The 140,109-nt window shown below is 38.0% G+C and overlaps 2 protein-coding genes across 4 annotated transcripts in view; both read left to right on the top strand.

Moving 5' to 3' along the window:
• The first annotated feature begins 37,586 nt into the window (after positions 1-37,586).
• LOC127002542 (uncharacterized) lies at positions 37,587-78,311 on the top strand. Of its 3 annotated transcripts, XM_050868621.1 has the most exons (7): positions 37,587-37,785; positions 46,059-46,188; positions 46,399-46,550; positions 48,488-48,600; positions 49,230-49,322; positions 77,582-77,694; positions 78,051-78,310. In XM_050868621.1, exons 2-7 carry the CDS (start codon positions 46,063-46,065, stop codon positions 78,129-78,131), a joined length of 678 nt encoding a protein of 225 aa, XP_050724578.1. In that variant the 5' UTR covers positions 37,587-37,785; positions 46,059-46,062; the 3' UTR covers positions 78,132-78,310. The 3 variants fall into 3 exon arrangements, with proteins under 3 accessions (XP_050724578.1, XP_050724579.1, XP_050724580.1); XM_050868622.1 differs by lacking the exon at positions 49,230-49,322 and having other exon boundaries at positions 78,051-78,311; XM_050868623.1 differs by lacking the exons at positions 77,582-77,694; positions 78,051-78,310 and adding an exon at positions 55,671-55,782.
• Positions 78,312-137,639: 59,328 nt separating this feature from the next.
• The window catches only part of LOC127002543 (uncharacterized), a 15,085-nt gene continuing 12,615 nt past the window's right edge, over positions 137,640-140,109 (top strand). Inside the window, exon 1 of the mRNA XM_050868624.1 lies at positions 137,640-137,822. The gene's annotated coding sequence lies outside the window, so the exon portion shown is untranslated. The remainder of the gene's footprint in view (positions 137,823-140,109) is intronic.

The raw sequence follows: 140,109 nt of genomic DNA, 5'->3' as shown, positions 1-140,109 counted from the left end.
ATTAAACTACCAATAAATATAAATGTAATTTTTGATGAAAATATATATAGAAAATACACATAAAATAACCTAAATACAAATACAAATATACACATAAAATAATTTAAAATTGAATGAAATATTTATACAAAATGAACACAAAATAAAGTAAATTTGTAATGAAATATATGTAAAAATACACATAAAATAATGTAAATTTGTGAAAATATATATACAAATACACATAAAATAACATGAATTTGTTTAAAATTTGTATCAAAATATATACGAATACACACAACAAAATAACGTAAATTTTTATGAAAATATATATACAAAATACTCATAAAAAATGTAAATACGTAGAAAAATACATATACAAAATACTCATAAAATAATGTAAATTCTTATCAAAATAAATAAACAAAATTCCAATAAAATTTGTAGGAAAATATATGTACAAAATAAAAATAAAATAACTAAAATTTGAATAATAATATATACAAAAATACACAACAATAATTTAAATTTGTTTGAAAATAGATATGCAAAATACACATAAAGTTAGGCAAATTTGTATTGAAATACATACACAAAACACATATAAAATAATGTAGATTTGTATGAAAATATATAAATAAATACACATAAAATAACGTAAATTTGGATAAAATGTATATACAAATTATACATTAAATATTTTATATATGTATAAAAATATATATACAAAATACTCATAAAAATAATGTTACATCGTATCAAATAAATAAACAGAATATCAATAAAATAATGTAAATTTGTATGAAAATAAAACTGAAAAATACCCATATAATAACGCATATTTGTATAAAAATATATATACAAAAATACATATAAAATAATTAAATTTGTATTAAAATAAATATACAAAATACACATACAATAAGGTAAATTTGTATTGAGATAGATATGCAAAATACATATAAATAAATGTAAATTTGTTTCAAAATATATATACGAATACACATAAAATAACGTAGATTTCTATAAAAATATATATTCAAAATGCACATAAAATGAAGTAAATACGTATAAAAAATGTATACAAAATACACATAAAATAATGTAAATTCGTATGAAAATAAATAAACAAAATACCAATAAAAGAATGTGTATTTGTATAAATATAAATATACAAAATACACATAAAATAACGAAAATTTATATAAAACTATATACAAAAATACACAGAAGTAATCAAATTTGTATGAAAATAGATATACAAAATACAAACAAAATAGGATAAATTTGAATTGAAATATATATACAAAATACATAAAATAAAGTAAATTTGTATCAAAATATCTATACAAATACACATATAATAACGTAAATTTGTATAAAAATATATAAACAAAATACACATTAAATAATGTAAATACGTATAAAAAATATGTACAAATACACACATAATCATGTAATTCGTATCAAAATAAATAAACAAAATACCAATAAAATAATGTAAATTTGTATGAGAAAACATATACAAAATACACATAAAATAACGCAAATTTCTATAATAATATATGTACAAAAATGCACATCAAATAAATTTGCATAAAATATATATACAAAACACACATTAGAAAATGTAAATGAGTATAAAAATATGTATATAAAATACCTATGAAATAATCTAAATTCGTATCGAATTAAATTAAGAAAATACCAATAAAATAATATAATTTTGGATGAAAATATATATAGAAAATACACATAAAATAACCTAAATACAAATACAAATATATACATGAAAAAATTTAAAATTGAATGAAATGAATATATAAAATAAAACATAAAATAAGGTCAATTTGTAATGAAATGTATAAAATACACACAAAATAATATAAATTTGTATGAAAATATATATACAAACACACATCAAATAACATGAATTTGTATAAAATTGTATTAAAATATGTAATGAATACAATAAAATAACGTAATTTTTATGAAAATATACAAAATGCACATAAAATAATTTATATATATATATATATATATATATATATATATATATATATATATATATATATATATATATATATATATATATATATATATATATATATATATATATATATATATATATATATATATATATATATATATATATATATATATATATATATATATATATATATATATATATATATATATATATATATATATATATATATATATATATATATATATATATATATATATATATATATATATATATATATATATATATATATATATATATATATATACAAAATACACATAAAATAATGTAAATTCGTATCAAAATAAATAAACAAAATTCCAATAAATGAATGTATATTGTAGGAAAATATATATACAAAATACATATAAAATAACTAAAATTTGTATAAAAATATATGCAAAAATACACAAAAATAAATTTGTTTCAAAATCTATATATGAATACACATAAAATAACGTAGATTTCTATATAAATATATATACAAAATACACATGAAATGATGTAAATACGTAAAAAAATATATAAACAAAATACACATTAAATAATGTAAATTCGCGTCAAAATAAATAAACAAAAAATCAATAAAAGGATGTGTATTTGTATGAAAATAGATATAGAAAATACACATAAAATAACCTAAATTTATATAAAACTATATACAAAAATACATAAAAAAAATTTAAATTTGTATGAAAATAAATATACAAAATACACATAAAATTAGGTAAATTTGTATTGAAATATATATATATATACAAAATACACATACAATAATGTAAATTTGAATGAAAATATATAAACATATACACTTAAAATAACGTAAATTTGTATCAAATATATATTCAAAATACACACTAAATAATGTAAATATGTATAAAAAAATATATACAAAAAAAAATAGAATAATATAAAATCGTATCAAAATAAATACACAGAATATTAACTAAATAATGTAAATTTGTATGAAAATTAATATGCAAAATATCCATAAAATAACGCATTTTTTTTAATATATGCGAAAACATTTAAAATATTTAAATTTTATTCAAATAAATATACAAAATACACATACAATAAGGTAAATTTGTATTGAAATAGATATGCAAATTACATATAAAACAATGTAAATTTGTTTCAAAATATATATACAAAATACACTTAAAATTAAGTAAATACGTATAAAAAAATATATACAAAATACACATAAAAACAATGTAAACTCGTATCAAAATAAATAAAAAAATTCTAATAAAAGAATGTGTGTTTGTATAAATATAAATATACAAAATACACATATAATAACGTAATTTTTTTTTAAACTATATACAAAAATACACAAAAGTATTTCAATTTGTATGAAAAAGATATACAAAATACACATAAAATAAGCTATATTTGAATTGAAATATATATACAAAATACATAAAATAATGTAAATTTGTATCAAAATACTTATACAAATACACATATAATAACGTAAATTTGTATAAAAATATATAAACAAAATACACATTAAATAATGTAAATACGTATAAAACAACATATGTACAAAATACACAAATAATCATGTAACTCGTATCAAAATAAATAAACAAAATACCAATAAAATAATGTAAATTTGTATGAGAAAACATATACAAAATACAAATAAATAACGTAAATTTCAATAAAAATATATATACAAAAATGCACATAAAATAAAGTAAATTTGCGTAAAAATATATATATATATATATACAAAACACATATTAAATAATGTAAATGCGTATAAAAATATGTATACAAAATACCTATGAAATAATCTAAATTAGTATCGAATTAAATTAACTAAATACCAATAAGATAATGTAGTTTTGATGAAAATATATATAGAAAATATACATAAAATAAGCTAAATACAAATACAAATATACACATAAAATAATTTCAAATTGAATGAAATATATATACAAAATAAACATAAAATAAGGTAAATTTGTAATGAAATATATGTAAAAATACACATAAAATAATGTAAATTTGTGAAAACATATATACAAATAAACATTAAATAACATGAATTTGTTTAAAATTTGTATCAAAATATATACGAATACACAAAATAAAATAACGTAAATTTTTATGAAAATATATATAAAAAATAGACATAAAAAATGTAAATAAGTAGAAAAATACATGTACAAAATAACCCTAAGATAATGTAAATTCGTATCAATAAATAAACAAAATTCCAATAAAATAATGTACTTTTGAAGGAAAATATATGTACAAAATACAATTAAAATAAAAAAAAATTTGATAAAAATATATACAAAAATACAAAAAATAATTTAAATGTTTGAAAATAGATATGCAAAATACACATAAAGTTAGGCAAATTTGTATTGAAATACATATACAAAACACACATAAAATAAGTTAAATTTGTATAAAAATATATAAACAAATACACATAAAATAACGTAGATTTGGATAAAATATATATACAAATTATACATTAAATTTTTTAAATATGTATAAAAATATATATACAAAATACTCATAAAATAATGTTAAATCGTATCAAAACAAATAAACCAAATATCAATAAAATAAGGTAAATTTGTATGAAAATAAAACTGAAAAATACCCATATAATAACGCATATTTGTATAAAAATATATATACAAAAATACATATAAAATAATTAAATTTGTATTAAAATAAATATACAAAATACACATACAATATAAATTTGTATTGAGATAGATATAAAATACAAATAAAAAATGTAAATTTTTTTCAAAATATATACGAATACACATAAATAACGTAGATTTCTATAAAATATATATATACAATAATATAAATGAAGTAAATACGTATAAAAAATGTATACAAAATAGACATAAAATAATGTAAATTGTATCAAATAAATAAACAAAATACTAATAAAAGAATGTGTATTTGTATAAATATAAATATACAAAATATACATAAAATAGCGTAAATTTATATAAAACTATATACAAAAATACACAGAAGTAATTAAATTTTTATGACAATAGATATACAAAATACACACAAAATAAGCTAAATTTGAATTGAAATATATATACAATACATAAAATAAAGTAAATTGTAATGATTATACAAATACACATATAATAACGTAAATTTGTATAAAAATATAGAAACAAAATACATATTAAATAATGTTAATACGTATAAAAAATATGTACAAAATACTTATATAATCATGTAATTCGTATCAAAATAAATAAACAAAAATACCAATAAATTATGTAAATTTGTATGAGAAAACAATAACACATATAAAATAACGCAAATTTCTATAAAAATATATATACAAAAATGCACATTAAATAAATTTGCATAAAAATATATATACAAAACACACATTAGATAATGTAAATGAGTATAAAAATATGTATACAAAATACCTATGAAATAATCTAAACTCGTATCGAATTAAATTAAGAAAATACCAATAAAATAATGTAATTTTGGATGAAAATATATATAGAAAATACATAAAATAAAATAAATACAAATACAAATATACACATAAAATAATTTAAAATTGAATGAAATAAATATACAAAATAAACATAAAATAAGGTAAATTTGTAATGAAATGTATGTAAAAATACACATAAAATAATATAAATTTGTATGAAAATATATATACAAATACACACAAAATAACATGAGTTTGTATAAAATTGTATAAAAATATATACTAATAAACACAATAAAATAACTTAAATTTTTATTAAAATGTATATACAAAATACACAAAATAATTGAAATACGTACAAAAAAAAATCTATATATATATATATATATATATATATATATATATATATATATATATATATATATATATATATATATATATATATATATATATATATACAAAATACACATAAAATAATGTAAATTCGTATCAAAATAAATAAACAAAATTCAAATAAAAGAATGTATATTTGTAGGAAAATATATATACAAAATACAAATAAAATAACTAAAATTTGTAGAAAAATATATACAAAAATACACAAAAATAAATTAAATTTTTTCGAAAATAGATATGCAAAATACACATAAAATTAGGCAAATTTGAATTGAAATACATATACAAAATACACTTAAAATAATGTAAATTTTTATGAAAATATATTAACAAATACATATAAAATAACGTAAATTTATAAAATATATATGCAAGATACACATTAAGTAATGTAAATATGTATAAAAAAATATATACAAAAAACAAATAGAATAATGTAAAATTGTATCAAAATAAATACACAGAATATTTAGAAAATAAAGTAAATTTGTATGAAAATAAAGATGCAAAATTCCCATAAAATAGCGCACTTTTTATAAAAATATATATATCAAAATACACATAAAATATTTAAATTTGTATTGAAATAAATATACAAAATGCACATTCAATAAGGTAAATTTGTATTGAAAGAGATATGCAAAAATACATATAGATAAAATTTGTTTCAAAATATATACGAATACACATAAAATAAAGTAGATTTCTATAAAATATATATACAAAATACATATATGTGTATTTATATAAATATTTTGATACAAATTTACATTATTTTATGTATGTTGTATATATATTTCAATTCAAATTTAGCTTATTTTATGTGTATTTTGTATATCTATTTTCATACAAATTTAATTACTTTTGTGGATTTTTGTATATAGTTTTATACAAATTTACGTTATTTATGGTTATTTTGTATATTTATATTTATACAAACACATATTCTTTTATATATATATATATATATATATATATATATATATATATATATATATATATATATATATATGTATATATATATATATATATATATATATATATATATATATATATATATATATATATATATATATATATATATATATATATATATATATTTAAAATAAATTTACATCAGAATATATGTATTTTGCATATCTATTTCAACACAAATTTCATTCATTGTATGTGCATTTTTATATTTATTTTTAACAAATATATATATATATATATATATATATATATATATATATATATATATATATATATATATATATATATATATATATATATATATATATATATATATATATATATATATATATATATTAAAAATGCGTTATTTTATGGGTATTTTGTATCTTAATTTTCATACAAATTTACATTATTTTATTAATATTCTGCGTATTTATTTTGATACGATTTTACATTATTCTTTTTGTGTTTTGTATATATATTTTTTTATACATATTTACATTATTTATTGTGTTTTTTGTATATATATTTGATACAAATTTACGTTATTTTAAATGTATTTGTTTATATATTTTCATTCAAATTTACATTATTTTATGTGTATTTTGTATATGTATTTCAATACAAATTTACCTAATTTTATGTGTATTTTGTATATTTATTTTCATACAAATTTAAATTATTTTTGTGTATTTTTGTATATAGTTTTATACAAATTTAGGTAATTTTATGTGTATTTTGTATGTCTATTTTCATACAAATACACATTCTTTTATTGATATTTTTTTTATTTATTTTTGAGCGAATTTACATTATTTAATGTGTATTTTGTATATATATTTTTATACGTATTTACATCATTTCATGTGTTTTGTATATATATTTCTATTGTAATCTACGTTATTTTATGTGTATTCGTATATAGATTTTGAAACAAATTTACACTTTTATATGTATTTTGCATATTTTTTCAATACAAATTTACCTTATTGTATATGCATTTTGTATATTAATTCTAATACAAATTTAATTATGCTATGTGTATTTTTGTATATATATTTTTTATAAAAATATGCTTTATTTTATGGATATTTTGCATCTTTATTTTCATACAAATCTACATTATTTTATTGATATTCTGCTCATTCATTTTGATACGATTTGACATAATTCTATGTGTATTTTGTATATATTTTTCATACAAATTTACGTTATTTTATGTGTATTTGTTTATATATTTTGACACAAATTTACAATATTTTATGGGTATTTTGTATATATATTTGAAAAGAAATTTACCTAGTTTTATTTGTATTTTGTATATCTATTTTGATATAAATTCAAGTTATTTCTATGTATTTTTGTATATATTTTAATACAAATTTTGGTTCTGTTATGTGTATTTTGTAAATTTATTTTCATTCAAATATATACTATTTTATTGGTATTTTGTTGATTTATTTTGATACGAATTAAACATTATTTGATATGTACTTTCTATATATATTTTTATACGCATTTACGTTATTTAATATTTATTTTGAATATATATTTTTATACAATTTCATGGTATTTTATGTGTATTTGTATATATATTTTCATATAAATTTGCATTATTTTTATGTGTATTTTGTACATATACTTCGTTACAAATTTACCTTATTTTATGTTTAATTTGTATATTTATTTCATTTAATATTAAATTATTTTATGTGTATATTTGTATTTGTATTTAGGTTATTTTATGTATATTTTCTATATATATTTTCATCCAAAAATTACAATATTTTATAAGTATTTTCATAATGTAATTCGATAAAAATTTAGATTATTTCATAGGTATTTTGTATACATATTTTTATACTCATTTACATTATTTAATGTGTGTTTTGTATATATATTTTTATGCAAATTTCCGTTCTATTATGTGTATTTTGTATGTTTTCTTATACAAATTTACATTATTTTATTGGTATTTTGTTTATTTATTTTGATACGAATTACATTATTATATGTGTATTTTGTACATATCTTTTATACGTATTTACAATATTTAATGTGTATTTTGTTTATATATTTTTATACAAATTTACGTTATTATATGGGTATTTGTATAAATAGTTTGATACAAATTAACATTATTTTAAGTATTTTGTATATATATTTCAATTCAAATTTAGCTTATTTTAAGTGTATTTTGTATATCTATTTTCATTTAAACTTAATTACTTTTGTGTATTTTTGTATAAAGTTTTATACAAATTTACGTTATTTTATGTTTATTTTGTACATTTTTATTTATATAAATACTCATTCTTTTATTGGTATTTTGTTTATTTATTTTGATACCAATTTACATTATTTTATGTGTATTTTGTATACATTTTTTATACGCATTTACTTCATTTTATGTGTATTTTGTATATATATTTTTATAGAAATCTACGTTATTTTGTGTATTCGTATATATATTTTGAAACAAATTTACATTGTTTTTATATGTATTTTGCATATCTATTTCAATACAAATTTACCTTAATGAATGTACATTTTGTATATTTATTTTAATACAAATTTGAATATTTTATGTTTATTTTGGTATATATATATTTTATAAAAAAAATGCTTTATTTTATTGGTATTTTGCATCTTTATTTTCATACAAATTTACATTATTTTATTAATATTCTGTGTATTTATTTTGATGCGATTTTACAATATTCTATTTGTGTTTTGTATATATTTTTTCATACATATTTGCATTATTTAATGTGTATTTTGTATATATATTTTATACAAATTTACTTTATTTAAAGTGTATTTATTTATCTATTTTCATTCAAATTTACATTATTTTATGTGTATTCTGTATTTGTATTTCAATACAAATTTACCTAATTTTATGTGTATTTTGTATATTTATTTTCATACAAATTTAGATTATTTTTGTGTATTTTTGTATGTATTTTTTATATATATTTTTATACAAAATTTACGTTTTTTTATGTGTATTCGTATATATATTTTGAAATAAATTTACATTGTTTTATGTGTGTTTTGCATATCTATTTCAATACAAATTTACCATATTGATGTGCATTTTGTATATTTATTTTAATAAAAATTTAATTAATTGATGTGTGTTTTTTATACATACTTTTATAAAAATATGCTTTTTTTATTGGTATTTTGCATCTTTATTTTCATACAAATTTACATTATTTTATTGATATTCTGGGTGTTTATTTTGATACGATTTTACATTATTCTATGTGTATTTTGTATGTATTTTATTTTACATATTTACATTATTTAATATGCATTTTCTATATATGTTTTATACAAATATATGTTACTTTATGTCTATTTGTTTATTTATTTTCATACAAATTTACATTATTTTATGTGTATTTTGTATATGTATTTCAATACAAATCTATCAAATTTTATGTGTATTTTGTATATCTATTTCCATAAAAATTGAAATTATTTTTGTGTATTTTTGTACATATTTTCATACAAATTTTAGTTATTTTATATATTATTTTGTATATTTGTTTTCCTACATATATACATTCTTTTATTGAATTTTAGTTTATTGAATTTGATACGAATTTAAATTATTTTAGGTGTATTTTGTATATATATTTTTATTCGTATTTACATCAATTTATGTGTATTTTGTATATATATTTTCATAGAAATTTACTTTATTTTATGTTTTCGTATATATTTTAATATAAATCTACATTATTTGATGTGTATTTTGCATATCTATTTCAATACAAATTTACCTTATTGCACTTGCATTTTGTGTGTTTATTTTAATACAAATTTAAATATTTATGTGTATTTTTGTAAATATATTTTTATACAAATATCCGTTATTTTATGGGTATTTTGAATCTCTATTTTCATAGAAATTTACATTATTTAATTGATATTCTGCTCATTTATTTTGATACGATTTTACATTATTCTATGTGTATTTTGTATATATTTTTCATACACTTTTCCATTATTTAATGTGTATTTTGTATATATATTTTATACAAATTTACATTATTTTATGTGTTTGTTTATATATTTTGACACAAATTTACAATATTTTATGTGTATATATTTCAAAAGGAATTTACCTAGTTTTATGTGTATTTTGTATTTCTATTTTCATACAAATTCAAATTATTTCTGGGTATTTTTGTATATATTTTAAAACAAATTTTAGTTATGTTATGTGTATTTAGTAAATTTATTTTCAGTCAAGTATATATTATTTTATTGGTATATTGTTGATTTATTTTGATACGAATTTACATTATTTTATATGTACTTTGTATGTATATTTTTATACGCATTTACATTATTCAATGTTTATTTGGAATATATATTTTATACATATTTATGTTATTTTATGTGTATTTGTCTATATATTTTCATACAAATTGACATTATTTTATGTGTATTTCGTACATATATTTCATTACAATATTACCTTATTTTATGTTTATTTTGTATATTTATTTCATTCAATTTTAAATTATTTTATTTGTATATTTGTATTTGTATTTAGGTTATTTTATGTGTATTTTCTATATATTTTCATCCAAAAATTACATTATTTTATTGGTATTTTGTTAATTTAACTCGATACGAATTTAGATTATTTCATAGGTATTTTGTATACATATTTTTATACGCATTTACATTATTTAATGTGTGTTTTGTATATATATTTTTATGCAAATTTACTTTATTTTACGTGCATTTTTGTACATATATTTTTATAGAAATTTCCGTTCTTTTATGTGTATTTTGTATATGTTTTCTCATACAAATTTACATTGATTTATTGGTATTTTGTTTATTTATTTTGATACGAATTACATTATTATGTGTATTTTGTACATATTTTTTTATACGTATTTAAAATATTTAATGAGTATTTTGTTTATAAATTTTTATACAAATTTACGTTATTATAATTATGTGTATTTGTATAAATATTTTGATACAAATTTACATTATTTTATGTATTTTATATATATATTTCAATTCAAATTTAGCATATTTTATGTGTATTTTGTATATGTATTTTCATACAAATTTAATTACTTTTGTAGATTTTTGTATATAGTTTTATACAAATTTACGTTATTTTATGTGTATTTTGTATATTTATATTTATACAAATACAAATTCTTTTATTGGTATTTTGTTTATTTATTTTGATTAGAATTTACATTATTTTATGTGTATTTTGTATACATTTTTTTATACTTATTTACCTAATTTTATATGTATTTTATATAAATATTTTTATAGAAATCTACGTTATTTTATGTGTATTCGTATATATATTTTTAAACAAATTCACATTGTCTTATATGTATTTTTGCATATCTCTTTTAAAACAAATTTACCTTATTGTATGTGCATTTTGTATATTTATTTCAATACAAATTTAAATGTTTTATGTGTTTTTAGTATATATATTTAAAAAAAATGCGCTATTTTATGGGAATTTTGCATCTTTATTTTCATACAAATTTACATTATTTTATTGATATTGTGTATTTATTTTGATACGATTTTACATTATTCTATTTGTTTTTTTATATATTTTTTTATACATATTTACATTATTTAATGTGTATCTTGCATATATATTTTATACAAATTTACGTTATTTTATGTGTATTTGTATAAATATTTTGATACAAATTTACATTGTTTTATGTATTTTGTATATATATTTCAATTCAAATTTAGCTTATTTTATGTGTATTTTGTATATGTATTTTCATACAAATTTAATTACTTTTGTATATTTTTGTATATAGTTTTATACAAATTTACGTTATTTTATGTGTATTTTGTATATTTATATTTATACAAATACAAATTCTTTTATTGGTATTTTGTTTATTTATTTTGATTAGAATTTACATTATTTTATGTGTATTTTGTATACATTTTTTTTATACTTATTTACCTAATTTTATATGTATTTTATATAAATATTTTTTATAGAAATCTACGTTATTTTATGTGTATTCGCATATATATTTTTAAACAAATTCACATTGTCTTATATGTATTTTTGCATATCTCTTTTAAAACAAATTTACCTTATTGTATGTGCATTTTATATATTTATTTCAATACAAATTTAAATGTTTTATGTGTTTTTAGAATATATATTTAAAAAAAATTCGCTATTTTATGGGAATTTTGCATCTTTATTTTCATACAAATTTCCATTATTTTATTGATATTGTGTATTTATTTTGATACGATTTTACATTATTCTATTTGTTTTTTTATATATTTTTTTATACATATTTACATTATTTAATGTGTATCTTGCATATATATTTTATACAAATTTACGTTATTTTATGTGTATTTGTTTATATATTTTCATACAAATTTACGTTATTTTATGTATATTTTGTATATGTATTTCAATACATATTTCCCTAATTTTATGTGTATTTTGCATATCTATTTTCAAAAAAATAATTTTTTTGTGTGTATTTTTGTATATATTTTTATACAAATTTTGGTTATTTGTATTTTGAATATATATTTTCCTACAAATATACATTTTTTTATTGGAATTTTGTTTATTTATTTTGATACGAATTTACACTATTTTATGTGTATTTTGTATATATATTTTTCTTCGTATTTAAATTATTTTATATGTATTTTGTATATACATTTTCATAAAAATTTACGTTATTTTATTGTGTGTATTCGTATATATTTTGATACATTTTTTTACAAATTCATGCTATTTTATGTGTATTTGTATATATATTTTCAATAAGGCAAATTTGTAATGAAATATATATACAAAATACACATCAAATAATGTAGATTTCTTTCAAAATATATATACGAATACACATAAAATAACGTAGATTTCTATAGAAATATATATACAAAATACACATGAAATGATGTAAATACGTATAAAAATATATACACAAAATACACATTAAATAATGTAAATTCGTGTCAAAATAAATAAAATATCAATAAAAGAATGTGTATTTGTATGAAAATACATATACAAAATACACATAAAATAACGTAAATTTCTATAAAACTATATACAAAAATACACATAAATAATTTAAATTTTTAGGAAAATAAATATACAAAATACACATAAAATTAGATAAATTTGTATTGAAATACATATACAAAATACACATAAAATAATGTAAATTTGAATGAAAATATATAAACAAATAAACTTAAATTAACGTAAATTTGTATAAAATATATATACAAAATATTCATTAAATAAAGTAAATATGTATAAAAAAATATATACAAAACACAAATAGAATAATGTAAAATAGTGTAAAATAGTATTTTGAAACAAATTTACATTGTTTTATGTGTATTTTGCATATTTTTTCAATACAAATTTGCCTTATTGTATGTGCATTTAGTATATTAATTTTAATACAAATTTAATTATTCTATGTGTATTTTTTATATGTATTTTTATAAAAATATTTTATGGGTATTTTGCATCTTTATTTTCATACAAATTTACATTATTTTATTGATATTCTGAGTATTTATTTTGATACGATTTTACATTATTCTATGTGTATTTTGTATATATATTTTATAAAAATGTACGTTATTTTATGTGTATTTGTTTTAATTTCATACAAATTTACATTATTTTATGTATATTTTGTACATGTATTTAAAGACATATTTAACTAATTATATGTGTATTTTGTATATCTATTTTCATACAAATTGAAATTATTTGGGTTTTTTTTTTTGTAAATATTTGTATACAAATTTTCGTTATTTTATGTGTATTTTGTATATTTATTTTCCTACAAATATACCTTCTTTTAACCCGGTAGCAGCGATGGGCCAAATTTGTGGCTTTATCGTGTAGCAGCGACGGGCCAAACTTGTGCCTTGATTTAAACCCCCCAAAATAGAGATGATACATAAACTGATCAGAAATGTTTTGATATATATTATGAAATGGATTGTGTGAGTGATGATTTTTTCTCATTTTTCTCGCTTAGAGGGGCCTTTAAGAAACATGAACCCCGCTGCTACCGAGTTAATAGAATTTTTTTATTTATTTTGATACGAATTTACATTATCTTAGGTGTATTTGGCATATATTTTTATACTATTTACATCATTTTATATGTACTTTGTATGTATATTTTCAAAGAAAATTACTCTAGTTTATGTGTATTCGTATATATATTTTGATACAAATTTACATTATTGATGTGTATTTTGCATATCTATTTCAATACAAATTTACTTTATTAGAGTATTATGAATATTAATTTGTATTGAAATAAATATACTAAATGTATATTTATTTCAATACAAATTTAATTATTTCATGTGTATTTTTGTATATATATTTTTAGGCAAATATGCGTTATTATATAGGTATTTTGCATCTATATTTTCATACAAATTTATGTTATTTTATTGATATTCTGTTTATTTATTTTGATACGATTTAACATTATTCTATGTGTATTGTGTATATATATTTTTATACATATTTACATTATTTAATGTATATTTTGAATATATATTTTACACAAATTTACGTTATTTTAAGTGTATTTGTTTATGTATTTTCATTCAAATTTACATTATTTTATATGTATTTGAATATGTATTTCAATACAAATTTACCTAATTTTATGTGTATTTTGTATATTTATTTTCATACAAATTTAAATTATTTTTGTGTATTTTTGTATATAGTTTTATACAAATTTAAGTTATTTTATGTGTTTTTTTTATATCTATTTTCATACCAATACACATTCTTTTATTGATTTTTGTTTATTTATTTTGAAGCGAATTTTCATTATTTAATGTGTATTTTGTATATATTTTTTTATACGTATTTACATAATTTCATGTGTATTTTGTATATATATTTCTATAGAAATCTACGTTATTTTATGTGTATTCGTATATATATTTTGAAACAAATTTACACTGTTTTATGTGTATTTTGCATATTTATTCAGTACAAATTTACCTTATTGTATGTGCATTTTGTATATTAATTTTATTACAAATTTAATTATTCTACGTGTATTTTTATATTTGTATTTTGAAAAAAAAATATGCTTTATTTTATGGGTATTTTGCATCTTTATTTTCATACAAATTTAAATCATTTTTTTGATATTCTGTGTACTTATTTTGATACGATCCTACATTATTCTATGTGTAATTTTATTGATTTTCTGTTTATTTATTTTTCTACGATTTAACATTATTCTATGTGTATTTTGTATATATTTTTTTATATAAATATTTATATTATGTACCGTTTATTTTGTATATATATTTTATCCAAATTTACGTTTTTTTTATGTGTATTTGTTTATATATTTTCATACAAATTTTAATTATTTTATGTGTATTTTTTATATGTATTTCAATACAAATTTGCCTAATTTTATGTATATTTTGCATATCTATTTTCAAACAAATTTAAATTATTTTTGTGTATTTTTGTATATATTTTTAAACAAATTTTAGTTATTTTATTTGTATTTTGTATATATATTTTCCTACAAATATACATTCTTTTATTGGAATTTTGTTTATTTATTTTGATACGAGTTTACATATATATTTCAAAAGAAGTTTACCTAGTTTTATATGAATTTTGTATATCTATTTTCATACAAATTCAAATTATTTATATGTATTTTTGTATATATTTTAATACAAATCTTAGTTATGTTATGTGTATTTTGTAAATTTATTTTCATTCAAATATATATTATTTTATTGGTATTTTGTTGATATATTTTGATACGAATTAACATTATTTTATATGTACTTTGTATATATATTTTTATAGGCATTTACATTATTTAATATTTATTTTGAATATATATTTTTATACAAATTCATGGTATTTTATGTGTATTTGTATATATATTTTCATATAAATTTACATTATTTTATGTGTATTTTGTACATATATTTCATTACAAATTTACCTTATTTTATACTTATTTTGTATATTTATTTCATTTAATACTAAATTATTTTATGTGTATATTTGTATTTGTATTTAGGTTATTTTATGTGTATTTTCTATATATATTTTCATCCAAAAATTGCATTATTTTATTGGTGTTTTGTTAATTTAACTCGATAAGAATTTAGATTATTTCACAGGTATTTTGTATACATTTTTTTATACACATATACATTATTTAATGTGTGTTTTGTATATATATTTTTATGCAAATTTACTTTATTTTATGTGCATTTTTGTACAGATATTTTTACAGAAATTTCCGTTCTTTTTTGTGTATTTTGTATATGTTTTCTCATACAAATTTACATTATTTTATTGGTATTTTGTTTATTTATTTTGATACGAATTACATTATTATATATGTATTTTGTACATATATTTTATACGTATTTACATTATTTAATGTGTTTTTTGTTTATATATTTTTATACAAATTTACATTATTATATGTGTATTTGTATAAATAGTTTGAAACAAATTTACATTATTTTATGTATTTTGTATATATATTTCAATTCAAATTTAGCTTATTTTATGTGTATTTTGTATATCTATTTTCATTCAAATTTAAATACTTTTGTGTATTTTTGTATAAAGTTTTATACAAATTTACGTTATTTTGTGTGTATTTTGTATATTTTTATTTATACAAATACTCATTCTTTTATTGTTATTTTTTTTCTCTATTTTGATACCAATTTACATTATTTTATGTGTATTTTGTATACATTTTTTATACGTATTTACCTAATTTTATGTGTATTTTGTATACATATTTTTATAGAAATCTACGTTATTTTGTGTATATATATTTTGAAACAAATTTACATTGTTTTATATGTATTTTGCATATCTATTTCAATACAAATTTACCTTAATGAATGTGCATTTTGTATATTTATTTTAATACAAATTTAAATACAAAATACACATACAACTTGGTAAATTTCTTTTGAAATATATACAAAATACCCATAAAATATTGTAAATTTGTGTCAAAATATATAAACAAATACATATAAAATAACGTAAATTTGTATGACAAATATATACAAAATACACATAGAATAATGTCTAATCGTATCAAAATGAATGAGCATAATGTCAATAAAATAATGTAAATTTGTATGAAAATAAAGATGCAAAATACCCATAAAATAAAGCATATTTTTACAATAATACATATACAAAAATACACATAGATTAATTAAATTTGTATTAAAATTAATATAAAAAATGCATATACAATAAGGTAAATTTGTATTAAAAAAATATGCAAAATACACATACAAGTGTAAATTTGTTTCAAAATATATATATACGAATACACATAAAATAACGTAGATTTCTAAAGAAATATATATGCAAAATACACATGAAATGATGTAAATACCTATAAAAATATATATTTAAATGATGTAAATTCGCGTCAACATAAATAAACAAAATATCAATAAAAGAATGTGTATTTGTATGAAAATAGATATACAAAATACACATAGAATAACCTAAATTTGTATAAAACTATATACAAAAATACATAAAAAAATTAAATTTGTAAGAAAATAAATATACAAAATAAACATAAAATTAGGTAAATTTGTATTGAAATACATATACAAAATACACATAAAATTATGTAAATTTGAATGAAAATATATGAGAATATACACTTAAAATAACGTAAATTTGTATCAAATAAATATACAAAATACACATTAAATAATGTAAATATGTATAAAAAAAATATATAGAAAACACAAATAGAATAATGTAAAATCGTATCAACATAAATACACAGAATATTAATAAAATAATGTAAATTTGTATGAAAATAAAGATGCAAAATACCCATAAAATAACGCATTTTTTTTTTAAATATATATACCAAAATACGCATAAAATATTAAAATTTGTATTAAAATAAATATAGAAAATGCACATACTATAAAGTAAATTTGTATTGAAATAGAGATGCAAAATACATATAACACTGTTATAGTAGGATATCAATGTATTATTATTATTTAATATCACCACGAATTAGGCATACAATTGTCAATGGAAAAACCCCACGACAGATAGATCACGCCACCTTATAGGAATGTCGTCCGTCAGTGTTTACCGTCTCAGTTTTGTATACTTAGCACTCCGATGGTGCGTGGAGGTCACCTTGACATACGTGACCAATTGTAACAATTATTTTCCAACCTGTAACTCGCCACTCCTTCACGAGAGTCCGACTGACACACAACGACAGTCGCTCTCGCTCCGTCGCTTCTTGTACATAAAGGCTACGAATATAATTCGCCTTAAGGAAGCTGAAGTCTTAATCAACACCCTTTAAACGCCCCCCGACAAGCCCGTTACAACACAATATAAATTTGTTTCAAAATATATATACGAATACACATAAAATAACGTAGATTTCTATAAATGTATACAAAATTCATATAAAATAATGTATATTCGTATCAAAATAAATAAACAAAATACCAATAAAAGGATGTGTATTTGTATAAATATAAATATACAAAATACACATAAAATAACGTAAGTTTGTATAAAACTATATACACAAATACACAAAAGTAACTAAATTTGTATGAAAATAGATATACAAAATAAAGATAAAATAAGGTAAATATGAATTGAAATGTATATACAAAATACATAAAATAATGTAATTTTGAATCAAAATATTTATACAAATACATATAATAACGTAAATTTGTTTAAAAATATATAAACAAAATACCCCTTAAGTAATATAAATACGTATAAAAAATATGTACAAAATACACATATAATCATGTAATTCGCAACAAAATAAATAAACAAAATAGTTATAAAATAATGTAAATTTGTATGAGAAAACATATACAAATACATATAAAATAACGCAAATTTCTATAAAAATATATGTAAAAAAATGTACAAAAAATAAAGTAAATTTGCATGAAAATATATATATTTTTAAAAACACACATGAAATAATGTAAATTTGTATAAAACAATATACAAAAACACAAAAATAATTTAAATTTGTATGAAAAGAAATATACAAAATACACATAAAATTAGGTAAATTTGTATTGAAATACATATACAAAATACACATAAAATAATATAAATTTGAATGAAAATATATAAACAAATACACTTAAAATAGCGTAAATTTGTATAAAATATGTATGCAAGATACACATTAAATAATGTAAATACGTATAAAAAAATATATACAAAAAACAAATGGAATAATGTAAAATCGTATCAAAATAAATACACAGAATATCAATAAAATAATGTAAATTTGTATGAAAATAAAGATGCAAAATTCCCATAAAATAGCGCATTTTTTATAAAAATATATATACCAAAATACACATAAAATATTTAAATTTCTATTGAAATAAATATACAAAATGCATATACAATAAGGTAAATTTGTATTGAAAGAGATATGCAAAAATACATATAAAACAATGTAAATTTTTTTCAAAATATATATACGAATACACATAAAATAACGTAGATTTCTATAAAAATATATACACAAAATACACATAAAATTAAGTAAATACGTATAAAAAAAGTATACAAAATACATAAAATAATGTAAATTCGAATCAAAATAAATAAACAAAATACCAATAAAAGAATGTTTATTTGTATATATATAAATATACAAAATACACATAAAATAACGTAAATTTGTATAAAACTATATACAAAAATACACTAAAGTAATTAAATTTGTATGAAAATAGATATACAAAATACACATAAAATAAGCTAAATTTGAATTGAAATATATATACAAAATACATGTAATAATGTAAATTTGTATCAAAATATTTATACTAATACACATATAATAACGTAAATTTGTATAAAAATATATAAACAAAATACTCATTAAATACTATAAATACGTATAAAAAATATGTACAAAATACATATAATAATGTAACTAGTATCAAAATAAATAAACAAAATACCAATAAATTAATGTAAACTTGTATGAGAAAACATATACAAAATACACATAAAATAACGCAAATCTCAATAAAAATATATGTACAAAAATACTCGTAAAATAAAGTAAATTTGCATAAAAATATATAGACAAAGTACAAATTAAATAATGTAAATGCGTACAAAAAAATGTATACAAAATACCTATGAAATAATTTAAATACGTATCGAATTAAATTAACAAAATAGCAATAAAATAATTTAATTATGGATGAAAATATATATAGAAAATACACATAAAATAACCTAAACACAAATACAAATATACACATAAAATAATTTAAAACTGAATGAAATAAATATACAAAATACACATAAAATTAGGTAAATTTGTTATGACATATATGTACAAAATACACATAAAATAATGTAATTATGTATGAAAATATATATGGAGATACACATAAAATCACATTAATTTGTTTAAAATTTGTATCAAAATATATACGAATACACACAATAAAATAACGTATTTTTTTATGAAAATATATATACAAAATAAACATATAAAATGTAAATACGTAGAAAAATATATATACAAAATACTCATAAAATAATGTAAATTCGTATCAAAATAAATAAACAAAATTCCAATAAAAAAATGTATATTTGTAGGAAAATATATATACAAAATACAAATAAAATAACTAAAATTTGTATAAAAATATATACAAAAAAACACAAAAATAATTTAATTTTTTTTAAAAATAGATATGCAAAATACATATAAACTTAGGCAAATTAGTATCGAAATACATATACAAAATACACATAAAATAATGTAAATTTCTATGAAAATATATAAACAAATACACATACAATAACGTAAATTTGGATAAAATATATATACAAAATATACATTAAATATTTTAAATATGTATAAAAATATATATACAAAATACTCATAAAATAATGTTAAATCGTATCAAAATAAATAAACAGAATATCAATAAAATAATGTAAATATGTATATATATATATATATATATATATATATATATATATATATATATATATATATATATATATATATATATATATATATATATATATATATATATATATATATATATATATATATATATATATATATATATATATATATATATATATATATATATATATATATATATATATATATAAATAGAGATAAATAATTAAATTTGTATTAAAATAAATATACAAAATGCACATACAATAAAGTAAATTTGTATTGAAATATATATGCAAAATACACATCAATAATGTAAATTTGCATTAAAATATATATACGAATACTCATAAAATAGAGTAAATTTCTATGAAAATATACATACAAAATATATATAAAATGATGTAAATAAGTATAAAAATATATATACCAAATATACCTCAAATAATGTAAATTCGTATCAAAATAAATAAAATAAATTCCGATAAAAGAACGTATATTTGTAGGAAAATAAATATACAAAATACACATCAAGTTACGAAAATTTATATAAAAATATATACAATAATACACAAAAATAATTTCAATTTGTATGAAAATAGATATACAAATATACATAAAGTAACGTACATTTGTATAATATATATATATATATATATATATATATATATATATATATATATATATATATATATATATATATATATATATATATATATATATATATATATATATATATATATATATATATATATATATATATATATATATATATATATATATATATATATATATATATATATATATATATATATATATATATATATATATATATATATATATATATATATATATATATATGTATATATACACAAAATACACATAGAATAATGGAAAATCGAATCAAAATAAATACACAGAATATCAATATAATAATGTAAATTTGTATGAAAATAAAGATGCAAAATACCCATAAAATAAAGCATATTTTATTAAAAATACATAAACAAAAATACACCTAGAATAATTAAATTTGTATTAAAATTTATATACAAAATGCACATACAATAAGGTAAATTTCTATGGAAAAAATATGCAAAACCCACATAAAACAGTGTAAGTTTGTTTTAAAAATATATATACGAATACACATAAAATAACGTAGATTTCTATAGAAATATATATACAAAATACACATGAAATGATTTAAATACATATAAATATATATACATAATACACATTAAATAATGTAAATTCGCGTCAAAATAAATAAACAAAATATCAATAAGAGAATGTGTATTTGTATGAAAATAGATATACAAAACACACATGAAATAACCTAAATTTGTATAAAACTATATACAAAAATACACAAAAATAATTTAAGTACACATAAAATTAGGTAAATTTGTATTTTAATACCTATACAATATACACTTAAAATAATGTAAATTTGATTGAAAATACATAAACAAATACACTTAAAATAATATAAATTTGTATGAAATATATATACAAAATACATATGAAATATTGTAAAAATATATAAAAAAATATATACAAAGCACAAAGAGAATAATGTAAAATCGTATCAAAATAAATACACAAAATGTTAATAAATAATGTAAATTTGTATAAAAAATTATGAAGCAAAATACCCATAAAATAACGCATTTTTTATAAAAATATATATACCAAAATACACATAAAATAATTGAATTTGTATCAAAATAAATATTCAAAATGCACATACAATAAGGTAAATCTGTATTTAAATAAATATGCAAAATACATATAAACAATGTAAATTTGTTTCCAAATATATTTACAAATACACATAAAATAAGGTAGATTTCTATAAAAATATATATACAAAATACACATAAAATTAAGTAAAACTTACAAAAAAATGTATACAAAATACATATAAAATAATGTAAATTCGTATCAAAATAAATAAACAAAATACCAATACAAGTTTTTATTTTTATGAAAATAGATATACAAAATACACATAAAATAAGCTAAATTTGAATTGAAATATATATACAAAGTAAATAAAACAATGTAAATTTGTATCAAAATATTTATAAAAATACACATATAATACAGTGAATTTGTATAAGAATATATAAACAAAATACTCATTAAATAATGTACACACGTATAAAAAAAAATTGTACAAAATACACATATAATAATGTAATTCGTATCAAAATAAATAAACAAAATACCAATAAAATAATGTAAATCTGTATGAGAAAACATATACAAAATACACATAAAATAACGCAAATTTCTATAAAAATATATGTACAAAAATGCACATAAAATAAAGTAAATTTGCATAAAAATATATATACAAAACACAATAAATAATGTACATGCGTATGAAAATATGTATACAAAATACCTATGAAATAATCTAAATTCGTATCGAGTTAAATTAACCAAATATCAATAAAATAATGGAATTTTGGATGAATATCTATATAGAAAATACACATAAAATAACCTAAATACAAATACAGATATATACATAAAATATTTTAAAATTGAATGAAATAAATATACAGAATAAACATAAAATAAGGTAAATTTCTAATGAAATATATATATACAAAGTACATATCAAATAATATAAATTCTTATCAAAATAAACCAACAAAATACCAATAAAATAATATATATTTGAATGAAAATAAATGAACAAAATACACATAACATAAGTAAAATTTGTATGAAAATATATAAAAAATACCCAGAAATAATTTGATTTTGTATGAAAATAGATATACAAAATACAAATACAAATAGGTAAATTTCTTTTGAAATATATATGCAAAATACCCATAAGATATTGTAAATTTGTGTCAACATATATCAACAAATACAAGTAATGTAACGTAACGTAACGTAACGTAAATTTGTATAAAATATATATACAAAATACACATTAAATTAAGGAAAAATGTATAAAAAATATATACAAAATACACATAGAATAATGTAAAATCGTATCAAAATAAATAAACAGAATATCAATAAAATAATGTAGTTTTTATGAAAATAAAGATGCAAAATGCATATAAAATAACGCATATTTGTATAAAAATATATATACAAAGATACACATAAAATAATTAAATTTGTATTAAAATAAATATACAAAATGCACATACAATAAGGTAAATTTGTATTGAAATAGATATGCAAAATACACATCAAATAGTGTAGATTTGCATTAAAATATATATACGAAAACACATAAAATAACGTAAATTTCTATGAAAAAATATATAAAAAATACATATAAAATTATGTAAATACGTATAAAAATATATTCACAAAATACACCTAAAATAAGGAAAATTCGTATCAAATTCAATAAACTAAATTTCAAGAAAAGAATGTATATATGTAGGAAAATCAACATACAAAAAAATATATAAAAAACCTAAAATTTGTATTAAAATACATACAAAAAAACAAAAATCCACATAAAATTAGGTAAATTTGTATTGAAATACATATACAAAATACACGTAAAATAATGTAAATTTGTATGAAAATATATAAACAAATAAACATAAAGTAACGTATGTTTGTATAAAATATATAGAGAATGCACATTAAATAATGTAAATATGTAAAATAAAATATATACAAAATACACATAGAACAATGTAAAATCGTATCAAAATAAATACACAGAATATCAATTAAATAAAGTAAATTTGTATGAAAATAAAGATGCAAAATATCCATTAAAAAAAAAAAATTATAAAAACATATATACAAAAATACACATCAAATAATTAAATTTGCATTAAAATAAATATACAAAATGCACATACAATATGATAAATTTGTATTGAAATAGATATGCAAAACACACATCAAACAATGTAAATTTGTTTCAAAATATATATACGAATACACATAAAAAAAAACTTAAATTTCTATAAAAATACAAATAAAAAATACGCATAAAATGATGTAAATACGTATAAAAACATATATACAAAATACACATAAAATAATGTAAATTCGTACCAAAATAAATAAACAAAATACCAATAGAAGAATGTGAATTTGTATGCAAATAAATATACAAAATAAACATAAAATACCGTATATTTGTATAAAACTATATACAAAAATACAAAAAAGTAGTTTAAATTTGTATAAAAATATATATAAAAAATATACATAAAATAAACTAAATTTGTATTGAAATAAATATACAAAATACATAAAATAATGTAAATTTGTTGAAAAATATTTTTACAGATGCGCATAAAATAACGTGAATTTGTTTTAAAATATATGAACAAAATACTTTAAATAATAAAAATACGAATACAATATATACACATATATATATATATATATATATATATATATATATATATATATATATATATATATATATATATATATATATATATATATATATATATATATATATATATATATATATATATATATATATATATATATATATATATATATATATATATATATATATATATATATATATATATATATATATATATATATATATATATATATATATATACAAAATACACATATAATAATGTAAATTCGTATCAAAATACGTAACCAAAATTCCAACAAAAAAAATTTCTATGAAAAAATATATACAAAATACACATAAAATAACGCAAATTTCTATAAAAATATATGTACAAAAATGCACATAAAATAATTTAAATTTGTATGAAAATAAATAAACAAAATACAAATAAGTCAAATTTGTTGTAAAATAAGTACAAAATACACTTAAAATAATGTTAATTTGAATAAAAAAAAAAGATAAAATAATGTAAATTTGTAATGAAATATATGTAAAAATACACATAAAATAATATAAATTTTTATGAAAATATATATACAAATACACATAAAATAACGAATTTGTATAAAATTTGTATCAAAATATACACGAATACACACAATAAAATAACGTAATTTTTTATGAAAATATATATACAAAATACACATAAAATAATGTAAATACGTAGAAAAATATGTATACAAAATACACATAAAATCATGTAAATATGTAAGGAAAATATATACAAAATACACCTAGATTAAAGTAAAATTGTATCAATATAAATATACAGAATATCAATAAAGTAATGTAAAAAATTATGAAAATAAAGATGCAAAATACCCATAAAATTACTCATATTTAAATATATATATATATATATATATATATATATATATATATATATATATATATATATATATATATATATATATATATATATATATATATATATATATATATATATATATATATATATATATATATATATATATATATATATATACACAAAAACACACAGAAAATAATTAAATTTGTAATAAAATAAATATACAAAATACACATACAATAAGGTAAATTTTTATTAAAGTAGATATGCTAAATACACATAAAATAATATAAATTTGTTTCAAAACATATAAGAATACTCAAAATAAAATTACGTAAATTTTTATGAAAATATATATACAAAATACACATAAAATAATGTAAATACGTAGAAAAATATATATTTAAAATACAAATCAAATAATGTAAATTCGTATCAAAATGAATAAACAAAATTCCAATGAAAGAATGTATATTTGAAGGAAAATATATATACAAAATACAAATAAAATAACTAAAATTTGTATAAAAATATATACAAAAATACACAAAAATATTTTAAATTTGTTTGAAAATAGATATGCAAACTACACATAAAATTAGGCAAATTTAAACTGAAATACATATACAAAATACACATTAAATAATGTAATATTGTAAGAAAATATATAAACAAATACACACAAAATAACGTAAATTTGCATAAAATATATATACAAAATATACATTAAATAATGTAAATATGTATAAAAATATATATACAAAATACACAGAGAATAATGTAAAATCGTTTCAAAATAAATAAACAGAATATCAATAAGATAATGAGAATTTGTATGAAAATAAAGATGCAAAATACCCATATAATAACGCATATTTGTATAAAAATATACATACAATAAAACACATAAAATAATTGAATTTGTATTAAAATAAATATACAAAATGCATATACAATAAAGTAAATTTGTATTGAAATAGATATGCAAAATACACATCAATAATGTAAATTTGTATCAAAATATATATACGAATTCACATAAAATAGAGTAAATTTCTTTGAAAATATACATACAAAATACATATAAATAATGTAAATAAGTATAAAAATATATATACCAAAGACATCTAAAATAATGTAAATTGGTATCAAAATAAATAAACAAAATTTAGATAGAAGAACGTATATTTGTAGGAAAATAAATATACAAAATACACATAAAATAACGAAAATTTGTATGAAAATATATACAAAAATACACAGAAATAGTTTCAATTTTTATGAAAATAGATATACAAAATACGCATATAATTAGTTAAATTTGTATTTAAATACATGTACAAAATACACATAAAATAATGTAAATTTGTATGAAATGAAAACAAATACACATAAAATAGCGTACATTTTTTTAAAAATATATATACAAAATACACATAGAATAATGTAATATCGTATCAAAATATATACACAGAATATCAATATCTATTTGTGTTTTGTATATATTTTTTGATACGTATTTACATTATTTAATGTGTATTTTGTATATATATTTGATACAAATTTACGTTATTTTAAGTGTATATGTTTATATTTCATTCAAATTTACATTATTTTATGTGTATTTTGTATATGTATTTCAATACAAATTTACCTAGTTTTATGTGTATTTTGTATATTTATTTTCATACAAATTTAAATTATTTTTGTATATTTTTGTATGCATTTTTTATATATATTTTTTGTAGAAATTTACGTTTTTTTTATGTGTATTCGTATATATATTTTGAAATAAATTTACATTGTTTTATGTGTGTTTTGCATATCTATTTCAATACATATTTACATTATTTAATGTGCATTTTGTATATTTATTTTAATACGAATTTAGATTATTTGATAGGTATTTTGTATAAATATTTTTATACGCATTTACATTATTTAATGTGTGTTTTGTATATATATTTTTATGCAGATTTACTTTATGTTATGTGCATTTTCGTACATATATTTTTAAAGATATTTCCGTTATTTTATGTGTATTTTGTATATGTTTTCTCATACAAATTTACATTATTTTATTGGTATTTTGTTTATTTATTTTGATACGAATTATATTATTATCTGTGTATTTTGTACATATTTTTTATACGAAGTTACATTATTTAATGAGTATTTTGTTTATATATTTTCATAAAAATTTTCGTTATTATATGTGTATTTGTATAAATATTTTGATACAAATTTACATTATTTTATGTATTTTGTATATATATTTCAATTCAAATTTAGTTTACTCTATGTGTATTTTGTATATCTATTTTCATACAAATTTAATTACTTTTGTGTATAGTTGTATATAGTTGTGTATATTGTATATTTATATTTATACAAATATATATTCTTTTATTGGTATTTTGTTTATTTATTTTGATACGAATTTACATTATTTTATGTGTATTTTGTATTCATTTTTTTAAAACGTATTTACTTAATTTTATGAGTATTTTGTATATATATTTTTATAAAAATCTACGTTATTTTATGTGTATTCGTATATATATTTTGAAACAAATTTACATTGTTTTATATGTATTTTGCATATCTATTTCAATACAAATTTACCTTATTGTATGTGCATTTTGTATATTTATTTTAATACAAATTCAAATATTTTATGTGTCTTTTGATATATATATATATATATATATATATATATATATATATATATATATATATATATATATATATATATATATATATATATATATATATATATATATATATATTTTTTTTTTAATAAAAAAATACGTTATTTTTTGGGTATTTTGCATCTTAATTTACACACAAATTTACTTTATTTTATTAACATTCTGTGTATTTATTTTGATACAATTTTACATTACTCTATTTGTGTTTTGTATATATATTTTATACATATATACATTATTTAATGTGTATTTTCTATATATATATATATATATATATATATATATATATATATATATCTATATATATATATATATATATATATATATATATATATATATATATATCTATATATATATATACAAATTTACGTTATTTAAGGTGTATTTGTTTATATAGTTTCATTCAAATTTAATTATTATTTTATGTGTATTTTTTATATGTATTTCAATACAAATTTACCTAATTTTATGTGTATTTTGTATATTTATTTTCATACAAATTTAAATTATTTTTGTTTATTTTTGTATATAGTTTTATTCAAATTTAGGTTATTTTATGTGTATTTTGTATACTTATCTTCATACAAATACAGATTCTTTTATTGATATTTTGTTTATTTATTTTGACACGGATTTACAGAATTTAATGTCTATTTTGTATATATATTTTTATACGTATTTACAGCATCTCAAGTGTATTTATATATATATATTTCTATAGAAATCTACGTTATTTTTTGTTTATTCGTATATATATTTTGAAACAAATTTTCATTGTTTTATGTGTATTTTGCATATTTTTTTTAATAAAAATTTACCTTATTGTATGTGCATTTTGTATATTAATTTTAATACAAATTTAATTATTGAATGTGTATTTTTGTATATGTGTTTTTAAAATAATATACTTTTTTCTATATATTTTTATATAAATTTTCGTTATTTTATGTGTATTTTGTATATTTATGTTCCTACAAATATACGTTCTTTTATCGGAATTTTGTTTATTTATTATGATACGAATTTACATTATCTTAGGTGTATTTTTCATATATATATATATATATATATATATATATATATATATATATATATATATATATATATATATATATATATATATATATATATATATATATATATATATATATTTGTGTACTATTTACATCATTTTATATGTATTTTGTATGCATATTTTCATAGAAATTTACTCTATTTTATGTGTATTCGTATATATATTTTAATACAAATTTACATTTTTGATGTGTATTTTGCATATCTATTTCAATACATTTTTTTTTTTTTTTTTTGTACGTTGTTGCCTATTGCGCCGGTAGGCATCTTCCCGGTGGGGCCTGATGGTGGATGGTACATATTTACATTCTTTAATGTATATATTGTATATATATTCTATCCAAATTTACGTTAATTCATGTGTATTTGTTTATATATTTTCATACAAATTTACATTATTTTATGTGTATTTTGTATATGTATTTCAATACAAATTTGACAAATTTTATGTGTATTTTGCATATCTATTTTCAAACAAATTTAAATTTTTTTTGTGTATTTTTCATATATTTTTATACATTTACATTATTTTTTGTATTTTGTATATTTATTTTCTACAAATATACATTCTTTATTGAATTTTGTATATATTTTGATACAATTTACATTATTTTTATGTATTTGTATATATATATATATATATATATATTATATATATATATATATATATATATATATATATATATATATATATATATATATATATATATATATATATATATATATATATATATATATATATATATATATATATATATATATATATATATATATATATATATATATATATATATATATATATATATATATATATATATATATATATATATATATATATATATATATATATATATATATATATATATATATATATATATATATATATATATATATATATATATATATATATATATATATATATATATTTCAATTCAAATTTAGCTTATTTTATGTGTATTTTGTATATCTATTTTCACACAAATTCAACTACTTTGGTGTATTTTTGTATATAGTTTAATATAAATTTACGTTATTTTACGTGTATTTTGTATATTTATATTTATACAAATACACATTCTTTTATTGGTATTTTGTTTATTTATTTTGATACGAATTTACATTATTTTATGTGTATTTTGCATACATTTTTTTATACGTATTTACTTCATTTTATGTGTATTTTGTATATATATTTTTATAGAATTCTACGTTATTTTATGTGTATTCGTATATATATTTTTAAACAAATTTACATTGTTTTATATGTATATTGCATATATATTTCAATACAAATTTACATTATTGTATGTGCATTTTGAATATTTATTTCAATACAAATTTAAATTTGTTGTGTGCATTTTGGTATATATATTTTTATAAAAAAATGCGTTATTTTGGGGGTATTTTGCTTCTTTATTTTCATACAAATTTACATTATTTTATTAATATTCTGTGTATTCATTTTGATACGATTTTACATTATTCTATTTGGGATTTTTATATATTTTTTTATACATATTTACATTATTTAATGTGTATTTTCTATATATATTTAACACAAATTTACATTATTTTAAGTGTATTTGTTTATGTATTTTCATTCAAATTTACATTATTTTATGTGTATTTTGTACCTGTATTTCAATACAAATTAACTTAATTTTATGTGTATTTTGTACATTTATTTTCAAACAAATTTAAATTATTTTTGTGTATTTTTGTATATAGTTTTTTACAAATTTACGTTATTTTATTAACATTCTGTGTATTTATTTTGATACAATTTTACATTACTCTATTTGTGTTTTGTATATATATTTTTTATACATATATACATTATTTAATGTGTATTTTGTATATATATATATATATATATATATATATATATATATATATATATATATATATATATATATATATATATATATATATATATATATATATATATATATATATATATATATATATATATATATATATATATATATATATATATATATATATATATATATATATTATACAAATTTACATTATTTTATGTGTATTTGCTTATATATTTTCATTAAAATTTAATTATTATTTTATGTGTATTTTGTATATGTATTTCAATACAAATTTACCTAATTTTATGTGTATTTTGTATATTTATTTTCATACAAATTTAAATTATTTTTGTTTATTTTTGTATATAGTTTTATTCAAATTTAGGTTATTTTATGTGTATTTTGTATACTTATCTTCATACAAATACAGATTCTTTTATTGATATTTTGTTTATTTATTTTGACACGGATTTACAGAATTTACTGTCTATTTTGTATATATATTTTTATACGTATTTACAGCATCTCAAGTGTATTTATATATATATATATATATATATATATATATATATATATATATATATATATATATATATATATATATATATATATATATATATATATTTCTATAGAAATCTACGTTATTTTTTGTTTATTCGTAAATATATTTTGAAACAAATTTTCATTGTTTTATGTGTATTTTGCATATTTTTTTTAATAAAAATTTACCTTATTGTATGTGCATTTTGCATATTAATTTTAATACAAATTTAATTATTGAATATGTATTTTTGTATATGTGTTTTTAAAATAATATACTTTTTTCTATATATTTTTATAGAAATTTTCGTTATTTTATGTGTATTTTGTATATTTATGTTCCTACAAATATACGTTCTTTTATCGGAATTTTGTTTATTTATTATGATACGAATTTACATTATATTTATATTTATAAAAATATATATATATATATATATATATATATATATATATATATATATATATATATATATATATATATATATATATATTTGTGTTCTATTTACATCAATTTATATGTGTTTTTTATACTTATTGTGATATAAATTTACTCTATTTTATGTGTATTCGTATATATATTTTATTTACAAATTTACATTTTTGATGTGTATTTTGCATATCTATTTCAATACATATTTACATTATTTAATGTATATATTGTATATATATTCTATCCAAATTTACGTTATTTCATGTGTATTTGTTTATATATTTTCATACAAATTTACATTATTTTATGTGTATTTTGTATATGTATTTCAATACAAATTTGACAAATTTTATGTGTATTTTGTATATCTATTTTCATACAAATTGAAATTATTTTTGTGTATTTTTCTATATATTTTCATACAAATTTTAGTTTTTTTATGTATTTTGCATATTTATTTTCCTTCCAATATATATTCTTTTATAGGAATTTTGTTTATTTATTTTGATACGAATTTATATTATTTTAGGTGTATTTTGTATATATATTTTTATAAAAATTCACACTATTTTATTGTGTGTATTATTTTGATACAATTTGATTCAGTATTTGATGTATTTTGTATATATATATATATATATATATATATATATATATATATATATATATATATATATATATATATATATATATATATATATATATATATATATATATATATATATATATATATATATATATATATATACTATATATATATATATATATATATATATATATATATATATATATATATATATATATATATATATATATATATATATATATATATATATATATATATATATATATATATATATATATATATATATATATATATATTTCAATTCAAATTTAGCTTATTTTATGTGTTTTTTGTATATCTATTTTCACACAAATTTAACTACTTTGGTGTATTTTTGTATATAGTTTAATATAAATTTACGTTATTTTACGTGTATTTTGTATATTTATATTTATACAAATACACATTCTTTTATTGGTATTTTGTTTATTTATTTTGATACGAATTTACATTATTTTATGTGTATTTTGTATACATTTTTTTATACGTATTTACTTCATTTTATGTGTATTTTGTATATATATTTTTATAGAATTCTACGTTATTTTATGTGTATTCGTATATATATTTTTAAACAAATTTACATTGTTTTATATGTATATTGCATATATATTTCAATACAAATTTACATTATTGTATGTGCATTTTGAATATTTATTTCAATACAAATTTAAATTTGTTGTGTGCATTTTGGTATATATATTTTTATAAAAAAAATGCGTTATTTTTGGGGTATTTTGCTTCTTTATTTTCATACAAATTTACATTATTTTATTAATATTCTGTGTATTCATTTTGATACGATTTTACATTATTCTATTTGGGATTTTTATATATTTTTTTTATACATATTTACATTATTTAATGTGTATTTTGTATATATATTTAATACAAATTTACATTATTTTAAGTGTATTTGTTTATGTATTTTCATTCAAATTTACATTATTTTATGTGTATTTTGTACCTGTATTTCAATACAAATTAACTTAATTTTATGTGTATTTTGTACATTTATTTTCAAACAAATTTAAATTATTTTTGTGTATTTTGTATATCTATTTTCATACAAATACACATTCTTTTATTGATATTTTGTTTATTTATTTTGACACGAATTTACATTATTTAATGTCTATTTTTTATATATATTTTTATACGTATTTACATCATCTCAAGTGTATTTTGTATATATTTTTCTTTACAAATCTACGTTATTTTATGTGTATTCGTATATATATTTTGAAACAAATTTTAATTGTTTTATGTGTATTTTGCATATTTTTTAATACAAATTTACCTTATTGTATGTGCATTTTGTATATTAATTTTAATACAAATTTAATTATTGAATGTGTATTTTTGTATATGTATATTTATAAAAATATGCTTTATTTTATGGGTATTCTGCATCTTTATTATGTTATTGATATTCTGTGTATTTATTTTGATACGATTTTACATTATTCTATGTGTATTTTGTATATATATTTTATACAAATGTACGTTATTTTATGTGTATTTGTTTTCATTTCATAAAAATTTACATTATTTTATGTGTATTTTGTATATGTATTTAAAGACAAATTTAACTAATTATATGTGTATTTTGTAGATATATTTTCATACAAATTGAAATTATTTGTGTGTTTTTTGTATATATTTTTATAGAAATTTTCGGTATTTTATGTGTATTTTGTATATTTATTTTCCTTCAAATATACGTTCTTTTATCGGTCTGGTAGTCTGCGAAAGTCGAACCAGTTTGTGTTCCCATGTGACTTGGGAAGATTCAATTTCTCGTAGGTCTGTTGATGGACATGTGCATTTTGCTAAATTTTCAAAAGGATTTTTTATTCTTTTAAAAGGATGTATATGTACTATTGATACATAAAAAATGTGTACTATCCTCTTTTTTAAAGGCTTTAAAAAGGTGAAAGCCTTATCAGAAGAATATCAATTTTGTTTATGGTTAAAGGTAAATGACAGCTGCTCAAATGAACACTGACAGAGACAGGGTCACGTTACCAGGGAAGACCCCAGGTCGAAAAATCTAAAAAGTGGTTCATCTTACCCCACTTCCCCCTAACTAGGAGCTCCGAGCCAAAAAATATATTCAGTCCTCAGTCACACACACACACACACACACACACACACACACACACACACACACACACACACACACACACACACACACGTACAGTGTAATTCAAGCAAACATATCTAAATTGAAAATGCTCGTATCTCGCTTATTTCCAAAGTCAAGATTTTATTAACAATCGGCAGCGGACGGGAAAAAAATTGATAACCCGACGGGCCTGACGTGTGGAGAGAGAGAGAGAGAGAGAGAGAGAGAGAGAGAGAGAGAGAGAGAGAGAGAGAGAGAGAGAGAGAGAGAGAGAGAGAGAGAGAGAGAGAGAGAGAGAGAGAGAGAGAGAGAGAGAGAGAGAGAGAGAGAGAGAGAGAGAGAGAGAGAGAGAGAGAGAGAGAGAGAGAGAGAGAGAGAGAGAGAGAGAGAGAGAGAGAGAGAGAGAGAGAGAGAGAGAGAGAGAGAGAGAGAGAGAGAGAGAGAGAGAGAGAGAGAGAGAGAGAGAGAGAGAGAGAGAGAGCAAATCATCCGTCTACTGACCTGTATGTCCTCACTAAACTGAGGGAAATCACGAACGGTAGGTATAATAATTTATGAAGAGTAACGAGCCTCCATTATGGGAGGTAAGGGTTGCATATGACTTGCGCTACACTGTCGTGTCATCCTGACAAGATGTTGCATCACTTCCACTGTACCCCTCCACTAGTGGTGGCAGCGCTGCACACGTAGGCACGAAGCAAGCACTTAACGAGCATAAGTAAATCTTGTGTTTACACTTATAATATTTGCTTTGTTTTGTGTATGCAGCTCAGCGTTTAAGGAAGTAATTGTTTTGAATCTTCGTAATCTTCATTTTCAAGAAAATAAAAATGTATAAGAAATGCATTGTAATTCTCAGACAACGACGTTGTTTGTTAACGCGCATCGGATCCGGGGACGAGTAGGTTTCATTGCTTGTTTCTCCAACAGAAGTTCAGTCATCTATAGGCGATGGAAAGTTTTCAGATTCCGCCATAATCAACTTTACTTTTTAACTCCTAGCGGGTGATATTTTCTCAAATAGTCTCCAAAGCAAATACCCTTCACTCATCGTTAATCAAGTCATACTGAGTATACTATTCTGAGGAGACCTCGGTAACCTTGTCCCAGGAATCTACCCCAACGGCCGGTGGCAACACTGCAGGGTGGCGCACGGTTGCCTGAGGTGACGGAGCTCACACGGCTGCCTGAGGTGACGGAGCTCACATATGAGTAGTCCGGCGGTAGTGGCGCGTGCCCTGTCATAAGTGTAACCATCACGTACCCTTTGAGGCTCCTAAATACTCTTCACAACGCATGTGACCAGTTGTTGTGTCGCGTGTAACCTAGATTGACGCAGCGACGGAGGGGCAGCCTGAGGGACCGAACACCGATTCCTGGTAAGTACTTCCGTGGGTTGCCTCGTAGCAGCACAAGAGGTTTGTACTGATGTTTCTGGAATAAGAAAGTGAAAGGATTGTATCATCTACAAGAGTACTTCCTTCCGTGTATAGTTATGTGAGCTCGTAAATTCCACCGTCGGTTACAACAGAAACGGCAAATCGTGTATACTGCCCCTTTTCACCCCCCTCCCCTTTTCGTTGCTTTTTTACATAGCTCAAATGGCAATTAGCACTACCCCAGCTACCATCCCCTCCCTGTCTTTGGCTTTACAGTGCCTAAAGTCAGGGATCTCCATGACCAATAACCCAGGAAAACTACTGTTGTACAATCGTGGGACACAAGTGTTGACACACTCTCTCGCTTGACAATGTTATGTAATGACGTCATCGACCATTCCAGCCGGCGCATTTAGGAAACTAGTAGGCTATTGTGAATTGAATTGAATTACAAAGCTATTATTTAGCATTTAAGAATACTAAGCGATTCGTTTGCATTTATGAAACTAAGCCATTACTTTGCATTTACGAATACTAAGTAATTATTATGCATTTAAGAAAACTGCTATTATTTTGCAGTAACTTTTTTTGGTCAATTTACGGTTTCACCCAACCAACGATTTTCTCACGTGGTTCATGTTTTTCTGCTGATAGATGTAGAGAATTCCGTGATTTTGTTCCTCATTTCCGTCGCAAATGTCTACTTCTCGAGTTATGCCTCTTTTCAAGTTATGCCTATCCCCTTCCCTAAACGATCTTGGGGGACCTGTGGGAACACGGGGTTTTTGGGTGGGGGAGCATGAAATCGACTAATAAGCATTTTAAATGAGGTCGAGAAATCAACAGAATCGCATTAGAACACCAGTGAAAAGGCATAGCCTACATTTGTTTTGGTTGGAGCGGGGAAGCGGCCATTGTGATGTAAGCAGTGTTGCCAACGATCCGCTATGGGTGAACATCCCATCCTGATCTGCGCATGCGCGGACTTTGTTTACATACACAGGGTGGATTATTTTCGGCACGGTACCATGTCTTTTCTCGCTTACTTATTGTGATCTGTCCCACCCGAGTTTATATTTGTTTTTTATGAAAGTAAATGATGACGTATGTTTTGAATTTGGAAAATGCGTGAAATTGAAAGTTGATTCCTGCACCTCTTGTATGTCAGCAAATGTGATAAATGAGATAACTTGCACCCCTTGTATGTCGGTAAATGTGATAAATAAGATAACCTGCACCACTTGTAGGGGGAGGTGGGGCAAAATGGCATAGGTGGGTAATATGGACCACCCCGTTTTCTGTGTTTTTAGCTTCTGCCAGCTATTGATAATGATATGGACTTACTCCTCGGCTCATTAGTCAGCTGTAACATCGGGGCAAGTTTGGACGCCGTCGTTTGTTTGTGAGTGAAAAATCCCAGAATATTTTATCACCAGCTGATCTATTGGTAAGGGTCTGATAAAATCGTGTTTATAGGAGTACTGTGACTCATAATTTCATGTGTTATTGCATGATTCTTTGGTATTACTCTGTGCATGAGTCTGACTACTGAAACATTTTTCTGCACCGCCATTGTTCCGCTGAGATTGTTGTTAACATTTTCATTGCCCTTGGGGCAAAACGGCCCACTTAACAATAATAATTATTTTTTGCTGCTAACTAACTCACAACTTCAGTTAACAAAGATAAGGACAAAGTGTTCTCTGTTTCTGTTATATGAATATTAATTTTATGTTCAGGAAGGTAATGTCACTTTTCGTTTGTGAGTTCATGTTGTTCATGCTATTGAGCAAAATAACAATTATTTTTGTAATTTTTTTGTTTTTTTTTTTGTTTTACGTTATTGCCTATTGCGCCGGTAGGCATCCTCCCGGTGGGGCCTGATGGTCGGCCCAAGGCTTCTTCCAGGTGGGGCCTGATGGTCGGCTCAGCCTGTTCTGGCGCAGGCGAGTGTTTATAGTGGCTCCATCTTGCATTGGCTCATGCTGCCCCCCGGAACTCGTTCTTGATTCGCTTGGACGGCTTCCTCTAGAGTCCGGGTTGATGGGTGGTCTTCAGGACAGCATGTGGGTAGTTTTAAGCCACTCGGCGGTGACTGAAAAATCCGAGTGGTAGCGTAAGGATTCGAACCCGCGTCGTCCATCACGCGGCGAATGTGGGTCCAGTACGCTATCACTTCGGCCACCGCCCACATTAAGAACTTTTATGTTCAGAAAGGTAATTTCACTTTCACTTGTGAGTAGTTTCATGAGAGTTCATTGGTGTTCATGCTATTGAGCCACAGATCATTTATTTTTGCAATGGAATAAGAACTTGATGTTCAGGAAGGTAATATCGCTTTTCATTTGGAATTTATTGTTGTTCATGCTACTGAGCCTAAGAGCAATTGTTTTCTAATGGAATAAGAACTATATTATTTTAGTTTTGTTAAGTAATCTTTCTAATGCGATTCTCTATCAAAACGTATGTTTGGCATGTTACCAAGCATTTCCATATGAGGGCCATTTTGCCCCATACGTGAGGTCCGTTTTGCCCCGACCGTTGTACAAAATGGTCCACTTGTGGCTATTTTATTTTTTTAATTCATGAGTAAAGGATCCAAAGTAGTTCTTCCAAAGAGAGTTTATTTTGTTTAATGATGAATAAAGATTGCAAAAACACCAGCTATCTCTGAATATACTACAAAATTGCTGCAAAATCTGGAGTGAAACCTTAAGGGTGCCGTTTTGCCCCACCTTCCCCTGTGTCGGTAAATGTGATTGGTGAGATAACCTGCACCCCTTGTACGTCGGTAAATGTGATTGGTGAGATAACCTGCACCCCCTGTACGTCGGTAAATGTGATAAATGTGATAACCTATACCCCTTGTATGTCGGTAAATGTAATAAATGTAATAACCTATACCCCTTGTATGTCGGTAAATGTAATAAATGTGATAACCTATACCCCTTGTATGTCGGTAAATGTGATAAATGTGATAACCCTTGAATGTCATCCTGGAATTTGGCCATTCTCTCATAAAAACTAGCATGCTGTATTGCCGCCATCTTGCCTGGACAAACTAATATCAACACTCTGTGATAGGGAACATTGGGTTCTGCGCATGCGCAGATCAGGATCGGATAGACTAAAATACATTGATGAGATTTATCGCCACGCCGGGCTGCCCACAACATTTCCTCCCGTCACTCCAGAAACACAGGCCGAGGACCGCGAACTTGTTTTCCACTGGAATGCCTCAGATTTGCTACACTTTTTTGTGCTGTCTGTAGCGCCGGTAGGGTTTTTTGAGGGGCGTTATAGACGGCCCCAGCCTGTTAGTGGCGCAAGCTAATTTTATTTATGGTGGCTGGCGTGATGTATGACTTGCTTGGCCCATGCTGCCTCCTGGTGCTCCTCTTGACCGAAGTTGCTGAAGTTAAGGTTGATTGAAGATCCGGACAGCATGCCAAGTGCCTTCCCACCCCTCAACTTAGCCACAGCCTCTTTGACCTCAACCAGAGAGGATGAACTTTCGTCAATGGGTGGGTCAGCATCCACCACTTGTAACCCAGCAACTGGAAGCTGCCGACGTGGAGAGTCCACCATGTACAGCTGCTCAAAGTTCTCAGCCCAACGTGCCCTCTGCCCATTCATGTAAGACACGAGGCAGCCGTCAGCTGTTCGGATAGTGCTCACCTAATAAGAGGGAGACTTGGAACGGAGCATCTTCACGGCTCGATAAGCAGGTCGGGGGCCATTCGCATTTAAATGGCCCTCGACTTCCTCAGCGAGACTCCTGACATACCTCTCCTTGTCTCTCCTCAGGAGAGCTCTAGTCCTACGCGACAGAGCCCTGTATTGGTCCCGCTTCCCAGCAAGTCTGGCAGCGCGACTCTCCTCAATATTATCCAACGTCTCCACCGAGGCAAAGGCACTCCTAGATCTCGGGCGCTCTCCAGTGCACTCCTCGGCATCTTGCAGAGTCTTACGTTTGAAGGTATTCCACAGTTCTACAGGGTCTTCCAGGGTGCTGAGCACATCGAACCGATTTGAGACCGTCACTGCATACTCCTGAGCACATGCCAGGTCCTTCAGCCTCTCGAGATGGAACACAGTAGTGTTGCATCTCGAGATTCTTTTTGACCTAACATGAAGCTTGAGTGTTGCAACAACAAGCCTATGGTCAGTTGCAAAGAACGCAGCACTCCGGTAAACCCTGCAGTTCTGAAGGATCCCCCAACGAGTATTTACGAGAATGTGGTCGATCTCCTTAGCTACACTTCCGGCATCGCTATATCAAGTCCAGCGGTGCAGCTCTGGTCTCTGGCACCAGGAACCCGCAATTCTCAACTTTCTGGATTTTGCAAAATTCAGGAGGAGAGAGCTGTTGATGTTCCTGGTACATTTGCGGAAATGAGTTCATGTACCCACTGTGGTAAGCCTTCCCTCCAACCGGCAACGTCGCAGTAGTGCTACTCAAGTGTTGTTGTGAATAAACGATGTTCGTCGTGTTCGGCTGTGAGTGGCGGAGAAGTTCACTGCTATTCAGGAAGAGTAAGGGAGGCTTTATCCATAATTAAGAGATGAAAATAAATGTAGCATGTGTATGTAACACATGTTAAACCAAGATATCACTACAAAATAATAACACCAGAGAGAAGACGAGGCGTATTATCTAGAGTCGAGACTTTGATGTTCCGCTCCTTCATCAGCATTCACGTGTGAACGTGTGCACTCTCTCTCTCTCTCTCTCTCTCTCTCTCTCTCTCTCTCTCTCTCTCTCTCTCTCTCTCTCTCTCTCTCTCTCTCTCTCTCTCTCTCTCTCTCTCTCTCTCTCTCTCTCTCTCGATGGTGGAGGGAAGCAGAGGGAGAGGAAGACCGAAACTGGAAATCCGATATAATTTTCTCACTTTCTAAGAAATTCGACCGCCTGTTTTTAACCAGTCTTTCACATATCTTCGCAACCACACTAGTGAGTGATACCGGTCTGTAATTTAATGGGTCCGCTCTCTTGCCTACCTTTAAAATCGGTACCGTACTATGTTTGCTCTCTTCCAATCTTGTTGGTCCTTTTCTTCACTCAGAGAGGCACTCATTATGGAGTGCAGTTTCTCTGCAAGTTGATCACTACATTCTTTCAAGATCCACCCTGATACTCCATCCGGCCCCGTCGCCTTTCTTACATCCAATTTGTTCAAACTTTCTTTGACCTCCTGCACCGTTAACTGAATCTCTTGCATAACCCTTCCTTTTTCCTGGCCCGGGGGTTGTACAAATTCTTCTTTTGTAAAATTCTATGGAAGCTGTTATTCATCACCTCTGCCATCTTTGCTGGGTCCTCTTATGTGGTTTAATCCATTTTCAGTTTATCGATTTTTTCTCTATTCTTTAATTTGCCGTTCACACGTCTATAAAATAGTTTGGGTAGGTCTTTTCACTTGTCGATTATATCTTTTTCATATTTCCTTTTTTCTTCTCTTCTAATCTTTGTATATTCATTCCTTGCTTGTTTAAAATCGTTCCACGAGTTAATTCTTCTTCGTCTCCTCCATCCCTTCCAAGCTTCCTCTTTTCTCTTTCTAACTATCTCGGATCTCTTGTTAAACCACTCCTTTTTACCAACATCCTTTTTTGTTACCTTGGTGACATATCTATTTTCGGTTTCCTTGTATAGCTTTAAAAACGCCTCCCACTTATCCTGTGTACTCTTGGCTTTGAACAGCCCACTCCAATTTGCATTTTCAAAAAAGGTTCTCATGCTAACAAAGTCACAGTAGTTGCTTCTCCCAATTTTGTGATTTTCTTTTCGGTCAATCGTTTTCTTTTCTGATACTTCAAATTCCACAACCTCATGGTCACTCTTCGCTATTGGACAATCTACGTTAAGATTTTCTATTATTTCCGGCGCCTTACTAAATATATACCAGGTCTAGTCTTGATGCCTCGCCTTCTTTCCCGAATCTGGTATGTTCCTTGATCCACTGAGTCAGCACATGTTCCACTGCCAGTTGCAGGAGTCTTCCTCCCCACGACTCGTCTGCCCCCTGCGTCTCCCAATCCTCCCATTCCACCTCCATGCAGTTGAAATCACCCATTATAAGTATTCTCTCACACGCCCTCAACATTTCATCCTTGCAACTCACCGTCTCTTGTATCATTTGTTTATATTCCCGCAATCCCATACGCTTGTTCATGGGGGCACATACCCTACTACATAATGCCTCCTTCTTCCTTCAGCACCCACAATTTTCACTTTCAACACCTCTGTCAAGCCTTCACCCTCAATTACCTCCTCCACCTTAATGCCTTTTTTAACCATTAACATCACACCTCCTCCCTGTTTTATCTTTCTGTCTCTCCTCCATATGTTGTTTGCACCTTCTCCAATCCCCACCACCTCAATTGAGTCACAACTTAGTTTCCGTCAGCCCCACAATATCAGGTTCTTTGTCTCTCAAATAGTCGTTAATTCTATCTACGATGAAACTATTCCATTAATATTCGTATATGTCACTTTCCACCCTTTCTCCTTTTCTGTTAGTTTTATTCCCTTCTTCCTCTCGACCCTATGAACTACTTTCTCACTTTCATATCCATTACTCTCCAAAAAAACTCCCTCTTCTCTTCTTGCGATCTCTTCTCATTTAAATCACGAACCTCACCTCTAAAGGCGGCTTTACACCTGGCAATTCGCGGCTGGCAATACAGGCGCGGCAGCATTTTTGGTCTGGGTCTGGGTCTGGGAGCTCTTCTCGCGGCAAGTTCTCTGCAGCTGAGCGTGTCCGTCTTGAATTGCCGACCGGCGGCCGGGTAAACAACATGTCGGCGCCAATAAAACAAGAAATGACAGATGCAGATAACAAGATTTGGAGCCGGGAGGCCGAGGTGGCATTGCTAGAGGAAGTGAGACAGCATCGACACTTGTGGGACCCACAAGATAAGCTCTACAAGAAGCAGAGTCTGCGGAAAACAACTTTTGAGAGAGTGGCAGCAACATTGCGGGAAATGTTTATCTCTTTGCGAGATATCGAAGGAGGTATAAGGAACGGTTATTTTCGTGTATTATATAATCACACTATGTAATGCCTGGGGGTTGGGATGGCATGTTCCTCCCTTCTCCTTTGTTGTTAAATGCAACAATAAACAATCAATCAATCAATCAATACTACTTATGATAAAACTCGTTTACTTAAAGTATTTCTACAATATTAGGCTGATGGACCAAACTCATTGTGGTTTTAAGATATGGTAGTAGCCTTTTGGGGTGTCTGGGGTGAATTCATGCCCTTGCATTTACTAGCAGTTTACGTCTTGATGCTCCCGGCGGCTCCTCCCACGTGTGAAGGTACTTTCTCCCGAGAGCACCCAGCCGGTCTAGCCGCTAGATCGTCGCGGGTGTATTGCCGGCCAGGAATTGCCACGTGTAAAGTGTGTGTGTGTGTGTGTGTGTAATTCACCACGACCTGATCACGCGTTGGTCTCGTAATCGCCAGCAGCAGGTACCCTCCCGACATGAGCAAGTGCTCTTTATCGTCGATCGATGGGTACTGCCAGGACCTCACACACCACACATCCCATCCCCTTTGCTCAAGGGGGGATAGTAACCACTCCTAGTCAACGGAAAGAATCCGGCCTGTGCAGGCTCAAACTGCCGCCCTGTCAGACCGTGAAGCCTGGGAGTGTGTGTGTGTGTGTGTGTGTGTGTGTGTGTGTGTGTGTGTGTGTGTGTGTGTGTGTGTGTGTGTGTGTGTGTGTGTGTGTGTGTAGTTCATTCATAACACCCTGATCACGAGTCTCTCTCTCTCTCTCTCTCTCTCTCTCTCTCTCTCTCTCTCTCTCTCTCACACACACACACACACACACACACACACAGAGAGAGAGAGAGAGAGAGAGAGAGAGAGAGCAACTTCAGCTGGCCGTGCAATAAGCCGGAGAGCCTTACTGCACCCACACCTCACTATCACCTGTAATCCTCGTCCATGTAGCTATCCAGTCTACTCAAACCAAGCTACCGTCGCTGCACTAACTATGTGACTGCTTAGTCTATTCCAGAGAGAGAGAGAGAGAGAGAGAGAGAGAGAGAGAGAGAGAGAGAGAGAGAGAGAGAGGCGGGCCACACTTGCCATGGAGGTGGGCGGAGCTTGAGAGCCAGCCGGCAAATCAGCGAGGAGTGCGGCGCGGGGCTAGAAAACTGTACCTACCTTCGTAAATATATAAAGGATATATAAAGGAATTGTACTGTACTGTAGTCATGCCCTGCCTGTGATTCTTCTGTCTCTTCCCTGCTGCAGGATAATGTCTGAGGGCGGCAGTCGGGGCGACGTGGCAATGAGGGTGATCGCGAAAGTCCACAGGCCGGGGGTCACGCCGGAGGAGATGGTGGTCGGCTACAACGAGTGGTCCGAGAACTACGAGGAGATGGTGAGAGAGAGAGAGAGAGAGAGAGAGAGAGAGAGAGAGAGAGAGAGAGAGAGAGAGAGAGAGATGCCTTCGGTACCAAGTGCCTACGCAGAATCATGGGCGCTGGAATGATTTTGCGTTAAACCGGCGACTGCTCCGTGAGGTCCGGGAGTGAAGTGATGCGGCCCCTGGGGTACCCGCCTGTAATAACCCGCTTCCCCGTCCCCTTAGATGATCTGGAAAGGCGGGTACCGTGGCCCCGCCATCACGCTGGAGGAGGCGCTGCGTTGGGTACCCCCGGAGCGGCGAGCTAAGGCCAGGGTGCTGGACGTGGCCGCTGGGACGGGCTGCGTGGGCCGCGAACTCCACCGGGAAGGCTTCAGGTGGGTGCCGCAGGGCCGCAGACAGGGGGATGTCCGGTCACCATACTTAAATATCCTCCAGTCCACTGCCTCCTGCCTGCCAGTGCCTCAGCCTCAACACGAGTCCAACGCCAAGAGATGAAGATGATGTGTTGGAAATTACAGCTGCTTCTGAAGAGGCAGGGCCGCTGGGTGGGAACTGGGAGCGGGCAGGAGCGGCATTACTATAGTCCATCAACTCTAACTTAAAATTGAGCCCTGTGACTTGGCCCGGGGAAACCCCCATTGTTTACAGATCTAGCGATGACCTGCGCATGACGTTTTGTCTCACTGTTAGTCTGTACGTTATCTATTTATGGAATTTACATACATTCATAATACGACTGCGTGGTGTTATGAATGGCTTGGGATTAGAGGGATTGATTGATTGATTGATATAGAGTTTCTTTCATGGCGCCGCAACATCTTGGTCATATGGCACCGGAGTAATAAAATGGAAGGCAAATAATTTAAATAATCTAAGGGTGATAAAAGTTATTAGGAAGATAGTTTTGAAATGGTCCATTCAGATATAGCACTAGTTTAAAATATAATAAAATGTTTATTAAAAATGCATTAGTGAAATACAAAGAACTTTCTATGAAGAGACCCTACAGGAGATGGAGGATGCCCATCTCCTGCAGATACCCCATGACGTCATGTCCAGGGGTGAGCGCCTTTTCACCCAGCATTAGGGAAAGGGAAAAATTCCCATGTACATCACGACACTGGGAGAGGTACTGCTCTCGCAGATCCCGCAGACTGGGGCACTCGACCTGGGATTAGAGGGAAAGACAACGACTCAGTAAACCTTCCATATCACTTGGCAACGTGGCTCATGCAACTTTGCCGCCTGACGGACCTTGGCAACAGGCGCCAGGCTGCACCATTCAACGTTACGCCACAATGGACAAATGAAGTAGATCTCACTCTTGCGCCCTGCGCAGCCATGCAGAGAGAGAGAGAGAGAGAGAGAGAGAGAGAGAGAGAGAGAGAGGTAGCCACCCTCTCTGAGGAGAGTAATGGAGTGATGTGGCACCAGCGCGGTCTCGTGGGGAATCCTTGTGTCGCGCCCAAGGGCTCAAGTTAAAATCGATAGGCTATACTATGTTAGGAATTAGGCCAGTTAACCGGGGGACTAGACAAATTAACTATTATCCTTATGGAACTAGTCTCGGGCCGAGAGTTCAAGCCAAATATGAGTATCGTCTGAGCTCAAATAAGCCTTCGATGGTACTTGAATACTTCGGTCATCGGCTCCCAAACCGAGACAGAATTAACTTATTCACTGCCTGAAGACTAACCACATTTACCATGAAAGGAATAACAATAGTGAAGCGTTTCCTTTCATGAAATAATTACTAATTGTCCTTGCTGAATTAAAATTAAAGAGCAAGGATATTTTAACCTATGGAAACAGAGAGGAAAGCCACGCCATCTGGCGAGAGAAATTAAAAATATCGCTTCAGACCCACGTGGTTGGTTTTCGCTCACTCCACCACCGGCCTTCACAAAGTAAAGACCAAGGCACTGCAGCCCACCCATTAACTCGGACGCAGTGTACCTTCTATTAACTGACTGAGGGATACTACACCCGGCAACGAGACTTCAGAGACAACAATATCTTTTGAAACCCGCTTCTCAGCTAAGTGCCCTCAGCAGTTATTTGAGACACACATTTTTATTACACGGATCCGGTAGGATTATTATTTGTTCGGCTGTCTGGAGTTGCTTGGTGGATATCTTCACCACCTAAAAGCTGGTAAGCACTTGTTTGTTTGGGATTGTCTGACGGGTGTGTTATTCACTTTGCGAGTGACCTAACTGTTGGGTAGGGTAAATTTACTGATTCCCAACAACTACTACTACTGCTATAACTTCTACTACTACTACTGCTATTACTACAGCCACTCCCACAGGCACATAGACGCTGTGGACCCGTCGGAGGGCATGATGAAGCAGCGGGAGACTGGCATCTATACCAACGACTTCCTGGAGTTTATCGGCAGCGGACACTCCACCGTGCCCAAAGGTATTAGTAGTTTTTTTTTTTTTACATCAAAGGACACGGCTCAAGGGCAACAAAAAGAGTATAAAAAAAGCCTGCTACTCGCCGCTCCCATAAAAGATAAAAGTAAAGAGTAGCCAAAATAGAGGTCAATTTCGAGAGGAGAGGTCTTGATACACTCTTCTTGAAATAAGTCAAGTCATAGACAGGGGGAAATACAGACGAAGGAAGGTTGTTCCAGAGTTTACCTCTTGCATAAGGGTTTTGGATAGTATAGGGATGAGCATGAATAGAAAGTCGTGTGCAGCGGGGCCGCGGGAGGGAGGGAGGCATGCAGTTAGCAAGTTCAGAAGAGCAGTCATCATGAAGATATCGAAAGAAGATAGAAAAAGAGGCAACATAACGGCGGAATTTAATTAAGAGGTAGAAGGTTGTCAGTAAGAGGAAGAGAGCTGATGAGACGAGGAGCCTTAGACTCCACTCTGTCCAGGAGAGTTGTGTGAGTGGAATTATTGTTATTGTTGTTGTTTCATATGTAAAGATTAATATACGTATTTTTCTTTTACATCTCTCTCTCTCTCTCTCTCTCTCTCTCTCTCTCTCTCTCTCTCTCTCTCTCTCTCTCTCTCTCTCTCTCTCTCTCTCTCTCTCAGACACATACGACTTGGTGGTCACCTCGGGCGGTATGGGCGAAGGTCACATCTCACACAGTGGCCTCGACGACGTTGTGCGCGTCGCAAAGAACGGTGAGTGAGTAAGTGAGCCTGCGTGCGTGCGTGCCTGCGTGCGTGCGTGCGTGTGAGTGTGAAAGTGTTTTTACAAAAAAGGAGACAGCTCAATGGCACAAAAAAAAGAAACAATAATATAAAAAAAAGCCCGCTACTCGCTGCTCCTGAGAAAAAGAAAATCAAAAGAGGTGGCCGAAAGATAGGTCAATTTCGGGAGGAGAGGTGTCCTGATACCCTCCTCTTGAAAGAGTTCAAGTCGTAGGCAGGAGGAAATACAGATGAAGGAAAATTGTTCCAGAGTTTAATAGCGTGAGGGATGAAAGAGTGAAGATGCTGGTTTAATCTTGCACAAGGGATTTGGACAGTATAGGGATGAGCATGAGTAGAAAGTCGTGTGCAGCAGGGCCGTGGGAGGGAAGGAGGCATGCAGTTAGCGAGTTCAGAAAAGCAGTCAGCGTGAAAATAGCGATAGAAGATAAAAAGAGAGGCAACATCGCGACGGAATTTAAGAGGTAGAAAACTATCAGTTGGAAGAGGAGAGCTGATGAGACGAAGAGCCTTAGACTTCACGCTGTCCAGAAAAGCTGTGTGAGTGGAACACCCTCCCTCCCACACGTGAGATGCATACTCCATACGATGATGAATAACAAGAAGAGAGTGGCTGATAGGACAGAGCCCTGTGGAACACAACTGTTGATAGGTTTAGGGGAAGAACAGTGACCGTCTACCATAGCAGAGATACAACGGCCGGAAAGGAAACTGGAGATAAAGGAACAGAGAGAGGGATAGAATCTGAAAGAGGGCAGTTTAGAAAGCAAAGACTTGTGCCAGACTGTATCGAAGGCTTTCGATAAGTCTAGCGCAACTGAGAAAGTTTCACCGAAATGGCAAAAAGAGGATGATCAAGAGTCAGTTAAGAGAGCAAGAAGATCGCTAGTAGAATGCCCATTGCGGAACCCATACTGGCGATCAGATAGAGGGTTGGAAGTGGAAAGGTGCTTTTGAATCTTCCGGTTAAGGATTGATTCAAAACCTTTAGATATACATAAAAGTAAAGCTATAGGGCGGTAGTTTGAGGGATAGGAACGGTCACCCTTCTTAGGCACAGGCTGTACAAAGGCATACTTCCAGCAGGAAGGATAGGTAGATATTGATAGGCAGAGACGAAAAGAGTTTGACCAGGCAGGGTGTCAGCACGGAAGCATAGTTTTTAAGGACAATAAGAGGCACTCCATCAGGTCCATAAGCCTTCTGAGAGTTGAGGCCAGAGAGGGCATAGAAAACATCATTTGGAAGAATCTTAATAACGGGCATAAAAGAAGTCAGAGGGGGTGAGTAGGAGGAATATGCCCAGAATCGTCCAGGGTGGAGTTCATACAGAAAGTTTGAGCCTTAGAGACAGATGAGACGGCAGTGCTGCCGTCAGGGTTAAGGAGGAAAGAGTAAGGGAAGAAGTGAAATTGGAGGAGACATTTTTGGCTAGATGCCAGAAGTCACGAGAAGAATTAGAAGAAGCAAGGTGTTGACATTTTCTATTGATTAAAGCAGTTTTGGTAAGTCAGAGAATAGATTTGGCCCGATTCCGGGCTGAAATTTAAAAGCCATATAGTTAGGAGTTCGAAGGATCTGGAACTTTTTGTGAGCTGCCTCTCTATCTTTAATAGCACGAGAACAACCACGATTAAACCAAGGATTTTTAGTATGAGGAGTAAAAAATGAACGTGGATTGTATGCCTCCATTCCAGAGACAATCACCTCTGAGATGCGCTGGGCACACACAGAGGGGTCTCTCTCCTGGAGGCAGTAATCATTCCACGGGAAATCGGAAAAGTACATCCTCAGGTTGTAACGGTGTAACGCTTCGTTGCGGGGACTTGTGGGCGTGAAGAGAAACTCTTGCTGTCTTAGAAGAAATATATTCTTAACCTAAGATACAGCGTAGCGTGGGTGAGAGAGACGAGACGCTAGGTGTGTGTCGTGCGAGCTCTCTCGAAGGAGTGACGAGTTACAGAGTGGAAAATAATGAAGTTACAATTGGTCACGTATGTCAAGGTGACCTCTAAGCTTGATGAAATGCTTTGTATACAAACTGAGATGGTAAACACTGACAGCTGACATTCCTACAAGGTGGCGTGATCTATCTGTCGTGTTTTTTTTTTCATTGATATACTACAATTACTATAACAAGGTCGTCCCACCGAGCTGAATCAAAATGCCAGAAGCATCGCCTCTTCGGTGGGTCCAGAGGATGTACAGGAGCGACAGGACAGGAAACAGAAATAAGGTTATGGTCGGAGGAACCCAACGGAGAGAACAGTTTGACAGAGTAAGCAAAAGGATTAGAGGTAAGGAAGAGGTCTAGAATGTTGGGCCTGTCTCCAAAACGGTCGGGAATACGTGTAGGGTGCTGAAGCAACTGCTCTAGGTCGTTGAGGAGAGCAAAGTTGTAGGCTTGAATGGTCTGTGAAAGAGGATGAGAGCCAAAGCTGGTGGTGAACATTGACATCTCCCGTGATGGAGATTTCAGCGAAGGGAGAGTGAGTCAAGATGTGCTCCACTTTAGAATTCAAATAGTCAAAGAATTTTATATAGTTAGTAGAGTTAGGTGAGAGATAAACAGCACAGATGAATTTAGTAATAGAATGACAATGAAGTCTTAGCCAGATGTTGGAAAATTCAGAAGAGTCAAGGTCGTGGGCACGAGAGCAAGTGATGTCGTTGCGCACGTAGGCGCAACATCCAGCTTTGGATTGAAATTTAGGATAGAGATAGTAGGAGGGAACAGAGTAGAGATTGCTGTCAGTAGCCTCAGAAACCTTTGCCAAGATAGCATCCCCACTTAATAATTTACTCAAAGGGAGGAAAGTAACCAAGAATGATAAGACACATCTGGAGTGGAATGAAGAGGCATTGCATGCATTTAGCACACTAAAGAACAGTCTAACGACTGACATTGTTTTAGCCTTTCCGGATTTCCGGAAGCCCTTCAATCTCACCACAGATGCGTCAGATAAGGCAATAGGTGGTGTGTTGCAACAAAAGGATGAAAATGGTAGTTTACGTCCCATAGCATATTTTAGTAGAACCCTGAATGGAGCAGAACGTAACTACTCAGCGGTAGAGAGAGAAGCTTTAGCAGTCATCTATGGCCTCAGTACTAACCGACCCCTTATCTTGGGTTATAGGATACACATCCTGTCGGACCATAGACCACTGACTTGGCTGTTAAAAAGCACAGTACCTAGCAGCAGGATTGCACGCTGGCAGACACTTCTAGGAGAATTTGACTTTAGTATTGATTATCTCCCAGGCTCCAGCAACATGGTAGCAGATTTTTTGTCAAGGATTAGGAATCAGGAGAGTGACGTGATAGAAGGCGAATGGATGCTCGAATTATGTCTGTCACCCTTACGGGTGGACAGGACATGTCTGTCGCCTCTCCGGAGTGACATGACAAACAGGATAAGTTTCTCCATTGGAGTCTTGCTGGACTCATGGAGCACCAGGATCGCGATCCTGAACTGAGAGAATTGAAGCATGCTTTTGAACAAACCACCGGTGGTAACGTACATGAGAGAGATGAGAGAAAGGTTGCAGAGAGGAGCAATGTAACGTTAAATGCAGCTAAGAGGCACTTCAAAAAACTGCCTCCTAGTGAAGTGTGTAGAGAACGGCATTCTCTACCGCGATGTTTGCGATGAATACAACAAGCAGAAAAGACTGGTTATCGTTCCAAGCTACATTCCTAACGCGTTAGCTTTGGCGCATTCCATGCTACCTGCAGGGCATGGAGGCACTAAGGTTACGTTGGCACGCTGTCGCAAGTTTGCGTACTGGCCGGGAATGAAGGCGGACGTGGAGCAATATGTCAGATCTTGTCCTGTCTGTTGTCGGTTTAAGAAGAGGGGATCCCGCCAGCTCCACTTATGAGGTATCCAGAGGTTGGCCAACCGTTTGACAGAGTCCATATGGATATTGTCGGACCTTTGTCTGTTTCAGACGAAGGCTATAGGTATGTACTGACAGTGATAGACGTCCTGTCACGCTTCTTGGTAGCAACCCCTTCGTACGAAGGCAGCCAAGGAAGTGGCAGCTGCGTTCTAAGAACGTAGTCTGTGTACACAGCATCCCGCCGATTCTAGTCACGGATCAAGGAAAGGAGTTCGTCAACACTCTCTTACGAGAGTTGACTCAGTTGTTACAGATTGATCATCTAAGGACAACTCCTTATCACCCGTCTGCAAACGGTGTGATAGAAAGGCCTAATGGCACCTTAATAAATATCTTGAGAACTTTGTGCGAGGACAATCGCGGTATCTGGGACCAAATGCTTCCGGTTGCAACACACGCCTACAACACTGCCTACCATCGTGTTCTGAAAGATTCACCATTTTCTTGCTTTTCTCTCAGGACCCAAATGTTCCTTTTGAAGTGCTTGAGAATAAACTCCAACCTTGTTATGATGTTGACAGCTATAAAGCATTTACTTCTAGTGTCGCGCAGCGGACCTATAAACTATGTCAGACCAATATAGATATAGGATGGCAGGAGTCAGAAAGAATGTTTAGGAAATCCAAACCCAAACAGGTGGTAGTAGGAGATCGGGTCTACTTAAGGCATGTATGTACAAAGGGCGAACCAAAGAAGCTCCAGCCCTTGTTCAATGGACCTTTTAGGGTGCTAGAAAAAATAAGCCCTGTAGTCTTACGACTGCGTCATGTTAGAGGTGGTAAGATCAAGACAGTTCACACAAATAATGTTCAGGTCGTTCACGAGGACTCTCTTGGCTTCCATGACTCTCCTAATGTCAGGCGTGCATACCCTCTCCTGATCAAGTAGTAGAAGTGGACCCTCCCATGACTTATTCCCCGAGGAGCCGCTGCCATTGTCCTTTCCAGCTCCTTCCGAGCTCTCCTCACCGGCTCCTGTCTCCTCAGATGCTTCAGAGGTCCCCTCATTGGTTCCTCAGCTCCTTCAGAGCCCTGTGTCAGTCGCTCATTACGCTCCAATACGGTACCCCCTTCTCTCCCCAATGTGATGGACCGCCCTCTTGAGTATCGCCAACGACCAACGAACTGATGCCCCCTATAATTACAGATCCTGGGTGTTGCCCTCTCCTTGTCTTACCTTGATCCCTCCCGGGAGCAACCCATTCGTCGGCCTCGTCTTCTCCCCAGTCTTTAAGATGCTGTTGACAGGACGGTACTATGTTGTCCCCGTCGTCATCAAGACGGACGACATCCAACGTCCTCTCATCAACGTGGCAAATCTAACAGCGGAAGTTTCATGGTCGATTGACCATATGAATCAATCGTTCCCTACTGTTGGTCTACTCAGGCGCACTCTAGACTCTTTTCACATTGAGTTTGAGAAGTTATTCAAAGATCTTAACAGCTTTCTGTCGGCTATGAGTGGTAGTGATGGACGCCCATTTCGGACTCGCCAGAAGCGAGGGGCCGTGGATTTCCTTGGCTCGGTAGCAAACCTCCTTTTCGGTACGGCCACTCAGGCCCAAATAGATGTGATACACGGAAGCTCTCCCAGCTCTACACTCTGTCCACAGAAGAGAGACGTCAACTTAACCTCCATCAGGAAGTCCTCAACGCCACAGTTCGGGACCTCCGTCATGTTCATTCTGCCATCTCCGTCTAGAGTCCGCCTCGGCTTTGGCCTCAGCTATTATCCGTCAGTTCTCACTAAAACCTTGCAAATTGAAGGGAAATGCGTATTTTGGAGACTATCCTTCTCATTCAGTTGGCACTTAGTGACCTAAATCATGATACTCTGAATCTCAAGCTTGGCCTTCAGCTGTCCCAAACGCAGGTTTCCCCTCTCCTCCTTCCAAATGATGTACTATTTCGTGTGCTCAGCAATGCGTCACTCCATTACCCAGGCTTACTTTTCCCTGCAGCACATGAATATTTAGCATTGTATAGAGATGTCTCTAGGGTTATTTCTAAAGGTACGCTTTCCTCAGGAACCCTTCACTTTTACTTACAAATCCCCATGAAAGGGGATCCCTCTGACGTGTTCGATGTGTTTAAAATGGACGCGTTGCCTTTTCATCTTGATGGCACGCCATATTTTCTGCACACCGACACGCTTTCCACTTACCTTGCGGTTTCTGAAGACCGCACTCACTATATGCTCTTAGACTCCTTGGACCGCTGTACTAAACACCACCTGCTCTATGTATGTCCCCCTGTCGCCCCTGTCTACTCGACTTCTGTCCGGCGCTGCGAGATCGCTCTCTTGCTCGATCGCCCAGACGCCCTCTCGCTGTGTTCTAAGTCTCTCCTCAGAGTCTTCCCCCCGGTCTTCATCCCGTCTCCTGCGGGCTGGGTCTTCGCTACCGATACTCCCCAGGTGATCACCATGGTCTGCCCGGACAGCCCGGTCTCCAAATACAGGCAGACCATCAACGGGACGGGTCTCCTCAGCCTCGGTATGGGCTGTAGTGCCCCCTCCGACGCCTTCAGCCTCCTGCCTCTGCTACTATGGACGGTGACGCCCGCTGACGGTTCATCGCGCCCCTTCCACATCGGACGTGACGTGGTCTCATCGCTCCTGGCCAAGACTCCCTTGGCCCCTTCCCGCCGCCGTCGCCCGGGTCGTCTCTGGCCCCTGCTGGACCTCCCTCCAGCACTTCACGCGCTCCAGGAATCCGTCTCTCCGGTCCCCGCCTTCGACCCCTTCCTCCCTTGGTGGGGGTGGCTGCTCCTCCTCGGCGTCGTCTTCGTCGCCGGTGGGGTGGCCTTCTTCTGTCTCTTCAGGTCCCGTCTCTCGCAGGACTCCTCCCCCACGATCCCGCCATCCCCGTCTTGGCCCTCCATGGACGTCCGCCGGGCGGAACGCTTCGTGCCACGAGGACGTGGCGTGATTTTAACGGGGGGGGGTATGTGGTGCCCCGCGGGCTGCGACACCACTCGCTCCAGTGTCATCATCTTCTCCGGCAATATTTTCCGATGACAACAGCGGTATCGACCGCTAAAAGCACAACACGGACTCCAACACATGATTGTCCCCAAACGCACTGTTCATTTACCAACCTATACACAATTGCAATTGCCCATTAACGCACCTGCTTATCTCTCTAAGCCAAAACACAATCAACCGCGGCCAAAACACAATCAACCGCGGCCAAAACACGATCAACCGCGGAACAAAATGTTATGAAAACAAAGCTGCGTCACCGCGTGACAGCTACACTAAGGATTAAAATCGAGTGTAAGCCACATGTCGGTTAGGTAGATTATTGTATGAGCTCGGTGTGAGTTTGATGTATGACTCACACGCCTGACGTATTACCCTCGTGATGTCTGTATGTATGTCATGCCTATATAAGAAGCATTTATTCAGGCTAGGGATCAGATCAGCCAGCACTCTGTTCGTGTGCTATACACCCAGTTGTCCTTCCCTAGACAACATGGGCAGAACAATCATCTTTGCTACTGTGAGTATGGAGTGATGTGGTACCATAGAGGAAAGCGTATCTAACATATCTATTGTGTTCTATTATCTTAGTTTTACTTAGGATTATATTTCTATGATACTTTATTGTGTGAGTTTTTACTCAATATTATACCAGTGTTAACGTCAGTAACCAATAGTGAAAGAAAACCTGAAGACTCATTGAGTCTCGTGAGCCAGTCGCTGGTTTAAACAATATTTTTACCCTTTGTAATATTAAGTAGTATTAAGGTAGAATAAAATACATATAAGAAAGGCGACACCGTTTCATCACCCCATTTACGAACTCCTTTAAATACTCCTAAAGTACCAGTATTTTAAGTCAAGTGTTACTAGCACAAACAGTGTGTCGTCTCCCCTGTGTGACCCCGGATTGTGGGTTACAACATCTCTCTCTCACACACACACACACACACACACAGAGAGAGAGAGAGAGAGAGAGAGAGAGAGAGAGAGAGAGAGAGAGAGAAAGAGAGAGAGCAACTTCAGCTGGCCGTGCAATAAGCCGGAGAGCCTTACTGCACCCACACCTCACTATCACCTGTCATCCTCGTCCATGTAGCTATCCAGTCTACTCAAACCAAGCTACCGTCGCTGCACTAACTATGTGATTGCATAGTCTATTCCATTCCAGAGAGAGAGAGAGAGAGAGAGAGAGAGAGAGAGAGAGAGGCGGGCCACACTTGCCAAGGAGGTGGGCGGAGCTTGAGAGCCAGCCGGCAAATCAGCGAGGAGTGCGGCGCGGGGCTAGAAAACTGTACCTACCTTCGTAAATATATAAAGGATGTATAAAGGAATTGTACTGTACTGTATTCATGCCCTGCCTGTGATTCTTCTGTCTCTTCCCTCCTGCAGGATAATGTCTGAGGGCGGCAGTCGGGGCGACGTGGCAATGAGGGTGATCGCGAAAGTCCACAGGCCGGGTGTCATGCCGGAGGAGATGGTGGTCGGCTACAACGAGTGGTCCGAGAACTACGAGGAGATGGTGAGAGAGAGAGAGAGAGAGAGAGAGAGAGAGAGAGAGAGAGAAAAAAAGAGACACCGAGCTGAAGCAAAATGCCAGAAGCATCGCCTCTTCGGTGGGTCCAGAGGGTGTACAGGAGCGATAGGACAGGATGCAGAAATAAGATTGTGATCGGAGGAGCCCAACGGAGAGAACAGTTTGACAGAATAAGCAGAAGGGTTTGAGGTAAGGAAGAGGTCTAGAATGTTGGGCCGATCTCCAAGACGGTCGGGAATACGTGTAGGGTGCTGGACCAACTGCTCTAGGTCGTTGAGGATAGCAAAGTTGTAGGCTTGTTCACCAGGATGGTCAGTGAAAGAGGATGAAAGCCAAAGCTGGTGGTGAACATTGAAATCTCCTAAGATGGAGATTTCAGCGAAGGGAGAGTGGGTCAAGATGTGCTCCACTTTATAATTCAAATAGTCAAAGAATTTTACATAGTTGGTAGAGTTAGGTGAGAGATAAACAGCACAGATGTATTTAGTAATAGAATGACAGTGAAGTCTTAACCAGATGGTGGAAAATTCAGAAGAGTCAAGTTCGTGGGCACGTTGCGCACGTAGGTGCAACATCCAGCTTTGGATTGAAATTAAGGATAGAGATAGTAGGAGGGAACAGAGTAGAGATTGCTGTCAGTAGCCTCAGAAACCTGTGTTTCGGTAAGGAAGAGAAGGTGAGGTTTAGAGGAGAAGAGATGATGTTCCACAGAATGAAAATTAGAGCGAAGACCGCGAATGTTGCAGAAATTGAGAAGAAAGAGGTTCGAGGAGTTATCAAGACACCTCTCGGGTCGGCAGCCAGAAGGGGAGTCCTCCCTGGGGGAATTTGTGGTCCCCCCCCCAGTCGGCGACTCCGAGGCTTGGTGTATGTGCGCCATTTTGAAATTTTAATTTTGGGAAAAGGTGTATATGTTGTGTGAATGTAGTGTTGTGTGGATAAAGAGAGGATCTGTCTTATGGCACAAGTATATGAAAACAATGGCTAAGCAGGAATACTCGTGTAGTAATGACATAAATAATGAGAGGTAACACCAGCGGGTGCGACATAAATCAGAGAAATAATCTATAAATGGAGAAACATAAAGACACAAGTATCTGTAGTTAACAAGTGGCCTAGTGACAGAACATGAAATGCTCATCCAGCTTCCAAAAAATAATAAGAACAACAACAATAGGTGGGAACATAGTACAATGTTAAGGTACAGGATCAGGAGAAATGACACATTTCTTGCCTTTGTCTTGCGTGAGAAAAAAAAAAACTACCTAGCCAGTGGCTTCCCTGCATCCTGTCGCCTTGTCTGAACCGCCAAATAATCGTGCAGGACAAAGTTCCTCCTAATAAGGTAGCACATGACGACGAGACTGACGAACATCAGAAACATTGGCACAAAAATTTCAGGGTACAAGTAGGTGAGGTGCAAGTATTCAGGCAGCGTATCCTCCAGGGTTTCTGCAAACTCTGTTTCGTTTGCGAAAGATAATGAATTAAGGGAATTAGTCACATAAGAGATGCTGGAGAAGTGAATGTTATCGAGAGACCGCAGAGGAAACACTCGATGGGAAATATTGGTCGTGAACACCAGACGGATCCGGGACGGGTACGTTGTTATGTTAGTGGAGCGGATATAGCATGCTTCCGCTATGGCATAGTGACCAGTAACCCGTTGATAAGTGGTACCCTCCCGGCAGATTATCGATACATAGAAGGACTGAGGAAAATAGAAATATTGCAGACCCTGAAAGTTCTTATGGAAAACAGGTGTTGGTGGTAGTTGCTTGTAAGGGCACAGTAAAAGAGCGTCAGACGCGTTCACCCGGGTGAGGGCGATCTCGCACACTCCTCCCCGACCGGTAGGAAGGCAAAAAGAGACGCAGAGCAATAGAATCGCCTGAAGACCGTCTCCTTGCAATATTGCAAGAGTGAGTAGCTACCCGTTGAATACAGAGCGAAATCCTCCGCGATTAAGACAAGAGACGGGTACGTGTCCAGGGCTAACACACTGTCCTTGGTGGAAAAGGGAAATGGAACAATTTCATGGGCCTCAAACACGTCCGCCGTCTGAAACGGAACATGAATGATTATGGCATCGGGCTTTAGGCTGGACTCGATCAAGGGGTAAAAATATTGACTCATGTCTGGGGTGAATAAAGGCTTGAGACAATAATTTTGATACCCGATATGGATAGTCGTTCTCAAATCGTGTAGAGGGAACAAGGCAGGTGTGACTCTACCGTGCGCTGCATCTACCATGTTGCTAATAACCTGCTGATTTGCCGTTGCGACAGAGTTAATGACGTTTTCCAGTACATGCAAGGCCTGATCTAGGAGGAGAAACTGATTCACCTGGTCGATCTGCTTGACAACTATGTTGATAACCTCTACCATCTTATTTGTTTGCTCTAGCAGTTCCTCAATGTGAGTATGCAATCGCGCAAGTTTTCTACAATTGGCGTTGATCACCCTGCGATTTCGGGCAGCAAAGGAAAGTACATGAGCGTAGTGGTCCCGCAAATCGCGCACGTCCTCGTCGGTTGCCGTACCGAAGAGGAACTTGAGGCGGACCCAACGATGTTGAGCAACCCCCTCTTTACCCGAGAGTGAACTGAGTGAAAACAATAATCCATGTCTACCTCATCAACTTTTCCCCGTAAGAACAGAATCCTATCCTCCAGTAGTTGAAAAATATTCAGAGAGTTGGTACTAGAAGGTGCCTTTGATTCCCTAGTCTTCGTTGCCCGTATGGCGTCTGCCATACCGAGTTGTTTTTCTGAGACTATCCTGATTGTGTCTGTGGTGTTGGTCAAGGAAGTATATGGATATTTTACGAGGAGCACATCTTCTATGAGGAAGACCTCTCCTATGTGTGCCGTGAGGGCGCCAGGCTTCAGGTGGATGGGTGTCGTTGCAAGCAGGGAGCCGAGGTACAACAAGATGATCACAAAACGCAACATCATGATCTGAAAGTGGTGGGAATGAAGTATTTAAACTCGTGGTCTCAAGTTATAGCTATGGGTGTTGGGATTATCTTGTTGAACATTTGACTCTGAGGGGGAATTACCAATATCAAGGTCCAAGGGTGAGGGAATTACTTTCAGACGATCACTGTGAACTTCTAGACTAACTCCACTATTTGACTCAAGAACCTCGAACCTATTATTTCCCCTGACATTCCGAACAACACGGTAAGGACCCACAAATTTTACCCCCAGTTTTGAACTCCTTTCCGCTTGCTTAATCATGACTGTGTCACCCTCTTTTAATTCCACCGGGACGGCCTGTTTGTTTTGTTTTGACATCATTTCAACCTTTATAGCGTTTAACGTACACCTAACTTCTGAGTGTATCTTGGAAAACATATGCATCTGCTGTTGCGCGTACCTATCAATGTTGTAGAAAGGTTGGTGTGGTTTTGTTAGGAAGTCGTACGGAAGACGTTTCTCCACCCCATATAAGATGTGGTAGGGAGACTTCCCCGTAGAGTCGTTTACCGACGTATTTATGGAAGCGGCTAGGTGCGACAGCCAATCCTCCCAGTTATCGTGGAGATCGTTCACGATAGGCCTGAGGACCTGTAAGATTTTCCTATTAGCCCTCTCCGCCAACCCATTAGCAGCTGGGTGGTAAGCTGTGATGAAGGATTGCGTGATTTTAACTGAGCGCATATTTCGCTCAATACTGTGTTCCTAAACTCGGTGCCATTGTCACCCAAAATAATTAGAGGAGACGTATGTGGACACAACACGTGAGTCACGAGGGCATGGGTCACGCGTGTGGCTGTCTTGTCCTTGAGAGGCGCTAGAACTAGAAACCTAGAGAACTGGTCGACGCACACCAATAAGTAGCGCGAACCATGTTGGCTCTGGGGCAGCTGTAATAAGTCTATATTAACAACATCCCATGGAGCCTCTGGTACTGGGTATTGCAACATAGGTGCTGGCCCTTTTACGGACCCCTTGTGCTTAGCACAAACGACGCAATGTGCGACATGTGTTTCTACATCAACCCGTAATGTGGGCCAGTAGAATTTTCGTCTAGTGACAGATAGCGTCTTGTCTCTTCCTGGGTGACCCGCAGTGGGTGTGATATGGACCAGCTTAAGCGTCACGGGGACGTATTTGTCTGGGATGACCAGTTGTTCTATAGGTACTGGTTTGGTTGGCCATGACCTACAAAGGAGGTTGTCCTCTGATAGGAAGAATTGTGAAAAGATCTGGCAATTCAGGAAGGTTTGTTTCGTCTCCCGACTCGAGGGCTTAAATTAACCTCTTCCACACAGGGTGGTCTCGCTGAGCAGTGTGTTGCTCAGGTGAAGTGAAGTTGTGGATGACCTCTGGGGTGGTAATCGCGCCTATCGGAATATTCCGAGATAAGGCATCTGTGACCACATTTGTTTTCCCGGTGATATATTTTATCTCCGGATTGTATGCTTGGATCGTTAAGAACCATCTTGCCAGACCACCGTGTAGGTTTATTCCCTTGAAAATATCAGTTATGGCCGCGTGGTCCGTATACACCACAATTATGTACCCCATCACTATGTCTCGAAAATGCTTCAGAGCCCACACAATGACAAGAGCCTCTAGGTGGGTAACATAATAGTTCTTCTCCGGAGCTGTAAGTACTCGACTGGCGAACGCTATCACATGCTTTTTGCCGGACTTATCTGTTTGCATAAGAGCGGCTCCTAGTCCACTAGCCGAAGCGTCGGTACAAAGCTGAAAGGGGTCCTTGAAATCCGGAAAGACAAGGACCGGAGCCTGCGTAAGCGCTTTCTTTAAATCCTCAAAGCTCGTTTGTTGAGCTGGGAGCCACTGAAATGGTACGTCTTTCTTTAATAGATGGGTTAGGGGACTCGCGCGTGCTGCGAAGTCCTTTATGAAAGGCCTGTAATAACGTGCGAGTCCCAAGAAAGACCGTACCTTGTCCGCCGACGTTGGCTGAGGGAACTCGGAAATAGCTTTTATTTTGTCGTCCACTGTGTGGATGCCGAATTCGTCCACGACATGCCCCAAGAACTTGATCCGAGGCTTTAAGAATTCACATTTGGTGAGTTTGAGCTTTAATCCGACCTCTTGAAGTCTGTGTAGGACTGCTTTTAGTGTTGCCATGTGTGCATGCACGTCTTTACTTGCTATGATGATGTCGTCTAAATACACATAGACAGTTGCCCAGCAAGTCACCAAAAATACTGTACATTGTCCTTTGGAAGGTCAAGGGAGCTCCTTTGAGTCCGAACGGCATCCTCGTCCACTCATAGTGTCCATGAGGCGTGCTGAAAGTCGTTATTTCACGGGACTCGGGGGCCATAGGCAGTTGCCAGTAGCCACTGACCAGATCTAGACTCGTAAAGACTTTATTTCCTCTACCGAGACACATCAGAAGATCTCTAAGAACGGGAAACGGAAAATGATCATCCACGGTCGCGTTGTTCACACGCCGGAAATCAATCACAGGACGATAAGAACCGTCTTTCTCTGGAACCAGAAACAAGGGTGAATTCCACGGGGAGTTCGATTCTTTGATGACACCTTGTTCTAACATATCAGATATAAGTTGCTGCACTACTTCCCTCTGACTGTGGGGGAGCTTGTATGCATTGATATATACAGGATTGGTATTGGGTTTTAACTTAATGTGATTGTGTTCAGCACACTGCGTAACTCCAAGCGGCTCGCCTGGTAGAGCAAGCGCCCCCCTATAATGTTCCAGCAGCTGGACTAAGGTTGGCTTAATTTCGGAATTGTGTGCAACTTTTAGGAATGCCTCTAAATTAGCTGTGTCTTGTTCGGGAGAAGCCTGACACGCCGAGGTTATGCCTGAGACTTGGGCTGAAGGGTATGCAGCTGGTTCCGGGGCTACATTTTTCCCATACACTAGACACTGGCATAATCTAACCCCGTGTTTTAAGGATACAGGGGACCTGACGTGTTTATTACCAATGCCTCTGCAATACCTCCCTCTTTGACTATCGCGAGAGTTACCTCCACCGTCACCCGGTGTTTGTGTGGTGCTCCGTCGATACACACATCACTGCCCGTTGGAGGAGCGTTAGGTAACCGGATTTTAACAAGTTTTGCAGCACGATCCGGAACTACTTGATGAACTTCTACGACTGCCGTTACTGTCCGCCACAAGTCTGTAATGTTTTCGTGTGGTTTGACCGTAAGAGGTGACACTTGGGCGGTGGCAGACCCTGAGTCTGTGGTGGGTTGGTCATTTTCCCCCTCTGAGGGCGGGATTACAGGTGACATAGGCGATGGATTTACCATCCCCTGTATGCGTCGTCCTTGATACACGATCGCGTTGCTTTCAGGGTTTATGGTTATGTGCAGGTCTTTCATGGCGTTTAATCCTAAGATCCCATCCACAGGTAAGGCAAACCTGCTAGATACATAAAATAAATCTCGAAAGGAACATACCTTTTCATGTAAGCTGACTGTTAGTGGTACTCGCCCAAGGATTCCCAAAGTGGTACCCGTCACGCCTACCACATTCAGGTCGTTCTCTTGGAGCGGCCAATTTTCCCCTCTCGCCTGTCGTGTCAGTGACCTGTAAGCGGAGTCTTAGATTACATTGACTGTTGCACCTGTGTCTACCGCTAAGGTGAGTGAAATTTTGCCCACCTTGCAAGGGAGGGCAATTATGCTTGTCCGTCCCAAGGCGGCAATGACTGAGTCAAGTTGCTCCCAATTAGTATAGTCCTTATGGGATACTTGGATGTACGCCTTGGGGCTGTCACGAAGTCATGCCTTTTTATTCTGAGAAGAGGAGGAATGTGGTTTACTGTCCGCCGAGGACTTGTTCTTCTGTTCCTCCTTGGCCTTTTGTATTGCATAACAACTGTCTGAATCATGAAAACAATTCCCGTGGACATGGCAAAAGGCAGCCTTCCGCTGATGGTTTGGCCTAGGGTTCCTGTGTGGTGAGTGATGGCCACCCCTGTAACCTCCTGATCTCCTATCAGATCCCTGTCTTGAGTGTGTTGAGTCCCTACGTTTCGCGAAGCAAGAATTCTCGGAATGTCCTGACTGTTTGCAAAAACTACAGTCGGGAGATGCCTTACTTTGTGCCTGAAATGCTGCGGCAGTTGCGAGGGATTGATGGTGAGTGTGTTCTTGAACCTTGACTTCTAACTCTGAGACGAAGTCAACCAACTTCCCGCCCGGTTTGAAGGTCAAGGGAAGGGCAGAACGGCGGTTCTTCTCTGAAATATGAAATAAGTAAAAAAGCAACTCGAAGACTGTCTTCACCTGGTGTTTTTGCATACTGCCCCCTGAGAGCCATTGCGCGTCTTCTAGACTTTTGACACAATCAACCGCCAGCTGATTTGCCTCAGTCATGGCGTCCCAAATCGGCTTTGTTGAGGATTTTTTTTGGAGGGGCTCAACCGTGTGTGCGATCTGTCTAACGAAGCTTGGATTACTCCCGCCTCCGAAGATTTTTATGAAATTCCTTTTAAAAATTTCATAGTTTACTCCAATGTCCACCGAAGCAAACGCTGAGGACTGCATCAAATTTAGTGCCCGAGAGCCTGGTAGTAACCGGGACCGAATGAATGCAATTTTATCACGATCTTCCGTAATGGAGGAATTTACGATGGCAGACTCACATAGATCTCGGAACTGTCTCGCCGAATAATCTGACTCGCTGCCGGAGAACTGTCGAAAACTGGCGTGAGTTGGAATGACCCGAATCGGTGGAGGGGGGGGAGGGGAGGTGGATTGGTAGGCATTGTGACCGGTTGAGTGGGGGTTAAGTATCCCGAAGAACCCGGAGGTGAAGGGTCCCTGTTTGGAATTGAGGAATACTGAGTACCTGAACGTAAATTTACAACATTAAGATCATTGGTGCCTGAACGGTGTTCCACTTCCTCCTTACCTGAGGGACTCGTTAACTGTTTAAAGGTGTCACCGAGTTTAGCGAGAGTGTCTTTGTTCATATTATGGCTTAAATCAGTTACAATATTATATGAGCATATTTTAATTGCTGTAAATATTAACGTAACGCGTCTTAGTTAAAAGTTTGCGCCGTACCCCTAAAAACAAGAAGGGATGGTAAGCAAGGTGGCCGTTAGACGTAATAGAAAGTTAAGGTTATAATGTCAGGTTATAATGTAATGTTATAATGTTATGGTTATATGAAATAATGACCCAATAACGCAGCCGTTATTTGGTTAGGAGAAATAAGTGAACATGCGGGTTTCTCCCGAACGGCGAAGAGAAAACGGAGCAAGGGCACACTGAGGAAGTTTGAATTAGAGTAGAGAAATCACAGTTTTACCGCTAACAGACAACAAGAAGGATCAATACCGTACGCGAATGATCATTACTCTCACAATTACGACTGATTAACAGTGTTAGATACACATAAATAAAAGAGTCGTGCCTCTGATGCAATTTTTCTGAGTTTGCACTTGTGAAAATATTTGGAACAGGTACAATACCGAGAATATTCACCTGACGTAGAGCTGGTGACGAAGGATGTCGTCGCTCATGGGGTACCTGGAGCCTTTGGAGTCGCGTTGGAAGACCTTGGCCGCGGCAGGAGCGCGTGGAAGGTTGATTGATGGCGTAATGGCTGCTGGAAACTGCTGACGATATAGTCGGGCAGGTGAGTGGCAGGACGGGCGCCGGAACACTGCTGCCAGACGTAGGACGGCTGCGATGCTCTTGTTATTTTGAGAGTTGTGGGGGCAGCGGTTGTAGATATGGCAACCTGGGTGTGTAACCTCTTGAGAAGGCGCCTTGTAGTAACGGTGGTGGGTACTGCTTGCAGTCACCGGGAGATGTCCGCGTTTGCCCTGGTTGACTGTTTGCCGGAAGAGGTTTGGGCCGATGCTCCCGGCAGCGGCGGTGTTGCCGCTGTGTTGCTTGGTGCTTGTGGGCTCTGCGGGGAGTGCCTCCTTCTGCGTACCACGGAGGGCTTGGAGTGAGCTGGGAGTGGCTGGTTGTTGGCCTGTAGAGAGCTTGTAGAAGTCGTAGGCCTGTAGTTGGCCTGTAGCAGGGATTTTGACTCCTTCCTTCCTTCTACGCCTGTCCCCGGATTTGTTGGTGAGTTCTTGTGGCTTGGAGCTCTTGTAGGACAACTAGGTAGCGAAGGGCTCGGGTGCGTTGGGACACCGTCTGCCACCGGTGAACGCTTGGTTGCGGGGACTTGCGGGCGTAAAGGGAAACTCTTGCTCTCTTAGAAGAAATATATTCTTAACCTAAGATACAGCGTAGCGTGGGTGAGAGAGACGATACCCTAGGTGTGTGTCGTGCGAGCTCTCTCGAAGGAATGACGAGTTACAGAGTGGAAAATATTGAAGTTACAATTGGTCACGTATGTCAAGGTGACCTCTAAGCTTGATGAAATGCTTTGTATACAAACTGAGATGGTAAACACTGACAGCTGACATTCCTACAAGGTGGCGTGATCTATCTGTCGTGTTTTTTTTTCCATTGATATACTACAATTACTATAACAAGGTCGTCCCACCGAGCTGAAGCAAAATGCCAGAAGCATCGCCTCTTCGGTGGGTCCAGAGGATGTACAGGAGCGATAGGACAGGAAACAAAAATAAGGTTATGGTCGGAGGAACCCAACGGAGAGAACAGTTTGACAGAGTAAGCAAAAGGATTAGAGGTAAGGAAGAGGTCTAGAATGTTGGGCCTGTCTCCAAAACGGTCGGGAATACGTGTAGGGTGCTGAACCAACTGCTCTAGGTCGTTGAGGAGAGCAAAGTTGTAGGCTTGTTCACCAGGCTGGTCTGTGAAAGAGGATGAGAGCCAAAGCTGGTGGTGAACATTCAAATCTCCCATGATGGAGATTTCAGCGAAGGGAGAGTGAGTCAAGATGTGCTCCACTTTAGAATTCAAATAGTCAAAGAATTTTACATAGTTAGTAGAGTTAGGTGAGAGATGAACAGCACAGATGTATTTAGTAATAGAATGACAATGAAGTCTTAGCCAGATGGTGGAAAATTCAGAAGAGTCAAGGTCGTGGGCACGAGAGCAAGTGATGTCGTTGCGCACGTAGGCGCAACATCCAGCTTTGGATTAAAATTTAGGATAGAGATAGTAGGAGGGAACAGAGTAGAGGTTGCTGTCAGTAGCCTCAGAAACCTGTGTTTCGGTGAGGAAGAGAAGGTGAGGTTTAGAGGAGGAGAGATGATGATATAAGTTTAGCAGGTTTGGAGTTAAAGTCTTTGCTTAAATTGTCCTTTTACTGGTTTTGTGGTTTACACGGAGCGTGTGATGCGAACTCTATCGAGACGAAATGATGACTGCCCTCGGCAGCCACACAAGCTATGTGCGTCATCGTTCGTTCATGAGGTTGCCTAGTCTAAGAGGATTTATACAGATAGAGGGAGAAGAAGTGGAAACGGATAGATATTTAGGAGTAATATTTACATGTTTACAATGCTCGGTCAGGCTAGCGTGGCGCCCACGCCACGATGAAAGTAAAACTCTATGTACAAGGATGGCCGGGCCAAATGAGGTATAGTAAGTATGAAGACGAGAAAGGAAGTACACAGTATAAGGGAATGGGAAAAAAAATAATGAATGGGTTACAGGATTATAAGCCCATAAGGGACAAATAGCAGTTAAATGTAAGTTAAACAATTGTCACATGGGTACATTACCTAGAGTAATGGTGTATAAACAAATAAAGACAAGTGCACAAAAAAAATTCCTAATATCTAAACTCCCGGGAGAATGAGCTATTAACGAAATATAATATGAGAAATAATATATAATAGAAAATACTATCATGATCATGTATTAAATGGTATGGTTAGACATACATGGTTTAGGTAAGTTAAAATATGGAAACAAAAAAAAAATGGTGGTATATGGATATATAGGTGTATATAGAAATGGCAAATAGATACATATCACAGAGGACTTGCATGTTATTTAGTTATTGTAAAGAAATTATCCTGTCCTCGGGTTAGGGATAAATGGCATATGAAGATATTTATGCTCAAGGATAAAAAGATATTATAGGACAATGAGAACATGGTCTATGCCGTTGCTGGCTGTTAGGTGCGCTGGAGGATGGCTCGACGCAGGAAGGCGTAGCGGCGGTGGAAGACACAAATGAGTAGGGTAGCTAGGATCACAGTGAGCGTGAGGACTGTAGTCAGTGACGTGAGGATGGGGTATACAGTGTCGGGGCGAAGGTCTGGCCATATGGTGAGAGATGAAATGGGTTGTAGGGTGATGTTTGGTGCAATGAGTTTGGGTAAGGTGTCTCATAGTGGGTGTAAGGGTTTGAGTTGTAGGGGAGTTGTTGGTGCCGGCAAGTTGAAGGGTTTGAGGTTGTAGGTATGAAAGGTTTGGTTGAGCAATAGATGGTTAGATTGTTTAGTTGTCAGGTTGTGGGATGTGAGACTGCAGGCCTCCAAGATGACAAAGGAGCCGTGGACAGCGGTGTTGCTAGGTCGGGATCCAGGGCAAGTGACTGTAAGAGCATTGGAATGATGGAAATAGAAGTACCGCCAGGGTTTCACTCTAAGGTGGAAGATGGTGGTATCCTCGACTGGGGTGAAAACACACAGAGATTCAATTGGGGAGTTTCTAACTAGACCCATCTCACAAGGATAATTGCTGGAAGGCAAAAAGACGTACTGGTAAGCAGGGCAAAGGTACATCTGGAATCGGGTGATATGGCAATCATGAAAGTCAGCTGGAAAAGCAATGTGCATGAAATCTGATGAAACCAAGAGAGTGGTATGAGATGTAGATAGTTGGTAGATGGAAGAATTGACAACTGTAGGGAATGGATGAATGTGATAGATAGTGAACATATATGGCGACCTAAAGGGTATATGCACTAAGATACCATCTGTAGTCAATGTTGCCTCCATGTAGGGATAATAATATTGAACCTGGGTCTCACTGAAAACAGGAGTTAAGCCTTTTTCTGTTCTGGCCCAATCAATGACATGCATAAGTTCGGTAGGGGTGAGAAGGGAAGGGGTTACAACACCATCTAACACGTCTCTGAGCAGTGTAAATGTGTCCTGCAGTGCTAATTTAAAATTTGTGATTGCAAGGTAGACAGTTCTGAGGTTTGCTGCCATTAAAGCCAAATGGTGAGCCAATAAGTACTGGTGTTGGACCTGCTGAAGCTGGGTTATGAGGGATGTGAAGTTGTTGAGGCGGTCTATGATAACTTTTCGAGTCCTAACAACCGTCTCAATAGCTTTGTTTTGGGAACTGAGAACAATGGCCTGGTTATTCAAAATAGTACCCCATTTGTCTAACTGATCGTGAACTTCAGCAACATCGGCTTCTGTAGCTGTACCAATGAGGCCTTTTAACAATCTCCCACCAATGTCGATGAGACCACGCTTGGACCAGGCGTGGGCTTCTGGTGTTTTAAGATAAGTTGAAAAAGGGGTCCATTCTAGCAGACTATCAAATGATTGTTGGATATTTAGGAAAGTTAGCATGAGAGTAGAGAAATATGTCAGCGTGAGTGGATGGTTTAGTTTATGAACTGTGTCCGATGTCTGCTGGAGAACCGCTTCCGCTTGCTGGATCTGGCGCCGGAACTGGGGTATATGGAGTCGCTCCAGCTTTTGACAATCGCATAGGGTAATGCGGACATCGACCACGTCTTCCACCACCATCACGGGGCCGTCTGGCTCCACGATTGCCCCCACACGTAGGTGTTGTTCATATGAGGGCTGCTTCGTGGCATTTGTGGGGAGGACCAGGAGAACACCTCCCAAGACACATAGGCAAGGGAGTAGCATCGCAACTGGGTGAGAGAATAGAAAGTGGTTAGTGGATGGATAAGGTAAAAAAAAAAAGTGTGGGAGAAGAGAAGGGACACTAAGGGATGAAGATGGTTCTCCGTACAAATGCATCAGTTTGCAGATGTGTATGATCTTAGTTTCTTCCTGTAGTCGTTGGTAGTGTCCACCTCAGCTGGGCCTGGAGTATTTGTCGGTGTCGTTAGAGGGTCGTCAGGCGCAGGGGTCGACGCCTCACAGGTTGAGGAAGAAGGTCGGTTAGTGCGTTTGAGGTGGTCTAGGTGTGCAAGCTTTGTTTCCAAGGTAGTCAGGTGGCGGATCTTGACCTTATTCCCCTTGGCGTAGGCCAGTACGCGGTATGGTCCCTCAAAGCGAGGTGCTAGTTTGTTTTTGGGTTCCTGAATTTTTAAATAGACAATGTCCCCTATGACCAATAATTTGTCGGTTGCTGATTTCCATTGTGACGCATTCATGGCAGCCTTGCTATCCTCGATGTTGGAGGTAACCCGTTTATAGATCTTCTGGAAGTCTGTCCCTCTGACTCGAACGTAGTCATCAAAATTATAGATGGGTGTGTCCTCTTTGAGGAGGAATGAGTACGGCAATCGATGGTCCTGGCCAAAAATGACATAGTGAGGTGTGTCACCTATTGATTTATGGAGAGATGAGTTAAGAGAAGCCATTACCTGAGGCATCCATTCGTGCCAAGTTACTGAGACATCACCGACCAGAGAGCGAAGTGTCTGAATGATTTTGCGATTGTGTCGCTCGACCATGCCATTGGAAGCTGGATGATAAGCCATGGTATTTACCTTATCAACTTGGTATTCCCTGCAGATTGCCTCCAAGATTTTATTGTTAAATTCTGTGCCATTATCTGAGATGAGGACTTTAGGGGTGTTATATTTACAAAAGACTTCATCAATGAGAGCTTTAGCCACAGTAGTTGCTTGCTTGTCCACTATGGGAACTAGAACCGAGAAACGACTGAAATGATCAATGGCAACCAATAGGTATTTGTGGCCTTCAGTAGTTTGGGGTAATTTCAATAGGTCAATAGCAATGGTATCCCATGGCTCGAAAGGTATGGGATAGCTTTTGATGGGGACTTGCTGAGTAATGGATCCATAATTTTCTGCACAAGTGTGGCAGTTGTTGATGTAATCAATGATGTCGAGCCGCATACGTGGCCAATAATATAACAAACGGGCTTGCATCAAAGCTCTACTTTTTCCAGGATGTCCTGCATGAGGGGAAGAATGTATGTTATGCAAGATCATAGAGACTAGGCTTTCTGGTACGACGATTTGTGTAACCTCCCTATGCGGACCGTATTTAGTTGTGATGTATGTATTCCTGACGAGGATGCCGTCGTTGAGATCAAAGCCAGGTAAGGGGACAGGTAGCGTTGGCAAGGAATTGGGGTCGCCACTCTGCAGATAGTATAAGATGGGTTGACAGAAGTTATCTGTTTGTTGCGCTGCGCGTATGGAATCATTCAAAGTTGGGTCATGAGTTCGACTTGGGTCATCAAAATGATCTACATCCTTGTCCATTATCGCGCCGATATTTCTGGATAGGGCGTCCGCTACATGATTTACTGCTCCAGGGACATGAGCAAATGAGGGATTAAAGTCTTGGACAATGAGGCTCCATCGGGCCAATTTCCCGTGAGGGTTTTAGTATTGAATAATTCCACCACGGCTGCGTGGTCGGTTCTGACATGGATATTGTAGCCATAAATGATGTCACGAAAATGACGTAATGCCCACACGACCGCAAGGGCCTCAAGGTGGGTAGTACTGTAGTTTGATTCTGCTTTGTTGAGCGTGCGACTTGCATATGCTAGAGGTTGTAATTTATTTCTAACATCATATTGCATGAGAGCGGCTCCTAGGCCCTTGCCACAAGCGTCTGTGTACAGGAAAAAGTCTTTTGTGTGGTCTGGGTAGGCCAGGACAGGCGGGGATGTTAGTGTTGTTCTAAGGTAATCAAAAGCTTCCTGATGTTCCGCCCCCCATGTAAATGTGGAGTCTTTGCGCAAAAGTTGAGTGAGGGGTCTTGCAATGCGTGAATAGTCCTTGATAAAGGATCGATAGTACCCGGACAGTCCTAGGAAGGAGCGGACAGATTTCACGTCTGTTGGCACAGGATAGTTAAAAATAGCCTTGACTTTGTCAGGAGTCGTATGTACACCATTCTGATCTAGTACATGGCCTTATTATTTGATGCTTGGACGCAAAAAATGACATTTTGGGAAACGCAGAGTTAGACCTGCCTGGTAAAGGCGATTAAATACTTTTTGTAGTAAGGTAATGTGTGAGTCGACATCCTGTGACACTATGATGATGTCATCTATAAAAGCGAAAACCTGTTTGCCAAGGAGGCCATGCAAGACTTTGTTGACTAGCCTTTGGAACGTTAGTGGCGCACAACTAACTCCAAAGGGGAGTTTACGAAACTGCCAGTGACCCGAAGGGGTAGAGAAGGCTGTAAGCGGTTTACTATGCTCATCGAGGTCTACCTGCCAATAGCCACTTGCTAAATCTAAGGTCGTGAAAACCTTGTTGTTGGTGCCCATGCTGCATAAAATATCCTGCAAGTGAGGTAAGGGGTATCTTTGAGGGTGCGAAACAGCATTTAGTTTCCTGTAGTCTACAACTGGCCGAAATTGGCCGTTTTTCTTCTTCACAAGGAAAATGGGAAAGTTCCAGGGAGAAGTAGTGTGTTCTATGATACCTGATGCTAACATGTCTTTAACTGCAGTATCTAGGATAGCTCTTTGAGAGTGTGGTGTTCTGTATGCAGGCACATAGATGGGGTTGGTATTGGGATCAACCGGTATTGTATGTGTTAAAACATTTGTGGATCCAATAGGATCATCCGGCAGACTGACAATGGAGTGGTATGTCTCTAGTAGGTTGTGCAATTTCTCCCTTGCTTCTGGAAAAGCCAGATCTTCGAGATGAGTAGCTAGATAATCATTTACGTTTTGTTTATGATGATCACTCCGCAAGATCTCAGAGGGGGAGATGATCTCTGATTCCTGTACGCTACCTATGCGTTCAGGTAGAACTTCAAAGTCAACGACGCATGTCCCTTGACGGAACTTGCGTACGTATGGGGAGGAGTTGTGCATTATTAGGAAGGTTTGACCATTTTTATCTACTTTGCAAAGTGCATCCTCCATAGTCATGGCTTTCATCTTCAAGCTCTCACTCATACAGATAGCCTCACATTCATCACTTATACCAGCAAGACGCATTTGAAGCATAGCTGATCCACGCCCTTCTAACGTGACGTCATTCGCCAGAACGCCGTGGACCCTTAAATGCTCTTGCGAAGAGGAAGAAGAGGGAGGAGGTAATGTATTGGAGGATGATGCACTTTGTTCCTTAATAACATGCACTGCTGGAGATGAATTATCAACCAGTGACCGCTGGGCCACGCTAGAAAGATGAGTATATTCTCCATCGGCGGAGGGAGAAGTGCACAATAATGGCTTTGGGGCCGTGAGTGTCCTAATTGGTGTTTCATGTTGGTAAACACAATCTTCTGCTGGAGCTAGGGATAAGCAGTGTTCCCGCATAGATTGAAGACCCAAAAGAATATCACCTGGGATATTCAAACCATGACACACATGAAAGGTTGCTGTAATCGGGGACAGGGAGTTAGCCAACTGGATAGACAAGGGGGTGCGTCCAACTACTTTAAATGATGTGTCATCTAGTCCACTTAATTTTAGGCAGGAGGTTCCAATACCAAGGTTGTCTTTGCGTCATGTAAGGCACGCAATGTTCCGATGTTTATGATATTGGGACATGCCCCTGTGTCCATGAAAACACTAATTTGGTGACCATTACACTGAGCAGGGACAGTCATGGCAAGGGAGGATTGGGGATAAAGAGCGAGGCGATGGTGTTTCATGGTAGTGGTTTCAACATCCGTAGGTTGGGTTTCAATGTCAAAATGAGCTGTGGATGTACTTGGTTTGTTTAAAGGTGTGCGGGTTGGGGGTGTTGTATGAATACCACACCTGGTGTGATTTTGTACCTGAGCCTATGTTATTGCGGGAGACGTGGCGCGCGAGGCTTCCCCCGACGAGGTACCTCCCCGGGGCCTCGCGCGGCAATCCTTGGTGTTATGGCCTGATGTCTTATGGTAGGAACAATATTGATTTGACTGTTGGGTGTTGCTGCCATACCAGCAATTACGTGTATGGTGTCCTGTGATTCTGCAGTTGTAACAATATTGAGTGTTATAGCCACGCCCGCGACCCCTGCCTCTATTGTAAGGGCGGCGGCCGCAGGGTGTGGCAGAGCGGTTCCTAGGGGTCTGAGCTCCGGCCGGGGAGCGACTGTGGGGACGCCCCCTCTGAATGTTGACGCCCCTCACCGCTGAAGATGTGGGTTCTGTTGGTGGCTCTCGTCCCGACAGGGGACTGATGTGTTTGAAAAGGGTTCTACCTTTTGGTAGGGGTTCTTCCTTTTGTAACTCTTTGAAGAGTGTCTCCGTGCAATTGAGGAGAAAGATAAAGTATGAGAAAAGGCGGCACACATCCTCAAGGTTCATTTTCTCATCGGTAGTCCACGGGGAGTGACGGAATTGGGTTTCAAACTCTGTGAAGGCTCCACCCGCGACGCCTAAACAGTCATCCACTGCAATATTAGCCTTTATTTTGGGACGGTAGGTAGCCGCTAGGCGGAACAAGACTGACAGGGCACCCTGTTTGCATGTGGAGCCGAAATGGCTGATGAGATTTGCTTTCGCTTCATCATATGTTTCGGCTTTCTTGAATGCGTCACTTTTTATAATGGATTGAGCCCGACAAGGGCCCGTGTGGATGCTGTCGTAAAGGTGGGCCAATTTCTCCTTTTCATTCGTATATTGGAATTTGGTAAAAGCATCCTCTACCCTCTGAAGGTGAGTTAGGAGGTCGGGGCCGGTCTCCTCTGAGCCCGTATATTTTGGATTTTTATCCTCGCCCCTTAAAATGACGTTTCGAGGTTTGTCACTCATGGTTGTGTCACTTTGGTGCTGTTCTGTCTGGGAAGAGGAAGTAGTCTGGGAAGGCTCTGGTGAAAAGTCTGAGGGGAGCTTCTTTGCAGGATGTAATGGGGGTGCTGGGGGAATAGGTTTTGGATAAGCAGCTCCTGAACGGAGGACTGTGTGATGGGGACTACCAAACGTTAAACCGCTGAAGTCAGAGGATAGAGCCTCTTCCAATTTTCGATCCTGGGACATGGGGAGTTAGACGGGGGAGTCACTTAGCTGCGTCCGATTCATTTGTAAGGAGACCAGAGCAGGATGGTATGGCTGATGTATGGTGAGGGGGGAGACTGGGTCGCAGGAGATGTGGTTTAACTCACTTCTCTCTGCTCTCCGGCACAAGCTGGAATGTAGGGGAGATATTAGGACGTATAGAAGGAAAATTATAGGAAGGGAAAATTTAAGTAAGATTAAAGGGAAGTTTATAGGAAGATTCGTAGGTAATCCGTAAGGAAATGGTAAGATACCTTGGGTGTGAAGCAGTCGTGAGTTCGCTTGAGGAAAGATTGGTTCGGTACAAGGGCATAAATGACTGGGATCAGCAGATGTGCAGATGGCGACACATATCACTAGGATCAGCAAGACGTGGCTGCCGCAGGCGAAAGAGGGGTAGGGCTGGTGAACGGGGAGGGGAGGAGCGCTGAAGGCGAACGGGATGGATGACAAGAGAGTAGGGATAGGAATTTAAATGTAATCCGTGTATGGGATTAAGAACAAATGAAGTGGCGATTATATTAGGGTAATTTAGTGGAGAATGGGAGACGAGGGTGAGAATGTTATTTGAAGTGGGGGGTTTCGACGGTACATGTACTAAATATGGAACAACGTTTCGTCTTACTTTAGTGATAGTGCAGGTGACAAACCAAAATTGTGCGGCGTGTTCCTCTAGCCGGGGGCGGGTGTTGCCGATGTTTTGATTGACGGCACGCTGACGCAGACTGCTGACGCACTTGAATTGAGCTGCCTGGCCGCGGCTACTACCTTGTCACTACGAATATGGCTTCCTCTTCCTCCTCTTGTGACTGTGAAGATACAGGGTTGGGGGAGTTCGGCAGGGGTTAATCCCGTTAATTGAGGTGGGATTTTTGGGTAGACTGGTTACGGACTTTTGCTGAGTGGTGGCACAGATTGTTGTTTTGGTGATACCATGTAGGTGGTGACATGACGTAGGTGCAAGTACTAGCTATGGGGCTTCTAGTCGTCTCATAGGGAGTGTAGTAATCCCGTAATTGTAGAGAGGTTGTGCTTGAGTTCACACTGGTTCACTGAGTCGTTGCCACTAAGGCGTCACCACGTAATTTGAGGCGCTTTGTGTAGGCCAGGATTATTTTATGAGAAATCCTTTGTAATCGCTTTATAATCGCTGCCACCAATATAAGTCCTTTTACTGAATGAAAATTAGAGCGAAGACCGCGAATGTTGCAGAAATTGATAAGGAGGAGGTTCGAGGAGTTATCAGGACACCTCTCAAGTCGGCAGCCAGAAAGGGAATTTATGGTCCCCCCCCAGGCGGGGACTCCGAGGCATTGTTATTTTTCGCCATTTTGAATTTTGAATTTTGGGAAAAGGTGTGTGTGTTGTGTGAATGTAGTGTGGTGTAGAAAGAGAGAGGAACTGTCATTGGAGAGCATGCTGAACTGCTCTCTGGTGTTGATGAGACAAAAGGGAAACGGTTAGTGAGGACATGGGAAGGGTCTTTGAAGGGCTTCAGCACCCTCCTCGCTTCCCATATATCCTCACCGGGAGTAGGTCACGCCCGTTCGGTAGGTGTCTTCCTACCTACTCCTACTATAGGATCGCAAAACAGTTCATGGTAATCCCAGCAACTTTTACGAGAGGCTTTTCAAACAGGCGAACTTAGGCGCCGTTTAGGATGGGAAAGAGCCTACATAGAGACTTCAGATTTGCCTGGAGTAAACCTTGAGGCGGTCTCCCTAGGGTGGGCTAGACGACGCGCCCCCTAGCGTATGCCCCAATGATTAACTGATTTCCTCCTCTCCGGCACTCCAGGAGGCTTCGTGATCATCGTGATGCGCCATGAGTTCCTACAGACCGTGCCTTCCTACAAGGACAAGCTGGAGCCTTACATGGACCAGCTGGAGGCGGACGGGAAGTGGAAGAAGGTAGGGAGCACCGTTGCCAGATTATCGTACTCAGAGCATAGTATTTACCGTTTTTTGACACCTAACTATTGCCAAGAAACATCAGGAATTCACTATTTTAACGATAGATATAAATGAATCTAGTTATTGAGCCCCAGGAGACAGTTTTGGGGTCGAAAGTTGGTAAATATAAGAGGCTGAGTACAACTATCTGGCAACATTGGTACAAGAAAACATTTACTCTAATCGAGGTTTCTGTCTGGCGGGGCTGTTCACTGTATGGGCGCCTGTCACGACACTCTGGTATAAGGAGATGGTCAGGAGCTGGCCAGGGGGAGAAGGTCACGTATTTGAAATGATGGTCATAATTCCTTCAGGTGGAGCGGCGCATCGTCCCAAACTATTTCTGTGACAAGGAGGGTCTCGTCTTCGTCTTCCGCATCACTAAGCCTGAGTGAGGAGGAAGAGGAGGGAAGGGAAAGGAGAGAGATGAAGAGGAGGAGTTATAGTTGTGCTGTGCCAAGGCTGTCTCTGTGTAACAGCCTTGGCTTTCGTCGCGGCACCCGAGACTGAGGTGTGAATTATCGTGCTCTGGCAACCTGGCGTCATGGCGTCTACGATGTTATACGATAGTCTACGCATAGGGCACATTTGTCAGTATTAATCATATTATTGAAATTGTTGTAACCCGAAATCCCGGTTCACACAGGGGAGACGACACACTGTTTGTACTAGTGACACTTGACTTAAAATTCTGGTACTTTAGGAGTATTTAAAGGAGTTCGTAAATGGGGTGATGAAACGGTGTCGCCTTTCTTATATGTATTTTATTCTACCTTAATACTACTTAATATTACAAAGGGTAAAAATATTGTTTAAACCAGCGACTGGCTTACGAGACTCAATGAGTCTTCAGGTTTTCTTTCACTATTGGTTACTGACGTTAGCAATGGTATAATATTGAGTAAAAACTCACACAATAAAGTATCATAGAAATATAATCCTAAGTAAAACTAAGATAATAGAACACAATAGATATGTTAGATACGCTTTCCTCTATGGTACCACATCACTCCATACTCACAGTAGCAAAGATGATTGTTCTGCCCATGTTGTCTAGGGAAGGACAACTGGGTGTATAGCACACGAACAGAGTGCTGGCTGATCTGATCTATAGCCTGAATAAATGCTTCTTATATAGGCATGACATACATACAGACATCACGAGGGTAATACGTCAGGCGTGTGAGTCATACATCAAACTCACACCGAGCTCATACAATAATCTACCTAACCGACATGTGTAATAAGGTTGATTTTAATCCTTAGTGTAGCTGTCACGCGGTGACGCAGCTTTGTTTTCATAACATTTTGTTCCGCGGTTGATCGGGTTTTGGCCGCGGTTGATTGTGTTTTGGCCGCGGTTGATTGTGTTTTGGCTTAGAGAGATAAGCGGGTGCGTTAATGGGCAATTGCAATTGTGTATAGGTTGGTAAATGAACAGTGCGTTCGGGGACAATCATGTGTTGGAGTCCGTGTTGTGCTTTAGCGATCGATACCGCTGTTGTCATCGGAAAATATTGCCGGAGAAGATGATGACACTGGAGCGAGTGGTGTCGCAGCCCGCGGGGCACCACATACCCCCCCCGTTAAAATCACGCCACGTCCTCGTGGCACGAAGCGTTCCGCCCGGCGGACGACCATGGAGGGCCAAGACGGGGATGGCGGGATCGTGGGGGAGGAGTCCTGCGAGAGACGGGACCTGAAGAGACAGAAGAAGGCTACCCCACCGGCGACGAAGACGACGCCGAGGAGGAGCAGCCACCCCCACCAAGGGAGGAAGGGGTCGAAGGCGGGGACCGGAGAGACGGATTCCTGGAGCGCGTGAAGTGCTGGAGGGAGGTCCTGCGGGGGGGCCAGAGACGACCCGGGCGACGGCGGCGGGGAGGGGAAGGGGCCAAGGGGAGTCCTGGCCAGGAGCGATGAGACCACGTCACGTCCGATGTGGAAGGGGGTGCGATGAACCGTCAGCGGGGCGTCACCGTCCATAGTAGCCGAGGCAGGGAGGCTGAAGGCGTCGGAGTGGGCACTACAGCCCATACCGAGGCTGAGGAGACCCGTCCCGTTGATGGTCTGCCTGTATTTGGAGACCGGGCTGTCCGGGCAGACCATGGTGACTACCTGGGGGGTATCGGTAGCGAAGACCCAGCCCGCAGGAGACGGGATGAAGACCGGGGGGAAGACTCTGAGGAGAGACTTAGAACACAGCGAGAGGGCGTCTGGGCGATCGAGAAAGAGAGCGATCTCGCAGCGCCGGACAGAAGTCGAGTAGACAGGGGCGACAGGGGGACATACATAGAGCAGGTGGTGTTTAGTACAGCGGTCCAAGGAGTCTAAGAGCATATAGTGAGTGCGGTCTTCAGAAACCGCAAGGTAAGTGGAAAGCGTGTCGGTGTGCAGAAAATATGGCGTGCCATCAAGATGAAAAGGCAACGCGTCCATTTTAAACACATCGAACACGTCAGAGGGATCCCCTTTCATGGGGATTTGTAAGTAGAAGTGAAGGGTTCCTGAGGAAAGCGTACCTTTAGAAATAACCCTAGAGACATCTCTATACAATGCTAAATATTCATGTGCTGCAGGGAAAAGTAAGCCTGGGTAATGGAGTGACGCATTGCTGAGCACACGAAATAGTACATCATTTGGAAGGAGAGGGGAAACCTGCGTTTGGGACAGCTGCTGAAGGCCAAGCTTGAGATTCAGAGTATCATGATTCAGGTCACTAAGTGCCAACTGAATGAGAAGGATAGTCTCCAAAATACGCATTTCCCCTTCAATTTGCAAGGTTCTTAATGAGAACTGCCGAATAATAGCTGAGGCCAAAGCCGAGGCGGACTCTAGACGGGAGATGGCAGAATGACCATGTCGGAGGTCCCGAACTGTGGCGTTGAGGACTTCCTGATGGAGGTTAAGTTGACGTCTCTCGTCTGTGGACAGAGTGTAGAGCTGGGAGAGCTTCCCGTGTATCACATCTATTTGGGCCTGAGTGGCCGTACCGAAAAGGAGGTTTGCTACCGAGCCAAGGAAATCCACGGCCCCTCGCTTTTGGCGAGTCCGAAACGGGCTTCCATCTCTACCACTCATAGCCGACAGAAAGCTGTTAAGATCTTTGAATAACTTCGCAAACTCAATGTGAAAAGAGTCTAGAGTGCGCCTGCCATTACACTAAACTGCCCAGGTGTGGCCAGCGGTGCGTCTACCACATTTTGTCTCCACATAAATTCTAGGCCCAACAAAACTGCTGTTGGTAACAATATACCTTGTGATATTACTACAAACTTTTCTATAATTTCTCCGTGCCCAAAGTCTACTACTACTTCGGCTATTCCTTTATTAGGGATTGGAGTCCGATCTACCCCTTGTATGGAGAGAGGTTCTGTAACTATCATCTTCCCGCCTACCTTCCTAAATAAATCTTCTTCTATTAGGGACGCTCCTGCTCCTGTGTCTAGCATTGCGTAAACCATCTCCTTTGGTGCATTAGCGCCTACGCACAATCTCAACGTGAGGGCGTTGGTAGAGCCGTGGACTGCCGCAGCTACTCTGGGGTCGTTTTTTTTTTGTTCTTCTCGTGGTCAGGGTTGACCCAGGAGCTACGGGGTGAGGGACCGGCCGTGTACTCCGGCCGCCAGGCAGCGCAAGGCGAGACAGGCTGACGCCTGTTTCGAGTGGGCTGGTACTGAGGGTACCGAGAGCCCGTTGGTGGGTGGTAGGCACCCCTATACTGCCTTCCATATGTGCAATCGCGAGCCATGTGTCCTACATACCCACAAGCATAACATGTAGGTGGCGTGGGCGCGTTCCCATATGGGCGTGTAGGTGGCGCGGCGTGCCGTCCTCCCCTTTGGGGTATCGGGTAACGTGACTGGCCTGGAGGGCGTGGAGGACGGGCTTGTGAGACATGTTTGGGTCCGGATGCCTGGGTGGAACAGACGTTCAGCACTTTTATTTCTTTGGCGATGTCGGCATCGGATAGCTTCGACTCTGGATAAGCTTTAATATACTCATACCCTTTCTTTAATACCTTCTGTGGGTCCCCCTTTTCTTCCTCCGTTAGGATGAGTAAGAAGGCCGGAGGGAAAGCCTCTCTGAGCCGTAAAGCCGCCGTCTCATTTAGCAAACTGGCATTGTCAGGCTTGAGAGCGATCAACTCGTCTCTCAATGTCTCCAGGCGGATGAGGAAGGTGCGGATGTTTTCTCCTGTCCGCCGTTTTGCCTCTCCCAATTATTTCTGGAGGACCGAAAAGGTCCTTACTGTGGGAAACACACGTAGGAAGTCTTCCTTTACTTTTTCCCAATCCTGTCCACATCTAGTGATACAACCGAGGAGATGATCGCGCGGTGCTCCCAGGGCATATTGTTTGGCTAACTCAATCTTTCCGGTAGTGTCCCAATTTGCCTGTGTCCGGCTATCAATATCCTCTATCCATTTCTTTGCTAGCTTATGGCATGGGAGGTTTGGTGCTTTGCTACTTTTTTCTTCTCCACCACAAAAATATAAGAGTCCCTGCACTCTACTAAAATCATTCAAGGTATGACGGCTAAGTAGCGTGACAAGATCATCATGGGCAAGGGTGATCGATTTTCCATCTCCTTTGGTGGGGAGGTTCTTGCCTTGGTCTGGCATTTTTAACTCTAAAGTCTTATTCCCGTAATTCCAAGAATAACTGTCTTCTCCCTCGCTTTCGGATGTGGACATACACCAGTACAATACCAATATAAACCAATATAAATCGCAAGTTTCACCACAAGTTTCACCACAAGTTTCACCACAAGTTTCACCACAAGTTTCACCACAAGTTTCACCACCCCACACCTGACACCAATGTTGTAACCCGCAATCCCGGGTCACACAGGGGAGACGACACACTGTTTGTACTAGTGACACTTGATTTAAAATTCTGGTACTTTAGGAGTATTTAAAGGAGTTCGTAAATGGGGTGATGAAACGGTGTCGCCTTTCTTATATGTATTTTATTCTACCTTAATACTACTTAATATTACAAAGGGTAAAAATATTGTTTAAACCAGCGACTGGCTTACGAGACTCAATGAGTCTTCAGGTTTTCTTTCACTATTGGTTACTGACGTTAGCAATGGTATAATATTGAGTAAAAACTCACACAATAAAGTATCATAGAAATATAATCCTAAGTAAAACTAAGATAATAGAACACAATAGATATGTTAGATACGCTTTCCTCTATGGTACCACATCACTCCATACTCACAGTAGCAAAGATGATTGTTCTGCCCATGTTGTCTAGGGAAGGACAACTGGGTGTATAGCACACGAACAGAGTGCTGGCTGATCTGATCTATAGCCTGAATAAATGCTTCTTATATAGGCATGACATACATACAGACATCACGAGGGTAATACGTCAGGCGTGTGAGTCATACATCAAACTCACACCGAGCTCATACAATAATCTACCTAACCGACATGTGTAATAAGGTCGATTTTAATCCTTAGTGTAGCTGTCACGCGGTGACGCAGCTTTGTTTTCATAACATTTTGTTCCGCGGTTGATCGTGTTTTGGCCGCGGTTGATTGTGTTTTGGCCGCGGTTGATTGTGTTTTGGCTTAGAGAGATAAGCGGGTGCGTTAATGGGCAATTGCAATTGTGTATAGGTTGGTAAATGAACAGTGCGTTTGGGGACAATCATGTGTTGGAGTCCGTGTTGTGCTTTAGCGGTCGATACCGCTGTTGTCATCGGAAAATATTGCCGGAGAAGATGATGACACTGGAGCGAGTGGTGTCGCAGCCCGCGGGGCACCACAAAATTGTCGTAAAAATCTGTTTTAGTTTATAAGACTGAGGCTGCAGAATCCTTAACCTCAGACCTTGCTATCATCTCCGATTGGGATAAAAGGAAACTTTGGGTTTTTTTGTCCTTCAATGCCTCCAAAACCCAATTTATCCACCTTTCAACTCCACACAATCTTCCAAACACCTATCCCCTATTCTTCAACTACACTCAGCTGTCACCTTATAATTCTTCAGAACTAAATATCCTCGGTCTATCCTTAACTCAAAATCTTAACTGGAAACTTCTCATATCTTCTCTCACTAAATCAGCTTCCTCGAGGTTGGGCGTTCTGTATCGTCTCCTCCAGTTCTTCTGCCCCGCACCGCTGCTATCCATATACAAGGGCCTTGTCCGCCCTCGTATGGAGTATGCATCGCACGTGTGGGGGCCTCCACCCACACAGCTCTTCTCTATCTTTCGGCCACCCCTCAGTTGTAAAAAAAAAATAAGGTCGCTGATTATGTAGCTGTATGTGTGTGTGTGCATGTGTAATGGCAAGTTGCCAGAACACGATAACGAAGACCTCAGACTCGTGTGCTGCGACTATAGTATACGTTTAGGAATGCTTGGTCTGGGTCTTGGGGTCTTGATGATGTACAGACATGTGTATATATATAATAAACGGGTGCCTACTTCCCCTCAGAATCATGTTAATCTGTGTTTGTTTCTCAAGTTAATTTAAGTGATTACTCTTCCTAATTTTAAATGCGTCTGCTGTTCCTAATGTATAATGCGTCTGCTGTTCCTAATTTATAATGCGTCTGCTGTTCCTAATTTTAAAAGCGTCTGCTGTTCCTAATTTATAATGCGTCTGCTGTTCCTAATTTTAAAAGCGTCTGCTGTTCCTAATTTAAAAGCGTCTGCTGTTCCTAATTTAAAAGCGTCTGCTGTTCCTAATTTTAAATGCGTCTGCTGTTCCTAATTTAAAAGCGTCTGCTGTTCCTAAATTTAAAAGCGTCTGCTGTTCCTAATTTTAAAAGCGTCTGCTGTTCCTAATTTAAAAGCGTCTGCTGTAGCCCTACGTGGCGCAATGCAGAGGAGGTTAACTTATTTAATCTGAAAGTCAAGTGAAATGATCAGCAATTTAAGTTAAGTAACAGAGTAGTGAAGAATATGTGACAGTGAGCATGTGGAAGGATGCGATGGAACGAGAGAACAAAGATTAACGAAAAGAATAAAAACTCTCGCTCCCATCCCTCCCTCATCCATACTTCCTTCCTCGAACCGAGTCGTCCGCCACTGGAACAGCCTCCCCGCAGAAGTAGTCAGTGCGGAAACGATCAACTCCATTTCCACTGACAGTAACTTTACTGCGTCGGGAGTGAACTGAACGTATCCAAGGTCACTTAATGTTCTTAGTTCTGTTATTTTCTTCTTCTATTATGAGATATCATCATCATCATCATAATTTCGTTTAACGTCCGTTTTCACTCTTCCTGAGCGGTTGGACGCTTTATGGGTCTCCTCTATTCTGCTCTGTCTTCTGCCTGATGCTCATCCAATCCCATCACTGCCAAGTCTTCCTGTATACACCTTCTCCACGTTTTCCTAGGTCTACCAACTGGTCTCCTTCCTTTTACTTTCAATCTCTCCAAAACTCCCAGCACTGTATCCTCCCCTGCTTTTCACATGTCCGAACTATAGGAGTCTCCCTTCTGAGCACTGTTTCCAGGTTCTCTACTCCACATCTGTTAGCCACATCTAGCTGCACTAGATACCCTGTCCTTCTAATCTCTCCACAACTCCCAGCACTGTATCCTCCCCTGCTCCCTTGACATGTCCAAACCATCGGAGTATTTCCCTTCTGAGCACTGTTTCCAGGTCCTCTACTCCACATCTGTTAGTTACATCTGCACTGGGCACCCTGTCTTGCCAATCTCTCCAAACCTTCCAGCACTGTATCCTCCCCTGCTCTCTTCACATGTCCAAACCATCGGAGTCTTTCCCATCGGAAGGAGTTTCATTCCAAACCGAGTAATCAGTCACTGGAACAATCTTCCTTCAGAAGTAGTAAATGCGAATACTATCAACTCCTTCAAATATAGAATCGACCTTCACTTCGCTGTGTCGGGAGTAAATTGAATATTGAGGTGCTTTCATCTGCTCCTCAATATCGAGGTGCTTTCATCTGCTCCCCAGGCCCCAAGTGCCTGTCGAGCAGATTAAATCACCAAAGCCGGCAACCTCGTAATAAGCCAATAGGCTTTATGTTGCCTGCATTTCCATGTTTCCATGTTTCTGAGGTGGTGGCGGAGTGGTTAGCGTGCCGGCCCCGCATTCGCAGGGTTGATGATGATGAGGGTTCGAATCCGCCGCTAACCACCTGGGTTCTTCAGTCACCGCCGAGGGGCCTAAGACTACCCACATGCTGTCCTGAAGACTATCCACCAACCCGGACTCTAGAAGAAGCTATGCAAGTGAAATCAAGAATGATCTCCGGGGGGCAGCATGAGCCAATAATAATTGCGCCACTATAAACAATTGTCTGCGCCATAACGGGCTCGGGCCCACCAACAGGCCCCTAATAAAAAGAAGCCTACTGGCGCTTTAGGTCACATGTAAAAAAGGAAAAAAGAAACTGTTTCCAGGTCCTCTTCTCCACATCTGTAAGCTACATCTGCACCGGACACCCTATCTTACCATTCTCTCCACAACTCCCAGCACTGTGTCCTCCCCTGCTCTCTTTACATGTCCAAACCATCGGAGTCTTTCCCTTCTGAGCACTGTTTCCATGCAGGTCCTTTACTCCACATATGTTGGCTACATCTGCACTGGATCGACACCCTTCTATTATGAGATATGGAACAAAGAATAAAGAAGACAATAAATTGCTCTCCCGCCCCCTCCCTCCCTCCCTCCCTCCTTCCTCGAATTGAGTCGTCCGCCACTGTAACAGCCTTCCTGCAAGAGTGGTTAGCGCATACTGTGTGATTTTCAATTAATACAAGAAACATGTGTGCAATATTCATGCAGTGGAGGAAATGATAAGACTCGTAATATGATAATATAAAACAGTAAAGGAAGGAACATTAATTTAGTGCATGAAACCAATTATAATCATTTTCCACAGCTATAGGTTGTTTTTTCTTCTTCTTGTTTTAATAGTTTTCTTCTTCTTCTATATGAGAGAGAGAGATAATAATGATGATAATAATAATAATAATAATAATAATAATAATAATAATAATAATAATAATAATAATAATAATAATAATAATAATAATAATAATAATAATAATTACAATAACAGTAACATGAGAAGTGTGATAAAGGAGAAGAGAGGAAGAAGAGAAAAGAAAAAGAAGGAAAAAGGAGAGAATTGCAGAAGAATAAAGAAGAGGAAAGAAGGAATAGAGGAAACAGAAGGAAGGGAGATATAAATAATGGAGATATATAACAATAGAGCGGATCAAAGTGGGACGGGGGGGGGGGGGCGATACTCGGCTCACCTCAAAAAAAAACAACGTGACTAAGAAAGAGTAAGGGAGGAAAGGGAGAAAATGTAAGGGAGGAGGGAGGTAGGAACTGGGAAGGGAGGAGATGAGGAAAAGAAAGGAGAGGGAGAGAAAGAGTAAGGGAGGAGAGAAGATGGAAGAGAAGAGAAGGGAGGGGAGAGGGAGAGAAAGAAGGGGATGGAGTGAAAGGGAGGAGAGAGAGAATAAGGGAGGAAAGGAGAGGATGAAGGGAGGTAAGGAGTAAGAGAGGTGATAAGAGGGAGAGAGTGGTGTAAGTAAAGGAAGGTGAGAGAGATAAAAAATAAGGGACGGATGATCCACTCCGTCAGTCCATCGTCCATCATTTGTTGACAAACATATGAACAGCATTAACCACAACGACCTCTTGTATATGTTATTTTGTAGCTAAGTACTTATATTTCATATTCATGATATGTAGGATACTAATTTTCATTCTGTGGAGCACCATCTCTCCTCCTCTAAACCTCACCTTCTCTTCCTCACCAAAACACAGGTCTCTCAGGATACTGAGAGCAATCTCTACTCTGTTCCCTTCTACTATCTCTATCCTAAATTTCAATCCAAAGCTGAATGTTGCGTCTACGTGCGCAACGACATCACTTGCTTTCGTGCCCACAACCTTGACTCTTCTGAATTTTCCACCATCTGGCTAAGACTTCATTGTCATACTATTATTAAATACATCTGTGCTGTTTATCTCTCACTCAACTCTACTATCTATGTAAAATTCTTTGACTACTTGAACTCTAAAGTGGAGCACATCTTGACCCACTCTCCCTTCTCTGAAATCTCCATCTTGGGAGATTTCAATGTTCACCACCAGCTTTGTCTTTCATCATCTTTCACTGACCAGCCTGGTGAACAAGCCTACAAATTTGCCCTCCTCAACGACCTAGAGCAGTTGGTTCAGCACCCTACACGTGTAGCCGGTAGCGAGTGTTCTAAGTGCTAATTGGTTCATGGATAGAGAAAGTCAATATCCGTCAGGCTTTTTTATTGACATAAAAATCGTACAGGTCATAAGAACAAACAAAATAAATAGAAAAGGTGTTTGTGTGTGTATGCGTGTGTATGGTGTAGATGACATATAAATGTTAGTGTGTGTAGTAAACAATATGTACGAGTTAACAATAGGAGGACGAGGACAGACAGTGGAAGATAAACGAGTAACAAGAGAGACAAACTGAGACAGGCTGGATTAGGTAGGAGGACACCTGCCGAACGGGCGCAAGCCACTCCCGGTGAGATATATATGGGAGGTGAGAAGGGAACTGAAGCCCTCCAAAAACCCTTCCCATGTCCTCACTAACCGTTTCCCTATTGTCTCACCAACACCAGCGAGTAGTTCAGCATGCTCTCTAAATACAGCTCCTCTCTATCCACACCACATTACATTCACACACATCCACCTTTTCCCAAAATTAAAATTTCAAAATGGCGCACCTCCACCTTGCCTCCGAGTCCCCGCCTGTGGGGGGGACCACAAATTCCCCCAGGGAGGACTCCCCTTCTGGCTGCCGACCCGAGAGGTGTCTTGATAACTCCTCAAACCTCTTTCTTCTCAATTTCTGCAACATTCGCGGTCTTCCTTCTAATTTTCATTCAGTGGAACACCATCTCTCTTCCTCTAAACCTCACCTTCTCTTCCTCACCGAAACACAGGTTTCTGAGGCTACTGACAGCAATCTCTACTCTGTTCCCTCCTACTATCTCTATCCTTAATTTCAACCCAAAGTTGGATGTTGCGCCTACGTGAGCAACGACATCACTTGCTCTCGTGCCCACAACCTTGATTCTTCTGAATTTTCCACCATCTGGCTAAGACTTCATTGCCATTCTATTATAAAATACATCTGTGCTGTTTATCCTTCACCTAACTCTACTAACTATGTAAAATTATTTGACTACTTGAACCCTAAATCGGAGCACATCTTGACCCACTCTCCCTTCACTGAAATGTCCATCCTTGGATATTTCAATGTTCACCACCAGCTTTGGCTTTCATCCTCTTTCACTGACCAGCCTGGTGAACAAGCCTACAACTTTGCTATCCTCAACGATCTAGAGCAGCTGGTCCAGCACCCTACACGTATTCCCGACCGTCTTGGAGACAGGCCCAACATTCTAGACCTCTTCCTTACCTCTAACCCTTCTGCTTATTATGTCAAACTGTTCTCTCCGTTGGGCTCCTCCGATCACAATCTTATTTCTGTATCCTGTGTTATCGCTCCTGTACACCCTCTGGACCCACCGAAGAGGCGATGCTTCTGGCATTTTGCTTCAGCTCGGTGGGGCGACCTGAGGATGTACTTTTCCGATTTCCCGTGGAATGATTATTGCTTCCAGGATAGAGACCCCTCTGTGTGTGCTCAGCGCATCACAGAGGTGATTGTCTCTGGAATGGAGGCATACATTCCGCGTACTTTCTCTACTCCTCACGCTAAACAGCCTTGGTTTAATCACGCTTGTTCTCGTGCTGTCAATGATAGAGAGGCAGCTCACAAAAGGTACCAGAGCCTTCGAACTAGTGCTAACCATGAACTTTACATTTCTGCCCGAAATCGTGCCAAATCTATTCTCCGACTAACCAAAAACTCTTTCAATAATAGAAAATGACAAAACCTTGCTTTCTCTAACTCTTCCCGTGACTTCTGTCATCTAGCCAAAAACATTTCCAACTTCACTTCTTCATCTTTCCCTCCACTCTTCAGTCCTGACGGCAACACTGCCGTCTCATCTATCTCTAAGGCTGAACTCTTCTCTCAAACTTTTTCTAAAAACTCCACTCTGGACGATTCTGGTGAAGGAGAAACAGGCTGAACTAGTTACTCCCGCCCTAAGCACTTCCTGCGCCGCAATGGTGAACCCGAAGCCGGAGACAGCTACGATTGCAGTACAGACTGACCCCTTGCCCGTCACGCCTAGTGCTCAACTTGCCTCACCTGCTTCTCAAAGCTCTGCTTCTACCACTACATCCTCTACATCTACTACTTCTACTACTTTTTTTTTTTTTTTACGTCGTTGCCTTTTGCGCCGGTAGGCATCTTCCTGGTGGGGCCTGATGGTCGGCCCAAGGCTTCTTCCAGGTGGGGCATGATGGTCGGCCCAGCCCGTTCTGGCGCAGGCGAGTGTTTATGGTGGCGCCATCTTGCATTGGCTCATGCTGCCCCCCGGAACTCGTTCTTGATTCGCTTGGACGGCTTCCTCTAGTCCGGGTTGATGGGTGGTCTTCAGGACAGCATGTGGGTAGTTTTAAGCCACTCGGCGGTGACTGAAAAATCCGAGTGGTAGCGTGGGGATTCGAACCCGCGTCGTCCATCACGCGGTGAATGTGGGACCAGTACGCTGCCAGTTCGGCCACCGCCTACCCAGCTACTGCTACTAATAACACTACTCTCGCTACTCCTACTCCACCCAGCTTTTCTACTGCTGTTATTAACCCGCCTCGTGAAGAAACCTGACAAGGATGCATTGAACCTAACGGCCGTACCATTAGGCAGCCTCTAAACCTTCCTCTTCCTCTTCCCTTAAACAGTGCCCCCTTTCTGCCGGACACTATAACGTGATATCGGCCCCTCCCTTCGCTAGAGCTTCTTCCGAGTTGGGTTGGTAGTTTCTGTAAGCATCTCTACACGGAAATATTGATATTTGAAGCATTTTACATATATTAGTGTAATCATATATGTTTTTCAATGTATAATTACGAACAAAATGGTTGAATGAAAGACAAATATAGGTATAATTGGGAAAATAGCGTGAGTGATAGGGTTGGCATCCCTGCCCGGCCCGTGTTTCCACCTCTCCACGCACTCGGCCAGGGAGTCCACACGTGCCTGCTGCTATCACTCCTCTGCCCCTCGCTACCATCCCGTCAAGCAAGGAGCCGTTAGAAAAGTGATCGAGCCCCATCGGAGCTGTAGCAAAAGACTACCTGCTTGAGTTAATCAAGGAGGCGTGTTGACCCGGCAAGGGTTAAATATCATGATACAACCCTAAAGTCTTAAACAACATTTTAAATAGTATATTTAAAAAACTTTTGCCGACTCATATTAGATCAAATACATTTTAGTATAATTCCTGGATCCTTAACTACTATATTAATGAACGAAATGCAGAATTGACGCATAAAATATGCGAAGGGGCTGACGAAGATGTGCCTATCTCGAAATAATTTCGCCCTTCAACACCTTCCATTCCGCTCCGGAGGAAACCCTTTGAGTTTTATGGAAGGAGAAAATGGCCGAAAAGGTTCTACAGTCGAAGAGGTTGCCTTATGGTACGGCCGTAACCTCCCTCCCTAAGTGTTCTCTCGGCAACGCCACCCTCGCTTCGTCGCGGGAGGGCGGCCGTGCACACTCTCCCTCGACGGATTCGAGGGAGTCATTGGAGATCTCCTCTGCCAAGCACCGGGAGAGGTCCCCCGGTAACTCTTCTGCCGATGACTCGTCGGCCAAGAAGAAAAATAAATATAAGAACAACGGCCGCCCCCGTAACTCTTAAACCATCATGTTCAATACTATTCAGTGGAATTGTATAAGTCTTGGTAATAAAGAACACTTTTTATCGTTGTTGATAAACTCACACCGGCCGTTAGTCGTTTGTCTATAGGAGACGAGGCTTGAGGATCAGCCAGATTATCCTGCCCTAAAACTCTACCACTCGTACAGAAAATACGCAGGTCACGGCGTAGCCGTCTACACACACAAAACACTTGCACATACGAAAGTGACTCTGAATACAACTCTTGAAGCTGTCGCGTGCAGAGTTAAATTCAACGGCACTTACATGTAAATTTCCTCCCTCTACTTTCCGCCCCGCGTTCCCCTTGGTGATGACACAATGCTATCACCTTATTCTCAGCTCCCTGGGAATAAAGTGGTGCTGGGTGATGACTTCAACGCCCATCATCATCAGTGGGGTAACATGAGGTGCGATGCTCGTGGAGAGCAAATAACAAACCTTTTGATGCAGACAAACCTCTGTCTTCTGAACGACGGTACTGCGACTCGCGTAGACGATCGAACCGGTAGCGCATCAGCTATTGTCCCCTCTATCTCATCCGCAAATATCTCACCAGACTTCTCTTAGGAAGCCATCGATGATTCGTATGGCAGCAACCATTTACCTATCTGCATTTCTTATGCACGCGACCTCATGCACACGGGCCCCTGTTTGCCCTAGATTTAGTTTAAAAAAAGCAGACTGGAATTCTTTCAGAAGGATCATCGACTTGGACATATCTGGGAAAGATATAGACACTAAGGTTGATAACATGCAACACTCCATATTACACGCCGCCGAGGTCACCATTCCCAAGACTTCTTCAGTTGCCACAAAGCATAGAGTTCCATGGTGGACAACAGATTGCCGACAGGCAAAATAGACGATACAGGCATTTTAGCAAGCAGCCCAGTCCGATAAAGTACATCGCATATAAAAAGGCAAGGGTTCAGGCAAGGAAAGTCATCAAAACCGCCAAGCGCAATAATTGCCGAGAATTTACCTCTCTAGTCAACCGCACCACACCCCTCATTCAGGTGTGGAACACAATAAACATATTAAACAATAAGGGGACCTACAACCCAATCACAATACTTAACGTAGGCAATACCACAATATATGTCGTCAGTAAATTTCGATATCGTAGATTTCAGTCCTGATTCTAGGTCGTTAATATATATGATAAGGATAATGGGTTCACGCACTGACCCTTGAGGCACTCCACTAATCACTGGAAGCCAATCGGAAGGCTGTCCGTTAATTACCACTCGTTGTTTTCTGTCGGTGAGCCAATCTCTTATCCACGCGATCGGATTGGCTCCAATGCCCGCCGTGTGCAGTCTCTTAAGGAGTCGCGCGTGCGGTACCATGTCGAAGGCTTTCTGAAAGTCCAGGTATAAAATATCACTTGGGGTGTGGGCATCTCAGTTCTTATATATACCTTGGAAGAACTCTAATAAATTCGTTAGGCATGAGCGCTTGTTTCTGAAGCTATGCTGGGTGTCGGAGATTATATTATTGTCTTATAGAAACTTGACAAGTTTGTCTCTAATAATCTTTTCGAGTATTTCTCCTCCCACTGATGTCAAACTGTAGTTTAATGCAACGCTTCTATCTCCAATTGGTCCTGCGAAGCCATGTGGCCCACTTGTTTTACCATCGAGTTTTTCAAAAAGGTGACGTAGTGACAGCTCATTGCCATGGAGCTGACAGATGAACCAATGAACTGGGTGGGCAAGGCTTTTCTCGATTTGACAAATCACCCCAGATTTATTCCCGGTATTTACAGTAGTCCATCATATCTAATCACCAGTACGTTTTCCATGGAAATTCCTTTCTCTAATAGCAAACTGTTTTAGCCCTGTGGCAATACTCTTTGCAGAACCAGTGGCAGGTGAATACTGGCCTAGATATTCTGAACCTGGTTCAGCCACTATAGCAATATGCTCTTCAATTACCTTTCTCCTATAGTCTCTATTTCCAATCTTCTCCGTAGTAAGAGTTTCTTTCCTTCCATCAAAGTAGATGCCTGCAACTTATACTTTCCCATGTGCTTCTTTTGTCAAATTTTGTCCGTTTGATTGCCTCGATCTCCGTACTTTGTTCCTATCTATGACTTTGGAAGGATCCTCTTTTGTAATAACCCCTAAAACTTCAAGGATTGCACTAAATAGTAATGCAGCACCACGATCAGACAGTCCAACCCGGTTACAGGCCTCCGGGAAAGAAGAGACGTTTTTGTTCTCTACTTTTTTCTTTTTTTAATTTCTACATTGTTGTCCCACAGCTCCACCTTCTTTTGGTTTTCTATGATGGAGCTTTTTTTTTTTTTTTTTTTTTTTTTTTACACGTTGTTGCCTATCGCGCCGGTTGGCATCTTCCCGGTGGGGCCTGATGGTCGGCCCAGCCCGTTCTGGCGCAGGCGAGTGTTTATAGTGGCGCCATCTTGCATTGGCTCATGCTGCCCCCCGGATACTTGGTACTTGGAAGGGGTGTATTCATCTTCTGAGTTAGTCAAATTTGAGGAAGAGGTATCACTTTGAACAAGACATCCTGATGCTTGTAACTGGCTGATGGTCTTGCAACATATTGATTTCTTCTTTTTTCCCTTTTCCTAATGGGTTCAGTTGTTCGTTTGTCCACTCCTCCAATGAACATTTTACGTTCATTTATTTGGCCCTCTACAAATTCTTGTTCTATTTTGGGGACTTTCTTCTGTCGAGGACAGGCACAGTACTGGAATTCAGGGCACCTGCAAGCTGTTACTTCAAATAATCTAGCAGCATCTCTGATGAACTCTTTAACTTTGTTATCATAACTTGGGCATTTTTTTTTTTCGGTCTTTGAAAGGTTTCAGCAAGTTCCTGTATTTGTTGTGATTGGCTTCTAATTTGTCAACAATGCATTTCTGACTGATTATGGGGATGTTTTCCTGCCTGTAAATGCGAACTATCTTTTCTGCAACACACTTAGATATCATGTGAGCTAAAGGACTCTTTGATGATTCAAGCAGTTTATATTTATGCCACAGAACACATGATAGAACATCTTTGTATGAAGGAAGTTGGTTTTCTGGGAGATCATCCACTTACTTAAATATAGGACACATGTCTGCCTTGTCTAAACGAACACAGTGTCGTTTTTGTGTTTGACTTTGGCTGTTATGGGACATCGTGATTTGTGGTACGTCAGCAGAGGCCGAGGAGCAATACATCCATCCTCTACGTCTGCCAAAGAGAAAATGAGCTATCACCATACTTCAGGTGCCCCAGCAGCTTCTAAAAAGTGTTATATGCTCTTTGAACTTGCTAACTGCATACCTCTCCCCTCCCGCGGCCCCTGCTGCACACGAGTTTTTAATCAAGTTTATCCCTATACTGTCCAAATCCCTTATGCACGAGTTAACCAGCATCTCTACTCCTCCGTTCCTTACACTGGCAAACTCTGCAACAATCTTTCTTCATCTGTATTTCCTCCTGCTAACGAGTTGAACTCTTTCAGGAGGAGAGTATCGGGATGCCTCTCCTTCCGAAATTGACCTCTTTTTTGGCCACTCTTCTAACTCTTTTTATGGGGGCAGTGATCAGCGGGCCATATTTTCTTCCATCATGATTATTTTGTTTTGCCCTTGAACCTTCCCCCCCCCCCCCCCACACACACACACACAAGCACACACAGGTATACAGAATCAACATAAACACGGGTAGGAAAGTATTAAGCCTAAAACCAGAGTGACTTTTCTGATCTCCGAAAAACCTATTTTGGGGAACCCGGAATGACGCTAGCTATTATAAGAGAGGGATCCTCGCTCTCGCGATAAAGCCTAGAGAAAAACGGCAGATACCCCAACTTCTATTCTACAAAGTGTCTAGGCTGCACCAGCAAAATGAAGTAATAACACGTGGAACAGTCTAATGAAGCGATCGAGAACGGCGTCAGCAGCGCCACCTGGGCACAGGTAGAGGAAGATGCCGCCAGTCCCACACCTCATTCTTTCAATGCGCTTCGACGGAGACTGGAGGAACCTTCTCAGGGGAAGGAGTGGGGGAAGTAACTCCTCTTCTCTGCGTTGCTCGCCCTTTTAATTGCATCTTGATTCGTCCGGAAGGGTGTGGCTTCCGGTTGATGACTGCTGATTAAAGTCATCATTTGCTGATCCTTGCTGATCTAGCGTCAGTTCATCACAGTTCCCACGGCCAAAAGCACGACGTGTTGTTAAACATGCTGTTGTGCGACACCAACCCGGTGTCGCTACAATACAGTCATACATTCATATACACATGACGTTATATATATATATATATATATATATATATATATATATATATATATATATATATATATATATATATATATATATATATATATATATATTTTTTTTTTTTTTTACATCGCTCGATCCCCTAAAAAGTCTCGACCCCGCGACTCACCCCACCTTTATTTTTTTGTTGTACCTTCTCATGTTACAGTCGCCTAATGTGTACTAGCTAAACGTGGTCTTGTTACAGTTGCTTTAAAGATTATCACACAAGTCAGAGCCCGCCTAACGATACAACATAGGGAAATGCCAATGATAATAATCATGAAAGTAACAAGAAATGGGTAATGTACATTCAGGTTGAGGTAAACCGGGCTAGAATCATGGACGTGGAAGCTGAGTTATATTCCGATAAAACAAAATAATAGCTCGAAAAATGATTTACATGATACATCCTAGAAAAAATAAATTGACTAAACTGTCATAAGGATACATGATAATGGAGCTATTTGGAATAGTAAAAAAAAAAAAAAACTTTGAAGAAGATCTGCTACACACTGAACCTTCGAGTCACACCTTGACACAAAACTGTCGCAGATAAACACTCATCCGTTGCGTGACAATTAATTGCCAGTGTCGTTACCCTCGGCACGCCTTTGAGACGGGCGGGGTCTATAACAAGAGATAAGGTTGTGTGAAAAGAGGTAATGTTATTCGTAGAGTATCCTAATAGTTACAATGTGATAACAAGGACAAGTCTGGAGAGCCTTAGAAGCATCGGCTGTCAGCACCACTGACTCCTGATACTCCGTTTTTCAGGTCTACAGTACTATAAGAGAAAATCCTGTCACCAAGTTGTGAAATCACTGTTGTAACAAATCTCACTGAAATATATAACTCCAGCATAATTGATTAAAGTAATTCCAGCATTAATAAACATCAAATTAAAAAGACAAATTTCCACCTATCCATCGATCGTAGCGAACGTGGATGACTGACATCTGTGACGCCAAAAAAATAATTCCCGTAACGGGTAACAGTGGTATGTCAAGTAAAGGGTAAGTAAGACTTGTCTGCTTATTTCCAAAGCTTACAGATATTCACATGCTGGTTACAATAAAAGTTAGGGACAGGATCTGCTCAAGTTTAGTTAAGTCTGTCATTGCAGAGAAAAATGTCTGTTTCAAGCAGAAGCACATGAGGTTCAAGGTTAAAAAGTACCTACCCCTATGCTATTCTACACCCTTGATTATTACGGCTCCGAACAAACAAGACTAGTGCCTTACAGCAACTCAGCAATAAAATAAAATAGTGGGTTAGAGTGAAAAGTATTACTCAAGCACTCCCCTTTCGCATGAAAAAGATGCAGGCAAAAGCTCAGGTACCAAACAAAAATTAGTTAAAGCGAGGATGCAGGTTATAGTCGTGTGGTGGACAGATAGACAAAGCAGCGTCAGGCTGAACCTCAAGCCGGTGCTAGTCTTTGGAGACGATCACCATGCACCAATCTGTGTATTAAAAAGTAGATCGTAAAGCTCAAATTTCCGTCTACCTATTCATTTGACTATTTCTTCCTAAACTACGGGTAAAAGAACACACCAAGGAATTTTTTGTTGATTACCGATGGTGACACCCAGAAAGGTTTAAGTCAAAGGCTCGAAGGCCCCCCTCCCCGATGAACGTGTCGACGGCCAAAGAAGCTTCAAAAAGGACCCAAATTTACTTTAAGTGCCATAAAAGTTGGCTGACAAAATCGTGCAGGTTGTCAGTGTGGATGTAGTCAAGGGATACTGCACTCCTTCGAAGAGGAACTTTAAGGACAATCATGTACACAAGGAACTCTAGGTATTTACGCGCATTAGCTACAGATATGGTTTCTCCATCTGTCCAGTTTCCTTGTTTTAAACACGAGATCAAATCAATAGACAGCCTATAGCCGTCCACTGGCCTGTTAAAAAAGCCACTCGTTTGCACAGTATCCACAGCAAAATTTACACCCTTTACGAGGCTGTGTTGCCCATCTTCCCCAAAGGTGTCAAGAAAAAGTGACCGAAACGCATCATAATCCTCCCGTTCCGTGAACGCGCTCCTGTTTATGAGGGCCGCCGTTCCCGTTCCCGGGATTGACCCTCGAGCGGCTGAGAGATATTTTATCTCCCGGATCTGACACGAATGAAATGTTCATGACAACCTTACACTGAAACAAGAAGTCCCTGGCCGAATAATCTGCCTCCCTTACTACCTGAGAATGGCCTAACTGCTGAAGGAGAAAGCACCCTTTGAAGACTGCTACCACTCCTTACACGACAGTTACCGTTATCCTTGACGTCACTGTCCCTTTCCCTTTGTCCACTCCTCATGGTTCTCGGTGAGAGCTTGTAACTTCGGGGCAGGTTTATCTGGCATTAAAAAGAGTTACTAGTAAAATGAGGAGTAAAATGGTAAAAGAAAAAAAATATATCGCTGCAAAAATAATTAAAGTAATAATCATTCGCCACTAAGTATGTGCTCACTCCTCCCCGATGCTTCTAAAATGCATAAAAAGAGGAAAAAGAATATGAGTGAGGCTTAGCAAGACAAAACTTCTCCACTGTGCAATAAAATACACAAAAGAAAGGAGAAAACAAAATGAATGACTATACATAAAATAAGCAACAATGTTATTCAGGAAGAATATTAAACATCCACACGCCAGAAAAATCAACAGTTGAAAAAATAAAATAGATACGGCCCCACACGTATAAACACGTAAATAATAATAGTAATTCACCTGAAATATTGGTACAAGTGGTGTAATTACTGAAACCGTATCAATGTAGTGCCAGCTAAAATGTGTTAAAAATACTTCGAAGACAGCAACTCCATACCCCGCTACTCAGCGCGCTCGCGTCCTTCCCCTCGCCGGTGGCTGGGCAGGATCGCCGGGGTGGCAGGATCTGCCGTCCGTCGTCTGGTAGCGGTGGTAGGATGGGCGGCGGGCAGAGTATATACGCCCACAACAGTCAGCCCCAAAGGTCCGAGTTGTCTGGCGAAGAAAAGTGCGCACCTACGACAGGCTGGGGCTTAGGTACACGATGGGGTGTCTCGAACGGTAAGAGGTAACGAGACCCCCGGTGTAGAATATGGGCTGTGTGGAGTTGCGGGCCGGGGCGGGGATTTGCACTCGGGTGCGGCTGTGTGCGGACTCGACTCACCGGGGCAGGAAAGGCCGCGCGCTTTGGTTAGCATTTGCTTGATGTTTCCGATACCGTTCACTGCACCCCCACACTGTCACCGAAGTTATGTTTGAGAGAGAGATATAACACCTATTTAACACTTCGGAGAGGTCCGTAAATCGTTGACACCACTTATGTTACCCTTTTTTAAGTGTTACTTTTAAAGTGGTTGGAGGTAAGTGTTAAGTTTAAGACGCGAACTGTTATCTCACTCGTCACAGGGCCGGTGTTACCGTGGCCTGCTTCACAAGTTGATTGTAGTAGGTGAGATAACACAATAGCCTTTAGTTAAGTGAGGTGTGTGGCCGAGCGGTAGCCGTTATAAGTTCACTTTAGTTTACTTTAGTTCTCTCTCTCACAGGGACATTAAAAGGTGTGATGAACTTTAACTATATTAACAGTTTTACACAATAGCTATGTGAGCGAGTCGCACGAAACGAGAGCCAGCCACACCACAGAGCGCGGACGGAGGATATCACCGTCCGCCACCCGCTGCCCACTGTCTTCTCTCCTATTCTCTGCGTCATCTCTGCTCCTCCGTTCCTTAAACTGGCAAACTCTGCAACAATCTTTCTTCATCTGTATTTCCTCCTGCTTACGAGTTGAACTCTTTCAAGAGGAGAGTATCGGGACGCCTCTCCTTCCGAAATTGACCTTTTTTTTGGCCACTCTTCCAACTCTTTTTATAGGGGCAGTGATCAGGGGGCTATATTTTCTTCCATTATGATTTTTTTTTTTTTACCCTTGACCCCCCCCGCTCCACACACACATAAGCACACACAGGTATACAGAAACAACATAAACACGGGTAGGAAACTATTAAGCCTAAAACCAGAGTGGCTTTTTGATCTCTGAAAAACCTATTTTGGGGAACCCGGAATGACGATAGTTATTATAGGAGAGAGATCCTCGCTCTCGCAATAAAGCCTAGAGAAAAACGGCAGATATCCCAACTTCTAGTCTACAAAGTGTCTAGGCTGCACCAGCAAAATGAAGTAATAACACGTGGAACAGTCGAATGAAGCGATCGAGAACGGCGTCAGCAGCGCCACCTGGGCACAGGTAGAGGAAGGTGCCGCCAGTCCCACACCTCATTCCTTCAATGCGCTTCGACAGAGACTGGAGGAACATTCTGAGGGAAAGGAGGGGGGGAGTAAGGAATGTGCACTAGTCATTCCGGGTTCCCAAAAAAGGGTGCACGATAGCTAACTCCCACTTGGAGCCGGAGAAAAGGGAGCTCAATCGAAGTACCACATACTTGAGTCTACATTTGCGTCCCGCCAAATTGGTAAGTGTAGAACCGACTGAGGTCGCCCGGACTTACCGTAGTGTCAAAGTTAAGTAATCCACTCCGTTACCCGAGAGAAATACCAGCAGAATAAATCTCCAAGGTAGTCGTGAAACTTCATTTGTTAATAAAAATAGGCACAACGACCTATAGCGTACCACAAAAAAAAAAAAAAAAAACGCAAGGGAGAAAGAGGAACATATATACATGGAGGGAAGAGGTAGGAGTGCACCTTCACCCTCCGTTTTTTTTACCTTGCTGCCGAGGAGTAAAAAAAAAAAGTTAAATTTCTTCCTATTCCATCTCCCTCGACGGGGGAAGTCCTAACGCAACGCAGGGGGCGTCGTCCACAGACGGAGAGATAGGAACAGGAAGCAGTGCTCCACTGGACGCTCTCCTTGACCCGGTCCAGGGAATGGGTCCTAAGGAAAGCCAGGGAGGCCGCTACCCCTCGGACATCGTGAGCGCGCGGGTCATGTCCCGGGTCTCCTTCCTCTATGACGGTCCTTAGGAGGCCTGCAATCCTCCTGATTGACAGAGGGAGGGCTGAAGCGGGATCACAGAAAAGGTGATGTTGATCGTGCCCCGTAGAAGCTGTTATGTAGGTCCTTAAGGCTAACACGGGGCAGAGTGGGTGAGGCTCGCTTTGCAGGCACCAGGCTGGTATGACCACTGGTTGGAGACGGTGGTCGAGGCGCTCATTCTTGGCTAGCGATTTGGGGGAGGAAGTTAAGGACACTACAGGTCCATCTGTCGTGAATGTAGTGTACCTGGGAAAACGCGTGAGAGTCCTGATCTGCGAGGACCTGAACCTAGAGGCGAGGGCGACGAGGAACAGGGTGCGTATTAGGAAATCCATTTCTGAAGGTCTGTTCTGGTACCTAGTGGAAGATAGAGACGTTATAACCTTTTCTAGGGACCAAAAACGGATGTCTCTTCTGAGGGGAGGATCATGGTGAAAGAGGCCACGCTTAAGGAGCTGAACTGAGCGGGGTCTAGGACAATTCCCCAGCCATATTTAAGAGGGTCAGCAAGGGCGGCAAAGTGAGTTGCAATTGTTTATGGCGCCCTCTTTTTCGTGTGGGAAAGAACAGAAAGAAACTCCAAGACAGTGGCCTCGGTGATTCTGTCTACACGCCTTTCTTTCACAAAGGATCGGAAACCCCTCGAATTAGATTCATATTGCCTTACTGAGGAAGGACGAAAGGCAGACAACATGCCCTCTACAGCTCTCGAGAGATAGAGGCGTCCTACGGAGACCCGGATAAATTCCATGCGTGAAGCGCCAGCGTGGAAAAGAGCCTGCCATGGCGAATCCCCTCGAGAGTATAAGGTTCTAGCGGGAGAGGGGAGGGACACCGTTTGTGAAGTTCCGCGAACCAGGGTTGTGCCGGCCACCACGGCGCTGCCAATATTACCCTGCCTCTGAAGGACCTCTGACGATGCAGTACTTTCAGAAAGATGTTCATACATGGAGGAGGGAACATATAAATGAACTCCCACGTGTTCCATCGTTCGGTGAAGGCGTCCGGACCGCTCTCCGTTGTCCGGACTCCTCTGGCGAGGAACTTGGGAAGCCTGGCCGATGTCTTGGAGGCGAAGAGGTCGATCTGCGGTGTTCCCCACCTCCTGCATAGATCGTCGAAATACTCTCCTCTGAGGGTCCATTCTACTGAGGAACCCTTGAAGCGGGAGAGGGCATCCGCCCACTCGTTGTCCTCCCTTGGCAGGTGCATGGCCGACTGGGAAACGCGACGAGGCTCCGCCAGTTCAAATATCTGTTCCGAGAAGGACAGGAGGGTTTCTGAACGGGTGGTGCGCTGCCTGGCGAGGCAGTGGACAGTAGGGTGGATCGTTTTTATGAAGATCTTAAGTTTTTTTCTTCAGAAAGTTAGCATTTCAAATTTCAAATATATTCTTCAACATTTGCAGGTGCCCCAAAGCATTCGTCTTTCGTTTTATGTCAAAATGTTGAATTTTCTTTACATTTTTTGCCTATCTCTATGCCTTTTTCTTCAGAAAGTTAGAATAGGAAGTGTTATCTCTGATAATTGGCCTGAAAAGCACTCCTATGAAATTTCAAAAATAATGTTGAATATTTCCAGGTGCCCCAATCCATTAGTATTTTAATTTCATGCCAAAATGTTGAATTAACGTAATACGTTTTACCTATACGTTTTAAATTGTTTTATATACTGCATATGGGTAGAATACTTGTTTCAACATTGGTTCACAAACAATGCCTATGATATTTTAATGTTTGTCATTTTCTAGGGACGGTCCCATTATAGTTTGAGGGGAAATTGAGCAAAAAAATTTTTTTTTTCTGTAATATTGTTTATAATATACAACAGCTTACCCACATTTGAAGTAATCATAAAAAATTAAAGTTTGTTGATGCTCTAAATCTAGCTTTTATTTGCAGTTTAGCTGTCTTAGTGGATTACAATTAGTAATGAGAAATTAGAGTAACCCAGAACTCACCACGTGGAGGTAGCTGTCATGGAGTTCCACCCTTGCCCAACCCAGCCACCCTATCTTGTGAAGGCTAGTTAGTATTTACTTTGGTGTATAGCTTTTTTTTTGTCAAAATATGGCATACGTGTGCGTGAAATTAGTCGGGACCTGATCCAGCCATCTCTACGATCAGAGTCACAAACTGCCAATGATGCTTCTGTCACAAGTTTAATGTCTTTCAACTATTTGCGTATGATTTGGGAATTTTTCATGTACAAAGAATTTTCCTGTCCTGATGTTGTCAGTTATGTCAGCATCTGAAAGATGCATTGTCATCGGAGGTTCTGTTACTTTGGTGTCTTGCCAGTCAATCATTTCTGTATAATCTTGACAGTGAAATTTGAGTGTTGGAATTATGAACTGCCGTACATCACCTTCTTGGAGATCATTTATGGCTTTTAGGATACGCCGCCATCCAAGCTTAAGCAATATCTCCCTCTCACCTTGAATAATTACAAGCAACAGGTTATCTGAGTGTTCAAAGAAAGCATTCCGCTGAATTACAGGTAACACCACACACTTCACTTCATCATCAAATGTTTGAAGCAAGTGCAATGTCTGAAACAGATGCTTTGGTCCTAATTCAACCTGGGGCTGCATTTGAATTTTGAACCACATCGGGGTGTAGGCAACCATTACAAAATGTACCAGTGTTTTACATTGTTCTGTTGGATGTTGTGTACCAGCATACAGGCGGAGAATCCTATTGGCTGTTGTGAGCCATCTGGAGTGGTTTAGGTTTCCTGGATTTCTCCTTGACAGTGTGTCAGGAACAGTCCCTTTAGAGATTGCTTTTCCCAATTGGTCCTGCGAAGCCATGTGGCCCACTTGTTTTACCATCGAGTTTTTCAAAAAGGTGACGTAGTGACAGCACATTGCCATGCAGCTGACAGATGAACCAATGAACTGGGTGGGCAAGGCTTTTCTCGATTTTACAAATCACCTGTTGCCGCCACCACAAAATATCTCAGAGAGGTTCAACTTGCTCACTGTTTCTGTATTTCACTCCCCGCTCACCAAGATCACAAGTGGACAAACTAGAACAAAACCAGGGAAATTAATGATTTTTCTGCTGTGTATTCCCCCAGTGAGCATGCATGGTGGACAGCAGTGACACTTATTTCTGCCAAGAGGTATTTCTCGCAACACCGGCCCGTGTAGTGGGCCACCACCGTCATGTCCCTTCCTGCACGGCATATTTTCGTCGCCCCGCAGTGTCGAATAAATTTAAACTACTCCAACCTAACTTGACTGACCTAGCTAACAGGGGTCTTCCCTCCCTCGAATCCCATGGGTGTTACGCTCTCCCTACCAGCCCCCCCTCCCCCATTGCGCCCGCAAGAAACTAACTTTTCAAAAATCGTTTGTGGCGTTTCTAGCAGTTTGCGAAGCACATATATGGGGTTCAAAATACATAGAATAATGTGTGAGTGGAACCCCCCCAACACGTGAGATGCATATTCCATACGAGGGCGGACAAGGCCCCTGTATATGGATAGCAACTGTGCGGGGGAGAAGAACTGGCGGAGACGATACAGAACGCCCAACCTCGAGGAATCTGATTTAGTGAGAGAGATGTGAAGTTTCCAGTTAAGATTTTGAGTTAAGATTAGACCGAGGATGTTTAGTATTCAAGATGGTGAAAGCTGAGTGTTGTCGAAAAACAGGGGATAGGTGTTTGGAAGATTGTGTCGAGTTGATAGGTGGAGAAATTGGGTTTCTGAGGCATTGAAGGACACAAGGTTCCTTTTACCCCAATCGGAAATGATAGTAAGATTTGAGGTTAAGCGTTCTGCAGCCTCCAGTCAAGAGTCATGTAATTCCTGTTGAGAGGGTCTTCTGTTGAAAGAAGTTGAATAATGCAGAGTGGAGTCATCAGCGTATGAGTGGATAGGACAGTTTGTTATGGAAAAAAATATCATTTATGAATAACAGGAAGAGAGTGGGTGATAGGACAGAGCCCTGTGGAACACCACTGTTAATAGGTTTAAGGGAAGAACAGTGGCCGTCTACCACAGCAGAGATAGAACGGTCGGAAAGGAAATTGGAGATAAAGGAACAGAGAGAAGGATAGAATCCGAAAGAGGGCAGTTTAGAAAGCAAAGACGTGTGCCAGACTCTATCGAAGGCTTTCGATATGTCTAGCGCAACTGAGAAAGTTTCACCGAAACGGCTAAGAGAAGATGACCAATAATCAGTTGAGATAGCAAGAAGATCGCCAGTAGAACTCCCCTTGCGGGACCCATACTGGCGATCAGATAGAAGGTTAGAAGTGGAAAGGTGCTTTTGGTTAAGGATTGATTCAAAAGCTTTAGATAGACAGGAAAGTAAAGCTATAGAGCAGTAGTTTGAGGGATTGGAACCCTTCTTAGGCACAGGCTGTACGAAGGCGCACTTCCAGTAAGAAGGAAAGGTAGATGTTGATAGGCAGAGGCGAGAGAGTTTGAGCAGGTAGCATAGTTTTTTAAGGACAATAGGAGGCACTCCATCAGGTCCATAAGCCTTCTGAGAGTTGAGGCCAGAGAGGGCATAGAAAACATCATTCCTAAGAATTTTAATAACAGACATAAAGGAGTCAGAGGGGGGATAAGTAGGAGGAATGTGCCCAGAATCGTCCAGAGTGGAGTTGTTACAAAAAGTTTGAGGGAAGAGTTCAGCCTTAGAGATATATGAGACGGCAGTGGTGCCGTCTGGGTTGAGAAGAGGCAGGAAAGAGGAAGAAGTGAAACTGGAGATATTTTTGGCTAAGAGGGGTCTCTATTGTGGAAGCAGTAATCATTCCACGGGAAATCGGAAAAGTACATCCTCAGGTCGTCCCACCGAGCTGAAGCAAAGTACCAGAAGTATCGACTCTTCGGTGGGTCCAGAGGATGTACAGGAGCAATAGGACAGGATACAGAAATAAGGTTGCGATCGGAGGAGCCCAACGGAGAGAACAGTTTGACAGAGTAAGCAGAAGGGTTAGAGGTAAGGAAGATGTCTAGTATGTTGGGCCGGTCTCCAAGACGGTCGGGAATACGTGTATAGGAAGCCACCGCTGAAACGGTCGGCTACTCTCCTCCGGTGAGACAAGGAAAATGGTGTGGCAGCACAGACTCAATTAGTGAATGTTTTGATCTTCTTGTCTCTCGTCGCGCTCCTTGTTGTCCGTGTTGCGTCTTTAATGTTTGTCTCTCTTGTTACTCGTTTATCTTCCACTGTCTGTCCTCGTCCTCCTATTGTTAACTCATACATATTGTTTACTACACACACTAACATTTATATGTAATCTAAACCATACAACATTCATACACACGCATACACACACAAACACCTTTTCAATGTGTTGTGTTTGTCCTTATGACCTGTACGATTTTTATGCCAATAAACAACCCTGACGGATATGGAGTTTCTCTATCCGTGAACCAAATAGCACTCGGAACACTCGCTACCACCTACAATTGTTGACCCCGGAGTGTTGCTATGGTTCAAGGTGGCTTGTAAACCGATGCCGTTTATAAGGGCACTCTCTCCCAGAGCGGTGGACCTGGGTCTGAAATGATCCATTCGTCTACCCTCTCCTGGGGCAATAAACTTCAAAACCGCTTGGGGGTCGTGAGGTTGAGCCTCAGGTCAGGAGAAGCATTACGCCGTGGACGTAGTTGCCACCTTCAGGGTTCTCCCCCGCCCTCCCCCAGGCACCCTCTGTGCCCTCCTCCAGGCGCCTTCTGCGCCTCCTCCAGGTACCCTCTGTGCCCCCTCCAGGCACCCTCTGTGCCCCGTCCCCAGGCACCTTCAGCGCCTCCTCCAGGCACCCTCTCCAGGCCCCTTCTGCGCCCTTCAGGCACCTTCTGTGCCCCTGGGTGCTCCTCCCACCCCCTGGCACGCTGGCAGCTAGAGCCTTCACACGCAGTTCCCTCGACGCTCTCTCGGATTGCCGTGGCCCCTGGCGCGTTTACGGCAATGCCTTTTGCCCATCTCCACACCGTTCGACTTCACCATGCTTGATGACGACAACTTCCTCTACAACAGCGGTGTCCTTCAGAGCACCACTCTTCTGCTCAGGACCCGTCTACGTGGTTCACGATTTTGGAGTGCGGATCCAAGCCTTTCAGGATGTATTGAACAGCCAACCACTCAACTCACCTCAGCTCGACTCACCGTAGCTGTCCTCACCGCGCAACTCACCCCAGCTCGACTCACCGTAGCTGTCCTCACCGCACAACTCACTCCAGCTCGACTCACCGCATCAGGGAAAATTTCGTTCCTCCTTTCTCGTCACTGGGGGGGGTTATCTGTAGCAAGCCCCCGCTGAAACGGTCGCGTACTCTCCTCCGGTGAGACAAGGAAAATGGTGTGGCATCACAGACTCAATTAGTGAATGTTTTGATGTTCTTGTCTCTCGTTGCGCTCCTTGTTGTCCGTGTTACGTCTTTAATGTTTTTTTTTTTTTTTTTTTTTACAGCTAAGGAGACAGTTCAAGGGGGTAAGGAAAAAAAAAAAGGCCGCTACTTACTCCTCCTGAATAGAGGTCAAAGGAGTGTTCAAAAAGAGAGGTCAATTTCGGGAGGAGAGGTGTCCTGATACCCTCCTTTTGAAAGAGTTCAAATCGTAGCCAGGAGGAAATGCAGATGAAGGAAGATGGTTCCAGAGTTTACCAGCGTGAGGAATGAAAGAGTGAAGATGCTGGTTGACTCTTACATAAGGGGTTAGGACAGTACAGGGATAAGCATGAGTAGAAAGTCGTGTGCAGCGGGGCCGCGGGAGGGGGGGGAGGCATGCAGTTCGCAAGTTCAGAAGAGCAGTCAGCATGAAAATATCGATAGAAGATAGAGAGAGAGGCAACATGGCGGCGGGTTTGAGAGGTAGAAAAATATCAGTATGAGGAGGAGAGCTGATGAGACGAAGAGCCTTTGACTCCACTCTGTCAAGGAGAGCTGTGTAAGCGGACCCCCCCCCCTCCCCACCACACATGAGATGCATATTCCATACTAGAGCCATAGACTTCACAACTAGTTGACGGGAAATCTCTTCAGTCTTGGCGCGCTGGCTTCGCGTAAGGGGCCGATTGTTATGGCGACTTTCACTGCGACAACTCAAACACACTCTGCGTTCTTACTCCGAATTTAAGTGGAAACAGGACGAAATCTTCAAGTTTTAGTGCATACAAGCAGGCAGGAGTGTCTCTAGAGTGATTTGGTCGAGGATTCAAGGTAACTTATATAAAATAGCACCATGCGTGCACTTTGAAAACGTTGTGTAAAAAATGGCAAATTTGCGTAACTTTAGGTTGAAATCTTTACGTAAAATGAATGATAACTGTAGGATAGTGAAGTCCACAGTTTTACGTATTAGGAAACAAGAAATGTACGTTTAGTTAGTGCCTACATGGCAACTCAGCTCAGTTCCCGCGTCGCCTAACTCGCCTTAGGCACGCAGTCAGCTGGGCACTTCCCCTCTGTAAAGGATTATCGCTGTCCTGCCTCTGATTACTCTCCAAGTAAAGGATCTACAGTTATTCATCGTCTCTGTACCCTTCCCCACAACTGCAAGGATCCAGAGGACGATACAAGAAGACACAGAAGGCAGTGGATCGAGTGGAAGTGACGGAGGAGACACAAGATATGAGGACGCCGCGACCCCGTGTAGTAAACTGTGGAGGAGCCGTACTACGCCATCAGTGCAGTGACTCAGTGTTGTGTGCAGTGCAGTGGTGTGTTCAGTGCAGTGTGGTAGTGAGGGGGCTGTTCACTACGTCCTACGGGGTCGAGTATGTGTGCATGGGGAAGGCCAACTCTGACCCGACTGAGCACTCTTTCGGCAAGCGCCGCACCATGTGCGGCGCCAACTACTGGACGAGCGTGCAGAACTTCATGGTGAGCAACAGGTTGGCCCAGCGCCTGCATTTGCTGAAGCTCGTCGGGTTCTTCCCCGGGACGTGCAGGCCGACCTGGACCGGGCCAAGGCAGAGGAGAAGGAGGACGACGAGGTGATCTTGGCCCAGCTTGCCAGGGAGCTGGCCGACGACCAGCCGGACCCGCCGACGGACGAGTTGCTCCTCGCCGCGGTTGGCAACTACGCCGGCTACCTGGCCAGGAAGGTCCAGGCCAACTCCTCTGTGGCCGAGTGCTGCAAGCAGGAGCTTGCCCAGCAGGAGGAGATGAAGATTACCGTGGAGCTCGAGAGGGCGACCCGCCCTCTGTGATGTTCGACGCCCTGGTCGAGCTGGTCGACAGGGGAGAGCTGGAGACGGGCCGGGCGGTCCTGAAGCGGCCATCTCTCCCAATGGCCCACATGGCGTCCTTCGGGATGTCGCTGTGGGACTCCCTGATGCAGGGAGGACAAGAAGGAGCGCAGGTTGAGGTTCCTCTCCTTGCCATGCGCCACAGGGACGGGTTCAGGCACCTCCTGGAGTTCCTAGCGGCCTCAGACCCGACCTTGCAGGGGTACAGGTGCCAGGAGGGCACAACCTGGCCAACACCATCTTGCCGCACATCAGCAGGTCCCTCTTCAACTGTTTCGGTGCTAATTTCTCCAAGGACGTGACCTCAGAAGCGAGGAAGAACAAGGCCTTGAAGCAGCCGACCGGCAGGAAGAGGAGCAGTATCGAGGAGGGCAGGAAGGAGACGGCGAGGAACAGGGACGTGTACAAGTCCAGGAAACTGACCGGGGCCCACAAGTCATAGGCCAAAAGGCTAAAGTGATTGTTCAGGGACGAGGGCCAGATAGCCGGCAAGACGTGCTGCGGCAATAGTGACATCGGAATTCAACCAAAATAAGTTGTGATTGTATATAGAAAAATGAATATTTTGCTTTTGTTGAGTAAAATTAAGATGTTTCTGCATGCTTTCCTCAAGTATTAAGTTTCTAATGTGAAAATTAAGTGATTTATTAGATGTTAAAAACTTACGTAAAAAATTGCACTAAATAAAAAAATAAGTAGCTAGTTCGGGCAAAACTTATAAGATATGCTAAATATTGCTATTGATTCTGAAAATATAAGTGATTATCTCTGCATTTGGTGATGTTTGTGCATCTAGCGTAAAATCTGAGGATTTTATAGCCTTTTTAAGTTTTGTTATACTTATATAAAAAACAATTAATCGGGATTTTATTAGGGAACGACTTTGAATTTTTTGATACCGCTGCTCATGGAGACTCATATATGCCTAAGGGAGGTGCCTGTTTTAGTTTCTGGTCGCTAGCTGCTTTGGTTTTGAAAATATTTAAATTTTAAATTTTTGAAAATCGGCCCCCTGCGAATCGGCCCCGCGCCCCGTTTCCCGTCAAGAGATTGTGAAGTCTATGCTAGAGCGGACAAGGCCCCTGTAAATGGATAGCAACTGTGCGGGGGAGAAGAAATGGCGGAGACGGTACAGAACGCCCAGCCTCGAGGAAGCTGATTTAGTAAGAGATGAGATATGGTGTTTCCAGTTGAGATTTTGAGTTAAGGATAGACCGAGGATGTTTAGTGTTAAACATAAGAACATAAGAACGCAGGAGTCTCCAAGAGGCCGGTAGGCCTGTACGAGGCAGCTCCTTTGACCCTAAGCTCCCGTGTATCTAACCCCACCTAATATCGCTGTCCATGAATTTATCTAGTCTATTTTTTAATGTGACAATTGTATTGGCACTCACCACATGACTGCTAAGCCTATTCCACTCATCCACCACTCTGTTAGTAAACCAATTTTTGCCTATGTCCCTGTTGAATCTGAATTTATCCAGTTTAAACCCGTTACTTCGTGTCCTACCCGGTTCTCTTACCAACAAAACCTTATGAATGTCTCCCTTATTAAAGCCCTTCATCCATTTATAAACCTCGATCATGTCTCCACGCACCCTTCGCCTTTCTAGATAATGCAAGTTTAACTGTTTGAGTCTTTCCTCGTATGGCAAGTTTCTCAACCCCTGAATCATCTTAGTCATCCTCCTCTGCACCGATTCTAACATTTTGATATCCATTCTATAGTAGGGTGACCAGAACTGAACCGCATTGTCAAGATGAGGTCTAACTAATGCTAAATATAGTTTGAGGAAGACTTCGGGGCTTCTGTTACTTACGCTCCTTGAAATAAATCCCAGTACCCTATTAGCTCGATTTCTAGCTTGAATGCATTGTGCCCTTGGCCGGAGATCAGAGCTCACTAAGACCCCTAAATCCCTCTCGCACCCAGACCTACTTATGAGAGTGTCATTTAAGCAATAGTTATGTGAGGGGTTGTTCCTACCTACACTCAGAATACTGCACTTCCCTACATTGAACTCCATCTGCCATTTATCCGCCCAGTCATATAATCTGTTGAGTTCACCTTGGAGAATACTAGCGTCCTGATCCGACTCAATAATACTCTACCGATCTTGGTATCATCTGCAAATTTACTAACATCACTATTAATTCCTGTGTCTAAGTCATTGATATAAATAATAAACAAAAGTGGACCTAATACCGAACCTTGTGGGACCCCATTCGTAACACATCCCCAGTCAGATCTTTTACCATTGATTTGCACTCTTTGCTTCCTAGTGCTAAGCCACGCCTTGACCCAGTTCAAAACTTTACCCTCTACTCCGTGAGCCTGTAATTTAAGCAACAGTCGTTGGTGAGGAACTTTGTCAAACGCTTTACTAAAATCAAGATAGATTACATCATAATTTTCATCTCTGTCAACCGCCTCAAATACTTTATTGTAGAAGGACAAGAGATTGGTGAGGCATGACCTACCTTTTGTGAACCCATGCTGTGAGTCGTGAATTAAGCTATGTTTCTCTAAATGCTCCCGAATGTTCCTGGCTATTATGGACTCCAGCATCTTCCCTATAACCGATGTTAAGCTAATTGGGCGATAGTTTGAAGCAACTGACCTGTCCCCCTTTTTAAAAATCGGCGTCACATTAGCTACTTTCCATAGGCTCGGCACATAGCCAGTATTTACCGACATCTTAAAGATGTCGGTTAGTGGGTCACTGATTATATTACCTAACTCCTTTAATACCCTCGGAAATATCCCGTCAGGACCTGGCGACTTGTTCCTCTTAAGCTTATCTATCTCATCCTGAACCACTTGCCTGGTAATGATTATATCCCTCAATTTATCGCCATCCCCGCCCTCGTACACCTGAACTCTTTCCGGTATAGTCGTTCGATCCTCCTGTGTGAATACTGAAAGGAAGTAGTCGTTCAACAATGTGCTCATATTTTCGTAATTTTCTACTAGCTCCCCTGTGTTTGTTTTCAGCGGTCCAATTTTCTCCCGTGTTTTTGTTCTATACATCTGAAAGAAGCCCTTAGGATTACTTTTCGCCTCATTTGCTACTTTGATCTCATAGTTCTTTTTTGCTATCCTGGTGTTTTTCTTAACTAATCTAGATAGTTCGACGTACCGGCCCCTGAGATGTGTTTCCCCATTCTTTATTTTCTGATAAATTCCCTTCTTTAACCCAATCTCGTGTTTTAGTCCACTAGTCATCCACTTAGGATCATTGTTTTCTTTTCTAAGTGTTCGCTGTGGTATATGCTGTTCTTGCCCCTCTACTATTACTCTAACTAAATTATTGTAAGACATTTCTACCTGGTTCTCCTGGCTCTCCAATCCGCAGTTCTGGCCCTCATGAATCCCTAAATTATCCCAGTTTACCCCTTCAAGCTGTCTTCGAAGCCCCTCGTAGTTTGCTCTTCTAAAATATGGCACTAACACTGGGTTTGGTTCGCGGGTTACCGCCCAGTCTAAGCTAAAACGAACCGTTATGTGATCACTCTTTCCTAACTCTCCGCCCACCTCCAACTCACGTAGCAAGTTCCCATTATTGGTTAGGACCAAGTCTAATATGTTATCTCCTCTGGTAGGCTCAGTAACTACCTGCTTAAGGAAATTATCTTGTATAACTTCAAGAAAGTCCTCGGCTTCCAGGTCACCCACTAGATCTTCCCAGTCTATATTCCTATAATTAAAGTCCCCCATTACGCAGACATTTCTACTCATACTCGCCCTGCCAATCTCCTGTAGTAATATACTCGTGTCCTGCCTGTTAAGGTTGGGTGGCCTGTATATAACTCCTAGAGTTAGTTTTTCTTTCCCTTTGTAAACGTCCACCCAAACTGATTCTGAATCCATGTTAGTTTTGACTGAGTTGTTAACTAAATATTTAAGTGAGTCTTTAACATATAGCGCAACTATACCTCCCTTTCTGCTCCTTCTGTCTTTGTGAAACATCTGATAACCCGTTATTTCAAATTCTGATCTAAAATTTATATTAGCAGTGTCTATCCATGTCTCAGTGATCGCTATTATGTCAAAATTTTCTGAACAAGCTTCACCCCTTAGTAAGTCTATCTTGTTTCTGAGGCTCCTGCTGTTAGTATAGAAGATTCTTAGCCCGTCCTCTGTTACTCCCCTAGAATTACTTCTAAGCTGCCTGGTTATATTATGAGCTAGATGCCCCTTCCCATTACTCCTCCCATTGCTCCCATTACTCCTCCCCCCCTCGCCTATACTAAAAAATCCCTCAGGGTACCAAGTGCTCGCTCAAGGGAGTCTGAGAGAGCCTCAACACCCTTGAACGTCAAGTGTATCCCGTCACGGGCGTAGAGGGCGTCGTTGCCAAAGAAGAGGTCCCAATTGTCGACGAACAGCCACCCATTGCGCCCGCAGTGCTCAGCAAGTCTGCTGTTCACTGCTATCGCCCTGGACAGCCATCCATCGCCAACGCCCCTCCTTGGCAGGACGCCACACACTACTGGCGACCCACCAGCGTCACGTATCCTGCCTAACAATTCTCTAAAACGCCTGAGAAGGTCCTCGCTTGGCACAAGAGAAACGTCGTTTCCGCCACAGCTGAGAAAGACAATGGGGTTCGATCCCCGCTTGCCATACACGCCTCAATCCTGTCTGATATATGGCCCACCCCTGCCCCTGGGAAACACACCCTCGTCCTGTTCTTATTCTTGGAGCAAAAAATACCTGTCAACATAATGAACCTGACTATCACCAACAACAAGAACCCGACGGTCGGAAGGGGGGCCAGGAGGGGTGAGCGGGAAGGGAGGGGAGGGACCTGCTGTGAAGAACGAGGAGAAATTATGTACGAGGTGGAAGGTGGAAAGGGGGAGGAGGAGGAGGAAGAGGAAGAAGGAGAAAGGGAGGGTGAGGTGGTGGAGGGAGGAACGGACGAGGAGAGGGAGGAGGAAGAGGGGGAACGGGAAGGTAAGGGACAGGTGTTGGAGGGAGGGACGAGCGAGGAGGCGGAGGACAAGGAGGAGAAAGAGGGGGAGGAGGAGGAGGAGGAGAGTGGGCGGGAAGAGGGGAGAGGGGGGACGGAAGAGGAAGGCGAGGAATTGGAGGCGGAGGAGGAGAAGGGGGAGGGGGAGGAGGAGGAGGAGGAGAAGGAGGAGGAGGAAGGAGGAGTAGGTGAAAGGGAGAGTGAGGTGGGGGAGGGAGGGACGGACGAGGAGAGGGAGGAGGAAGAGGGGGAAGGGGAAGGTGAAGGACAGGTGTGGGAGGTGGGGAGGTGGTGGAGGTGGGAAGGTGATAGCTGGGTGTTGTCAAAAAATAGGGGATAGTTGTTTGGAAGATTGTGTTGAGTGGATAGGTGGAGTAACTGTGTTTTTGAGGCGTTAAAGGACACCATGTTCCTCTTGCCCCAATCTGAAATAATAGTAAGGTTTGAGGCTAAGCGTTCTGTTGCCTCCAGCCTTGAATCATTACGTTCTTGTAGGGTGAGTCTTCTATTAAAAGAAGTTGAGTAATGCAGAGTGGAGTCATCGGCGTAAGAAGGGATAGGACAGTTCGTTTTAAAAAAAGATCATCAATGAACAACAAAAATAGAGTGGGAGATAGGACAGAACCCTGTGGGACACCACTGTTAATAGGTTTAGGGGACGAGCAGTGACCGTCTACTACAGCAGAAATAGAACGCTCAAAAAGGAAACTGGAGATAAAGGTACAGAGAGAACGATAGAAACCGTAGGAGGGTAGTTTGGAAAGCAAATAACTGTGCCAGACCCTATCAAAAGCTTTTGACATGTCCAGCGCAATAGCAAAAGTTTCACCGAAACGGCTAAGAGAGGATGATCAAGAGTCAGTTAGGAAGGCAAGGAGATCACCAGTAGAACGCCCCTTGCGAAACCCATACTGGCGATCAGATAGAAGGTCAGAAGTGAAAAGGTGCTTTTGAATCTTCCGGTTAAGGATTAATTCAAAAGCTTTAGATAGACAAGAAAGTAAAGCTATAGGACGGTAGTTTGATCGATTGGAACGGTCACCCTTCTTAGGCACAGGCTGTATGAAGGCATACTTCCAGCAGGAAGGAAAGGTAGATGTTGACAGGCAGAGGCGAAAGAGTTTGACCAGGCAGGGTGACAGCTCGGAGACACAGTTTTTAAGGACAATAGGAGGCACTCCATCAGGTCCATAAGCCTTCTGAGGATTGAGGCCAGAGAGGGCATAGAAAACATCATTTTGAAGAATCTTTATAACATGAATAAAAGAGTCAGAGGGGGGATGAGTAGGAGGAATATGCCCAGAATCGTCCAGAGTGGCGTTTTTAGAAAAAAGTTTGAGAGAAGAGTTCAGCCTTGAAGATAGATGAGACGGCAGTGTGTGTGGAGGGAAAGATGAAGAAGTGAAGTTGGAGATGTTTTTGGCTAGATGCCAGAAGTCACGGGAAGAGTTAGAGAAAGCAAGGTTTTGGCATTTTCTATTAATGAAAGAGTTTTTGGTTAGTCGGAGAATAGATTTGGCACGATTCCGGGCAGAAATGGTAAAGTTCGAAGGCTCTGGTACCTTTTGTGAGCTGCCTCTCTATTAATGACAGCACGATGACAAGCGTGATTAAACCAAGGCTTTTTAGCGTGAGGAGTAGAGAAAGTACGTGGAATGTATGCCTCCATTCCAGAGACAATCACCTCTGTGATGCGCTGAGCACACACAGAGGGGTCTCTATCCTGGAAGCAATAACCATTCCACGGGAAATCGGAAAAGTACATCCTCAGGTCGTCCCACCGAGCTGAAGCAAAATGCTTGAAGCATCGCCTCTTCGGTGCGTCCAGAGGGTGTACAGGAGCGATAAGACAGGATACAGAAATAAGATTGTGATCGGAGGAGCCCAACGGAGAGAACAGTTTGACAGAATAAGCAGAAGGGTTAGAGGTGAGGAAGAGGTCTAGAATGTTGGGCCTGTCTACAAGACGGTCGGGAATACGTGTAGGGTGCTGGACCAGCTGCTCTAAATCGTTGAGGATAGCAAAGTTGTAGGCTTGTTCACCAGGCTGGTCAGTGAAAGAGAGTGAGAGCCAAAGCTGGTGGTGAACATTGAAATCTCCTAGGATGGACATTTCAGCGAAGGGAGAGTGGGTCAAAATGTGCTCCACTTTAGGGTTCAAATAGTCAAATAATTTTACATAGTTAGTAGAGTTAGGTGAGAGATAAACAGCACAGTTGTATTTTATAATAGAATGACAATGAAGTCTTAGCCAGATGGTGGAAAATTCTGAAGAATCAAGGTTGTAGTACATATTGCTTACTACACACACTAACATTTATATGTCATCTACACCATACACACTTATACACACACAAACACCTTTTCTATTTATTTTGTTTGTTCTTATCACCTGTACGATTTTTATGTCAATAAAAAAGCCTGACGGATATTGACTTTCTCTATCCATGAACCAATTAGCACTTAGAACACTCGCTACCGGCTACACGTGTAGGGTGCTGAACCAACTGCTCTAGGTCGTTGAGGAGGGCACATTTGTAGGCTTGTTTACCAGGCTGGTCAGTGAAAGTGGATGAAAGACAAAGCTGGTGGTGAACATTGAAATCTCCCAAGATGGAGATTTCAGAGAAGGGAGAGTGGGTCAAGATGTGCTCCACTTTAGAGTTCAAGTAGTCAAAAAATTTTACATAGATATTAGAGTTGGGTGAGAGATAAACAGCACAGATGTATTTAGTAATAGTATGACAATGAAGTCTTAGCCAGATGGTGGAAAATTCAGAAGAGTCAAGGTCGTGGGCACGAGAGCAAGTGATGTCGTTGCGCACGTAGCAGCAGCATCCAACTTTGGATTGAAATTTAGGATAGAGATAGTAGGAGGGAACAGAGTAGAGATTGCTGTCATTAGCCTCAGAGACCTGTGTTTCGGTGAGGAAGAGGTGAGGTTTAGAGGAGGAGAGATGGTGCTCCACAGAATGAAAATTATGTATCCTACCTATCATAAAAATTTGAAATATAAGTACTTAGCTACAAAATAACATATACAAGAGGTCGTTGTGGTTAATGCTGTCCATATAATTGTCAATAAATGATGAGCGATGGACCGACGGAGTGGATCATCCGTGCCGAGCGGCCGCTATTTCGCTGACGTCATTTTGAGGTCATTATTAACGTCGACGGATCCGTCAAAACGGAATAGTGGGAACCTCGCCTTACTCATTTCCCTCACCTCTTTCCTTTTTCTCCATCCCCTCCTTTCCTCCCTTATTTTTTCTCTCTCTCACCTTCCTTTACTTACACCCCTCTCTCCCTCTTATCACCTCCCTTACTCCTTACCTCCCTCCATCCCCTCCTTTCCTCCCTTATTCTCTCTCTCCTCCCTTTCACTCCATCCTCTTCTTTCTCTCCCCCTCCCCTCCCTTCTCTTCCATCTTCTCTCCTCCCTTACTCTTTCTCTCCCTCTCCTTCCTTTTCCTCCTCTCCTCCCTTCCCTGTTCCCACCTCCCTCCTCCCTTACATTCTCTCCCTCTCCTCCCTTACTCTTTCTCAGTCACGTTGTTTTGTTTTGAGGTGAGCCGAGTACCGCCCCCCCCCCCCACCCCACCCACCGTCCCACTTTGACCCACTCTATTGTTATATATCTCCATTATTTCTATCTCCCTTCCTTCTGTTTCCTCTATTCCTTCTTTCTTCTACTTTATTCTTCTGCAATTCTCTCCTTTCTCCTTCTTTTTCTTTTCTCTTCTTCCTCTCTTCTCCTTTATCACACTTCTCATGTTTGTTATTGTAATTATTATTATTATTATTATTATTATTATTATTATTATTATTATTATTATTATTATCATCATCATTATTATCTCTCTCTCTCATATAGAAGAAGAAGAAAACTATTAAAACAAGAAGAAGAAAAAAACAACCTATAGCTGTGGAAAATGATTATAATTGGTTTCATGCACTAAATTAATGTTCCTTCCTTTACTGTTTTCTATTATCATATTACGAGTCTTATCATTTCCTCCACTGCATGAATATTGCACACATGTTTCTTGTATTAACTGAAAATCACACAGTATGCGCTAACCACTCTTGCAGGAAGGCTGTTGCAGTTGCGGACGACTCAATTCGAGGAAGGAGGGAGGGAGGGAGGGAGGTGGCGGGAGAGCAATTTATTATCTTCTTTATTCTTTGTTCCATATCTCATAATAGAAGGGTGTCGATCCAGTGCAGATGTAGCTAAGAGATGTGGAGTAAAGGACCTGCATGGAAACAGTATTCAGAAGGGACAGACTCCGATGGTTTGGACATGTAAAGAGAGCAGGGGAGGACACAGTGCTGGGAGTTGTGGAGAGAATGGTAAGATAGGGTGTCCGGTGCAGATGTAGCTTACAGATGTGGAGTAGAGGACCTGGAAACAGTTTCTTTTTTCCTTTTTTACATGTGACCTAAAGCGCCGGTAGGCTTTTTTTTATTATGGCCCTGATGGTGGGCCCGAGCCCGTTATGGCGCAGACAATTGTTTATAGTGGCACAATTATAATTGGCTCATGCTGCCCCCCGGAGATCATTCTTGATTTCACTTGCATAGTTTCTTCTTGAGTCCGGGTTGGTGGATAGTCTTCAGGACAGCATGTGGGTAGTCTTAGGCCCCTCGGCGGTGACTGAAGAATCCCAGGTGGTTAGCGGCGGATTCGAACCCTCATCATCATCAACCCTGCGAATGCGGGGCCGGCACGCTAACCACTCCGCCACCACCTCAGAAACATGGAAACATGGAAATGCAGGCAACATAAAGCCTATTGGCTCATTACGAGGTTGCCGGCTTTGGTGATTTAATCTGCTCGACAGCCACTTGGGGCCTGGGGAGCAGATGAAAGCACCTCGACATTGACGAGCAGATGAAAGCACCTCGATATTGAGGAGCAGATGAAAGCACCTCAATATTCAGTTTACTCCCGACGCAGCGAAGTGAAGGTCGATTCTATATTTGAAGGAGTTGATAGTATTCGCATGTACTACTTCTGAAGGAAGATTGTTCCAGTGACGGATTACTCGGTTTGAAAAGAAACTCCTTCCGATGGGAAAGACTCCGATGGTTTGGACATGTGAAGAGAGCAGGGGAGGATACAGTGCTGGGAGGTTTGGAGAGATTGGCAAGACAGGGTGCGCAGTGCAGATGTAACTAACATATGTGGAGTAGAGGACCTGGAAACAGTGCTCAGAAGGGAAATACTCCGATGGTTTGGACATGTGAAGGGAGCAGGGGAGGATACAGTGCTGGGAGTTGTGGAGAGATTAGCAAGACAGGGTATCTAGTGCAGCTTGATGTGGCTAACAGATGTGGAGTAGAGAACCTGGAAACAGTGTTCAGAAGGGAGACTCCTATAGTTCGGACATGTCAAAAGCAGGGGAGGATACAGTGCTGGGAGTTTTGGAGAGATTGAAAGTAAAAGGAAGGAGACCAGTTGGTAGACCTAGGAAAAGGTGGAAAAGGTGTATACAGGAAGACTTGGCAGAGATGGGATTGGATGAGCATCAGGCAGAAGACAGAGCAGAATAGAGGAGACCCATAAAGCGTCCAACCGCTCACGAAGAGTGAAAGATGATGATGATGATATCTCATAATAGAAGAAGAAAAGAACAGAACTAAGAACATTAAGTGACCTTGGATACGTTCAGTTCACTCCCGACGCAGTAAAGTTACTGTCAGTGTAAATGGAGTTGATCGTTTCCGCACTGACTACTTCTGCGGGGAGGCTGTTCCAGTGGTGGACGACTCTGTTCGAGGGAGGAAGTATGGAGAAGGGAGGGATGGGAGCGATTTTTTTTTATTATTTTCGTTAATCTTTGTTCTCTCGTTCCATCTCATCCTTCCACATGCTCACTGCCACATATACTTCACTACTCTGTTACTTAACTTAAATTGCTGATCATTTCACTTGACTTTCAGATTAAATAAGTTAACTTCCTCTGCATTGCGCCACGTAGGGCTACAGCAGACGCTTTTAAAATTAGGAACAGCAGACGCTTTTAAAATTAGGAACAGCAGACGCATTATAAATTAGGAACAGCAGACGCATTATACATTAGAAACAGCAGACGCATTTAAAATTAGGAAGAGTAATCACTTAAATTAACTTGAGAAACAAACAAAGATTAACATGATTCTGAGAGGAAGTAGGCACCCGTTTTTATATATATACATGTCTGTACATCATCAAGACCCCAAGACCCAGACCAAGCATTCCTAAACGTATACTATAGTCGCAGCACACGAGTCTGAGGTCTTCGTTATCGTGTTCTGGCAACTTGCCATTACACATGCACACACACATACAGCTACATAATCAGCGACCTTATTTTTTTTTTTACAACAGAGGAGTGGCCGAAAGATAGATAAGAGTTGTGTGGGTGGAGCCCCCCACACGTGCGATGCATACTCCATACGAGGGCGGACAAGGCCCTTGTATATGGATATCAGTGGTGCGGGGCAGAAGAACTGGAGGAGACGATACAGAACGCCCAACCTCGAGGAAGCTGATTTAGTGAGAGAAGAGATGAGAAGTTTCCAGTTAAGATTTTGAGTTAAGGATAGACCGAGGATATTTAGTTATGAAGAATTATAAGGTGACAGCTGAGTGTAGTTGAAGAATAGGAGATAGGTGTTTGGAAGATTGTGTTGAGTTGAAAGGTGGATAAATTGGGTTTTTGAGGCATTGAAGGACACAAAAACCCAAAGTTTCCTTTTATCCCAATCGGAGATGATAGCAAGGTCTGAGGTTAAGGATTCTGCAGCCTCAGTCTTATAAACTAAAACAGATTTTTACGACAATTTCAATAATATGATTAATACTGACAAATGTGCCCTATGCGTAGACTATCATATAACATCGTAGACGCCATGACGCCAGGTTGCCAGAGCACGATAATTCACACCTCAGTCTCGGGTGCCGCGACGAAAGCCAAGGCTGTTACACAGAGACAGCCTTGGCACAGCACCACTATAACTCCTCCTCTTCATCTCTCTCCTTTCCCTTCCCTCCTCTTCCTCCTCACTCAGGCTTGGTGATGCGGAAGACGAAGACGAGACCCTCCTTGTCACATAAATAGTTTGGGACGATGCGCCGCTCCACCTGAAGGAATTATGACCATCATTTCAAATACGTGACCTTCTCCCCCTGGCCAGCTGCTGACCATCTCCTTATACCAGTGTCCTGACAGGCGCCCATACAGTGAACAGCCCCGCCAGACAGAAACCTCGATTAGAGTAAATGTTTTCTTGTAGTACCCAATGTTGCCAGATAGTTGTACTCAGCCTTTTATATTTACCAACTTCCGACCCCAAAACTGTCTCCTGGGGCTCAATAACTAGATTCATTTATATCTATCATTAAAATAGTGAATTCCTGATGTTTCTTGGCAATAGTTAGGTGTCAAAAAACGGTAAATACTATGCTCTGAGTACGATAATCTGGCAACGATTCTCCCTACCTTCTTCCACTTCCCGTCCGCCTCCAGCTGGTCCATGTAAGGCTCCAGCTTGTCCTTGTAGGAAGGCACGGTCTGTAGGAACTCATGGCGCATCACGATGATCACGAAGCCTCCTGGAGTGCCAGAGAGGAGGAAATCAGTTACTCATTGGGGCATACGCTAGGGGGCGCGTCGTCTAGCCCACCCTAGGGAGACCGCCTCAAGGTTTACTCCAGGCAAATCTGAAGTCTCTATGTAGGCTGTTTCCCATCCTAAACGGCGCCTAAGTTCGCCTGTTTGAAAAGCCTCTCGTAAAAGTTGCTGGGATTACTATGAACTGTTTTGCTATCCTATAGTAGGAGTAGGTAGGAAGACACCTACCGAACGGGCGTGACCTACTCCCGGTGAGGATATATGGGAAGCGAGGAGGGTGCTGAAGCCCTTCAAAGACCCTTCCCATGTCCTCACTAACCGTTTCCCTTTTGTCAGAAGAGAGGCAGGGGTGTCAGAAGACGAGTGTCCCCGAACACTACCATACCAAAGAACTGGAAAGATTTCCTACGTGCTGATGAGAACAAAACTGAGCTGTTCAGTTTCCTCTCTCAACAAGTAGCAATTTTGTCACCAAAGGATGGGAAGGAGATCTATGCAACCTGTGGACGCAATGTGCTCTGCTCTCCTGCCCAGTGTGATTTGTCCAACCTCACCCCATGCTCTCACGAGGAAGCAGACACGCGACTGCTTCTGCATGTGTCAGATGCCGTTCAGAAGGGAGCCAAGAAAGTGATGATACGCACAGTCGACACTGATGTTTTGGTAATTGCAGTGGCTGGATTCATGAAGATCAACCCAGATGAGATGTGGATAGCTCTTGGTACTGGTGCCAGTTTCCGGTACATTGCTGTTCACATATTGGCTTCAAATCTAGATCCAAGAACCTGTGCCACTCTCCCATTTTTCCATGCATTCACAGGGTGTGACACAGTGTCCTCATTTGCCGGGAGAGGCAAGAAAACTTCCTGGGACACTTGGAAGACTCTGCCTGAAGTGACAGAGGCCTTTCACGAAATCCAGCAAATGTCAGGTGATGTCAGTGAACTGTCCCTATCACGAGTCGAGCGCTTTGTGGTTCTGATGTATGATCGGACCAGCGATACCATGGAGGTGAATGAAGCCAGGAAACAGCTCTTCACTCAGAAGTCCAGGACCCTGGAGAACATTCCACCCACAAAGGCTGCTTTGATGCAACATATTAAGCGTGCCGCCTACCAGGCCAACATCTGGAACAATGCATTAGTTCCTCACCCTGAACTTCCAAGTCCCTCTGATTGGGGTTGGGTCAAGGAAGCAGCAGGATGGCAGCCACTCTGGACCACCCTTCCAGAAGCATCAAAATCCTGCTATGAACTAATACACTGTGGCTGCAAGAAAGGGTGTGGCGGGCGCTGCAAGTGCAGTAAAGCGGCCCTCAAGTGTACTGCCCTGTGTACCTGTTCAGGAGACTGCTAGGATCTAGAAAACATATCTTCTGTGTTATTCAGACTATTGTCTCCGCATTAAGCGTAGCATTAATATACACTGCCTGAAGTCATTAATCTATCATTTTACATTGTCTTTTTTTTTTTTTTTTTTGTCTCTTGGTTCTTTTTGGTTCTGTTACAGATTACCACAAGTCATGGATATTGTACTTTACTGAGACTAGGCCTATGTATGTTCTTCAGACTATTGTCTGCATATTCAATAAGCACTGTTTGGAGTCCTTTATCGAACTTTTTTTGTCCTTTTTTTTATTTTTGGTTGTTTTTGGTTTTGTTTTGTTATGCAGTGATCTCCTGCTGAATTGTAAGAGTCTGCATAACTATATGCAACAATACATTAAAACTTATGTTTAAAAATGGTGTGTGTGGTAATCATTCAATCGAAAAGTGCAAAAATGGAGCTTTAACATCGCACAAGTGTAACGACCTTTCATTGGCCTCAGAGGCCAGATCAAAAATGCCTCCACATCTGAGAATGAACTTTATGGTATACAGAAACACTCCTGAAAATTTGTGAGCTTATCTGCTACACTACATGGGTTATCGCTGGAATGATTTTGTGTCAAACTGGCGACTACCCCGTGAGACTGATTCGACATATATTACCTGCATAGTCCGTCAACGCCAACTCCGGCTATACGGGCACGTGACACGTTATCCGGAGGCTGATCCTGCTCATCGGGTTGTCTCTGTAAGAGACAATCCTAAGTGGAGGAGGCCAAGGGGACGCCCACGGAGTTGTGGCTTGAGCAAGTCATTAGATCCTGCCGGAAGGTATTCGGGTTGGGAAGGGGGCCTGCATGGAGACTCCCCCGGAGTGAACCCCAGGGCTTGGCGTCGTAGGTGGGCGAGGCAACGCGCCCCCCGGCGTATGCCCCCATTGATTGATTGATTGATCTATCTGCCTCTCCCTTCAATGCACTCTTGGAGCAAAACCATCTGTCATTAACCTACTTGCAGTCTTTCCTCACCTTCGTCATTCCTCCTATTCAATTTCTTCTTCCTAACAACCCTCACCTCATCTCACAATATTACTATACCCCAACTTTCTCTCTCATTCTAGTCCTCCTTTTCCTCTTCTGTTCGACGCAGCCTTGACCTAATTTCACAAGCAGGTTAAGGTTACTAACAAGCACTCCTCATGTTAACGTGTCTCTTCCCCCCTTGGACGCTGCCCCGCACTCACCCCGCGGCCTCCCTTCCCTTGGTGCGCAGGGCGCGGTGATGGCGCACAACCAGACCTAGGGCGTGATCGTGAGCAGACAGAGCCTCGTTCTGCAGCACCTGAGGCGGGAACACGCGGGGAACTACACGTGCGGGGCCACCAACCACGAGGGGCACAACACAAGCAATGCCGTCACAGTACCCATCAAACGTTCTGGTCTCTCTCTCTCTCTCTCTCTCTCTCTCTCTCTCTCTCTCTCTCTCTCTCTCTCTCTCTCTCTCTCTCTCTCTCTAAGTTCACGTAGCTCTCATAAAGAACATAAGTGCACAATTTTTCTTCTCCGTCTTCCATCTCGACAGTATCGGCGTCACTGGGGGCCGCTTTCACAGTCATGTTGTTTTGTTTTGATCGTTACCAATGGCTGTTATCGCCGCTATAGTATTCCCACGTAAAACTGTCCGATGGCGTAGTGGCGGCTGCGGGGTTAGCCTAGCACCGCACATTACCACACATTATCAACAGCTCTCCCTTTCTCTGCAGCCGCCACTACCCCATAGGCCAGTTTCACGTGGAAAATTATAGCGTCGATCGCAGCCATTGGTAACGATCAAAACAAACAGTGACTGTGAAAGCGGCCCTGAGTGTCGGGGCTTATTTCCTATCATGGTATTCCAGGGCAGAAGACAGACGGACAGACAGACGGACACGGCGCCTGTTGAGTAGCTCTCGTGTCAGTGGCTGCAGTGCTGTAATATACATCACTTCATTTTTCATTTAAACGTCAAAAACGAGACCATTTGAATTTACATCTAACGTAACAAACCTTTTCGTCAAATTTGTCTATAGTGAGACTCTTTCAATCCTCAATCTCCTCAAAAGAAAATGGAAGAAATGTTTAACTCAAACACGGCGACATATTACGGTGCTTCTATTACTATTCCTAAAACTTTTGATTTTCTTATTATCACCAAGATGATGATTACTGTACTTGTAATTTATTACTATACTCGGTCATCAATACCTATTTCTGTTAACTTCGTATATGATTCCAGTAATCGCCTGTAATTTTTTTTAAAGGACATGTATCTTTTACAATCGTATTGTAATTACAAAACACTATAATTGAATTTAACTAATTATTGTTAAAAGTAAACAACGATTAAATAAATGTTAAACAAGACAATTAAAAAATATCTCGTCTATAACACATAAGAACATAAACAAGAACATAAGACTGTAGCAGTCTTCAAGAGGCCGGTAGGCCGGTACAAGGCAGCCCATGTGAACCTGTGAATCTAACCCCACCTAATATCACTGTCTTTGAATTTATCTAATCTATTCATGAATATGACAATTGTATTGGCATTCACCACATGACTGCTCAGCCTGTTCCACTCATCTACCACTACCAATTTTTGCCTACGTCCCTGTTGAATCAGAATTCATCCATTTTTAACCCATTACTACGTGTCCTACCCGGTTCTCTTACCATCAAAACCTTATTAATATATCCCTTATTAAGGCCTTTCATTCATTTATAAACCTCTATCAAGCCACCTCACACCCTTCGCCTTTCTAAACAATGCAAGTTTAACTGTTTAAGTCTTTCCTTGTTTTGCAACATGATGTGTCCTAATCTAGTACATCTAATACAGTAGAAAAGTTGCATTCCGATAAGATCACAAGAAAATATAAACCTTGTGCTTATAAGTCATTAATATTACTATATCATTACTAATAACCCATGTCTGATGAAACTATTTTTTTTTCATATCTAATGTCGAAAGACAACTCGAACCAACTACTTCTCCTTGTTTTTGATTCAATAATGTGGTCTTGCGAGCACACGTGTGGGCCAAGGAATCCTGCAAGCATCTGGTGGATAAGTCAAGACAAACTTCCCCATAGACGAACATAAAGTAAAACTACAAGACAAACTTCCCCATAGACGAACATAAAGTAAAACTACAACAGACGGAAGGAAAGACTGCTGGCATAATGTATATCGTTCACTCTCTCCCCGCGGATTACGTGTGCCAATTTGGGCATCACTAACCCCTAAGTCTATATACACGAAGTCAAGTCATACGCAGGTTTGTGGGAGGAGACACGGCCGAGGCGTGGTTTATGCGCGACACTGCTTCGAGCCAAACTAGAGATTGTAGAAACAGGGATTTAGAGAAAACGAGGAAAGGCGGACTAATTTAAATCCATCACTTCAACATGCCCTCCCTCACATCCCACACCGCCGTGTGTAGTCATTGAAATTACCGTCACGCAATAACACAATAAAAATACATATTTTTTCGTCAGTGGGTTGCCTCAACGCGCTGTGAAAGAAGGCAAGAATGCACATCCAGAGTGCACATACGGCCCCAACTTTAGTCACCCCTGAACTGGCGTGTAATTTTTTTTTTTTTTTTTTTAGCTCCAAGTGACGTCATCCCCCTGCTCCGCCCCAAAACCGCCTCCTGCGCGTACCGGTCGCAGTTTTGAAGCAGGGTGACTTGACTTGGTATATATAGACTTAGACTAACCCCAATACTAATGAAGCGTGCTCGATAAACGGGAATAAATGGCGGCGTAACTCTGGCTGGCCGCTCATATTTATCCTCGCGGCCGTAAATATGGACTTGAACACAACCCGCTGAACGGAATTAATGAATGATCACGTATCGTTCAACAGCAAACCTAAAGCCACACACCCCTTTTTTTATTTATCACAAAACATTAGAAAGAAAAAAAACGACTACCCCTTTCCTCTGATAACCACGGGTAAGGCTGCACATGGGAATAAGTAAAAATGGAATACAACGCAACACAACTTATGGGTGATGACTTAATAATACAGCTCTTTACTGTATTGGGGAGACAGTGGCAGTGGGAGGCGGTGGCTGAATGGATAGCATGACGGCGTCGCGTTCGGAACGACGCGAGTTCAATCCCCGCCCGGTGTCACCAAGCTGGGATTTTTCAGCCGCCGCCGAGTGGTTTAAAACTACCCACATGCTGTCCAGAAGACCACTTATCAACCCGGACTGTAGATTCTAGGATTAAAGATGAGCTCCGGGAGGGCAGCATGAGCCAATGGAAGATGGCGCCACTATAAACACTCGCCTACGCCAGAACGGACTTGGCCGACCATCATGCCCCACCGGGAAGAAGCCTTGGGCCGACCATCAGGCCCCACCGGGAAGAAGCCTACTAACAGGCTGGAGCCGTCTATAACGCCCCTCAAAAAACCCTACCGGCGCTACAGACAGCACACAAAAGTGTAGCAAATCTGAGGCATTCCAGTGGAAAACAAGTTCGCGGTTCACAGTCTGTGTTTCTGGAGTGACGGAAGAAAATGTTGTGGGCAGCCCGGCGTGGAGACAAATCTCATAAATGTATTTTAGTCCATCCGATCCTGATCTGCGCATGCGCAGAACCCAATGTTTACTATCACAGTGTTGATATTCTAGTTTGTCCAGGCAAGATGGCGGCAATACAGCATGCTAGTTTTTATGAGAGAATGGCCCAATTCCAAGATGACATTCAAGGGTTATCACATTTATCACATTTACCGACATACAAGGGGTATAGGTTATCACAGTTATCACATTTACCGACATACAAGGGATATAGGTTATTACATTTATTACATTTACCGACATACAAGGGGTATAGGTTATCACAGTTATCACATTTACCGACATACAAGGGGTATAGGTTATCACAAGGGGTGCAGGTGCAGGGGCTCCACTCACACAGCTCTTCTGGACAGAGTGGAGGCTAAGGCTCTTCGTCTCATCAGCTCTCCTCCTCATACTGATAGTCTTCTACCTCTTAAATTCCGCCGCAATGTTGCCTCTCTTTCTATCTTCTATCGATATTTCCACGCTGACTGCTCTTCTGAACTTGCTAACTGCATGCCTCCCCCCCTCCCGTGGCCCCGCTGCACTCGACTTTCTACTCATGCTCATCCCTATACTGTCCAAACCCCTTATGCAAGAGTTAACCAGCATCTTCACTCTTTCATCCCTCACGCTGGTAAACTCTGGAACAATCTTCCTTCATCTGTATTTCCTCCTGCCTACGACTTGAACTCTTTCAAGAGGAGGGTATCAGGACACCTCTCCTCCCGAAATTAACCTCTGATTTTGGACACTCCTTTAACCTCGGTTCGGGAGCAGTGAGTAGCGGGCCTTTTTTTCTTTTTTTTTCTTTGCGCCCTTGAGCTGTCTCCTTAGCTGTAAAAAAAAAAAAAAAAAATACAGGAAAGTGGGGCAAAACGGCACCCTTAAGGTTTAACTCCAGATTTTGCAGCAATTTTGTAGTATATTCAAAGATACTTGGTGTTTTTGCAATCTTCATTCATCATTAAACAAAATAAACTCTCTTTGGAAGAACTACTTTGGATCCTTTACTCATGAATTAAAAAAAATAAAATAGCCACAAGTGGACCATTTTGTACAACGGTCGGGGCAAAACGGACCTCACGTATGGGGCAAAATGTCCCTCATATGGAAATGCTTGGTAACATGCCAAACATACGTTTTGACAGATAATCACATTAGAAAGATTACTTAACAAAACTAAAATAATCTAGTTCTTATTCCATTAGAAAATAATTGCTCTTAGGCTCAGTAGCATGAAGAACAATTAGTTCCTATAAACTACTCACAAATGAAAAGTGATATTACCTTCCTCAACATAAAGTTCTTATTCCATTACAAAAATAAATTATCTGTGGCTCAATAGCATGAACACCAATGAACTCTCATGAAACTACTCACAAGTGAAATTACCTTTCTGAACATAAAAGTTCTTAATGCATTACAAAAATAATTGTTATTTTGCTCAATAGCATGAACATCATGAACTCACAAATGAAAAGTGACATTACCTTCCTGAACATAAAATTAATATTCATATAAAAGAAACAGAGAACACTTTGTCCTTATCTTTGTTCAGTGAAGTTGTGAGTTAGTTAGCAGCAAAAAATAATTATTATTGTTAAGTGGGCCGTTTTGCCCCAAGGGCAATGAAAATGTTAACAACAATCTCAGCGGAACAATGGCGGTGCAGAAAAATGGTTCTCTCTCTCTCTCTCTCTCTCTCTCTCTCTCTCTCTCTCTCTCTCTCTCTCTCTCTCTCTCTCTCTCTCTCTCTCTCTCTCTCTCTCTCTCTCTTTATATATCTATATATATATATATATATATATATATATATATATATATATATATATATATATAAATATATATATATATATATATATATATATATATATATATTTTTTTTTTATTAAAAATATAGAGATAGAGAGAGAGAGAGAGAGAGAGAGAGAGAGAGAGAGAGAGAATCCATAAATAGATAGATAGATAGATAGACCCCCGTGTACACCTCCCACCGCGACCCGTTTGCCGTGTCGTGATTTATTCGCCGAATATTCGGGGACATGTCCCCGAATAGTCTTGGCCATTCGGCGACATGTCCAGCATACAACAAGGCCAGCATACAACAAGGCCAACATTATGCTCGGGTTCATAGCGAGGAAAATTGAGTGTAAAACACCAGACGTGACGCTATCCTTATATAATTCCATGGTAAGACCGCACCTCGAGTATGCAGTGTAGTTCTTTCGCAGACTACCAGACAAGTTTTTCGGAGCTGGTAGTGTCACCGAAATATCTTTTTTATCGAATGATGCTTCATCATTGTGGTCGATTATGAAGGCCTGTTTGCTTTCAGTGGGCCTGTGTCCCGGGATTCTCTTCATGAAAACTCCCTCGATTTCATCACCGTCGATTACGTCGACTCTTGCGACATATCTTTGTGTGGTTCCCTTCATGCTATGAATGTTCACTACCACGAAACCGCCTTCCATTAACTCGTCATCCGATATATCGTCATCAGAGTCTTGTGTAAGTGAATCCATGGTCTCGCATGCATCGTCCTCACTATCATCATCCGAAGTGGCATTATAGATGCTGTCTGTCTTGACTTATGTCTCTTACCAAACAAATTCTTCACAATTTCTTTATTCGCCTTGGCGGCCTATTTTTCTTCTCTCTCTGCTGCTACTTCATCCCGGACTGGCGTATCAGTCAGTATTTTTGTGGCCCTTTGCTTTTCTTTCTTTCTTCTTTTTTTCCATCGTCGAATGAGCGGAGGCCCTTTTTATCACATCGAGGGGTAAAGGGGCCCGGCCCGTTTTTCTGATGTACTTTCGCGGCATCTGATATCAAATAGATTACAATGAGGATTAAAAATAATCATGCACACATGATGGGTAAGATGAACTGATGGTTCATCTGTCCCCAAACTTAAAGGTTCATCTTACCCCTCCGCGGCCATTTTGAATAAATCGTTTGTAAATATGTTAATACAAACCGTTACCATCGAAAACATGGACAGAAGAATGATCAAATACTAAACTAATCACCAGCAATTTGCAACAAAAGTAAGACTAATACATACCAGAGTAATTGACGATATTCTCGGCTTCCAATATTTTACTTTTCGATGGAAGAAACATTTTTTGCTGTAAAAACTGACAGACTCTCCACAGGAACGTCTCGCTGCTACCAGAGACACGTGGTGACTACTGGTTTGGTTGTGCAGCATTAGAGGTTGATGCAATCTGTGATCACGTGATCGCAAGGGGTGGTTCATCTTACCCTACGGTTCATCTTACCCCACTTTCCCCTACTCGTATTACAGAGGTATCTGACACAGCCGCACGACGCGCGGGGGAGATAACCTACCCCCCTTTGCAAGGCCACATCACTCTAGCTTCCTCACCCGCAGGCAGAGCTCGGGTCAAAATTAGGGCCGACATGTGCTGTTAAACCACCATTTACTTCTATAATCTTGACTTTACCCTCGAAACAAGCAGTTTCAAGATTGCAAAGGGAAGGGTTTTCAAATAAGTTTGTCTTCAGTATTATAAGTGAAGCCATGCCATTCCCGAGGTGTTCCTTCAATTGTAGGTTCTTCCCTTTTTCATTTTATTCAGAATTTTTCCTTAAAGTGCATATGACGAACAACACATCTTTGATTTAGTTCCTCATGGGTGCAGTTGCAAAGGACGGGGATGGATGGACGAGTGAATGGGAAGATGGGTAAGGCAAGGAAGGGGATGAATGAAGAGAAGAGACGCAGGCACGAAACATGGAAACATGGAAATGCAGGCAACAGAAAGCCTATTGGCTCATTACGAGGTCGCCCGCTTGGGTGATTTAATCTGCTCGACCGCCACTTGGGGCTTGGTGAGCAGATGAAAGCACCTCGATATTGAGGAGCAGATGGAAGCCCCTCGTTATTCAGTTTACTCCCGACGCAGCGAAATGACGGTCGATTCTATATTTGAAGGAGTTGATGGTATTCGCATTTACTACTTCTGAGGGAAGATTGTTCCAGTGGCGGATGACTCGGTTTGAAAAGAAACTCCTTCCAATGTCTGTGTTACATCGACTCAACTGAATGGGTAAACCGTTATTTCTAGTTCTTGAGTTGGTTTGCAGTTCAAAGAATTTGGAGTAATCGACGTTATTGAACTTTTTTAGATACTTGAAGACTTGAATCATATCCCCTCGTAGGCGTCTTTTCTCCAATGTAAAGAGATTGAGTCGCTTGAGTCGTTCCTCGTACGGTTGAGCCCTGAAGGTTGGAATCATCTTTGTGGCGCATCGTTGAATCCTTTCCAGTAAAGCAATATCCTTTCTGTATTTGGGAGACCAGAACTACACTGCATACTCGAGGTGCGGTCTTACCATGGAATTATATAAGGATAGCATCACGTCTGGTGTTTTACACTCAATTTTCCTCGCTATGAACCCGAGCATAATGTTGGCCTTGTTGTATGCTGGCCTTGTTGTATGCTGGACATGTCGCCGAATGGCCAAGACTATTCGGGGACATGTCCCCGAATATTCGGCGAATAAATCACGACACGGCAAACGGGTCGCGGTGGGAGGTGTAAACGGGGGTCTATATATCTATCTATCTATTTATGGATTCTCTCTCTCTCTCTCTCTCTCTCTCTCTCTCTCTCTCTCTCTCTCTCTCTCTCTCTCTCTCTCTCTCTCTCTCTATATATATATATATATAAATATATATATATATATATATATATATATATATATATATATATATATATATATATATATATATATATATATATATATATATATACGGAATAACAAGAAAATATGAAAAACAAGAAGAATCATGAATATATAAAATAGGTATGGAACTAACATTTTCATTTATTTCATAATTAATTTACTATTTATTTCTTTATTTATTTCTTAATATCATTATTCTGCCATTATTTAACCTTTGTTTCATTTTCAGTTATTTAGATTTATTTCTTCTTTCAGTTACGGGTTTGTTTACTGATATTACGTAAACATTCATTCATTCTAAAATATTTGTAGGAGATTAAAACAAAAACAAGTCACATTTATACATTTTATTACACATACTATCATACATATTACTACACATATTACCACACATGGTATTTACTCGCCCACAATTTTGTCCTGTCAGGCCACTGCTCCCCGGGTGTTGTAGTAGTCCATGAGGTAGGCGCGGATTCTCGTGCTCTTGTATGCCACATGGGCATTAGATGATCAGCTGTCAGAAATCTTGGCACTGTCGGAGAATTGTCCCCGACATGTCGCCGACACTTCGGGGACATGCGAAGACAATTCGGAGACTTGTCGCCAGTTATTCCGCGACAAAAAAAAAAACGTTAACATTTCAGATTTTGAGCTCGGCGACTTGGACGCCGAATAGTCGGCGACATGTCTCCGAACTGTCCCCGAATTGTCTTGAGCATTCGCCGACATGTCGCCGAATGGTCACGAACTGTTAGAATCTTGGTCATGTCGGCGAACCGGTCGCCGAATTTTTTCACGAATTGATTCGGCGTCAAGTTCGTGGCCAAAATTCGGCAGTGTATTTGGGGCTTAAGGCGTCTCCTAGAAGTGATAATCAAGACTAAATCAAATGACAGAGCAGTAGCAGAAAGACGGCGCACTGCTATTGCCCATAGTATAATATCTGCTGTCAGAGCTCGTTCATTCATATCACCAATTTTGCTAGGAATATCTGTGTATATTAATAGAAAACTGGAGTCACGTGAACTCATTGATCTTCTCGGTAGTTTATCTTTTGCAGATAACTACAGGGAGGTTCAAAGACTATATGATGCCCTTTTACCAAAAGGAGAGCAGTTTTTTTACCTTTCTGGAGATCTAGTCAATTTTATTTTTGACAATGTAGATATAAATGTTCGCACTCTAACATGTCATGGCACGTGGCATACCAAGGATGGCATTGCATGTGTAACCCCAGCAGCAACATATCAGGTTTCATCTCTGCTACAAAGGTCCACCAGTATCAGATCTGTAGTGCAGATGGGACAGTTCAGTCATGTGCCCATAAAGCCATACAAAAACCCTAAATCTGCAGGACTGAAGTCAGTCATAATTGACCCACCTGAACCCCCTCAACCACTCCCAGCCCTGTTGAACCTGGCTAAATCTCTGGATAGTATATAGTTTGCTAGTTTTTCCCAAGCTATTCCTGTAGCAGAGTGTCCTTCCTGGAGTGGATTCATGCAGGTGGCAGTCACAGGGGACAATAATCATAAAAGCAAGATAGAAATTCTTCCATTCACCAACCAAGCTCCATCTCAGCCATCAACCATTTTTGGGTAAGTGTCTTGTGACATTTGACCAGCCACTGTATATCAAAGCTGTTAAGGCCTCCCCTGAGCTCAAGAACACAATAGTCAGGCTTGGTGGGTTTCACCTTCTGATGTCATTCATGGGATCTATTGGCTACATAATGGGCGGTAGTGGTTTAGAGAGTCTGTGGCAGACAGTCTATGCGCCAAACACAGTGAATCATATGGTGACAGGGCATGCATATGCAAGAGCTCTTCGTGCCCATTTACTCACAGCAGCTGCTCTTGTGAGGATCTTACTACAGACACCAGGTTGTCTGATTGGGATGGATATCAGTCAGTTTTGCTCTGTTCAAATAATGCTCCTTGCCAGGGAGTGTGACGTGAGTAGCGACTCAATCTCTTTACATTGGAGAAAAGACGCCTACGAGGGGATATGATTCAAGTCTTCAAGTATCTAAAAAAGTTCAATAATGTCGATTACTCCAAATTCTTTGAACTGCAAACCAACTCAAGAACTAGAAATAACGGTTTACCCATTCAGTTGAGTCGATGTAACACAGACATTGGAAGGAGTTTCTTTTCAAACCGAGTCATCCGCCACTGGAACAATCTTCCCTCAGAAGTAGTAAATGCGAATACCATCAACTCCTTCAAATATAGAATCGACCGTCATTTCGCTGCGTCGGGAGTAAACTGAATAACGAGGGGCTTCCATCTGCTCCTCAATATCGAGGTGCTTTCATCTGCTCACCAAGCCCCAAGTGGCGGTCGAGCAGATTAAATCACCCAAGCGGGCGACCTCGTAATGAGCCAATAGGCTTTCTGTTGCCTGCATTTCCGTTTCCATGTTTCCACCCACTCCTTCCCCTTCTCTTCATTCATCCCCTTCCTTGCCTTACCCATCTTCCCATTCACTCTCGTCCATCCATCCCCGTCCTTTGCAACTGCACCCATGAGGAACTAAATCAAAGATGTGTTGTTCGTCATATGCACTTAAAGGAAAAATTCTGAATAAAATGAAAAAGGGAAGAACCTACAATTGAAGGAACACCTCGGGAATGGGCATGGCTTCACTTATATTACTGAAGACAAACTTATTTGAAAACCCTTCCCTTTGCAATCTTGAAACTGCTTGTTTCGAGGGTAAAGTCAAGATTATAGAATTAAATGGTGGTTTAACAGCACATGTCGGCCCTAATTTTGACCCGAGCTCTGCCTGCGGGTGAGGAAGTTAGAGTGATGTGGCCTTGAAAAGGGGGGTAGGTTATCTCCCCCGCGCGTCGTGCGGCTGTGTCAGATACCTCTGTAATACGAGTAGGGGAAAGTGGGGTAAGATGAACCGTAGGGTAAGATGAACCACCCCTTGCGATCACGTGATCACAGATTGCATCAAGCTCTAATGCTGCACAACCAAACCAGTAGTCACCACGTGTCTCTGGTAGCAGCGAGACGTTCCTGTGGAGAGTCTGTCAGTTTTTACAGCAAAAAATGTTTCTTCCATTGAAAAGTAAAATATTGGAAGCCGAGAATATCGTCAATTACTCTGGTATGTATTAGTCTTACTTTTGTTGCAAATTGCTGGTGATTAGTTTAGTATTTGATAATTCTTCTGTCCATGTTTTCGATGGTAACGGTTTGTATTAACATATTTACAAACGATTCATTCAAAATGGCCGCGGAGGGGTAAGATGAACCTTTAATTAAGTTTGGGGACAGATGAACCATCAGTTCATCTTACCCATCATGTGTGAATGATTATTTTTTAATCCTCATTGTAATCTATTTGATATCAGATGCCGCGAAAGTACATCAGAAAAACGGGCCGGGCCCCTGTACCCCTCGATGTGATGAAAAGGGCCTCCGCTGCATTCGATATTGGAAAAAAGAAGAAAGAAAGAAAAGCAAAGGGCCACAAAAATACTGACTGATACGCCAGTCCGGGATGAAGTAGCAGCAGAGAGAGAAGAAAAATAGGCCGCCAAGGCGAATAAAGAAATTGTGAAGAATTTGTTTGGTAAGATACAGAAGTCAAGACAGACAGCATCTATAATGCCACTTCGGATGATGATAGTGAGGACGATGTATGCGAGACCATAGATTCACTTACACAAGACTCTGATGACGATATATCGGATGACGAGTTAATGGAAGGCGGTTTCGTGGTAGTGAACATTCATAGCATGAAGGGAACCACACAAAGATATGTCGCACGAATCGACGTAATCGACGGTGATGAAATCGAGGGAGTTTTCATGAAGAGAATCCCGGGACACAGGCCCATTGAAAGCAAATAGGCCTTCATAATCGACCACAATGATGAAGCATCATTCGATAAAAAAGATATTTCGGTGACACTACCAGCTCCGAAAAACTTGTCTGGTAGTCTGCGAAAGTCGAACCAGTTTGTGTTCCCATGTGACTTGGGAAGATTCAATCTCTCGTAAGCCTGTTGATGGACATAAGTGCATTTTGCTAAATTTTCAAAAGGATTTTTGATTCTTTTAAAAGGATGTATATGTACTTTTGATACATAAACAAATGTGTACTATCCTCTTTTTTAAAGGCTTTAAAAAAGTGAAAGCCTTATCAGGAGAATATCAATTTTGTTTATGGTTAAAGGTAAATGACAGCTGCTCAAATGAACACTGACAGAGACAGGGTCACGTTACCAGGGAAGACCCCAGGTCGAAAAATCTAAAAAGTGTTTCATCTTTCCCCACTTCCCCCTATCTAGGAGCTCCGAGCCAAAAAATATATTCAGTCCTCAGTCACACACACACACACACACACACACACACACACACACACACACACACACACACACATATCTAAATTGAAAATGACCGTATCTCGCTTACTTCCAAAGTCAAGTTTTTTATTAACAATCAGCAGCGGACGGGAAAAAAATTGATAACCCGACGGGCCTGACGTGTGGGGTGGGCAGTGGAGAGAGAGAGAGAGAGAGAGAGAGAGAGAGAGAGAGAGAGAGAGAGAGAGAGAGAGAGAGAGAGAGAGAGAGAGAGAGAGAGAGAGAGAGAGAGAGAGAGAGAGAGAGAGAGAGAGAGAGCAAACCATCCGTCTACTGACCTGTATGTCCTCACTAAGCTGAGGGAAATCACGAACGGTAGGTATAATAATTTATGAAGAGTAACGAGCCTCCATTATGGGAGGTAAGGGTTGCATATGACTTGCGCTACACTGTCGTGTCATCCTGACAAGATGTTGCATCACTTCCACTGTACCCCTCCACTAGTGGTGGCAGCGCTCCACACGTAGGCACGAAGCAAGCACTTCACGGGCATGAATAAATCTTGTGTTTACACTTGTAATATTTGCTTTGTTTTGTGTATGCAGCTCAGCGTTTTAAGGAAGTAATTGTTTTGAATCTTCGTAATCTTCATTTTCAAGAAAATAAAAATGTATAAGAAATGAATTGTAATTCTCAGACAACGACGTTGTTTGTTAACGCGCATCGGATCCGGGGACGAGTAGGTTTCATTGCTTGTTTCTCCAACAGAAGTTCAGTCATCTATAGGCGATGGAAAGTTTTCAGATTCCGCCATAATCAACTTTACTTTTTAACTCTTAGTGGGTGATATTTTCTCAAATAGTCTCCAGAGCAAATACCCTTCACTCATCGTTAATCAAGTCATACTGAGTATACTATTCTGAGGAGACCTCGGGTAACCTTGTCCCAGGGAATCTACCCCAACGGCCGGTGGCAACACAGCAGGGTGGCGCACGGCTGCCTGAGGTGACGGAGCTCACACGGCTGCCTGAGGTGACGGAGCTCACATATGAGGAGTCCGGCGGTAGTGGCGCGTGCCCTGTCATAAGTGTAACCATCACGTACCCTTTGAGGCTCCTAAATACTCTTCCGAACGCATGTGACCAGTTGTTGTGTCGCGTGTAACCTAGATTCACGCAGCGACGGAGGGGCAGCCTGAGGGACCGAACACCGATTCCTGGTAAGTACTTCCGTGGGTTGCCTCGTAGCAGCACAAGAGGTTTGTACTGATGTTTCAGGAATAAGAAAGTGAAAGGATTGTATCATCTACAACAGTACTTCCTTCCGTGTATAGTTATGTGAGCTCGTAAATTCCACCGTCGGTTACAACAGAAACGGCAAATCGTGTACACTGCCCCTTTTCACCCCCCCCCCCCATTTTCGTTGCTTTTTTACATAGCTCAAATGGCAATTAGCACTACCCCAGCTACCATCCCCTCCCTGTCTTTGGCTTTACAGTGCCTAATGTCAGGGATCTCCATGACCAATAACCCAGGAAAACTACTGTTGTACAATCGTGGTACACAAGTGTTGACACACTGTCCACTGAGTTTCGTTCACCGGCCCCGACTTTAAAATATATACACCGCATGGAAAGAGGCTAATGTTCAGATATGTCACTACATATACACTCTCCATAATTTATTATATATGAATTTGTCAGTTGTGCACACTGATAACAAGTTTGTAATTTGTGGAGGAAAATGTCTCTTTTTACATTTCGTTCAAATTTAGTCAAGGACAGCTAATGTTGTTTACAACGCTATTATGCATTTGAATAAATGTTGTATTCATTCCTGCAACGTCCTCCCTAAGAAAATACGAAGAAAACATTGATAACTTGCACAAATATTCTGATATGATCTAAAAATATATAATGATGAAACCATTTAACTCTCGCTTGACAATGTTATGTAATGACGTCATCGACCATGCCAGCCGGCGCATTTAGGAAACTAGTAGGCTATTGTGAATTGAAATGAATTACAAATCTATTATTTTGCATTTAAGAATACTAAGCGATTCGTTTGCATTTATGAAACTAAGCCATTACTTTGCATTTACGAATACTAAGTTATTATTATGCATTTAAGAAAACTGCTATTATTTTGCAGTAACTTTTTTTGGTCAATTTACGGTTTCACCCAACCAACGATTTTCTCACGTGGTTCATGTTTTTCTGCTGATAGATGTAGAGAATTCCGTGATTTTGTTATTCATTTCCGTCGCAAATGTCTACTTTTCGAGTTATGCCTCTTTTCAAGTTATGCCTATCCACCTCCCTAAACGATCTTGGGGGACCTGTGGGAACACGGGTTTTTTGGGTGGGGGAGCATGAAATCGACTAATATGCATTTCAAATGAGGTCGAGAAATCAACAGAATCGCATTAGAACACCAGTGAAAAGGCATAGCCTACATTTGTTTTGGTTGGAGCGGGGAAGCGGCCATTGTGATGTAAGCAGTGTTGCCAACGATCCGCTATGGGTGAACATCCCATCCTGATCTGCGCATGCGCGGACTTTGTTTACATACACAGGGGGGATTATTTTCGGCACGGTACCATGTCTTTTCTCGCTTACTTATTGTGATCTGTCCCACCCGAGTTTATATTTGTTTTTTATGAAAGTAAATGATGACGTATGTTTTGAATTTGGAAAATGCGTGAAATTGAAAGTTGATTCCTGCACCTCTTGTATGTGATAAATGAGATAACCGGCACCCCTTGTATGTCGGTAAATGTGATAAATAAGATAACCTGCACCACTTGTAGGGGGAGGTGGGGCAAAATGGCGTAGGTGGGTAATATGGACCACCCCGTTTTCTGTATTTTTAGCTTTTGCCAGCTTTTGATAATGATATGGACTTACTCCTCGGCTCATTAGTCAGCTGTAACATCGGGGCAAGTTTGGACGCCGTCGTTTGTTTGTGTGTGAAAAATCCCAGAATATTTTATCACCAGCTGATCTATTGGTAAGGGTCTGATAAAATCGTGTTTATAGGAGTACTGTGACTCATAATTTCATGTGTTATTGCATGATTCTTTGGTATTACTCTGTGCATGAGTCTGACTACTGAAACATTTTTCTGCACCGCCATTGTTCCGCTGAGATTGTTGTTAACATTTTCATTGCCCTTGGGGCAAAACGGCCCACTTAACAATAATAATTATTTTTTGCTGCTCGATAAGCAGGTCGGGGGCCATTCGCATTTAAATGGCCCCCGACTTCCTCAGCGAGACTCCTGACATACCTCTCCTTGTCTCTCCTCAGGAGAGCTCTAGTCCTACGCGACAGAGCCCTGTATTGGTCCCGCTTCCCAGCAAGTCTGGCAGCGCGACTCTCCTCAATATTATCCAACGTCTCCACCGAGGCAAAGGCACTCCTAGATCTCGGGCGCTCTCCAGTGCACTCCTCGGCATCTTGCAGAGTCTTACGTTTGAAGGTATTCCACAGTTCTACAGGGTCT

This window comes from Eriocheir sinensis, chromosome 23 (genome assembly GCF_024679095.1).
Source record: "Eriocheir sinensis breed Jianghai 21 chromosome 23, ASM2467909v1, whole genome shotgun sequence".
Classification (NCBI taxonomy): domain Eukaryota; kingdom Metazoa; phylum Arthropoda; class Malacostraca; order Decapoda; family Varunidae; genus Eriocheir; species Eriocheir sinensis.
Note: the sequence above shows the minus strand (reverse complement) of the source record. Positions and strands in the feature narration are given on the sequence as shown.

Excerpts from the sequence above, each read along its gene's own strand:
- LOC127002542 (XM_050868621.1), top strand. The coding sequence starts at position 46,063 with ATGTCTGAGGGCGGCAGTCGGGGCGACGTGGCAATGAGGGTGATCGCG. Across the intron at positions 49,323-77,581 it reads TGTGCGCGTCGCAAAGAACG|GAGGCTTCGTGATCATCGTG; the intron begins GTGAGTGAGTAA and ends CCGGCACTCCAG. Across the intron at positions 77,695-78,050 it reads CGGACGGGAAGTGGAAGAAG|GTGGAGCGGCGCATCGTCCC; the intron begins GTAGGGAGCACC and ends TAATTCCTTCAG.